General features: G+C 39.3%; 8 protein-coding genes across 9 annotated transcripts; 2 read left to right on the top strand and 6 right to left on the bottom strand.

Annotated features, from left to right (window-relative positions):
- Positions 1 to 16295: 16295 nt before the first annotated feature.
- On the top strand, positions 16296 to 18668 carry ctgf (connective tissue growth factor). The gene is made up of 5 exons (XM_005808326.3): positions 16296 to 16574; positions 16732 to 16948; positions 17032 to 17283; positions 17379 to 17590; positions 17693 to 18668. The coding sequence occupies exons 1-5, from the start codon at positions 16512 to 16514 to the stop codon at positions 17987 to 17989; spliced, it is 1041 nt and encodes a 346-aa protein (XP_005808383.2). The 5' UTR covers positions 16296 to 16511; the 3' UTR covers positions 17990 to 18668.
- A 2869-nt stretch (positions 18669 to 21537) lies between these two features.
- On the bottom strand, positions 21538 to 30190 carry chga (chromogranin A). The gene is made up of 8 exons (XM_005808327.2): positions 29892 to 30190; positions 29607 to 29656; positions 27978 to 28071; positions 25490 to 25558; positions 25285 to 25371; positions 23956 to 24174; positions 22872 to 23281; positions 21538 to 22248 (listed from the first exon to the last, which is right to left on the bottom strand). Exons 1-8 carry the CDS (start codon positions 29935 to 29937, stop codon positions 22165 to 22167), a joined length of 1059 nt encoding a protein of 352 aa, XP_005808384.1. The 5' UTR covers positions 29938 to 30190; the 3' UTR covers positions 21538 to 22164.
- Positions 30191 to 31338: 1148 nt separating this feature from the next.
- Positions 31339 to 38069, bottom strand: LOC111611425 (phospholipase B1, membrane-associated-like). Its single transcript, XM_023348203.1, has 15 exons — positions 38009 to 38069; positions 36926 to 37016; positions 36779 to 36837; positions 36559 to 36626; positions 36412 to 36455; positions 36204 to 36324; positions 36032 to 36083; positions 35867 to 35947; positions 35704 to 35769; positions 35513 to 35604; positions 34412 to 34493; positions 34000 to 34101; positions 33644 to 33739; positions 33179 to 33250; positions 31339 to 32759 (listed from the first exon to the last, which is right to left on the bottom strand). The coding sequence occupies exons 2-15, from the start codon at positions 36990 to 36992 to the stop codon at positions 32619 to 32621; spliced, it is 1143 nt and encodes a 380-aa protein (XP_023203971.1). The 5' UTR covers positions 36993 to 37016; positions 38009 to 38069; the 3' UTR covers positions 31339 to 32618.
- Positions 38070 to 39381: 1312 nt separating this feature from the next.
- Positions 39382 to 49240, bottom strand: sel1l (SEL1L ERAD E3 ligase adaptor subunit). The gene is made up of 21 exons (XM_023348131.1): positions 48703 to 49240; positions 48519 to 48556; positions 47462 to 47654; positions 46832 to 46999; positions 46344 to 46449; positions 44806 to 44968; positions 44648 to 44701; positions 44498 to 44557; positions 44325 to 44406; positions 44062 to 44216; positions 43426 to 43482; positions 43264 to 43332; positions 42958 to 43035; positions 42772 to 42834; positions 42544 to 42631; positions 42307 to 42455; positions 42018 to 42183; positions 41838 to 41912; positions 40912 to 41084; positions 40644 to 40772; positions 39382 to 40504 (listed from the first exon to the last, which is right to left on the bottom strand). Exons 1-21 carry the CDS (start codon positions 48788 to 48790, stop codon positions 40217 to 40219), a joined length of 2442 nt encoding a protein of 813 aa, XP_023203899.1. The 5' UTR covers positions 48791 to 49240; the 3' UTR covers positions 39382 to 40216.
- A 1087-nt stretch (positions 49241 to 50327) lies between these two features.
- arhgap18 (Rho GTPase activating protein 18) lies at positions 50328 to 70806 on the bottom strand. The gene is made up of 18 exons (XM_014472229.2): positions 70430 to 70806; positions 60107 to 60344; positions 58838 to 58970; positions 57997 to 58076; positions 57743 to 57895; positions 57193 to 57247; positions 56503 to 56621; positions 55946 to 56017; positions 55737 to 55830; positions 55225 to 55316; positions 54853 to 54930; positions 54595 to 54754; positions 54432 to 54514; positions 53726 to 53932; positions 53467 to 53601; positions 52517 to 52638; positions 52374 to 52429; positions 50328 to 52234 (listed from the first exon to the last, which is right to left on the bottom strand). Exons 1-18 carry the CDS (start codon positions 70564 to 70566, stop codon positions 52143 to 52145), a joined length of 2106 nt encoding a protein of 701 aa, XP_014327715.1. The 5' UTR covers positions 70567 to 70806; the 3' UTR covers positions 50328 to 52142.
- A 2963-nt stretch (positions 70807 to 73769) lies between these two features.
- fkbp6 (FK506 binding protein 6) lies at positions 73770 to 78016 on the bottom strand. 2 transcript variants are annotated; one of them, XM_005808328.2, is made up of 9 exons: positions 77820 to 78016; positions 76852 to 76969; positions 76663 to 76752; positions 76370 to 76572; positions 75395 to 75514; positions 75123 to 75320; positions 74813 to 74922; positions 74571 to 74654; positions 73770 to 73951 (listed from the first exon to the last, which is right to left on the bottom strand). In XM_005808328.2, the coding sequence occupies exons 1-8, from the start codon at positions 77874 to 77876 to the stop codon at positions 74576 to 74578; spliced, it is 975 nt and encodes a 324-aa protein (XP_005808385.1). In that variant the 5' UTR covers positions 77877 to 78016; the 3' UTR covers positions 73770 to 73951; positions 74571 to 74575. The 2 variants fall into 2 exon arrangements, with proteins under 2 accessions (XP_005808385.1, XP_014327714.1); XM_014472228.2 differs by lacking the exon at positions 74571 to 74654.
- Positions 78017 to 78903: 887 nt separating this feature from the next.
- On the bottom strand, positions 78904 to 84071 carry tmem244 (transmembrane protein 244). The gene is made up of 6 exons (XM_005808329.3): positions 83908 to 84071; positions 81410 to 81495; positions 81211 to 81287; positions 79998 to 80123; positions 79736 to 79780; positions 78904 to 79502 (listed from the first exon to the last, which is right to left on the bottom strand). Exons 1-6 carry the CDS (start codon positions 84037 to 84039, stop codon positions 79405 to 79407), a joined length of 564 nt encoding a protein of 187 aa, XP_005808386.2. The 5' UTR covers positions 84040 to 84071; the 3' UTR covers positions 78904 to 79404.
- A 3171-nt stretch (positions 84072 to 87242) lies between these two features.
- Positions 87243 to 110824, top strand: tmem200a (transmembrane protein 200A). Its single transcript, XM_023348319.1, has 5 exons — positions 87243 to 88229; positions 105787 to 105915; positions 106436 to 106653; positions 106746 to 106909; positions 108051 to 110824. The coding sequence occupies exons 2-5, from the start codon at positions 105794 to 105796 to the stop codon at positions 109161 to 109163; spliced, it is 1617 nt and encodes a 538-aa protein (XP_023204087.1). The 5' UTR covers positions 87243 to 88229; positions 105787 to 105793; the 3' UTR covers positions 109164 to 110824.
- The last annotated feature ends 11072 nt before the right edge of the window (positions 110825 to 121896 follow it).

The following is a 121896-nucleotide window of genomic DNA, read 5'->3' as shown; positions in this document are numbered from 1 at the left end:
GGCGTGTTGCTCTGGTCAGACCAGTCTGAACTGCCCCTCGCCAGCACACGGCCGCCTCGGCATCAAACGGTATTTTTAATGAAGTGGTCAAAAGCTATTGCACAAACATTCTAAAGTAGCTTAGGTCAACAGCGTCCCTGAGCCTGTTCTGTTAGCTGGAATGCTCCTGCGCGCCGCGAACAGGCCTCTCTTTGTTTTTCCGTCCAGCAGCCTCACGCCACACTGTACTGCACAGGAATCCTGTTTGTTTTCTTTCAGATTTCTCAACCTAGTTCGCTCTGATGTACAAGCATGTGTGTGTGCTTGCTGCGCCTTGAGGTGTGCCTTAGGTGTGCATCTGCGCTTGTATCAATACAGCAACAGTATGGCCCATTGACCGTGTGGTCATTATAAGACAGTGTCAAGGTTCACAAGCTTTAAACTGGAACACACTGTAAAATGCACTTATTGTAATTCCAGCCAACAACAGTTTGGGCCGTGCATAGATAGGATGGAAGAGTCCCAGATGGATGTCTGTTGGATAAAAACGGGTGTATGTGCTGTAAATGTTTCGCCACTCATTCATTCTAGCTAAGTCCACTAATTTGGTCAATAATCTGCAATTATCCAAAATACGGTTCTTTTTAATGCCCTTCATGCTGACTGGACAACCCCCTCACGCCTCCCGTCTGCCTCATTAAGTCTTCCTTTCCCCTCATTCTGATTTTTAACGTTGGCTGACCAGACCAGAGGAATTCATTATCCCGGAAATCTTTCGCAACAGTTTCAATCAAGCATTCAAGGCAGTTTCTGACAGTGAAACCGGAGACTCGTTAATTCTTCTTTCAGTGACCTTCACTGTCTGGAATATATGAGCTGTAACCCTGGAAATAAGGATAACAGTAACCAACTCCATATTAAAACTATAAGGTTTTCTGATTACCCTAATGTAGGAAAACTATTGGATAGATAGTCATAAAAAAATTAAGATATATTTTGTTATTTTACTGTAATTTTATTTGAATGCAATGCATTTTGTGTTTTATTATTAAGACCCCAAAGAAATCTTGGGTTTGACAACTTCTATTATTACCCACTTATAGTAGCAGCACCTGTTTAATAAGAAAAATGGTAAGCCAATGACTTACCATAAAAACATGGTGTTTAAGATTAAAATGTTACATCAGATCAATAAAAACATTTTTTAATAGAAATTTATGGGTTCTGTGAAAAGTAGTCTAAGCACCTGCTGGATTTTCGTCGCATTTAAAAGATATTTTTAATCTCATGAACAAGCTTCATCAGAATGCATATTATAATTTATTGAACATGATTGTAAGAATAGAATGGAATTAGATACATTCGGAGTTATTTCCTGACAGAAAGTGTAACTCTAGAATTGCCCTGCATCTAGCTTCTTGTTTCCCCAGCATGATCCTGCCACCATGTTTCATTCTGGGTATAGTGTGTTCATTTGTGTTGTGTTTAGTTTTTTCCTACATAAAGCATGGAGGCAAAAAATGTGCATTTGCATCTCCTCTGACCAGAGCACCTTCCTGCTCCTCCTCTTCATCAGACTTCTTCTGGCTCATGCTGTGTGGACTAAAGTGCAACATGAACTTCTTATGTCTTTCTCCTTGCCACTTATCCATAAAAATGTTGTTCAGTTAACAGACTTCCACCTGAGTGCTGGATCTCTGCTGCTCTGACCTTTTGACTGATTTTTTGAGTAACGCTCTCCTTGCTCTGGCTGACAGTTTAGGAGGACGGTCACGTTTTTCTGGTCTTACCCTTGAACAGTGGATTGTAAGATGTTTAAACCTTGGGATATTGTTTAATAATTTATCAATCTACTAAACATCACAGATTTTGTCTTGATCTATCTGCTGTGGGGATCTATCGGTGCTTTGTTTGCAAATATTCTTCATAATAAACTTTTGAAGCCTGCACAACACAGCCGGATGAAATGGGTCGGCATATTCAGAATCAAATTTATTTCTATTAACCCTCTATGGCATGACTTTTTATTTTTGTGGGGAAGAAATATTTTCCTGCATTCTTTGGGAGCTTGGTGGTCCCTAATTACATGTCAATCATAAAATCGGACTCTGACACCTCCTGGAACCAGATTTGGGTTTGTTGCCTCAGGGTAACATTGGTCTAGAACACCAAGATTGTCTACACTGATTATGAGAAATGAAATACAAATCAAACAAAAACTATATTCATAAAAAAACTTTTTTTTGGACAAAAATATGTCAAAAATCATGCCCCCCAAAAAATAAAATAAAGGAGCAATGTGAGGTACAGCTATGTGGTTTGTTGCCTGAGGGCAACGCCATGCCATAGAGGGTTAATACCACTACTATTTATAATAACTAATTACACACAGTATTTACTAATCATGAAGGAACTGGTCTGATCTTCTTAGGGGTGTCACTGTAATGATAGCACTGAATGCCAGACTTTAAAAATGTTTGTTGTAGAAAAAAGAAATTAAAGGTGAAGGCTACGTGTCCTGTTCTTTCCACATCACATTTATCCATTACTTTGTGCCACAACACAAAAACGTAAAATTACCATAAAATACATTCAAGGTTGCAGTTTTTATGTGACATGTGGAAAAGTTTGGGAAAGTATAATTATTCTTGCAAGGCAGTGGACATACCTGTTGGTTACCTCACAATGTTTGGTTAAACGTCTATCAATCTCTTGCTATTAAAACATTTCTTGCTTTCATGAGTCTCTCGCTGTCTGTCTGCTGTAACTGCTCAGTTTCCACCAAGCCGAGGAAATGCCTGTTCTGGGTTGTCCCACTAAATGCCACATATAGGCGGCACCTTCTAACGCTACGGGGTGAGCTGCTCCGAAAAGCACCTCCAAAACACTCAGCAGGGCGGTGTGCCGGGTAAATCCTGCACCTGCACAAACACTCCGAGCCAGGAGAGCGACCCACCGCCCTCCGAGGCACGCTAAACCACATGTCCGAGAAGCAGGAAAATAACATACCTGGGAACAGTTACCGTGAGAAGCAAAGGTAACAGGGAATACAGTTTCCCACAAACGGCAGCACTTAAACGACAGCCACAGCCTCGAGTCTGCACATACCTAATGAAAGTCAGTCGTGCAAGGTGCAGACAAGCCGTCCCTGAGAAGGAGCACCTCAGACATGTGACATAGAACAGAGATCTTAGTGAAAAAGAAACAAGATGAAGGGTGGGGTGGAGGAGACAGAGACAAATGGAAAATGTGGCAAGTAAAATCAGATCGGGTGATAACGACTTGGAAACTTTTAAGGGTATAATTGACTCAAAGGATACAAAGGAAAAATGTGTAATGACCATCCAGAGACGGGCTGAGGGCTGACCCACTCAGCAGAACACCTACCTGTCAGACATGGCCTGTAAAAGACTCTTCCCACCAGGACAAGGCCTCACATTCACACAGAATCACATGACACCACATAGTTACATAACCGACGCACCCTTCAATCATTGGGCGGTAAGAGAGACCCCTTAGGAGATCCTGGTCCTGCAAGCTTTTACAGCTTAATAACTTACTCTCTAGCCAATACACGCTTCATCTTCAGGCACTCTTTGTAAATATAAAGTCCTCCTCAGTGCTTTCCCCACTCAGCTCCTTCAGACTAGCGGCAGCAGTGATTAGTGGAACTGTTTGTATAGAAGCTACTTCTCAATCCAACAGCTCGCAAACTGCATAACGAGAAGCCAGTGACGTTGTGCTGAGTGTCAAAAAGAACAGGAGCTTCTTAAAGAGACAGAGACCAATTTCAATCCATCAAATTGCGAAGTTACATTTCTTTGTTTGATATGTTTGATATATGTATAACAACTGAAGGTAACAGTTACTTGATTGTGCAATAAAATGGCACTTTCTGTCTGGAAAATACACAAACATTTGAAGTTGGAGTATAACACAATGCAACATTGTTAGAAAAAGACTGCAATTTGTTCTTCACAACAGAATGCATTACATCAGGTTTTAAAAATCCCAGTTTGCTGCGACTGAGTTGACAGGTACCTAAGTGATGAGCTCTTCATGCGTCATCACCTCCTCCACCTCTGCTCTGACAGAGCTGCATCATACCGATGGATGGCGAAGTTCAGCTGGAGAAATAACAGTGAGCTGACAGCTGGTGATGCACAAATCACATTTGGTTGTTAGGCACACGGATAAAGATCCTGCTTTCAGGAGGGAAGAGGATTTATAAACATTACACATTGGGATGAGTCATAATCCTCTCACTATGATGTTACAAGGCTGCTATTTGGCTCCTGATTGAGGCAGCGGGATATGATCTGGTGGGGGAAGAGTCGTATCATTCAGACTGAAATCACACTTAACACATTTGCACCACAGTTTATTAAACAACTGACCACATGTAATTGTAAAATTCAAGGCCATTGGATTTTTGTGTTCTATTACTTTGTATTTTTGTGTTTTTATGATGTAAAGCACCTTGAACTACCTTGTTGCTTTAGTACAAATAAACTTGACTTGACTCTCAAGATTGTTTTCAGTTGACCCTCATAAACTTTAGCATATTGGCAGAAAAAAAACAAGCAGGTTTCCCAAAGTTCAAACACATTATTGCGCTTGGGTGTGAGTGTGTGTGCATTGTTATATGTCCTGTGTGTGTCCATGCTGCCCCGTGATGGACTGGCGACTTGTCTGTTCTTCCGAGTGTAAAAAAATCTTTTTGCGGCATTAAAAAAACTAAACTAAGTTAGAGATTTGCTAAAAAATGTGTTACCCTGAGTAGATGATTTATTGTTCAGCTAGAGCTAAGTTATGAAGTATTACATTAACTTTAGGTACTGATGCTGGCTTCAGAAAGGTAACTACTTCCTAAATACATTTTTATAAAGAAATCTCACGCTGTACAGAACAATGATATGAAGAAATACTGAAATAAATTTTTTAAAAATGGCTACATCAGTGAAATTTGGAAAATACAATTTATCAGAATCAATTTAACAAACTGTCAGTCTAGTTTAAAAAAAAAAAAAAGAAACATATTTTGTTGTTTTCTCCACACTTTTCAACATAACACCGATTCAGAGATTTTCCAATTCACTTGGATTATGTGTTTCTTGTCTGTGTGGACTTAGGTAGGAGAAACATGTGAAACTTTGTGTTGTCTGCTGCTGCTTCGCCGTGTAGGTGTGTGACGACCCCCTCCTCCTGCGTCATCACTTCCTCCTCACTTTATTGAGGAATTCACCTTTGACTCCTCTGGCTGTGGAATAATCCATGTTGTTGTTGAGAAGAAGAAGAGGATGATAGGAAGATAATATTTTCCACTGTCAGTTTCCAGGAGCGAAGGTATTGTGGGAAGGTAAAGCAGAATGAGATAACAGTGGTAAATAGTTTTCTGGGTGGACAGATTGTCCTCTGTGTGCTGGGTTTTGTGCGGCACTTCACGATTTGTAGAAGATCTCAAAAAGAGTGAGGTTGTCAACTTTTAGGAAAATCCGGACGCAACAACAGACACTCAGAGAAGATCTGATTGTGATCGGACTGGCAGAAACACGCCACATATATGTGGGGAAAAGGTGTAGACTTCAGTCTGACCTTGCAGCTCGTAGGCAGATGGCAAATGGCCCTTTGGTTCCAGAGGTGCAGACAGACAGGGAGGGGTCCTGTTAGCCACTGTTGCAGAAACTTCATATCTGGAAACAATTAGCTCAGATGAAAACCCAGACCAGACCATTTTTGTACAGAGTAGCACAATCCTCTAAAGAGCTTTTTGGGAACAATTTGATCTCCGGTGTTCACACCGGAGTGCCTTTCCCACCACAAGTGAGGGAAAGGCAACTTTCACTCTCATTGCTAGCGATGCCGCCTCATACTTTATTTTACTGACCACACCTCACGCGGATCTTAAAAAGTAACATTGTTACAGCTGCTTGTTGAATACGGGCAGTCCCAGAACTTATCTTTCACCTTTTGTCCACTCCATTAGTCATCTGAAAACAGTTTCCTTCTGCTGCGCTCAGTTGCAACAAACCCATCTAGTGTTGACTTTATCCAATGTTCCGTCTCTCGCAGGATCACACAGATGCTGGGATTTTATTTAATTTTTTTTTCCCCCAGTAATGCCAGAATGTCTGACCAGATTTCCCAGGCAAAGCCAAAAGCACAGCAGTTGGTGAGATGCCCTGATTGTACACTTCACCAGTAAGTGGCTTTGTGGCTTGAACATTGTGTTTTTGTTCTGGAGAGTTCTCCCTCTTTTTCTTTTTTTTTTTTGGCGTTTGTGGCAGAATAGGTCATTAAACATGTGAGCTGGTTCCATACCAAAGCGACACACACAAATATTATTATTAGTTATGCAGCTGTGCTAAAGCTGTTTCATTAGATTACATAACAGAAAAAAGCTTATGTAACAGAAGAAAACCTTGTAATTAGAGCAGAAAGCGAATCTGTTTGACCCTTAACAAAAAGTCATCTTTGCTAATTGTTTACATGAGGAAGAGATTCATTTAGACTCTGTCTGTATCTTTTCATCCTGTGTTTATTATGTCTTTTTCCAGCTCCAGGGAAGTTAGGCAGAGTCTCACAACTTTCACCCAATAATGATGCCAAGCTTGTCTCAGCTTCGGGTTTTATAACAGTAATGCTGCATTGCGAACTGAAGTTTCTGGTGTTGAACAGACATGGCTGCTGACCGAGCAGGGAGGGCCTAACAAAAATATATGAGCTGCATTAATGGGAATGTCCAATTCAGCATTTTTGAGGTTGACTCATAGATTTGAACTTGGCGTGGGCTCTATTTAAAAAAAAAATAATTAAAAATAAAATAAAAACTTATCTCATGATCCAAATTACTCCAAAGCTCTGGAACGGATTGTAAATCCCTCAAGAACCAGTTTTTTTTTTACATCGGTTCATTTAGTAGGTGTTGAGGAATTTGGGGTTACCCATGCCAATGTGCTCAATTATATTAAAATCCTCCCTAGGGAGTTCGTATTTCCTAACCATTCTTGCACAGGTTTTCTTTGCACAATCTGGTTTCCCTATCAGGATCCAAAAACATGCATGTGAGACCCTTAAGTGAAGTGTGTGCATGTCCAAGATTGTCTCCATGTTTTGTCTCTGTGATTAAATGGTGACCCTTCCCGGGGCGTAGCCCAGCTTGGGCCATCCAACTCCGAAAAGTATTTATTTAGTAGCAGACAATTATATAAATAAAACGCCTGTCAATTCTTCACCAAAAATGACAACAGCTTGCTTTGGCAATTGCATCATTGATAAGAGGAAAAGACTTAAGCTTTCCAAGTGTTTTATAGTCTTTGTGACAAAGAAGCAACAAGTTAATAAAGACCACCTTTGCCTCATGCAGCAATTAGAAAACACTGATTAATTAGCAGGTAATTGGCTTTTAATAGCTAATTACCTGTTTGTTGTTCATCCTCCTGCAATCTCAAATGAAAGCATTTAGATCTTATATCTCATCTATGGACTTGTAAACAGAAATCTCAGAGGGAACCTTTACTGTTTATTGAACAGCAATTCTGTTCAATAGACAAAATCTTGTGTTTTTAACAAGCATTTGTTAAGTCAGAAACTCATCAACAAGTCATAGTGCAGTTATGCTGTTTGCAGAGTGACAGCTAGCAAACTGCAACAGCTTGGAAAATACAGGGAGCTTTCATGAATCTGCATGAGACCACGGCCAACCGGTAAATAACCATCCGGTAAAACAGACAGTAAACACACGCTCTTAAAAACCAATTTGACACCTCAAATGCACCCAGAGTAAAAGAAAACAATCTCTTGAGTCAATTAAAAGGAAAAAACACTCTTTCTTTGAAGGAATGCTAAGGTAACATCTTGACCTGCACATCGCGGAAACACCTGTCTGAGAAGCAACAACTGGCTTTTTATTTTTTTAATTTATTTTTGTTTTTTTGGGGTGGGGGGGTTGGGGGGGGTGTCTGTGCTTGGAGTAACATTTTCTTTGGCAGTGAATGAGACGAAGCAGCAGCGTGTGATTAAAGCCGATGTTTTCATCCAACGCTTTTACAGGAAGCTAATTAGCCGAGGTATGCGGTCGTGTGCCAAGCTAATGTGGGGGAACTGACATTCCTGCAGAGAGGCGGTGGCCCCAAAAAGTCAGCTCAGTGTGTGTTGTTTAGATTAAAAGACTTGTCTTGGAAAGTCACACCACATTCATTGTCGACTGCATTGCCATTGGTAACAAATGAGAGAAGTGGAAGGAAAATAATACAAGGATTTTTTAAAAATTTGTTTTTCCTAGTTAAATATCAAAGTGCTCCCTGAATGTGAAGTCAGTTCCTTTGGGTCAATACTTAAAAAAAACTACTTCTGTTGCGATAACCAACTCTCCCAGCTTCGAAGATTTTATTAAACAGACTTTAAATTGCTTTTAGTAGTCTTTCTACTGTGGCTCTGTGTGTGGCCTGTCCCACGGTAGAATAAGGGGATATCATCTGTAAAGTACAGACCATTGTAAGGGTCACAAACACTTCATGGTCCCAAGCACAGTTTGGAGAAATGTCCTCATCACTGTTGACAGCTTTCACTACTTGTTGAGATTGTTGGTATGTTCAATGGGAGGCACAAAGAGGAAGCTCACGGAGTTAATGTGTACAGTACGTTTAAAATTAGAAACCCACCCTTTGACCTCCAGCTGAGAGGTCACAAAAACAGAGCCCAGGCAGTCGGGGACCCACATGTAGCCGTGTTTTGGTAAAGACCATCTGACTTCCGTGTCGCTGTGTGTGGCAGTGAATCTGCCGCCGAGACGAGTTCCTCTATGTTTGTTGAAAGAGCTACGGCCCCCAATTCTCATCAGTGTCTCTAGTCTAAACACGTTCCATGGCTGCTGTATAAATAGATAGTTTCCACTTTCTGTTTCTGTTTCTGAGATTTCAGCCACCCGTCGGCTCCGCTCGTTGTATCTGCGCAGATGTTTCCTGACTTTTGGTCCGCAGCAACTTTCCACCTGCGAATTTCTTTTTACAACCGGTCGAAAACGATTTGTCCAGAGGTAATGAAACTGATATCCCTCTTCACTTTGCCATAACAAAATGATTAAAAAGAAAATTTAACCGAAAACAGAAATCCACCTTCAAACAAAAATCCCGCTGACATCAAAAATACATCATATCTCAGCCCATTACCATAAGTAACATTAGACCCAGCCATTCTGTGCAGGCTATGTGCAAAAAAGATTAGGCCTGATGCGTGTTTCCAGGCTTGACGTTTTCCACCGCTCAGGGCTTTAAATAGGCACACTTTCCATCTTCACAGTTCATCTGCCCACCAACCCCATTGTTAAATCTCAATAGATCACCACAGGCTCCAAATCCATTATTAGTTTCCACTGCTTGTCTCTTCACGGATGAACCTCAGAAAGTTTCCATCGGCCTCCAACCCTTTCATCTGTCAAAGACTGGCGCATGCCTCCTTCATTGTTAAATGTCCACAGATCACCATCCAAAACATTTAAGACTTTTCCCCCCACAACTGTTTTTGCAGACCGGCTTCAAACTGTAAAAGAAAAGCAACAGCTCACTTTCCCAGACTTTCTGTTTTATTTTATTTTTTTTCACCCTGTTTTGCTTTGCTGATCAAACACAAATATTGCAAACGACACTGGAATGTTATAAACTAAATCTACTGCCTTGGCAGATCGAATTCTGCATTCCTTTTAGTTTATGATTTTACAAGTGGAATGCTTAAATCATAAAAAATATAAATAAATAAGTAGAAAAAAAAACACAAGAGAGTTCTCTGCTGTTTGCAGCCACGATGATTTCCAACCTAAAGAGTGGAAAAATAGTTCAAAGTGGGGAAAAATGCGCAGGCAGGAAAATCATTTTGAGCTTTGGGTCTCATGTTCAGTTTGCACAGTGGTATATAGATGGGGTGTTTGAAGTTAAAGCCATGGAACATTCTTCAAATAGATTGCCAGCAACCACTAATGGAATTCAGTTTAATTCAGCTGAATGTAGGCAACACAAGTGAAGTTTCAAATGTGGAGCCGCTTTGGGAAAAACCCACCAGCTTAGCATGTCTAAGGTATACCTCTGCATGCACAGAATGCACCTTCATGTAATGTAATGTATATTTAGAGCGTTAGCACGGCTGAATCAGCAGAAACAGATTATTCCTTTCATGAAGGCTTCGTTAGTCCGAATTACCGTGAACCAGATGGGCCTGATAAATTCGAAACTGGATTTAGATGTCATTAAATCTCTGAACCCTACCCTTGTTGCTCTAGTCTTGTCAAAAGGGAACGAGATGAAGATTAAACAAAAATGAGCAAACGTGAAGCACAAACGGAAAACAACATGTTTGCTTCGGTTTTTGTTTTCAGTCTCTTTTTCTTCCTGCGGATCTGTGAAATCACGGGAAGGTAAGAGTGTGCCTCCGCTGACTGCGGGCAGTGTTTGGGAATCATGGAAACAGTGATGGGATGGCCCACAAGAGGCACAGAGGCTCGCTCTGTAACGTCACCATCAGGCTTTGACATCACGATCCACGGAGAGCTGTGCAATTTCCACTTTCTGACCCCGAAGGTGAGACTAAATGAGGAAGGTGTTGTTGTGAGACACAAAGTCGGTCTTCTCCACAGAGCCTAAAGGTGGAAACCCCCCAGCTATTTTGCTTTAGCGGGCTTGTGATGTCACGGGGTAACTATGAATGAGCGTGAATATCACACCATGCTATAACTGGCGGGTAGTAGCTTGTGTAAATCTGGACTAGGACAGGAGACAGGCCTGGGCCTGTAAATACCATTTGAGTTGTGTGAGCTCAGATGTGATGGAAACTAGAGGGCTAATTTAGAAACTTAGTCAATTGTTTGTTTGATTTTCTCTGCAACTGTGCATTATTGAAGATTATTAGCAGATGATATAAAAAAAAAAAGAAAGCAAAAAAGTAGAATCCGTATGAAACTGATTCCAGTACGGACTGATCAATTGTTAAGAAAAATAGGAATTAACCCAATTACATGAAAGCAACTCGCCTCACTTGTGGTGAGGATAACTCGCTGAAATTCAAGCCAAGCATCAGAATAGGAAAGAGAAAAGATTTATTACTATTGTAGTCAGAGGTAATAGTTCGTACCAGTATGTTAGAAATTGCTGACCTTTTGGGATTTTCAACACAATCATCTCTCAGGTTTGAAAAGAGAAAGTACCTGTAAACAAATGTATTTTTGACAACAGAGGTTAGAAGAGAATGGACAGACTTGTTAGAGGTAACATTAATAACTTAAACAGTTTGGTTGCTGTTGCAATACTATGCCAGGTCTCAATCCTATCAGCAATCCACCCCACCCCCAAAAAACAAAAACAAACAAACAAAAAAAAAATAAAACTGAAAATTGAGGCTATAAATTACACAAGCTGACCACAATTGTATAATAAGAAATTAGAAAAATGTTGACTGGTCTGAAGGATCATAAATTCAGAGGGTAGGGCCAGAGTTTTCATTGACATGAAAGTATAACTCCATCCATATTTTACTGTGCTCAGGTACAGCTGAAATCAGAAGTTTACATACACCGAATAAATTGACACACTTTTATTTTCTCACTGTCTCAAGTTAAATCGGACCAGTCTTCTCTTGTCTTAGGTTAGTTAGATCCACCAGAGTTAATAAAGTTTTTTGTCAATGGATTTGAGTTTGTACAATTCGTATTATGTGCACCAGTCTACAGAGATATTCAAACCTAACAGCTACCAGATTCATGTGAGGTAAAATCACATTCACAGATAAATAACTGAAAATGAGACACACTAAGTAATAACTTCACATTCAGTTTCTATTGTGTTGAATCTGAACAAGACGAAAGATCAGACAGTTCACCTCCTTTAATAGAACCGATGCCAACAAGTACAAAGTTGAGCAGACTACCATTACAGCACCACCAGACATCCAGCTCTGATTTAAACCTGAAGCAACTCTCTTAGACAAATACATCCATCTATACTTAGCCTTGACATATCCGACTCTACCTCACACAGAGCTGTGTATTTCCTTTGGCCACCTCAACCATCCCATCCACATAATCAGATCTGGAAACTAGAGAGAATAAATACAGTCATTGGACTAATATCCACAGGAAACGTTAAGTCCTACAGACAAAGCTCAAACATTCAATGTGCAAAAAAAAAAAAAAAAAAAATCTAAATCATTCATGAAGCGTAACAAAAATTGAAGAATGTAGATGAAAAACAGTGGTAACTGGGTAATTTTAGTCCTTTTGAACCCTCATTTTTAAGCAAACAAGTTGGAGGATGTTCCAATCCAATAGACAGATTCATTGTTAATCACACATATTCCAGCTCAATCCCTGTCATAAAGCAACGCTCCAAGTATTTTTAGGAAATGTTTTCTGAATGATTCATCTAAATATTTCTCATTTATTGGTGGAAAAAGGAAGGAAGTAGTTTAGGGTGAAGTTTTAGGGACTGGGAAAGACAGACAACCAACTTCCTTGAAGTCGGTGGTAACTTTATGTGGTGATGAGACTCTAAAAAATCATCTACAAGCAGGAAATCAACTGGGGTTAAGTTGGAGTGATCCGTGGCAAAAACGGACTAAGCGGGTTTCAGAATTACTGGAAATGGAGCACAATAAAAACTGTATTTATAATTATCTATCTCCATAGATTATGAGACAAACTTCTACCATGCAATCTGAGATGGTTTGTAAAATGTTGGGTTTTGGTCTCCTTCGTATTAGTTGTTTATAGTATTTCTGTTTTACATATTGTTTTAATATAGAACTTTCTACTTGTGTGTCTAAATGTGTATTGTTCTTCTTCGTTTGTTTTTAACTTATTTAACTGTACAGCAATTTGGTCCTGTGTCATGACGACGCCGGAACTAAACAGAACAGAGAGCGCACAACGTTTTTTGCAAATTCGTCTTAACCCCTCTAACCACCGCCCAACCGCCTGTTGAGAATATGCAACAGGCAACAGCATTATGTCTGTTGAGGCATACTCTGTATACACCAGAGCTCCAATAGGAAGCACTTTGCTGCCATCTAATGGTCAGAGTTATATTCCATTTTTTGGTAATTTAGCAAATTTGCACAGTGCAGATCTAAATTTATGTCTTCTATATGTACTATAAATAGCATGAACTATGTATACCTTATTTAGAATCTGTTCGTCTACTACTAAACTAATAGTCATTTTTAAGTCATTGTAAATAAAATAAATCCACACTGTTAGGGGTTAAATTTAATCATACTCTTTCTTGTTTTTGTTTCAATTTTTTTTTCTGTTGCTTTCTCTTTTTCTGTCTGTTGCTTTGGCCAAAGATTGTATATTTATTTTTCTTGCGGCTTTTTTATCATTGTCATTGTTGTTTGGTTTAAGCTGTTTTTGGAGAACAGGCTCATGGTAGCACCCCCCCCCCCCACACACACACACACACACGCAAACAACAGAAAGCATGAAACAAAAACATTTCATTTTATCTTAAGAGGACAGTCATTAAAAAAGCTCGCGAAAATGTCCTGCAGTGGAAGATAAATAGACGGCCTGACGGCAACTACTGTAAATTACTCAACATGTTAGATAACAGCGGCTGCTGTGTCTGGGTGTTGTTTTGCAGTGTGATAGGAACACGTTCCTTCATCAAGCTGCTTCCGTTAGATATCAGTGCAGCTCCTGAAGCTGCGCTGACATACAACACACACATTTTCTCTTGTCAGCTTTAGAGACACGCAGGAATCCCTCACACACACGCCACACTTTCACCCACAGCCATGTTCAGGCAGTCAGGTAGAAGTTTCTACTGTACTGAGCCTGCACAGAAAGAGAACATATCCTTTTTAGGAAAAGCACAGGCCTCCTTATATGGGGATGCTTCCTGTCTAGTAACAACCCAGTCTGCTGGCTTGTTTCTTACATTCCTTTCCTTCAGCTCCTAGTTTCTCTGGGAGTTTTTCATTTCCGATTTGCTGGCTGGAGAAGGAGCAGAGCAGTGTTTCAGTCTAGCCTGGTGTGTGATCCCCTCTTTTTCTCTTAAAAAAAGAAAAGGTAAAGAAAATACACAAACCTCCGTCTAGCCTCTTTCCTGCAAACCTCTACTTTGGGTTTGATGTAGTAAAATAAGCCTGGCCCAACATGGGGCACACCTGGCCATTTCAAGTCCATCACAGACTAAACTTCATTAGGCAGGTGAGAACTCAAAGAGCATGTAGTCTTTGTTCCCGTCATATCTGGCGTGCATGCACTTTCGCTGGAGTCGACTCATGGTTTCTTAATACCTTTCAGCCTTACCCAGGAGTCAGACTCAAGATGTCCTGTTCAATGTGAGATCAAATCTCCAGCCACCAGTTCAAACAAAGTACCCTAGCAAAATATTCCCCAATCAAGAAGTGAGAAAAGCATCTGGATGTTTGAATGTATAAGCATTTCCTTTGGAAAAAACAGTTCAGACTGAAATTGTTAGTCTTTAGCATTTTACCTGGAAACAATAGGTTGAACGTTTTCTGAACACCAGCTCAGCTTACCGTGACTGCATTCTTTGTTCATTTTAAATGAAAACCAGGAAGCACGCCGCAATGATCCAATTTTGTGTTCAGAATCACAAACTGAGAACTCGAATCGGTAGTAGATGACATTTACTTTCAGAGTCTCCTTTGCATATGCTTTTCTGAAATTAAAGTTGTGTGCTTTAGAGTGGAAAAGCCAACAGTAAATCGAAGCAAATTCATTGGTTATAATGGGGCAGTCAAAACCCAGAATGAAATCCTCATGAGAGGGAAGCTTTGTCAAAACTTAAAAAAAATATATATTAAAAGATTCTCTTTGAGCAGGTGAACTGAAAATTAAGTTTCAGATAAAAAGTTGGTATACAAATCCCCTAAAATTCTTGTTGTAGCAAAAGGTGGTTCTTCAAAATATTGACTCAGGTATTATGTCTACATAATAAAAAAAAAACATTGCGTTGTAATTCATCATTTGAACTATGAATGTATTACATCAGGGTCCCACTTAAATATATTGAGGATTTTCTCCTAACCCTAATCATTAAATGTTGGAATGGTAGAAATGCAGTTTAAAGGCATGAAAAGTTACTCAGTGCCAGCAAGATGGTAATATGAAAGACAGGCATTTGAACAATATTAGATCAGCTACATTAATACATATTAACTTTTTAATGGGACAGAAATTACCTTGTAAATTAGTAATAACAGTGTTTTAATATTTGTCATATTAGAGGATTTCAACTGCAATGAATGTGTGTGCACTTGTCATGTGTTTGTACATTGATTTTGAGTCTCGGGTTGTATAAAAAGACAATATGTGAGATTTGTTGACACCTAGTGGCAAACTTGCAGAATGCAGCAAACTACATTTCACTTCGTCTTCCAGGTATGCTGGAAAAACTGAAATGGGGGCATACATCCAGAAGTGATTCTATCACAACTTTTTTGTAGATACCTGCTTTATGAACTGTATCAAAACTATTTTTGAGCTGGTCCCTGCTGGCCAAAAAAAAATCTAGGTCAATTACTTGTAGAAATAGCATAAGAATTATTGCTTAAAAACATGGTGAAGAGATCATAATGTGCAAATAATAACTTTAGAGCACAGAACTGTAGCATTTTCCCAGACGTGACAGCATGAGAGCAGAAGACTAAGTTTCAAAACACCATTTCATAGTTTCTTTACTGGAACAAGCACCTTGACAGATAACCAGCTCAATTTAATGGCTCAAATGATTTCCTTTGTGTAACCGCTTAATGTTCATTTAGCAAAGTACACGGTGTCTGTGCACCTTTGAAGTCAGGTTGGTGGAATGCTGTTGAGGCCTTAAAGTCTTAACCACCTGCTAAACATCAAGCCATTTAATTTATGATTTTATGCCTGCATTTTAATGAGATTCCACCTGTTGTTTTTGTTCACCGTTCCTCTTTCATGTAAACTTATCTGTGGCTTCACATTTGAACCCTGCCGTCTTTTCCTCTTTCTTCTTGTCTTTTTATAAAATGTATTATTTATAGGCGCTGGCAGCCTGTTTGTGAAGTCAGTCTTCAGGAATTCCCAGTGTGGGGTCCCAAGCCTCTAAACCAGACTTATCCTTCCATCCCAGATGAAAGCTTCTCGGAGAGAGATGGTGTTGTTTGGCCCAAGCAGCAGAGCCTTGCCTTCAGACAGCAGGAATGTGGGATGTCTGGAGTGGGGGTCAGGAAGCGAGGAAAGAATGCCAAGTATGTCCATGTTTGTCCAGGGCTGGCTCTCCATTCAGCCCCCAGTGACGTGCCGCGAGGGCCGGGGAGTATAAAGGGAGCCGGAGTGTGCAGTCAGAACTCAGATCAACTCCTCTACCGAAGCTGAACTCCAGCTTTCACCGAAAACAGAAACAAGGAAGAGTGTGACCGGAGCAGCGACTTGACAAGAGATTAACTTCATCGGAGGAGGTTCACAGGCTCAGGCTCTGAGACTAAAGGAAGACTTTGTCCACGAAGGCTTTGGAAGAATCTGAATTTATAACTGAGAACTAGAAACGATGTCTGCTGGAATGAAGAAAACGATCCTACTCCCTGTGCTGTGCATCATGTTCTCCTACATGGTAAGATCAAACAATTAACTGATGCTATTATAACTTTCTAAACATGAGTTTTAATCTCAAATATCACCATACATCATGAGTGTACTAGCTGCTTATCCCTGTCCAAGCGTAGCCATGTGCTCATGATGTTTACCTGTCCATGTGTCTTTGGTCCCAGGCTGCAGGTCAGGAGTGCAGTGGTCAGTGTTCCTGCCCCTCCACCCTGCCTCAGTGTCCCCCGGGAGTGAGTCTAGTGCTGGATGGCTGCAGCTGCTGCAGGGTGTGTGCCAAACAGATGGGCGAGCTCTGCACTGAGAAAGACGTCTGTGACCCCCACAAGGGTCTCTACTGTGACTTTGGAGCCCCCACCAACAGACGCATCGGAGTGTGCACAGGTGAGCCGATAGGTTGTTCTCAATTGTCTGTCACCTTAGGGGTCCTGAAAGCATGAATCTTAAACTGAGCTTTGTCTCCGCAGCTCGGGAGGGAGCGACCTGCGTGTTTGGTGGTATGGTGTACAAAAATGGAGAGTCATTCCAGAGCAGCTGCAAGTACCAGTGTACCTGTCTGGATGGAGCTGTGGGCTGTGTCCCGCTTTGCTCCATGGACATCCGTCTGCCCAGCCCAGACTGCCCCATGCCAAAACGTGTCAAGGTGCCCGGGAAGTGCTGCGAGGAGTGGATATGTGAATCTCCCCAAAAGAACTCCTTCGCAGGCACTGCTTTGGCCGGTGAGTCAAGAGAAATGTCCTTTCTCAGTCTTCCCATATCAATACGACATACTCAGAGCTCTTGTCTAATCCAGGGTCTTTTTATGTGTTTACAGCATACAGAGAAGAGGAGACTTATGGTCCAGATCCTAATATGATGAGGGAGAACTGCCTGGTTCAGACTACTGAATGGAGTGCCTGCTCCAAGACCTGTGGCCTTGGGATATCTACCAGGGTCACCAATGACAATCACGAGTGCAGGCTTGAAAAGCAAACCCGGCTGTGCATGGTGAGACCATGCGAGTCCCAGCTGGAGCAGAGCATCAGGGTGAGTTCTTCTTCAGATATGGCTCTTGAAGAACTTTTCCAAAACAATGTCACAATGTTTTCACCAAAGAGCATCAGCTAAACCTTCATTCTCCACTTGCAGAAAGGGAAAAAGTGCATCCGCACTCCCCGGGTCTCCAAGCCCATGAAGTTTGAGATCTCAGGCTGCACCACCACCAAGTCCTACAGGCCAAAGTTCTGCGGCGTCTGCCTGGACGGCCGCTGCTGCACCCCCCACAGGACCACCACCCTGCCCATGGAGTTCAAGTGCCCCGATGGGCAGGTGATGAAGAAGCACATGATGTTCATCAAGTCCTGCGCCTGCCACTACAACTGCCCCGGGGAGAACGACATCTTCGAGGCTATGTATTACAAGAAGATGATCGGCGACATGGCGTGAGCCACCGAGGCACAGTCCAAGCCCATGACTTGAAAAGAAACAGAACTCCATCTCAGTTTGCAGCTCAGTATATTTGCCTTTTGAACATGTCATTTTTCCCATTGTAAAAGTAGTCCAGAGACTCTGAATGGCTCAAGCATGTCAGCCAAATAGACTCAGACAGAGGGCTGTACAGCAGCTCTAAAAGATTTTATGCACTATAACTTTTTATTTTTTAAATGACAAACCTACTGTGTGGTTTCCGCCCATTCCACATTATTTTTCTTGTTACAAATCCATCCATTTTTCTTTATGCATATTTATAGCATATTTAAACGCTGACCTCCTCTCTAAATGAGGTGTCTAATTAACCCCCCGCCCCCTCCCTGAGTCCAAAGACCAGACCTGTAAACTCTCAGCAGCTGTAGAGGGAGCATGCCGACCACAGCGAGCCAGTGTCCAAACAGGTCTGAATGTGTCCTTGTGCGAGTGTATGTGAGTGCAGGACTGAATGTCGACCTTGTGTGTGTGGGCGTGTGTGTGTGTGTGTGTGTGTGCCCTTAGAGAGTGGAGGAAAGGTCAGAGCCTTGGTCCAACATGTGGATGAGAAACCAACTGAGAAACAGCTGAGTTTATGGTTAGATAAGGAACGCAGTTGCAATGGCACTGAGAAAAGAACAAACAAAAAAAAAAAACATGTTGACTGTAACTAATTCAGGTCTATTTTGTATAAAAAAAAGAAGTAGAAGAACAGACTGGAAGGATTGTATTTTCATTCCTTTTTTACATGTTCATATGTATTTTTTGTAAATATTTGTACAGTTTAATTTAATGTAAAGATCCCAATTTGTTCTGCGCTTCAAAAGTCTATCTATAGTATATGTTGATGTGGGGTTTTTTTGGTACTGTTTTTATTGAGAAGTGTGACAAAAAATGTTGCATGTTTCACTGTGTAGCAGAAAATAAAATCTTATATTTTTATAAAAACCAAACTCAGTTTTTCTGTCCTCACAACCACTGACTTAGTTCAACTCTAAATATGAACAAAAAGCTGTTGGATCCTTTTTATTTTTCCACTGATCAACAACCACTAACAAAAATTATACCATTATTTTCATTTTATGTCACATTAGACCAACAAACCTCAAGGTAGGTTTTTACAATCTAACGTGATTCACAAAAAAGTAGTTACAGATCAAAATAGTAATAATAGTGAAAGGAAGAAAAAAGATACAGTGTGTGCAGATTTGTTTTGGTGTATTTGTTTAGCAGCGTTGCACAGAGACTGAATATTTTGTTCATTCTTCTCTGCAAAACAACTCAAGCTCATACAGCTTGACAATTTTCAAGAATTGACTGACTGAACCATTATAATCCATGAGTATACTTCCACCTAAATCACTGTTGTAGCTCTGACTGCATGTTTAGTGTTGCTCTCCTGCTGGAAGCTGAACCTCTACTCTAGTGCCCAGGTTTTTGGCAACCTCTAACAGGTTTTAAACTTGGAGCGTACTGTTATTAGCTCCATCAATCTTTCCTTCAACAATTTCTCTTTCCCAGAAGCCCTACAGCTTGATGCTGCCACCAGCTCGCCACAGGTATGATGTAGTCATGGTGATCTACAGCGGTAGTTTTCTGCCAAAAAGGTACTTTCTGGTTTCACCTCACCAGATCACCTTGCATATTTGCTGATTTCCCTATGGCGTACTTTAAACAGGACTAACAAATCAGAGTTGTTGAGCTTCTTAAGAGTCAACATGAACTTTTCGACTCAGATTAAGCCGAAAAGCTCATTGCTCAGACTGTCAGTTTAGTTTGATCATCTTGACTAAAATAACAATTATTTTACTACAAACTCAGGAGTGTTATGCTGTGGGAAAACATTACTTTATAGAGTAGTGTGCGATGGCATGTTCTTGGGGAGGGGAGATGTAACACAATTCTGCAATTCAAAACAAAAATGCAAACAAAAAATTGCAACCTTGTGCATAAAAATTCACACAATCAGACACTATTTACCATCTACTATGAGCTGGAACATTGATTGGGCGCAAAAGCAAATATAGTCCCCTTTTAAACTGACTCCACTGTCAGCAATCACTTCCAATAAAAAGGGAGGTATGATGTCGCCATCTTGTGTCTAAAACATTTCCTGCACTGACTCATGTTCCACGTCAAGTTCCACAGAATAAACTGTTTTAGCTCTAGATTAGCTTCTCTGTCATGTAGAGACTGAAGGTTTCCCTTGAAAAAAATTCCCTGCAACGAAAGCTCAACAAACGCGAATGGAGTCCAGGGTTTGGCTCTGGTTTTGGGCAATGACCAGAGCCGCTCCAAGATCATCTAAGGCCTTAAGCAGAGACTGATTTGGGGGCCTGATTACAGATAGGCCCCCAAATCACAACGGCACCACTGACACTATTATGTGAAATGATGTGAAAGCTCTGGGAGGTGCCAGATTGTTTGGTTATTGCTCATTTACCGCAAATAGGTTTATTTCAATCAGTACATTGACTTTTGATTTCTTAAATTGGCTTGAGATAACATATCCTAAAAGGACAGAGCATCATGTTTTTCTGTTTTGCTGTTTGAGTTTGGCACTCGTCCCTCTGGGTGTGCAGCATTCCAACAAAGCAGATTCAGAAAGGAATTGATTTTTCTCACCAGTAAACAGAGTAAGTGGGTTGCGGTGTGTCTATAAAGATTTATGGAATTGTTAAGGCGTTCTGCACATTTTGTCTCAAGGTTTCAAGCAGACTAAACTCAGATTGAGTTTAACAAATCTTTCACAGGGTTGATGCACGGCAAACCTCAGATGGAGTCGTGAAGAGGATGCTGTAAACGGCAGCGTACGTCCAGCTTTAATTTTAAAATAACTGGTATAGAATAGGATTTAGTAATAATGAGAAAAATGCAATGCTGAGTTACTGTTTAGCAGAAAACCACCGCCACTTTCTCAGTTATTTGCTTGCAGTTTGAATCTTCCTGCCTGACCTGGCTTTTAATGACTCACTGTGTCCATATTTTCTGCTGCCTCGTGAAAGAAAGATACAAACTTCCTTTCTGAACCTGTTCTGAGCTGTGTCCACAGTTTCTATTTTGAGTCCCAAAAGGAGATAAACTTTTGCACTTCACTTTTTCTCCTGCCCACGTTGCAAAGTCTCATTCAAAAAAAAACAAAATGTCACTAGATGTTTTCCCATTAATCCTCGCGACAAATAAAGTGTGGATTTCGATGGCAAAGCTAATGGCTGAAATGTGTGTTGCGCCTGAATAGACTGTGTCCACAGCCAATGTGTCATCCTGATGAGTCATGCCGGCTCCAACGCCCACAAACAAACAAGTGCAAACTTTCAGCTACTCTCGAGAATGATGTGTTTTTGCAGCAAAATACTAGTTTCACTCCTGCTGTAGCAGATTCCTCCATGAGTAAATATTTGCTTTGAGACGAAAACCTGCAAAAGCGGCAACCTCCACAGTTTAAGATGCATTAATCTTCTTCACATTCAGCAGTATCCCCCGGTTATCACAGTAGGGTTGTTCATGCATATAGAAACTTTATCAAAAAAGAGGCTTCCAGAATCAGTTTGTTTATTTTCTTAGAGAAATTCAGTACAGTGTTAGAATAAAACACAATTATTTTCCTGCTAAAAATCTAAACTTATTGCCTTGGCTTGATTGGGGTTAGTTGTTTCTATCACATCAGGGAATAATTTCTATCCTTTTCTCTTTTTGTTTTCCTTTCAAAGCAAATTACCATCCCAGAGAGAGATTTATATCCTTACACAAGGCTATTGTGTACAATCTCAGCCTTATCCTACCCGGATTAGTCCCAACCTTTCGCATCAATCATTTGTAATCTGACAAGCAGACAAAATGCATGTGCAGAATGAGCAGATGACTGCCATAAAACATAAACATATCTCGAGGAATTTGTCTTTGCAATGTGGGAATGTGTTTCAATGCAAATCTAGCTCCAATCTACTGTGTGCTACTTTATGTGAGAGAAACCGTGTTAACAAAAAAACCCAAAAAACTCTAAAGAAGCAGAGCAGCATCTTGGAGGAAAAACAGGAGATTGATACTAAAACCTTGTCACACATTTGCACAATCTATCTATGGAAACCAGGCGTCTGGTGAAGCGCAGAAGGACGAGGAGGCAGACCGCGGTGTCGGATTTTGTGCCGCTCTCCCGTTCAGCCCCGCCGCAGCTCGTGGAGTTTCTGGGCCACGTTTTCGAGCTCCGACTCGATGGCTGCCAGACTCTCAATCTCAGGCTCCTGCGGGTATAATGAAGGAGGCAAGAAAACACACAAGGAAAGTGAGGTAACGCTTGTGCAACTGTGGCTAAAAGCACATGGCAGCTGTTTTTCTGAAGCCATCACGTAACAAGCAGATCCTTTTGCAACTCTCACAAGTCAAGTTACATAAAAAAAATCCTACATTTTGGCCTTGACTTTAAAACCATTCAGTGAGCAGGAGCCATTAAGTGACGCAACGGCTGAGCATCTAAAAATATGCTCTCAGCTTTTTATATAATTACACCATCGTGCTTAACAGAACACTTGCTTTGTTCAGTAAGATCCAAGATTCTTGAATCATGATTGGTTCTTTTTATGAATACACGAGTGGGTCGAAAAGCTGGCAGAGGAGCAGACTGCATGTTTTTGTGTTTTCTTTATTGGGTTGATCTATGGATAAATAAAGAGGGAATGTACTGAGATGGATCTGACTGAATCAGTTAGTGTGCAACTGGATTCAGATTGTAACTTTGCTGCAGAAACGATTTGAAATATAATGAACCAAGTTAAGTGATGGTCCAAAATAGTGATAGTATAGAAGAAAAGGGGGGATATGAAAATGTGTATTTAAGTTAAAACTTTTCGTAAAGGGTAAAGCCTACCTCTGACTTCCTGGTGCCACTCCCTTCTTCCTCCATCACCTTCCTCTCCTCCGGCGATCTTCGCGCTATCATCTGCAGCTCCCTCTCCTCTGGAGTTCTATCTGGATCTCTTTTCTTCTTCTGCTTCTCTTCCTCTGCTTCCTCCTTCGAATGGTGAGACACTTCCTGCTGGCTGCCCAACCGAGGCTCTTCCTCTCCTCCTGCTTTCTTCTTCTGCTGCCAGTTCCGGGCCCTCTGGGTTAAGTGATTTAGGCTTTCCCTGCTCCCTCTTTTTACTGCCGTCTGCTCCTCCGTTTCTTCCTTGCCATCGTGTTTTTGTGAGAAGACCGCGGACCTCTTGTCGCTTCTCTCCTCGGTTTCTGTCCCCGCCGTCTTTTGTTTTGGATCCTCTCTTTTATTAGACTGATCACCTGGAAATATGACACATCAAAATTAGGGGGCAGAAACGACGGGGCGGAGTCCACCCTGTCAGCAAGATTCCACTTTGTGTAATAAACTACCCCTTGCCAGCTGGCAGCACTGTCTCCAGAAGTGCAGTCTATGCTTTATGCGAATTAACAGTAAGTGAGCCAATACGATATCTTCGTGATGGATTATTTTCTGCAATGTATTTCATAATTCTGAGAATGGAAGCTCAATTTCTGACAATTATCATGATCTCTAAGATTGATTTCCAGCCAGAATTACGGGCACTGGCCTCATTTGAATTTTATCACATGAACAAACTTAATCAATTCTGTTTGTGAGCTGTCAGCTTTGGCAGCTATATTGGCTCCACTCCCTCTGCAGAAACAGTAAAATTCATCATGTACAGTATATGGTAGCACTTCCATCAATCCTCCAGCAGAGTGTGATGGCAGCTGCCGCCGTATGCGAGGCAGTTTATAACCTCCCTTTGCATACAAGATGGAGCTCTCCATCGTAAGTCATTGGTGTATTTTTTTTTATTTTGACAACATATCCTCAGTGAAAATAAATCTGACAACCTGAACTATCGAGCCCTGACAATGAGATTGCATCTCGTCTGGGATTTCTCTGTGAAGATCCATCAAAAAAATAATTAAAGACACAACAATCGGCTTGCCTCTCTCATCTTCCTCTTCTGAATTCTCCTCCGAGCTTATCTGGTCCTCATCGCGTTCAGCCTTGTCTTCGTCCCTCTTTACATCCTCTTCGGCTTCGTCGTCCTCCCGTGACTCTTCCTCGGTCCCATCCTTCTGCTCTCCGCCGTCTCCTGACCTCTTCTTCTGGGACAGGATGGATCGCTCGCCGGGTCCTCCCAGAGCTTCCAACATGGATCGATCTAACAACAGAGGCTTTAATTCACTGAAAGGGATTGATTCTCCTGTCATGTTAAAAGCTTCTCCCTCCACTTCATCGCAGCGATATTTCCGCATGGTATTTGTCAAGCTCATATGTTCTACTATCAGCACAATTTTTTTTTTTTTGTTCGCATTGCCTGTTTTCCTCTTTGTGGATAACAGGGAGTCTTGCGGTACCTGTAAAAAGCCAGGTGAAATTCAGTGTGGGAACACATTATGCATGCCCTCATTCTGTCCACAGAAAACATCAGCAGACTTTAAAATTCACCTCAGCACTTTTTCACTGTCTGACTGAATCAGTAAAGCAGTAAAGAATGAAACCAAAAGGGGAAAAAAACAAACATACAGTAACTCTGGATTTTTTTTTACATTTTCATTTTACTTTAGTATAAAAAATGTAAAAAAGTGTGGCTTGCATTTGTATTCAGGCCTTTTACTCGGGAGCCACTGAATAAAATTGTTTGCAGCCAAGTGGCTTCAGATGAAGCAAAACCTTTTTTTTTTTGTGGTGTTAAAATGGCCCAGTCAAAGTCCAGATTAACTGTAAATCAAGAGTTATAGGTTGATGTTCACAGATGCTCTCCATCCAATCTGATTGAATTTGACCTATTTTGCAAAGAGAAATCAGAAAAATACTCATTCTTTTGATGTGCAAAGCTGGTAAAGACTTGCAGTTGAAAGTGAAACTGAAAACTAATTCATTTCAATCCATTTCTAAATTAAAAATGTATATTTATCAAATAACATTGGAATCTTAAATGATGTGTTTCCATTACTTGTGAGCAAAAAATCATCTCAATGAACAGAAATAAAGGTTTGCAAACATTGTCTGTGTGTGTAAGAGAACTGATTAACTGAAATAAATTAATATTTCAAAAATATTCTAATTTCTTGAGTTAAATCTGCAAAGTACAAATTCTGCTAAATAATAAAATATTAACAAAAAAGTACAGATGTCTGTGGTTGTACGAAAGGTTCAAGGGATCTGAATACGTTTGAGACCTACAGCTGGTTTGACAGATGACATATTTAAAGATATTGATTCAATATTTGCTATTTGCACTTTCTCATGAGTCGCTGATCCGACTCACCTGCACCATCAGCTGTAGTTTGAGGGACTTGTGTGCCTGAAGTTGGCTTCTCCTTGTTTTTCAGCAGCTGACCTCTCTCATGATCACCTAAAACAGTCAATCAATAAACAAATATTGAATGACTGATTGAACGCTTTAGCCCTGGTTCTCCTTCTTCACCTGCATTCAGCACACAAACACTGACTGTGACTAATGAGTGACTCACCTTGAGCAGCGATCTCCTGCAGCTCCTTCAGAAAGTTATGGTGCCGGAGGATGGTGAGGAGCTTCTCGTCTGCACGGACATGCAAACGAGTTTTTAGAGTTAGGTGTTTCATTTAAAAAGAGAAAACATGAGACGTGAAAGCCGACGAAAAAGGCAGCAAAATCTGTTGGTTCTGTTTTGACTTCTTTTTCTGTAGAAGACTCAGCAATTCGCTTTGGGGATTTTTCATCCAAGTTAATGGCCAGTGAATTTACTGCTTTCAAAGCAGAAATGCAATGAATCACTTGGCTCATGGAGACTCCCTCTGTGAATTACAGCAGCAGCGAGAAGTGGACTTTCTGCTGACCCACAAACAGCACTGCACTCCGTAGGCAGCAGCCGCTCCTGCACCGTGCCGTGCACTCTCTTGTACGATTCTCAGATTTTTCTTTTCCTCCCTCCTCCTCCTCTCTTTTCTTTTCGTCCATCTGGTGGTGTGCTGTTTCCCTCGCTCTGAGCGCTCAGAGTGCCGATTGATTTTTTTCTTTTTTAAACAGCAAGGACAGCATGAAGGTAAAACAATGCCTATGTAACTGAATAGTCTTCAGCGAGTGGCCCTGATGTGTATACTGCTCTGCAGCGGGTCTTCATCCAGCCGTGACCGCATCAATCCATTAACCTTTCGGTGCGGCCGTTGCTCAGACTGATGCAACTGCAGGTTGTGAAGTCCGGCTTCTTTAGGAATGCTGTTAGTTCTGGTTTCTGTTTGAGCAGGACACCAAGCGGCGGCTCCCTGTTTTAGCCCCCACAAAATGTGCAACCAGAGAAAAATAAAGTCCAGATCTCACCACAAAGCAGATTTTGCTAACCCACGTTTGATAAGCTGTAGAAAACAAACTTGCGCATTTTGAAAAATAGAGGAAAAAGCTTTTGTAAGTCTCCCAGTAATTCAATGAAGATTCAGGTTAGGCCACTCTAGATGATTACAAAAAAATCATGTAGCAACTACATTGTCATTGGCCAGCCAAAAATGTACAGTCATGCTTTCTTACACTAATGCCTCCCCCTCACAGATGGTGCCCTAGGCGGTGAGCCATGTCCCTCATTTCAAACTCTGCCACTAATGACCACAACGATGACCACAAAATGATCAAATAATTCATTTAGGTCAGTTTAAACGGCAACTGCGTCACACAGACACTACAGCTACAAGACACTAGAATCTCATTAAAATTTAATGAAATGCTTTGGGCAAAGTTACACTAACCAGATGAATGTGGCGTCAGTGTTTTCTTTTATTTGCTGGAGTTACAGCAAATAAAAGCATTTCTTACGTTCTTAGATTTAATAAAAAAACAAAGTGTGTTTTAAAGAGCAAGAAAGCAAAAAGTGATTATTTTATTAAAGATGCAGGTCTTGGAGCAACGAGGCATTGCAATATTTTTAATATAGTCCTACTGAAGACTTACGACCTTCAAAAGAAGGCTGCGAGCAAAACTCACTGATTTATGGGCATAATCTCTCCAAAATAAGCTAATAATCATTTATTTAGATGTTCTCTTAACATTTATCTATAAAAATAAGAAATGATAACTTCACTGCAGGACATACATAGGTTACTATAAGACTAATTAGCAATAAAAAGTAGGATTATTATTGTTTTTTTTAATTGTCTGTGATAATTCAGGGTTTTCCAGTAATAATTTAGCATTTTGTCAATAAAATTCAGCTTTGATTAAAAAATAGTGATTACAACACAATCTGTTCCCAGGGAGATAGAAAAAAGTTAAAGATGCAATAACCTTGCAAACGTGTGCACATCCTTAAATTAGTACTTTTTTGAAGCATTTTACGATTCCTTTTAAGATTTTCCCAACTTTTCCTTGTTTCCATTCTTTAGCTTCAGGCATAGTTTGCAGAAATGCTACAAAGGATTAGAAGGACATTATTTTAAAGGTATGCAAATTGCATGTACGATTCCGCATCATTGTTCAGTTACTATGACTTAATACCAGCAAGCAATAGTTGGAGAAAATGTGGAACAGTGACATTAGAGAAATTCTCCCTCAGTATTGAAAATAGGCGACTGAATATGCTCAGGGGAGCAACCAGCTAAGCAACCAGGCTAAAAATATTAAATATAAAGGAATCTATAGTGATTAACTTATACATTTTGGATGAGAAGAAAGTCACAGACTTGGACTTGTCCAGTCAGACAAAAGATGTCCTCAGAGTCTGATGACTTAGAAAAAAAAGGTACAGTGAGCAAATATTGTCATGTGAAGATATGGGAGGTTGATTCTGGATCAAAATGTGCTGCAACAAGACAACATCAACAATATAGCAAACTCTAAGCTGTGAGGATTTGATAGATGTAATTTACTTTGGAAGCCAGTTGCATAGTCATGCAGACTTTGATAAATGCTTTAATCAAATGGTAGGAACTAATATTTATTTCCTTGCGCATCCCAGAAAATCTAACAGCAGTCTTGCTTCTCTATTGACTTACCGGTCTTCAGAGTGTTTAGACATTCCTGACTGACAGGAACTTGCTTCGGTCTTGACAGAACATCAGCCAGCGCCTCGACGATACATCTCATCACCTGCGCACAAGGAGAAACAAAGCCCAAAAAATTTGTCTTGCTTTTGGTTCAGATTTTTTATTCTGTGCAAAACTTTGCAGTCAGTATCTCACCTGGCTGCAGCAGACAACTTGGACTGCTGTGCCCCGAGTGGCGACTAAGTATATACTCAGCAGAGCGTTCACATTTAAAAAATGAAGCAGCAGCACAAACTGTACTTTTTGTATGCTGACAAATACTAGATGCCAACATAAATGCTGTTAGCTGCTCCACTGAAAAAAAATAACACCAAAAGTAAAATAATAAACTGAAACAAGATCTTGAATGTTTTTCTTGTTTAGGTAAAACGTATTACTTTAGCCAGAGCAAAATACTGTGACAAGACAACATTGCACTTCTGTCCAAACAAAGTCAAAAAATGGCTGAAATGTCAAAAGGGGAAAAGACTTCTACATAAAGACATCCACTGATGCCCAAATATGGCTGAACAGTATTTCAAGTTGACCAAATCTGAGCTTCAACATTTTCACTTGAATGACTTTGAGTTTGACATTTGGGGTAAAAAAATAAAAAAAATAATAAAAAAGCAAATTTTTAATCTAACTGAAAGCTAAATATCCATGTACACCACCCAGTTATGAGGGATGATGCTGTTAAATTTGAGATAAATATAGGCATACTAAGAATATTTAAACGTTTAATTATTTAGCTGATGTGGATACAGTTTATTGAATTTACTCAACAATTTGAAGGTCTATTTGGATTTTGTTTCATCAAGTTCCTTGATTCTAACACCAGAGAAAGTTATTAATATGTTTGTCTATATTTGTCAAAATGACTTTCTAAAGGCCTGGCCGATTCTGATTTGATAGCAACCGCCATGCAAAATATTGCATTTTGAAATGTTTGTTTTATTTTTATTTTATTTTTTTGCACCTATAGCAATCAGAATGCCTTTGATCCTTCTTATAGCCACTTTCTCTTTTCACATGGGAGCCTTTTATTCTTTTTTTAACTTATGCACATCCTGACGCATGACCTAGAGAGACCAGGATACCTAAATCATTCTGAGACCATATCAATAAAAGCTCTACATTCCTTGTACCAGAGCGTCTTCTCAAATATATTTTTTGCTGACCATGTAATTTTTCATTTAACATTGTTTTCCATATCTTTTCTTTCCATTCTTGGATCCCTATTTTACAAAAAAAAAAAAACAAAAAAAAAAAACATTTTGCCCTGGTAATTGGACTCCTGCCATCTTAAATCCTGGAGGTCAAGACTCTCTGCGGGTTTCCAATTAGTATGTATTGATTTCACAAACCTCCCCAAGCGGAGAAAGTGCTTTGAGTTCAATTGCAAGGACTGAGTATATTTAATCACTGCACAACTTCAGTGTAACACGCAGAAACATTGTGATTTTACATGGTCATTCAATTTAAAACAGTCAGCTGTTGGTTTTTTTTTTTTTTTTTTTTTTTTTAAAGGGTGATACAATAGAAGTTGGGCGTGTTATGTAAAGCCTTACTATCACAGGTACAATCAGAGCATCTCACCTCCACGTCCTCATTCTCCAGCTGACTTGAAGTCACTGGCAATGACAGAACTGCAAGAGAAGTAAGAACAGGCTTGTGTTTAAAACCCCTTTTGTCTCATTAAAAACAACGACAGTAACAGGGGCTAAATGTGCCAAAAAGGTGAATCGCTGGATGCACTTCGTCGCTGACTAGAGACGCGCCGCTTGTCGCTGTCCTTGGTGCTGAACCTCTGCAGCTACACGTCTTTTGGATTCATCGTCAGAACCGCTTCACTTTCCGCAAGGTTACTTATGCATTTCTTACCGCAGTTGGACAAAATAGTGAGAAGAAGCAGTCCGCTCCCGATCATGTTGGAAACGAGGTGAATTAAGCTCTCCAGGAATAAAGCAAAACAGCGAAGCTTTCTTCTTCTTATTCTTTTTTTTTTTTTTTTTTTTTAATCAAAAGCTCGGTGATAAAACGGCGAATTACAGACGCATTCTGAACAAACAAAAAAAAACTTAGTCGTCTTTCGGTATTTCTGGAGAGCTAATATATATTTTTTCTCTCCTCCAGCGACCTGGCAGCCTCCCGTCCTCCTCCGGTCTGTCTGCTGACACTTCCCCGCAACAGCAGCGCTCTTATACGGCGAGGTGGAGGGAGGAAATGACATCATCCTGGGACAAGAGGATAACATCGCTCCTCGTGAGCTTACCTCTGTAGGTTTCAGGGCGTGAACAGGTAAGGGTGAAATAACCGGCTGCCATTCAGCATTTTTGTTTGATTTTCCAAAGTTTTTTTTTTTTTTTTGTAAAAGGTCTGGAATGAGAAGGTGCATTAGGTTGAACAAATATTTGCAAACACATAAACAGTGGTAAATCATGACGAAAAGTAGAATAAGGCTTTTGAGTGACTTTGCTATTCATCTTCAAATTGCTTTTAATTCTATTTAGTTGTGGAGGTGATGCACAAATAAATAGCAAATAGCTCTCTAGTTAATAGCTTAATAGTTCTTTAGCTGTTCACTAAAGAGCAAAATAATTCATAGCCTTTGGACTTGTTTCATATCTTCTAATGATATAAACTTCAGGACAATTTATTAAGATTTTCTGTGACAAACACAAAACAGAACATAACTGTGAAAATTAAATTTTAAAAATGTTACAAAATCCGAAACCCGTGGCGTGTGTTCGTTTCAGTTCCACGCTTCTTTTTTTGTTCACTAAAGGTCACTGATATCTGTAACTGGTGCCGCTGGAGCTCAGTTTAATAGTTTAAACTGAATTTAATTTAGGGTTATTTGAGAAAAATGGCTAAAATTACTTCTTCACTTTAAGCTGTGTCTCCACGTTTAACGACACCATCTTTCATATAACCAGCAGTGGCTGGAGAAATTAGGAATGATCCCTTCTGCAGTCAAATCCTGTTGGCGATATTTGCACCGTGAAAGCTTTTTAAAATCGCATGTTGCCTTTTATTGTAATCATCTTTATCATTAGTTCAACTTCTTACATAATTTGAAAGGACATTGTGTGACAATGACAAGCGTCATTTTCAGAGAACCATCATTCAGAACCTATTCGGGTTGAGATATGTGCAAACAGAGCATAAGCACAATGTCTCGACCATTATCATGGTAATAATCTGCAGGCTGCCTCACAGTCTGCATTCTCATGTTTTACAGCCATTTGTAGAATGTCAATGTTATGAAATTTTCAGTTTGTATGAATAAACATAAACCGCGCACATAAAGTGCTTCTTAAAAATCTTTTCACATCTTGTGATGCTGCAGCTACAATTTTTTTTAAATGTATTTTTATTGTGATTTTATGTGAAAGGGAAACACAAAGCAGCGGTGAAGGGAACTGGTTTTCCAGCTGAATTATAACTAGCATCATTACATAAGTGCCCCTTGTGTTCCCAAGGAACAAACACATAAATCGTGGAAACTGCTTGCTTGTGAGCTATTGTTGTTTTTGGTCAGCGGGAGATTCATCAAAACTAAATGGCAAAGAGAGGCTTCCAGGAGTGGATATTCTCCCCGCAGCACCATCCACAGAGATCCCAAAGTTCCCATTGTGCCTGCAGAGCGGCAATAAAGACCCGCCTGCGTCAGAGATGGATCCATATTGTCCCGCATAAACCGGCGGTGGGCCTGTTCAAACATGAAGAGGCTTTTCTTTGAACGGCATCATTATAAAATCTGACAGCTAAGTGGTCTGATTGAAATTCATGCTGATGACCCTCCCAGAAGAAATGAAATGGAATTTGAGTGAACGTACATATTCCAGATACAGAACTGATTTATTTGATACAAAATAACCTCATAATTGTTTGGGTTTTTTTGTCCTTTGAAATAAAGGAAAAATAAACAAGAACGCATTAAAAGGCTGCATATCCACTCAGTCACAGTATAATGTGTCAGACTTGTGTACATTGCAGCAAGTTTCAATAAACCGTCATTATCTGCTATGCTATCCAGTTCATCCACTCTGTTGTGCATTTATTCATTCAAGAGGTAAATGTACTACTTCTGAGAATCCACAATAGCCTCCATCGTTGTTTGTGATCATAATAAATAAACTAATTCAATACATTCTGTTAATTTTCTGTCTAACCAGATGAAACCACAGTTTACAAATGACAACAACTTAAAAGGTTTCATCTTATTTTTGAGATTTGCATGCGTTTTACAGTGGCTTGCTTTGTGTTGCAGGAGTTCTCATTGCGCGGCAATTTCTGGAGAGAACAGAGAAAGTGGGCCAGTCACAGCCTGAAGATCCGAGGAGCAAACATGCAACTAAATCACATGCTGCTTGAAAAGACAAGAGTTGTCTGAAGAGATCTCTGGTGGATAAGAGAATGACAGCATTTCCATATTTAAATCGTTCTTGCTCAGATTACAGCTGTGCTTCTCTATGGAAGCTCAGGTCCGAGGTGGAATACAACGCCTTGCAAAAGTATTTACGTTTCAGTCGCTAGCTGACGCATCATTTACTGGGATTTTACTTGATTGATTGTAACTCATAAATAGCAGTGAAATGAGTACACTTATGAGTAACGAGAGATGTTTGTGAAGAAGAAGAAGAAAAAGAGGAGCAGGATGATGGCAGCTGGTGATGTGGACTTGGAGTGAAGAAGAGACGGACTCGACTTGGCTGCGACCGGGCGGATGAAGATGTACGGGTGTTCCTGCAGACACACAAATAATAAAAAGCACATATAATTAGGTATAATTACAATTAAACTAAAAAAATAAAGCACCGTTTTTCTTAACTTTGGCTGTTTTTACACGAATTTGCAAATAATTTCCTGATTCGGGTACCAGTAGCTGCTCAGAGAGACTGTTAAAAATATCCCACAATCATTTCTGTTTCCTGTGTGCCAAACAGAAAGTATTGCATCTCCTTTAAACCATAAATAAAATCAACACCATGGAGCCCGGCTCAGCAAACCAAAATTCAAACATGTATGAAAATAACATATTTGCATGCAAATTTATTATGTACAACTTTTTTATTTTTTATTACTCAGTGATCATGTGGTGAAACATTTACTGGTGCAGGGTTTCCTATTGAACTAGTCCAGTTCAGCGCCGCACTGGGACTCACCTCTGGTGGACAGATGAGCTTGAGGGGTTCAGAAAAACTGCTCACAATCATTTTCCCTCCCTCAGGCTGAAACTGTGTGCAGGATACAGAAATAACATGCTGCAGCTCGGTGTTTACTTTTCAATTAAAGAAAGATATTTTTATCAACTATGAACAGCAGTTTGGAGTTTGAAATAACATATCTCTGCAGGAGATGTGCAATTTTTTCCCAGAGGGCGTAGATGTTAAACATAGTGCAATATAAATAATCAAGAACGAGGCCTTAAATAATCAACATTTTAAAGCAACGGCCTAACGGCTACTCTTCTAACTTCCCGGAGTAGCTAGCTGTGCTTCAGTGCCAGTGGTAGAACAAATATTATTCTCCAAACATATCTGTTTCTATAGCATTTCTATCTGCTGAAGATGTATCTAAATGTTTGGTTCAAACAAACAAGCATTCAGTCGGGGTACGTATTAGTTCACCATGTTGTTCCACAGTCCTTTAGCCAGCTCCTCTTGTCCCTTTATGGTGACGTGGAAGCAGTCGTGAGTGAAGAAGGTCATATCAATCTTCCCGTTCTGCTCAGAGGGATAAAACATCTACTCTTTAGATTCAGTAACAAACTCTCTGACTAATCAGAATCACAAGCTTCAATTAGCAAAAGCTCCAGCTGTTTGAACAGGCATCCTGATGATTCAATCCCCTTGGTGCAAAGTTTTGTGTTAATTCACCTCCTGAAAGCAGATGCTCACATCACAACAATATGAATGTTTGTTTTTTTGTTTTTGTTTTTTGGTGCTGTCGTTCGTTTTCACTTTTGCTGTGTGAAGTAGATTACCGGGAGGCGTGGGGAGTCGGCGTGTTTGAGGAAGGGCTGCAGGACAACAGCGAAATCCTTCCTGAGGAAGCGATCGCTGTGCAGCAGCTTCTCGAGTCTCCTCTGCAAGAGAAAAACAAAACAGAATTTCAATCATTCAAAATGTAATTCTTCTGATTTCAAAAAGAAGCATCCACCCACGGTTCTAGGAAAGATCTGCGACTGCATAATCCTTTTTGTAAAAGCACAAAAGCACCCACTAGCTTTTACTTATAAAAGATGAATGCAGGACTCATGAATACTTACTCTATTTGTCATTTATTTCTAATGCTAATCTAAAATCTGTGTTTCTAATTCAGGTCTCATAAAATTGTAATAAATATCAATGCGAAACAAAAGTACTGTTTGGCACAGTGAGAGTAATAAATGGCACCTGAAACTCCAGATTGATCTCAATCACCTCCTCAAGTTCAGGAGAGTTGGACACTGGCTCGATCAGGCACGGGCAGAAGGACCTGAACCAGATAAAAACTGGACCAATAAATCGAAACAACACCATAAACATCTACTCAGTAAAAAAAAAAATGTGTAGGACACTTCAAAGCCTAAATCTTTAGATTTAATAGACACAAAAAGAGCAAGGCTTTGCATATCCTGTGTCCAAAGATCATTTAAAAAACTTGTGCATCAACTAAAACGCTCAACTCAACTCACTCCTGAAGACGACCTTCACATTCCAGCAGCTGGACCAGTTGCACCACTTTGTTGATGTCTAACAGACCCTCTCTGCTCTATTTCACCTTGTAATTAACTATGACGTGCATATAAAAAGGATACAAAATCTAAAGTAAAAATTTCCCCTTACATTTTATACGTAAACCCCGCGCTGCTGCGTCTGCTGCGTCGTTTGGCAAGTTGTAGAGGAACCGTGTAGTTTTTCAGTCACAATCCTGAATGAATTTTTCACCAGTCTTCATATCATAAGAGGTAAAGTTCATTTTAAAGTCGTTTGTTTGCTAACACAGGGCAAGATTTCAGGCTCAAATCGTACATTTTTAAAAGTTGAAGTCTAGACCATTCCAGAGGCTTAATGGAAGATAAATTTATCCATTCAAGCAACATTTTATATGTGTGTTTGGAGTCATTGTCCCATTATGTCACGAACTATGGCATTGCTTCAAGAATCGGACCAAAGCTCAGATCAATAACATTTGGTTAGGTTGTTTAAGAACAGCCCAGAAACCACTAAGACTCAAGTTCACCAGTCTCTCCAACATCACCGCCGTTAAATAAACGGCTGAAATGGGCGGCAACCTGCTTGCGGTTCAGATGAAGCAAAGACTGAGCTGTTTGGCCTCAGCAACATGATGAATGAATGGTAGGAGTCCAGCTGAGCCTTCCTAAACTAAGTGTTGCTTACAATCAAATCACTGGAGCTGCGTCACATATTATCAGCCCACCCTTGACAAAATGACGATTTAAATAAATCATAAAAAGCCCAGAATTGTTACTACGGGGATTATTGCAGGCTCACCGCTGTAGACGACACCCTGGGGTAGGCCTCTGTACCTCCCTCAGAAAATGCATTCGCAAAATCTGCACCACGTTGACGATCATACGGGGAACCTGAAACACATCATGGAGACACATCACTAGACCCTCACTCCGAAGAAATGGTCGGCAAATTCAAAATGCATCACGTCCCTCTTTTCGTTTTGGCTTCACCTCATTCATAAGCATTTCTAGAGAGAGGGTCATGTAGTGAATGAAGTTATCCACCGAATACAGAGCCTAGGGAGAAAAAGGAGAAACAATCCAGCAAAAATGCTTTTACTTTAAACTAAATTCAGCAAACAAACAAATAAAAAAATAAAAAAAAAACACTCACCTTATCTTTACAGTAATCACAAATGTCATTCATGCCTATGAGAATGGTCAGAAGCTTCCAGTCTCCGTCAAAGTTAAGACCCTAAAGTGGAGCAAAGCACGATCTAAAACATAGAAGGCCGTCCTAAAGCTTTCTCTCTTTTTTTGTTTCTTGTACCCACACTACCTCATGTCGTCTCAGAGTGTCAATTAATTCTCTTGTCTGATCTGGGAGGTTGCTAGGAAAAAAATAAATAAATCAGATTTCAATACAGTTACAGATCTCAGTTCTTTCAAATCACAGAAACTGATCCCTTCACTAGGGCAGATCAGCGTCTGTTAGAGTGACAAGGTCTTACAAGGTGTTATGTCCGGTCACGGCCAAATTAAAGCCGGTTTCACTAATATGAGCCCCCTTCCCATGGATAGTCTTTCCAGGAGAAGCGCCAAGCAGAGTGGGGTTGAATAATTTGATGATGTCTAAAATGCAAAGTTAGGAATAAGTTAAGAAAAGCCGTGGTATCAAACTGATCTGACAAGAGATAATGGTAAGAAACGGCATCTTACTCGCCAGAGTTATGACGTCTTGAAAAGTACCGTAGCCTCCAATACTTCAGAGGGTACATGTATATTATTAGTACAACAGAAATATAAGGAGTTGATATGCAGGACCACTAAAGCAAACATATTCTGATTGTAAGGGGTAAATCTCACCTCCACGACACATGGCGAAACTCTACTGGGATTTCCAGCACAGTGGTGGCATTGGCACCTACGGCTGTCTGAAAATCAAAATGGCAGTTTTTCCCAGTTACTTTTATGGATTAATTCATATCCTGATGTTTAGCAAGTGTTTCAGTGTTCATACAAAGCAGGTTTACTTTTTTCAGATTTTAGATATACGCTTGTTAGGCGTCAAAACAAAAGTACCTACAGTCACGGAGTCTCCCAAGGCGGCGATGACTTTTATATCCGCTGCCTTCACAAATTCAACTGCAGCGAATGTTAAAAGAGAGTCACAGAAAAAGGGTGTCAATTGAACTGAGGAGTGAAAGAGGGGTCACTTGGGAAGTGGACGTACCTGAAGAGGGGACAGTAGCAGACGGGGTCATGTCAGGACACTGGAACGGAGGATGTTTGAAGCGCATGGGTCGAGTTTTCTCTGGAAACGTCTGTAAAAGTTAAATAAAACGGAATGGCATACGTTCTCCACTCTTTTGAATAATAAGAGATCTTTTAGCTTTAAAAGCCAGTTTAACTACGTCATCATCATCATCAAAGCAGGAACTGGTTTAAACCTTCTTTGTTGTGCATTCGCCATATTTTATCAGAGCATACTTATTTGATGATCTCAGTAAATTAGATCATCAAAAAACACAAAACTCCCGTACACATAGACTCACCTACAGTGCGATATACTTGTTTATTTCTCAAGGTTAGAGCTAATGAAACCCTCTGATTCAATTTCATAAAAATTTAAATATTATCTGGGACTAATAAAAAACAGATTGTTATTACAAACATATCCATTTACTGAACAGTGTGTCAATGTTCTCAACTGTATATTTACTCATTCCCTGCCTGGAGAACATTTTACATTAATTACTGCATTGAAAGTGTCAATAAATGAAGTTGATCACCCTGAAGTACTGCTGAGGGGTTTTGATTTTGTCACCTTTAACACAGAAAATCACAATGTGCTTCAGAAAGCACAAGACATGTTAAAAATGATTGGTCTAGTGACTCATATTATGCTGGTCCAGGCCGGTTCCAATAAAGCACAGAAACACCATGGTGATAAACCCAGGGCTTCGGCCTTTGGCAGCGTGAGCAGGTGTCAAGTCCTGCTAGGAAGTCAAATCAGCTTCTCCAAAAAAGCTTTTCAGCAAAGGAAGCATGGAACGTTCTAAAATTTCCTGCTTGTGTTCTCACTAAAACCAGGAAAATACAGCATGTCACCCCAGTTTTCACCCCACAGCTCAGAGAACAGACTTTAAAATGCTGTTGGCTTATAAATCATTGGGGTGTTTTAAAACTACCTACCACCTGGAATGATTTATAGACAAAAACCAGGTGACAGAACCTTTGATTTCTAATCAGCAGTTATGTTTTTGTTCCCAACAGCCGTTTGTTGGCCGGTTTCAAAACAAGCGGCAAACAGTACCTTATTGAGGTCCTCGTCACTGTAGTGTCGTATCCCCTCCTGATACTCCCCCCACCAGTCGTCACCTTTGAAACAAATTTAAATCCTCTAAAATATGCACAATTTCTCTCAATACAGATTTAAAACATTTCTAAACATTCCCAAAGACATCAGTCATGAAATCCTTGGCCTGTTTCATACGTGCAACTCTTACGCTTCTTTCTTAAAGAAAAAAAAAACCCAAAATTATCTTAAAAAGTTTGCTACAATAACAAAAAATGATAACAAGCACAGCCCTGCTTGTTCTAGCACCTACCTTTGACAGAGCAGGACAGGAGCGCACATGCCACGGCGATCAAAAGCGCCTCCATAGCAGTGCATATGTACCAGACAATAGGTCACCCCTACACACAGCACAATGTGATGCTTCTGTTTTTACAGCACTGTCACTTTGTGTCAACGCCACCAATTCAAGCTGAGGGACCAATGAGAAAGTCTGGACCAGAATAATGTATTTATCGATGGTCTGTGGGGTTTTTTTTCTTATCGAGAGCGAAAGCTTTCAAATGGTGATGTAAACCAATCCAGGCTGAGATAGAGGCCTCAGAAGAGAATTATGAAAAATTCACATTCCAGTTGTGTCTCAACTGCTTCTAAAAACAACCAAAGAGCTTAAAAAAAAACCACCCAACTGTTTTTTGGCAATAAATCCATGCTTTTTTGGTATCTGGAAAAAGAGCCATTTCAAAAAGCACTCAGGCACAGTGCAGTTACATAGCAACTCACCTAGCATCCGTAACCATAGAGCTGTTCTAATCTGTTCAAAGAAGCATAATAGTTTACCTTTAAGAAGACTTTTCTCCCATTCTTATACGTTTAATGTTCATAGCCAATTCTTAACTTGTCCCTTTTCTAATTGCCTAGTAGAAATTTGAGATGAAAACCCGGCAGAGATTATGTCAATAACAAACCGTCAAATATCCATAATCATTTATTAATTTATTATGTCTAAGCCTGTTCTTGGAAAAAATAAATGTTTACCTCCCCAAACATGACTTGCCCTGCTGGTGAATTCTGTAAACCTCCCCGTCCTCAAACGTGTCATGGAGTCGCACAGCAGCTTTGTTTCTTAAGAGCATAACACGGGTACAGAGAGTAGGAGGAATATGTTAAACTCTTGTTTGAATGTATAATCTAATTTTTGGTTCATGCTTGACAGAGAGCTGATTTGAAGTGTGGGCTTAAAACACTTTTAAAGAAAAACAAAAATACAGGAAATGAAAAAAAAAGAATTAAACAATATAATTGATAGTTGCAGTTTTTCAATTATTACTGACTGAGTAGACATGCATGATATCAAAAAACCCACAATAAATAACAAAAAGACACTAAACTGTAGTTTGGCATGTTTTCGACTTGCCATTTAATATGAATTTAAAAACCTATTATTGCATCATTGTTTAAAGAACAAATATTCTCCCACAAAATGTTTCTAATAGGATCTTATTTTGGCGTAAGGTTGTTTTTTTGTTGTTGACCAAATTCAAATGCTCCTCATTGTTGAAAGCCAAACAGTCACTCCAGTAGTTCAGCTTTTTAAAGAAAATTGTCCAACATCCTTATTGTTTCTCTAAAAATAATAATAAAAAAAGCAGATGGATTTTGTATATTATAGTATAGAAATTAAAACTTTATGGATTCCGGCAAAAATACTGAAGGAAATTTAGCTAGAATTAACTTAAGACAGTTAAAAAAAATTGCCTCAACCAAAAAAAATGAAGCAGAATCCTGTCTTTAGCAACTAAAACATTAAATAAGCTTAATTCACATTCCCTTACCCTTTTAATTTTCTAGATCTGCTTTTATTTAGGACTGAAGCGGATCGACTCCTGGCGAAAAAACATTTGACAAAATAGGGACGTGTGAGAAGAAACTAAAGCAGAAATTAGAATCCTTCTAATCAGCTGACTTTAAAATGTTTTTAATCAGGAAACTGCAACATAGCTCCATGGTGAGGCCATGGTTGCCTCTGGCAGAATCCCGAGTCACAGGAAAAAAAACAAAACAAAAAACTCCTAGGTCCTGTGTTTGTTTCATCACTCCTCGAATGGAGAACTGAACAGTTTCAGCAGCCAATGAGAGTTTTCTAATAACGTGGAGGAGAGCAGTGGGAGACATGCTCAAAGCAGCAGGTTTTTAATCAGTTCTGCGTCTTTCCCTGGCCTCTCCTCACTGCTGCTGCTCCTCCTCCTCATGAGCCTCGCCTGGGGCGGGCGTCTCCTCCTGATCCTGAGGCTCTGCCTGAGCTTGCGGCTCCTCCTCCTCCTCGTCCTGAGCGGGTCTGGGAGGGGGCGCTGGAGTGGGAGCCGGGGGGCGGGGCGCCACGATGATTTGATGCTGCCGCTGTCTGTAGGCGATGACCGTGCCCAGCAGCAGGGCGATGACCGTCATGAGGTAGAGGTCCCACTCCGGCCCCAGAAGCTGGTCCAGGTCCACCTGAGCAATCAACTCCTTCAGCTTCCAGAGGTCAAGCCAAAACGGGAGCGGCGGGAGAGAGCGGGGCAGACATAAATAAAATCATTTATCTCACAGATAATATATAAAAAAAAAGGCTGAAGATTCAGTGGAGTTAATGTTTCAGGGCTGAAGCACTTACATTAAGGTCCTGCAGGTGCTGCAGAGTGTAAATCAGGCCCAGCTTGCACAGGGCCAGGAAAACTGGGACCTGGGCATCAGGACTGGCTTCTGCTGCCATGTCGTAGAAGCGCTTTGCTAAATGGATATCCTGCAGAAGAAAAAAAACAAACATTAAACTTCCAGATTTCTAGTTTAGAAATCATACATTTGGTACCATTGATTTATGAATCTGTAAATATGTACATACATAAGTTGTTATTAGAAGTTCATATGTAGCGCAGACTCACCTGTTTGATACCCAGACCTTTCTCATGCATGTAACCCAGGTTGAACATGGCCTGGGCGCCGTTTTGTTGCTCTGATGCGAGCCTGTAGTGAATGACCGCCGTCTCATAATCCACATCTGTTCCATACCCATAGAAGTGATAGTCGCCCAGTTTAATCCGAGCCACAGTGTAACCTTGAAAGGAAAAGTACATGAGATTTTTCTTTTTCCTAGAGTCGAGAGGAAAACTTCTCATAATGTCTGACATTCGTTCTGATTAACACACGACAGAAAATCTGAAAATGTAAAGCAGTGAAGAGTTGACACAGCCCGCACCTTAATCTAATCAATGAAATTAGAGTTTCACATAATAAATTATTATTTTTATCATTTAATTTTAGGTCACACTTCAAGACTATTAACACTTCAAGACAGCAGATTAAACTGTCATTGGAGAGTCCAATCTCCTTCTGAGCGTACAATTGTACCCAATCCATTTTATGATGTTTAACTACCCCTGATGTTTAGTGAACCAGTGTTTGCAGTTTCTTTTTTTGTTGTTGTTTATTGAATTTTTTATTTCGTTTCTCATTTCTATTTGGATTAATAAGGCCCCGACCTTATTTTAAAGTCGCTGCGACATAAAACAGCTACTGTTTTATGTCGCAGTCATGTAACAATTATAAAACGTTTGTTCAGACTGGTACATGATGGAATCTTCAAAGCGCAAAATCTAAATAAAAATATTTTTTATTGAGTATTTCATTTCTTAAAACATTGTGAATTCAATCAGATGTTTTAAAGATAGGAGATGATTAATTACTCTTAAACCTCAGCTTCTTCCAGCGTGTAATGCAGAATAGCTTGTCACAGCATGAGTTAAAAAAAGCAAAACAAAAAAAAAACTTAAATCATGAATTTATGATGCATGACTGAATAAGAGCCTACCTTGTGCAGCAGCTCTTGTCCAGTGGAGTAAAGCACGAGGATAGGTCTCATTGTCGCTAAAGATTTTTGCTCCTTCTGTTTGGTAAAAATCCACGGAGCAACAAAACGTCAACTTTGACTCACCATCATCAGTTCAAAGCAATAGTCAGGTTATACACAAATGCATCTTGGATTTCTTACTCTGGTCCAGAATGAAGGCTACATTGCTCTGAGCCACTTCATATCCCTGCTCTGCCAGCAGCAGATACTGGACCAGCGCGGCGTCCGTCTCTCCCTCTTTGAAGCTGCCGTAGGCCGTCATCAGACGCTCGGACCAGCGGCCGCGCTCACACACGTTCTTAAAAAGCTGACAGCAGGAAGCACACACACCACGTTACAATAGGAACATTTTCATTTCTGCATAAGCGTTTCAAATCCATCGGAAGACAATTGCATGTTTTAATACGTGTAGTTAAGACCAGCTGCTTACCTCCACTGCGGTGTGGCAGGAGCGCATCACGCCGGTACCGGTAGCGTGCATCTGGGCCAGGTTGTAGAAAGCCAGGATGTGGCCGGCCTGCGATGCCAGGTTGAAGAATTTCAGCGCTTGTTTGTAATCCCGCTTCACACCGATGCCATCTGCAAGAAAGACAGACAGACATATATTATTAAAAGAAGACTAAATAAATACAGAAAAACCAGTGAACTTAAATATTTTCCATCTTACTGTAATACATGGTTCCCAGCTGGAGTTGTCCGTCCACCCAACCCTGCTCTGCTGCCTTCTGGAAGTATTTTAGAGCCAACTCGTAGTTCTGAGGACAAAAAGAAAAAATAATTAAAGTAGCTGCTGAAAATGTTAGTTAGTTCTAAAAGCTTAATAAAAAAAATTAAAAAAACACATCAAAAGTCAAGAAGAAATAATTTTAGACATTTTGTAAAATGCGTCTCTTACCACAGGGACTCCCCTTCCATATAAATAAGCCATCCCCAGTCCGCTCTGGCCCACTGGATTACCCTGAACAATAACGATGTCGTCTCAGAACAAATATTCAGAACTCTGTCCCCATCAGATGTAGCCACTCAAAGCAAGTCAATTAAATATATATGCACTTAAAAATGTGAGGGGTTTTTACATTACCATATCAGAGGCCTTTTTGAAGTACTGCAGAGCTGTCTCATTGTCCTGAGGGAGAAACTCGCTGCCTTCTGAATACATCTGAGGGCGAAAGATTCAAACAAATAACATAATATAAAAAAAAAAAAACTGATTTCATGCATAAATGCCTGTGTCAAAACGGTGGTTCAAAACTACTGGCTAACACAGCTCTAGAGTTATTGTCAATCCGCACAACAATTTGAGAGTGTTCCAGACATTGAAATTAAAAACAGTAAAGATAGAGAGGAGATAAACCATCAGTAAGTAATTTGACAGAATCTTTCCAACCTTTCCAAGGAAAGCCATAGCATGTGTGTTCCCAGCATTCGCAGCCTGTGTGAAGTAGTCATACGCCCTCTGTTGGTGAGAACAGAGGGCAAAGACATGCTAAACAAGAGAAAAAACAGCTGCAGTACAGACTCATATGCGGTCCTGGTGGTTTAATGTTACCTGGTGATTCTGCTCCACTCCACGTCCACCATGTAGATGAAGCTGACCTAAACCAACCTGAAATGTAGATAAATTAATTGGATTTCAAATAACTAAGCACTAAAGTAACACTAAGATCAACATTCTGACCAATACCGACTCCATGTTGGATGCAGAGGTTTGGATATTAATTTGGCATTTGTTTTTTTCAATGCATTGCTAAAGTGTGCATACCCTCTGAATCTTTTCGCATATTTGCTCGTCAAAACCACAAACTTCAATACAATCCATGTGTTAAGCTTATACAAGGTAGCGGCTAACTATAAAGTGAAAGGAAAAGACAATATGGCTTTAATTTGTGCAAGTAAAAACTTTAACGAAAAAGCATAGCATACATTTGTGTAGGGAAACACAATGCACCTCATCTCACTTTTTGTGGATTTTATTGTGTATTTTTGAGCTTCTCCTAGTAACATTAACAGAGCCAGAGTATGCTCTACTTTCTGTTGATATATCACACAAAACCCCACTGACGTTTGCAGTTTTAACATGAAAAAAAACATTAAAAAGTTCAAGAGGTATGAAATGCCTTATTTGCTCCAACACTAATGCTAATGGTTGTGGCTGAAAAGAGCCTCAAACTAAAGCAAAACACACCTGAGCTTGAACGTCTCCTTTCTCTGCCAAAAACTGGTAATACTGGATGAGGTCTTCCTCCAGCATCCCACTGGTGGAGCCTGGGTTCTCCACCTCATCCAGCAGCCTGATCCTCTGCACTGCCGAGCCTCCCGTCAGCGACACGTCACTCGCCACTAGTGGAGCACAGGGACAGAATATGGACGAAGCAGATTTAAAAGACATTACCCTCAGAAGTGAAATAAAAGCGCAAAAAGATCAAATAAAAAAAAAAAAATGCTTACCGTGATTTGCCACCACTCTATAATGCGTTAACGCTGACTCACAGCTCTGGGAAACACCCACACCGGCCCAGTATCTGTAACCCTAATCACAATGTAGGAAGATATTTAATCTATTATGAATATGCAAATAACATGTCCGTTAGTGCAGCAATTGAATGAGCAAGTCAACTCACCATAATCATATGCGCTATTAGGTTTCCACCCAATGCACCAAAGGTGTAATAAACTAAAGCCTGAAAAACAAACCGTCAGCATGAAGCAATGTAATTAACATGCAATGGCCAGATTTACTGTAAGACAGAATTGCAGTGTAGAAAAGACACCTTGGCTTGACTTGAGTTAACTCCGAGTCCTGCTGCATACAGAAAGCCAAGAGCCTGAGGAGAAATGACAGAGAGATGGTTTACACAAATGCTTGAAGATGGCAGCTCAAAACGCCTCCAAACTTTAGGCGGTATTTAAACTTTGCTAGAGGTTTTACCATCTGAGCTTTAGGTGAGCCCTCCACAGCCAGCTTCTCAAACATCTGTCTGGCTTTGGTGATATTTTGGTTCATGTAGTCTCCAAACAGCATGGCGTATGCAACCTTCTCCGTGGCCTTCTGGTGGCCTTTCTCCGCTACTTTCAACAGCTTCTCGTACAACCTGAGAGATCAGAGAAGCAGAGGTGATGCAAGTGAAACGGAACAAAAACAGCTCATAAAATGTGCGTGACCAGCAGTGTTATGGCCTCCAAAGCAAATAAGGATGTGCAACGTCACATGATCAGTGCTTGGTAGTAAAAGAGAAACAGAAAAAGGCTTTCAAACCAAAACCAAGCTTTCAAATGACGACAGTCGAGAATATCCAAAAAATACAAGCAGTAGTTTCTACAAAGGCCACTACTAGATTCTAGACCAATTCTAGACCATTTGCAAAACATTAAAAATGTTTTGACCCATATAAAAAAAAAAAAAAGATGGAATTGAAATTGTTCTTTTTTTATTATGGAAAGATCATACATTTGAATCAGTTATTTATATATATATATATATAAATTGGGTTTTCTCATTTATTGGATCAAAATTAAAACATACCTTGTCAATAATATATTGGTCAAATGTCTCTTACTTTTACTACATGTTTGTTGTAGCAATCAACACTTGGTAAAGTTTATTTAAGAATCTGTTGGTTTCTTGACATGGAGCTGGTTTTTAATCATTCTTACTTACAGCAGGGTTTGGGTGAAGGTGATTCAAGAACCTCAATGTTAGCCAAAACATTTCTGATGTGTGTGTAGAACCAAACTAGGCCCCAGTTTGAACCGTCTCACTAAAAGCCCCACTCAGAAAAACAGTTTGAAAAACAACCCAAAAACCACCAAAGCTGAAAGTGATCTACTGGAAAATGCTAGAACATCACTGTCACCATCCACAATGAAGCAAAATAAGCATTTAGTGAAAGGGTGCCGACTGAGATGCTTCAAAAGAGACTCCTTCAAAATCAAATGGAAATTGCAGCTGCCCACAAAGACTAGTCAGATGACTTCTGAAGAAAAGTTTAATGATTGGGTCAAACAAACCCAATCAGGAAGCACATTTGGAAGAGCCAAAATGAGGCTTTAAATCATGAGAAGACTATACTGACAGTCAAGCGTGGCAGTGAGAGTATCACTCTGTGGAGCTGTTGAACCATCAGTGTTGTTGGGGCAATAATGTACCTTCAAATTATTCAGATTCAACTGATATAAACAGCCAAACACATGCCAGAATTAGTTATCAACGAATAAAAATGAAAATGCATGAACAAGGCTTAAAAGTCAAGTCTGTGGCAGAAAACTTGTTTGCAATACTTATATAATTGTATGATTAATACATGTGGTAAGAAAAAGGAGTTCAAATAAATTGCTAAGACAATATTACATAAATTAACACCTACAATCAAATCCAATCTAACCCAAACTGTAAGTTAATATTGAGCCTGGAGACCAAAAGGCAGCCTAAACAGAATAGAGGAGAAATACTGAAAGTAATAAACTCACTCTTTCTTCTGGGCCTTCCTGGTGGAACCATTAAGCAGCCGCAGGACTGTCTGATACTGCTCCTCCGCTTCTTCAGCCTGCAGTCTCTGCTCCGCCTGCTCCTCCGCTGAAGATAAAAAGAAGCAAAAAAGAAATGGGAAAAAAAATTAAATTCAGATTTCATAACACCCACTGACAGGAGAGGGGAGGGGCTGAAGTGATACTACAGTTTGTTCAATCTGATTTCCGTCATCCCTGACCAGGTTGTGAACTTGATGGCCTCTCCATTTTACAAACACAAAACGACTTTATTGTTCAAATGCAGTCCTTTTACATTTTGTGCCTCTTTTTCTATGTAATAATACGCTCACTTTTTAATCCAACAGTCTATATTTCTGTCAATAAAATGATACCTGAAAATGAATAAAAACAGCAAAATCCTGATTCCTACAACTTGAAACTGCAAATTCGGAGCCGGAGAGACGGTTCAACCACAGCTGAACACTTACTCTCGCAGAATCCCCATTTCTTGTCTTCGTCATAGTCATAGGTTGTGGCGCACCATAGCCGTCCATCCCCCCGCCCGTCAGTGGTGCAGTCAGAGTACTCCTTCCCGTGGAAGTAGAACGGGAAGATGCAGGGCTCGCCATGGGCTGTGCCCCCATTCACTACAGGAACTGAAATAACATAATAAAATGCTAAAAACCTAGTTCGAAATCACAGTGATAATTACAACTAAATCAGATAAATCCCTATTTGTTTTCTATTTACAATTAAAGAGCTGAGTATTTGTAGTATTAATTAATCTCTACCTATATATAAAACAACAACTGTAGAGGTGAAAGCAACCCCTGAGTGAAATGACGTAACAGACTGCAACAGAAGCCACAGGTGCAGGACGCTGTTAAACTCTCATGGGGTTAAACCGTTTACCCAAAGTGCTCCTGTCCTCAAACCACATGCTGCCTTTCTTAGCGTCGGCAACAGAGAAAGCAGGTTGACATGCAGAGACTTACACAAGCGAACAAAATAAAAAAAAAATTTACAAAAGGGGAAGTTATTTTAATAAGTATTATAGAAATATGCAATTCATTTTCTTCTTACTATATTTAAAAAAAATTGAAGTAAATGTGATTCACCCTCTTTAGGTTTCTCCTCAGGAGGAGGAGGCGGCGGCTGTTCAGGTAGTTCTTCCTTTTCCTCCGTCTCTCGAAGTGACCGTTTTTCCTCTTCTGTTTGGGAGCCGTCGACACGAGGCGTCGCCGCGGCGGCTGCCAGAATCCTTGATACAATATGGACGTCTTCCTCATCAGAGTCTGGATCGTGATACGACTGCACAAAACAAAATTAAAGTTGAACAGAGATCACCAAAACATCAAGAACGTCAGTGGCGCGTTCAGGAACTGTTCAGTACACTTCATAAAAAAAGAAAGAGGAACTTATCATTTCATATGTGTAATAACCTCAGCATCTACAGCACAAGGGTCCACCCAACTGACTAAATGTGTTCACACAACCAGACAGTAAATGCACGTTACTTGAAATACAATATCCTGCAAAAATATCATCACCAAGCATATTTTTTTACAGCTGAGATATTGAATCAATGACTACCATTCAATATATTGTGCAGCTCTAATTTTGATCTAAATGAAGAAATGCCTCTACTAATACATCAGAGTATATAATGTTGCTTGATGTGTTTATTTCCCCCAGTGCCATGAACTTGACTGTCAAAATCTGACCGAGTATGTGAGCTCAAATGCAAAAGCTGATTTTATTTGTTATTGCTTGATTGTAATGTCCAAACTATAGATAGAAATTTTCGCATGGGAATTCTATGAATAGCATTTATTGGACATTAAAAAAAATAATGGTGGGAGTTCTTAGAATTGATGCATTTAAGGGAAAAGGAAACTAACCAAACAGTTTGCTAATGTACATGAAGCTTCAACTCAACAGACTTCAATAGGCATTATTTACATTTTACAACTAGGTTTACGGGTTTTTTTAAGGCAACATTTCGGGTTTGTGCAGTTTTTTGTAACGTTACGATCACTTGAAGTGGAAGCAAAACAAACTAGGGTCGACATGGTTTGCACAGGTCACAAGATAAACAGTAAATAATCGTGTCTATCATTACGTATTCCTGCTCTGACATATCTTTCGATCAATATCCGATATCTCCTGACGCACCTTTAACTCAGATCCATCGTCTCTGTGTTGATCTTCATCTGAAACACATTAGTAGGGCAGTAGTAAAGACACAGGCTCTCCAAATTGACTGATCAACTTCCTAAACCAAGATAAAACAGCTGCTGTCAATGGTCCCGAAACGTGCTCTAAACGTCTGCATATCACAAACACAGTCATCTCTTACCTGCTGCCAGTCGATCAGCGAAGACGAGAAGGAGGATAGCCACAAAATAAAGCCTTTTAGCCGTCTTCAACCCTCCCTTATAACCCATTGTTGATGTAAACGGGCTAACCGTCTGCTAGCTGCAGCCGTTGCTGTTTCTGTTACCAAACATTCGGACACAGAGAAAACTAGCACAAAATAAACTTTCACACACAAACCTGGTCGAACGGAGGCCGGATCACTACATATAAACGTGGTTAATTTTAGCTTCCCCAACTGTCAAACAAGCTAAGAAATTCCAATGCAACAAAACTAGCGAGCTGAGGAGTTCCACTGAAACGACGCAGAGCTAACAGGCTAGTTCTACACAACCGCATAGACTAAAAAAATGGCCAAATATCAACCTATTACTAAGCTTCCTGATAAAATAGCAAGTCCATACGTAGATTTTATATCAATAGAGTGAAAGACATCGCTTTGAGGTCTGACATTTAGTTTTAAACCAGCACTACCTCACTTAGCTAACCATGTTAAGCTCTTACTATGGATCAACGTTTCCTACTCTGGAATTTTCCACCAATCAGAACCCGCTTCGAATGACAGAAGCCAATCAGAGATGGCCAGAAATGTCTCAGCGAATCAAGTGGATACACAATTATCTTTGCAGGTGACGGGCTGGTCCACGACACCAAAACATGAAAGAGAGACGACATGAATATGAAAGTTTGGGGAAGGTTATTTTGAGCCATGTTTCAGTTTCTTTAGCAAATCAACAACAGCAGTGCTGACATTTAAGCTTAAAATACTTTGTAAAATTAAGTAATTGAATATGAGATAGTTGTCCATACACTATTTTCATATTTAAGATAAAATACAAAGAAATCCAAATAAATAAGTTTTAGGAGAAAAACTTACTGTCCTCTTTAATAAAAGTATGTTTTTATATGGCATCTTGAGGTAACCAATGTTAGAAATGGTTTAACATTACAATGATAAAATACAATTATTTTTTTCCTCAATTTTCTGTCATTTCAATATTCTCATCATTCTCTGTGTGATTTAGCTTATGAGTAGAATATACACAGTATATCAGCTTTTGACATCAAGAGAGTATTTGTCCAAATGGCATACAGAACACGGCATTACAGCTAATTTCATTGAAAAAAGGAAACATCTTTAAACTGGTTCTTGCAAAGAACCAACATTAATTATATGCAAATATGTATGGATTTTAAGTTCAATTTATGCATTTCTGATTCTGTTGTGTTATTTTGTGTTTTTTATCCTTGTATTTATGTGATTTCTCATCAACCTGCCTGCCAATGGAACTAGAGATGGAAATTAGCCACCTGGCTATATTCTCACGTTTACAAGTCGTTGGTACCGTTGTACTATTTTTAAAAATATACTTGAATTTCCAGCTGCCATTGGGAGAGAATCCAATTTGTCATGTTTTATTTACCTGAAACGACCAAAATAGATTTTTTAAAATTTCCGAGCCAATTTTTAAATGAAATAAAACAAATTAATAAATAACCACTCGTTGAAGATCTGAAACAGAATTCCTAAAGTTGCATTGACCAGATCTTAATAGTTACTGAACTTTGAAAACGCGAGTGCAAATAAATAATCATGGCAGAAGTTGTGGTAATGAATTACTTCACGTTTATTTACAGGCAGTCATGGTGGTAAAAGGCAGCTAATACATTTTTAGAAAACAAATCACCAAATCATACATTACAGAAAGTGACAGTGTAAACGTTACAAACAAATCGAAAAAGTCCATCACATTTTTGTTAACTCTCCATGATTTTGTAGAAGTGAACCATTTGGGAAGTTAGACATAGCAATGCAGATATTATGTGACAATGTGAGAAACTATTAGATAAAGCTGCTACTAAAAGCACAATATGTGCAAAAAAAAAAAAAAGATAAACGGTACATTTTCTTTTCCCAAACAAAAAGGTTTGCAAGTACACAGAACCTGACATTAGTGGTAAGGCACAAAGGCTCAAAATTAATTATGTGCAAATGTATCACTGCATAAGCTCACTTAAAAAAAAGCTTTTTTCGTAATATCTGTGCAGTTTTGTTGATTGAATCATATTCACACGTTGAGACACTCACAGATTATAAAGGTTTCTTCGTACATAACTTTACTCATATGTCTTCACTGCATGCCTTTGAAAATCTAAGACATGATACGGAATCCTTTTGATCGTTTTAAGAATACCTAAAAGGAAAGAAAAACAACAAAAAAGTGGAGCTTTTTCACCTAAAATGCGTAATTCCTTTTAGAAACCTTCCTGGACAAATGGTCTCATACAAGATTCAATAAAGTGGTCATGAACTTTAACAAAATGGGTAAAGAAAAATAAGTACAAAATTCTCTATAACCATATGCTTAAAATAATTTATCTGACGGATGTGGAATCTACTAATGATCATATTATTGCACGGCACCATGTCTTACATCTAATTAAAGCACAAACGTTAAAGCCAACCAATAAATCACAGTATGAAAATAGGAAGAATTTCTCCACCAGTGGAAAAAGTCTTTCAAAAGTGGTTTCTGTTTAGTGCCCTTGCTAACGTATACACACCCCTTAAAGTTATTTATGCTTTAATAACATTACAACCACAAACCTGAATGTACTTTACAATAATCTCATGTGATAGACCAACACAAAGTGAAATGTAATTGTGAAGTGAAAGAAAGCAGATCCATGTTTTGCAAATGATAAAGTGCAGTTATATTTAGTTCCCTTTACTCTGATACCGTTAAATAAATCCAGAGTAACCATCTGTTCTGCGAAACCTTCAGAGGTTTGTCAGAAAACATTATGGAGCAAACAGCATTATGCAGACAAAGGGACACGACAGACAGGTCAGGTACAACGATGTGGGGAAGAACGGTTATAAAATATTATCCCCAATTTTCAACATTTCCCAATGGTTTCCAACTCCCTTCACGAAACAGAAAAAGTATGGCACGAGTGTAAACTGAAATAAATATAGCTGTACAATAGTTTTTTTTTTTTATGTTTTAGCTATTTTTAATCAAGATGACATTTTTGATTTTCTTTCTACTTCACAATCATGCACAACTTTTTGCTGGTTTATCACTTCAAGTTGCAGTAAAATACATTGTAGCTTTGGAAGGGCAGCTTCGGTAAAAATGTAGACGATTCTTTATAAAATCTCCCTGGGAATCATTACATTGCAAAGAACTATAAAAAAAAATGGTTTTTCTGTAATGTTTTTCCCCACACAATAAACTGCAACTGAACCGCCTGCGTTCTCTTATGGGTTCCAAAACCAAATAGCGCTTCGCTACAGATGAAGAATTCCCCCATTGCATCCGGATTCCCAAGAAACTCCAGAGAACCAGCCGCAGCTTTGTCTCAGCAGGAAATTTAAAGTAGGCCAGGACCCCGCAGGACGACATTGCAGGCCAGAATTCATCGCTGTACTTCTTTGATGACCCACTCTGCTGCAGGATTCAGCTGGGAAAGATCTTTCATGTATGTTTCTCCATCTAAGCATCTCTCCTCTTTAGAGAAGGGCAGACAGAGAGAAATAATTAACAGATGGATTATCAGGAGCTGCAGTCACTGTAACTTTCATGTATAAAAGATAAGTGAATGAAAATTTAAACAGCTCAGTTCTATAGTGCTGGGAGTTGAACTTACTGATGTTTCCACCGATCTCATAGAGACACAAATCTTCCTTTTTCACTGACACTGAGCTGGAAACAAAGGTGAAAACAGAGCTACCGGCCAGTAGTCTACATTTTACTGGAGCAAAGCGAATTGAGTATAGATGTAGACGTTACCTGTCTTGGCTTAGGAAGCGAGTTAGTACATCAGCAGCTTGCAAATCTTCTGTAAGCTGAATCGCCATGGATATTTTACTGAACTGTGGTGCTTGAACTCGAATAATTCCCTGAGTATTCTCCTGGTGAAAAAATACAGATGTGGAGAGTTAAGGGTCAAAACCATAAATTTGACTTCACACATAAATTCAAGGTTATAATCCAAAACATCCGTCTCCTAAAGGAGAATTTAGGAATAAATTACTTCTCTGTTTAATAAATTGTTACACTCTCCAAACAACTGTTACTGTTACAAATCTGTTTCAAGGACAGCCACTTCTCAGTATTGTACGAAAAGACGAAGTGTCAGCTGTGTAATTACTCTCTGCCAGTCAGATATCCTATCATATTGGAGATAAAATCAAGACTGCGAATAAGATGTGTTAACTGCTTGGCTGAAAAGGGCTGAGCAAAGGCTTGTAGTGCTCTGGAAATGATTGACAATTTGAAATTTTGCTTCAACGCTTCAGTAAAATTCTACAACATCACCACTAGATGTCACTGTTCCTCATTAGACTAAACATTGGACCTGTGGAAGGACCAGCAGGTATCAACTGTCGGGATTCTTATTTTGAACTTGGCTGTATTGTGTTTGAGCCCCATAAAACTTTTAATATTCCAGAATTATTAATTTACTATAATTTTTTATCTCACTTAATATAATGACCACCCAATTTTTTGTGTTTGTTGTCAGTATTATAACCCATTTTTAAAACTTAATCAAAATGTTCCACTTTCTGCTTTCAAAATGATAAATTTGTTCTGTTTCAACTTAGAAACAAGTTTCAAAAATGACAATTACACAAGGTGACCACTTTTATGAGTTAATTATTTGATAATTACTTAATAATTACTAGATATTGCTAAAAATAGATAACTAAAATCAGCTTATTCCAGAAATCCTCTCCTACCTCTGGGATAGCTTTATCAATTGGTCTGTCGGTGGTTATCTTCTTCAGCAGCTTCCGTACAGCTCTGTCCTTGTACAGTTTTCGCTGGTTTTCCATATTTTGTTGCCTGACCTGAGTCAAAATGAACTTTGGGATCTGAAGTAGATGGTAATAGAGAGATAAAACTGTCTTTTAGAAGATGCTGTTTTTAGGAGCAATCAGGACACATTAAAAAGCATCTCCATTGCTGATTACAGTCATGTTTAACATCTTCAGTTACCGTCCAAAGGAGATTTTGGTATCTTATGAGCAGTCGGACGATGTTGGCTGTGCTGGTTGCCATGGAGAACTCCTGCTGCTCCGTCACCTTGGATCGAAAGCCTTTGAACATGAAGATGTTGGGTGCCATGACAACAGAGACATTGTTTAGAGTCATCTTGTTTTTGACCTGATGATTGATGACACGCTGGAAAAATTCCACCAGTGCCTGCAAAAGGAAATTTACTTTAAAACAAATTCTTCTGTTGAAGAAAGACACATGTGCAATGTGAATTTAGAGTGTGCTACTAGCTTCAAAGACTAAGACATGGAGTACAAACCTTCACCTCTGATAGGTTGATCATGTCTCCTGTACCTCCAGAAGTATAGGTTTATCAAGATTAATTAGCTGAATGGCAATTGACATATTGTAAATTGCAAATACTTCAGAATGGGAATACCTTGTGTCATCTGGTAATTACATAACATTTTCAGAATAAAGAGTTGTTTTGTGTGTGCTAGAATTTCTGTTGAAGTTCTTTAATCATCCCTTAATTGTTTGTTTTAAACATGTTATTTTTTTTTTATTATTATAAATGGTGCTTGTACTGTTGCATAGTATTGCATACCATATTTCAGGTTTTCAATGCAATTCTCTTTATCTATTTTTTTCTGTACAGTGATTTGAGTTCCCTTGTGCATGTATAGTGCTATACAAATAAACCTACCTTCAAAGTATCCCGATTGGCCTCAGGCAACAAAAGCACCAGCAGGTTCAAAGCCTGAAGCTGTTGCTTCTTTGTGGGAAGCTCTTTCACAACACAAAGCACAACAGCACGGTCAGACCTCACACTATGTCACATAAATTGTGAAAACAGACCTGATACACACTGTTGACTGCAATAAAAGCATTGAGGTACTCCACAGTGAGCAGTGGATGGGGCAGCTCCCTGATGAACAGCTTCAACAGGCTCGCAGCATCGTGCTGCTTCACCTGCTTCCACTGAAACGTCCTGTCGTAGAAAGACGACTCGAGCTCCTGGCACAGTGACTGAATTTGGGTGAAGACATACCAGCAGGCGATGTGAATTAGGGTGAAATCTAGTGTAAAATAATCTAGAAATTTATAGTGTTCATGCAACAAAATACCTTGACTCTAGTGGCTGATCCAGGGATACGTAGCAAACCTTCAGTGTCTAATCCCTCCTCCTCTACATGACTGATGAGCTGAAAATAGACGAATGGCATTACAGAACATCCACAAGGGTAAAGAAGTAAAAAAAAAAGTTTTATATCAAACCGTGAAAGATATGAGAGCTACAATACACATTATAGTGCAATTGTATTGTGGTTTCAATTCAATTCAGTTCAAAAGTAACTTATTCATCCTAAAGAGAAATTAAAAAGATTTTAAACTTTAGATGAAAAATGAGTAATTAACATTGTCCTTCATTACTATTATAACCTTTGCATGGCTCTAAGTGAATGAATGAATGAATGAATGAATGATAGGATGCTCACCCTCTGCAGAATAAGTGGCACTTTGGTCCCAGGAACCCGTCGGTGGTCTTGATCCAAAAGAGTTATCAGAGGAACACCAAAAAGGCCACTTTCTGCACACACAAACACATACAGAGTGAACAAAATGTGTTTAAACACATTAGTACACGCTACAGGGCCTAGCAAAAGTATTCACAACCCTTGAAACACCATATTTTCTCATGTTAGAATTGCTAAAATCTATATACTTTAATGGGGTTTGAACTACCTATTTAGCACAGCAAGAATAGCAATAGTAAAAGTTCTACAAAGGATTGATCGATGCATTAGGTAAAATACAAACACTTTCCTTTTCTAAACTACGATGTGAACTGTTTTCTGTCCACTTTACAATTACATTATGTTGGTCTCACACATAAAATCCTAATGAAATATACAAAAGTGTGCTGTTGAGAAATGAGACATTTCCGGGAATATAAACAGCTTTGGAACACACTGGCGTTTTTTTTTTTTTGCTTCTTGGACAACAATACCTTTGCTTTTCACTCTGCCAGGTTTATTGGCCTTGACATCTATCCCAGCTGTGTCAAACAGAGCAGTCACCTCTACCAGAACAAGTCTGTGCACCTGAAAGATTGTGTTAAAAAAACAAATATACACACAAAACTATATCAGTCTGCCATCTAAAAAAACCTGATCTTTAACTGTGTGTCCATAGATCACCCTGTTACGGGGTTTTTACCTTTTTCATATCCAAAGGAGAAAGATCTCCCACTCTGGTCTGACCCGTTTTATCCCGAAGGAGCTTGAAGTTCTGAAGCAAAACAAAAGCAATAACATTAGGGCACAGAGTTTTCAGTAGCTGATAGAAAAATCTAAAAAAAAAAGAAGAAGAAAGAAAAAAATGCCTGCATTTAAACCAGGTACAAAGTCTCTACAACGTTGTCTTTATGAATGAGTTTAACTGCTATACAAACATCAACCACCAGATGTCACTACAGTCAGTGAGGACTCGGAATAACAGACAACCTTGCTCTCTGCTTGTAATCAACATGACGTAACAAAGCAGAGTAATGTTGCTATTTATTCTAACGTTATCTATGTAAAAAAAACAAAAAAAAACATAATTACTGTTAATGATTAACAACTATTGAATACAAAACATGATCAATTTACGTAGGCTCTTAATGTGGTATGTATATATTCAAAGTTCAAGCTTTCAAACAAACGCTGACGTGCTGAAAGCATAAGTATACATGTAGATATGCTACAGCCATTGTGTACAATTTTATGACTCACTGGAAGTTTGTCATCAGAGGAGTTAAGGCTGCTGTTGACCTTCAACCTCTGATTATTGTCCCGGTAAGAGAGCGCCTGCTCCGAAAACGCCACTTCTACATTCAGTTCCGTCTCCGTTTCTGCAGAGAAGTACGGAGAAATAAAATAATATGCCCAACAGGTGGCTCAATTTGAATGTTTTTGTGCTGATGATCTGAAACCACGAGGCAGGAAAAAAATGCTTAAGTGTCGTTTCATCTCCCTGCGTGTTAGTCATTGCCGACCACAAAAAGGAAGTAAGAGGGGTCTGTTGACTTTCAACTACCGTGATAGAAAATTAACCCGCATTTACAAGGAGTCGCATAACTTCCAACTATTTGCAGAAATACTACGCTCACCTGTATTCATGCCTTGTTTTTCAGACGTAAGTCAGTATTTTGATCTGAATCTAATCAGCTTCCCTAAACATTTCCTTTGATGCATCAGTCATTGAGATCACTTCCTCTAAAATGCAGCACAGACTTCTGCTTCTATCCTGACTCAATTCCTATTATAGATGACTATATTAAACAGAATCCTACGGATTTGGTTTCTTTCACGCTGAGATTAAATCTCAGTTCCAAGGCAGACATTTATTTGGGCCCGGTTTCATAAAATCCATACTGAAGAATCCAGAATGTGTTTTATTTTAAAGGAGTGAGCTGCTCATACCAACAGTAGTTGCATCTTTGTCACTTTCCTCTTTCAGTTTTGGAGGCTCTTCACTCTGTAACAAGCATAACAGTGAGACAGTGCAGCACAAGACGTTATAACACAGAGCAACACGCTACATATATATAATCAACTCAACCCAACTCAAAACTGCTATAGTGTATTTATTCTTAAAGGAAATTAAATGTTGAAACTCATAGCAGGACCTGTTGTTGGCAAGAACTGCTAATCCATCTCATTTGTTTTTGCCGCTCCTATCTTGCACCCGTTTTGCAAAATGTACGTGTCTATTTGAGCCAAATCCATATACTTTTTCTGTTTGAAAATCTTCAATGTAAACGAAATTACAAAACTAAGTCAAAAAAAAAAAAAAAAGTAAAATCTGAAAACTGTCTACAAAAAGAACAAACTGATATACTATATATATGTATAAATGCTCAAGATCAGAAACTACAATAGAGAGGCAGGGAAAAAATTGTGACTTTTTCAAAGTCTTTATTTTAAGGTTTCTAGCGTGTTTTTCATGCTGATGTGACGTTCATCTGATCACCTTTTCAGGAGGTCTGAATATATCCCGAACATCAGGGAAGTGTTGGCGGTTGCGTCGCCGGAGCAGTGTCTGCTGATAAGACGACACGCGAAGCTGCACAGCGGCGGCCTGCGTTCTGGTGAGGGTGGACAGGAACACGGCGCTGTCTTCTTCCTGTCAACCAATAGGAACCAAAAATAGAGGAAGATATTTGCTCGTGTATTGTCCCGATTCTCATTGATCTGTGAATGTGTACGGGTTGTTTATCTGCTCACATGATCCTCGGCTGCCAAGGAATCGTCAACCAGTCGTACTAGCCCCGCCTCTGTAAGCCACGCCTCCTCATGCTCTCCTTCTAAAGAAAGAGAAAAAGTCATTTTAAAATGGTTTCGGACATGAAGGACCAAAAGGACAAAGAAGGAAGGAAAGAAAACGGGAAATAGAGAAATAATATTCGATACTTAGTCTTCTTTTTCCAGCCTATAAAAATATGTTTTACATAAAAATTACTAAAATGGGCATAGTTTGTTCTTGTGGAAAACAGTTAATTATATTACATGGAAAAGATTAATAACAAAGATAAGTGAACAAAGAAATCATACAGGAAAAAGCCTCCTGAGAACAACAGACTAGTAGGCTAAATAGAACAGGAAAAAGACAGACAAATATTTAATTCCTAATGAGCAATGGCATGAAAACAGTCTGCATACGTCATAGCTGACTTTCACTTAGTCCTCAGCTTTAAAGCATGTTTCAGTAAATGTCTCCAATGAAACAAAATTATCCAATTCAAGGACAAAAATTGCAAAAACTAAAGAGCAACAGTCTTTTTGATGCATCACATGCACAGTTCAGACAGTAAGTTCTGATTCTGATTTAGCGAAACAAAGTTTCGCTAAAAGAAATACAAAATGTCAAACAAGCTTGCTGCCAGCATGTTTCCATAAGGCAGACAAAGGGCATTTTTCCAAGTTCATATCTAATATTCAGATCATGACAGAAACTGAACTACACACACATGCCCCAACTACCAGTAGAAAAATATCTGCATATTCTTGGACATGTAGGAAAATAAAGTTTTATTTACATCCCGTCAATAAAAATAGAATATCTCACCTTCAGGAGCTTTCTGCTGCTCCTCCTCTTGAGTTTCTCCTTCTCCTCCCCCCCTCCCATGTCCTTCCCCTGAACTCTTGATGTTCTCAATCTCCGTCCAGTAGTCGTCCATCTCCAGCTCATCCAGGGAGTCCTGTGGGAAGTGCAAACACTCAGGGACTGGGATGTGAACATTTACAGCTTCGAGACGTTGTTCTCGTTTCCGTCCTCAGCTGAGGTTGTCTTCCTTGATATTTTCACACACGAAAAACCCTTCAGGACCTGACGCAACAAGTTAACGGTAGAAAGGAAAAAAAAAAAAAAAAACAAGCACAGCCTGTCAGAACAAGCCTCAGGTAGTTTCCCCATCATCAGAGTTCCCATCATTAAAACAAAAATATATTTTTACGTAATCCCCCTAAATTTTATGACACTCATAATAACGCAAAGAATTAATTTTTAATAGAGCCATTCGTCGCTTAGGATAATTAAAAATGGCTGGCTAATGAGCTTCCCAAAATAAACTCCCATTCAAAAAGCTGCGCTGAGGAAACAAGAAACAAATAGCGGCTCAAGTTAAACTACAAGCAAGTATGGTTGTTTCTGGAAGACCCACTGAGAAAAATGCTGAAAAACATTTGCACAAGTGAGAACACAGACACAAATATGTCAAAGCATGAAGAGAAACCACTTTGTTGGTCACACAGTTAACAAAACAGCTCACAGTCGCCCCCTATTGAGCAGGAGTGTGAACCCCTGGCATAGCTAGCTCCAAAGTACATAGTTTAGGACTGTGAAACATTTAAATACAAAATGCATTAGAGATGTTGATGGTGATATGACTTGCGATAGATGAAATATTAGAGATACATCAATCCAATTAGTGATCTCCAGTTTTAAATATTTTAAACCTGCTTCAGGATATTGTGTTGACATTTAAAAATCTAGCCTAATCGAGAACAGACGCAGGTTGAGAGGTGAAACAGATAAAACATATGTAATATGTTCAGCCTTCCTGTTTTCTGTTCAAAGTCATTGCTCTCTCTTTCGTAGACTAAATTAGTCACAGATGTGCCTCAACATGCAGGTTAGATTTAAAAAGCATTATTCTTCTTCGTGCTCATCCTGACTTTTTTTTTTTTTTTAAACAACTGACCTAAAGATTTCTTCACTCAAGTATATCTACTTCACTGAAAATAGCTTTTTCTCTATATCATGCACTGGTTTGTAGACTACAAAAGTTTAAATGGTCAACAACAAGCCAACCCACTATATTCCTTCCCTTCTTACCTGAGAGAAGCTGCGCTGGCATGTGGGCTGTTTTCTGGGTTTGGAGTTGGGACTGTGCCTCGGACTGGAGCCCAGCTTAGGGCTGGAGGAAGGCTGGGACCCGGGATGAGCAGCAGAACTTGAACCTGATTCAGTGTTGCTCGCTCCTGTACCACTGGTGGCCAACGAAGGTCCATATTTATCTTCTTGTTGTTGTGTGCTTTGGTTATGTTCAAGACTGTAGTGGCCTGTTTTGCGACTGTTAATGACACACGAAAAGAGGAAAAAACTGATTAAGAAGAAGAAATATATAATATGTGTATATGTATAGCTAAACTCCTTGCAAACATTCCAGCTGGAAATGAATTTTTGTTTCACTTGTAGCTGTGTACTTTGCACCATGTTTATCAGACACGATAAAAGATACACACCGATCATAAAACTATTCCTTGGTTAGAAGTGTTGTGTTGTGTCAGAGCTGTTACATTCAGTCATGTCTTCTTGGACTTGCGGTAAATGTGTTCAACACAAATCTGTGAGTGTGTGTCAAACAGAGGAGGGTTTGCCAAAGGTTCAAAGCACAGAAAAACCAATAAACATGTTGAATTTTCAACCAGGCTGCTAATGATGGCAACATCTGCCGGGGAACAAAAATAGCACACCTTGTGCCCCTCAACCTTCGCTTCACTATAGACAAACACATAAATCTTAGTCGGTCCATTGCTGAGGAGTACATTAATGTTGCTTAGCACAGACAAGACAGAGTGGCCCTGCTAAGAATAACAGAGTGACATCCTTTAGCAAGTGAAACCACCCAAGCACAAACAACAACATTTAGCAGACAACTCAACGATGTTTGCACAGCTAAAAATAAAAGGAATGCAAATACAAGAGTAATGTTATACTTACATGTTTCAGATCAAACTAATTTTAATAAAAGTTACAAAATAATCCAGGTAAATCCAAATAGCCATCTTTAAATTATGATTTAGTTTTTTAGCAGCAAAAAAAAAAGCAGTCTGAATCAACCTGTTCTTTGTCGGGGGAAAAAATTGCCCTTTCCATAAATTATAAACGAGTTACCATCCTATGTTGAAAGTTGAGTTAAATTTCATGAGCTACACTCATATCTGAGTATTTCAATAAGAAATCAAGGAAAAGATCTCAAAAAGCAACACTTCCTGCACCATTTCAGAGAAATTCAAGAACAAGGCTACTGGCATCTGCAACGCGCTAGGAAAGATATTTCTGACACATTGGGACTAAGGCAAACCACAGTGAGAACCACTATCCTTAAACAGAGTCGTGAACCTTAACAGTGGAGTGGCTGGTCTACAAAAATGACTCTGAAAGTGCATCAAGGACTCAGGAGGTTAAAGATTCCCTAATGATAACTTTTGGTAAAATCCTCTATGGACTGACAAGACCAAAATGGACCACTTTTGAGGATTTTGTGCTCCATTACTTCTTTCACAATCCTAACTCAGCATTTGGTAAAAGGATCATACTGATAGTAAAACACAAAGGTAGCTGTGTGGTTGTCTACAAAGTGATTTGTTGGATCTGGACGACTTGTTGTAATTTATAGAACCATACTGTTTTGCATCTAGTATAAAAACAAATGGCCAGCCATTAGTTTGTGACCTTAAGCACAATCATTACAAGTTTGGAAAGGCCTTGTCAAAGTGTGAACTTAAATTTGATTACCTTAATCAGGCTGTTTGTGCTCAAAAATCGTCAAATGTGACTATATAAAAATAATTCTGCAAAGAGCATGGGGCAAAATTTCTCCACTGTGATGCGTCTCTGTCATTCATCCCAAATGCTTCATGTAATGACAGTTGTTGCTGCCAAGGGTAGAACAGCCTTGTTCATGCCCTGCAGTTGCAGCTGTTGCAGAGCAGTTAATGTAGCTTCCCACAGCTCTGCGTGGCCGCCGTCATATTTCCATCAACAGCTGCTGAACGTGGATTTTCACCTGTCGTGTCCATCTATTTGCATATGATCATCTAGTCAAACACACCATCACCAACAACCACACTCGTCAGCCTGGTTGTTAAAAAGAAAATCCTGGGACATGTAAACAACATAAACTGGATGAATCGGTGAGACTTGGGTTACTACAAGTTACAGGAAAAACACCGGCAAGTTTTTCACTTTAAAAAAAAAAAAATTTCAGACTGTAAGCTCTGGTGTTTGAAAATAGTCCATGCTGCACAGTGATCCACAAGAGGTTTTATGTAGGAAAGAAACATTTTGTTGGAGTTATAAAAGTTCATCAAGGTAATGCATGAGAAGGACAGCACTGTGACTTGATGTACTGTATTAATTAACTTGGAATTACCAGCAGAGAGCATTAATCTGAAAGTTCACAGAGTGAGGCCACATACCACAGCAGACCCTCCACCAAACTCTGTTTAACTTACAGCAAAACTCTGACAGACATCAGACTAAACCCCAGATCATTACCATTCCTTTTCGTTCACAGCTCCTTCATTTCAAATATTTCTCCTCCTCCTCTTCTTATCTCCATCCACCCGCTGAGATTTAGTTGAGTTTATGTGATCCGTGTCCTCCTCTGCGCTCCTAATTACATAAACTTGCTCTGATCTGTGTGGCTCCAGCTGAAGTGCTTTCACTTGAATGGAATTGCAAAAATGTTCATGTTTTGCTGGTTTACTGCAGAATATTTGGTTTAAATCTAATCAACACACGCCAGCTCACTCAAATGCGAGTTAATCGTTTACATTCACCAAGCTTTAAAGGTACTTTGTTTAAATTATAAATCAGGCTTGCAAATGGACACATCAAGCCGTGTTAGTTTCTCATTCATTAATTTGGCCATCACATGTGCATGCTTTAAAAAAAGAAGAACAAAATAACAGCTAACAGATCCTCAGCTGTTCACCTCAGAGTCTGCAGTTTGATTCCTACAACTTTTCTGTTGTTGACGAATCAGGAATAAAAACTCTTACTGGCAGAAATCTAGATGAGTCTCTTGGAAGTTACAACGTTTCATTGGATGGCATAAAAGGGCAGAATAAAGTCAGGAAATAATGAGCAAGAATGATTCACTAACTCTGCCTCTTCCCGGACTGCATAAAGCATGCATTTTATTGTCCAACAGATCTTAAAGTGTATCAACTGTACCTCGAGTGTGCATGTAATAAATAGAAATAATGTTCCAAAAATAAGGAACAATAGTGGGAAAAAGCTGTTAAGATAGAAAGAAGGTTTTTTTTGCTTCTTTTTTTTTACAAGCTGTAAAGACGGGAGTAGATTGTAAAAAGTCAAACCAAAAAAACTTGTAATTAAATAAAAAAACATTATTATGCCATGAATAGGCAGTTATTTCAATCCTATAGTTTGTCTTTATCTGAACTAAGTGACACTACTGCAAATCAAATGAGATGATTGTAGATTTCAGGGGAAACAGGATTAGGTCAAACATCATTTGCTTCATGGAAGAAGTGGAGGTGGTTGAGGAAAATTAATTCCTCAGTGTTCATCTGGATAATAGGCTGGACTAATGCTGTCTACAACAAGGGACAGAACATATATGTCTGCTATGGAGAATGCCATCTTTTCTGCTGTAATCTGTTGGGGCATAGCTGCATCAGAAACCAGGAATTTCAAAAAGCTCAACAACCTAATAAAGAAGTCTGGGGATTACTGTGGAAGAACAGGAAAAAATAGCTCTGAGTATCCTCTTCATCAGATTGTCAAACAACAAATTAGGACTGGAAAATAATTCAATAACAATATATATCCCATCATAAATTTATTCAACAAAGGTAGTATGATTGTTAAACACATTTCTGATATTTTGATATGCATTATAGTCTATGGTTACAACATTTTTCACAAGAGAAAAAGCCACACTACATTGGCTACGTGAGTCAGTTACACCACAACAAGGAGCCTGTGCCTAGCAGCACTAGGCTAAGCTAAGCTAAGCTCCAACGTAGTAAGTTTTAGCTACAAAATGTATTTCAGTCATGGACAAAACATCCATGACTGTAATACAAATGTGACTGAACAAGCTTCCACAAGCGAAGAGTCAGACGACGAAATAGTTGATAAGAGAAAAGAAGATTAATTTGATTGTATGGAAGTGGGCCGGCTATCTAAGATCTGATTAACATCAGGCTTCGGTGCGCTTCAAAATGTGCCGGAGAGTCGTGCCAACTAGAGGCGGGGACACACCAAATCTGTTCCACCATCTGAAGCATTTCCACTCAATAGAATATGCAGAGAGTCAGAAGATGAAGCACCATAAAAGTACAAACCATAAGGAAGTCATTTTATTTTAGCAGGAGAGGAAATGATCTTGCTCTTCAGTTTAAAATAAAAGACTATACATCATTTTAAATGTTTTTGTTAGCTTTTAGTGTAAAAGACTGCGACGATATGTTGAGGATAAGAGAATATCATACCATCCCTCGCCTAGTCACAAATTTCAAGAAATTTTGTCAGGGTTTTTGTGGTGTCTGAGCATACGCAACATGGAGACAGCATAATTAAAAGTTTGATATTTAACAATATATGTATTGATCTAATGAGAGAGATATTTTAAACTTTATTTTATATTAAAAATGATAGACATGGGGTGATAAGTATTTCCTAAATAAGAGAATAACAGAGATACGAGCATGGTTAGTCAAAAACAAACCCAAGGCTGACAAAAGAAACAAGCAAAATGTTCAATTCGATACAGATCATCCAAGCATTCTGATTGGACAAGACTTTCCTACCTTAATGACTGTTTAAGTTTCCCCCTGTTGTATAGAAAATATGAATTTAAACTCTGTTAAAACGAGAGTTTAACATGTTAACATATGAGAAAATGAAAGCCAGAGTGCATGCAAGTCTTCCTTTTAGAAATAAGGTTATCAATACACTGGGCACAATTTTTATAAGTTTAAAGGTTTATTGTGACAACAATATGTTTACAGTCCTAAACCTGACAGAGGTTATGCGTGCTGCTCTTGTGAATAAAGCCAACAGTTTCACACTTCCGAGTAGAGATGACCGAAAAAGGACAACGGAGATGCAGCTGGATGCGCAGTTGCTCTAAACTTTGTACCTTCTTCAACCACACACCTTTGATCAGCTAGATGGAGGGTGTAAGCAAGTCGGTGTGTCTGGGTGTGTGAGTGGGGGGAGCACGGAGGAAACCCTTTCATCTAGCAAACAATAATTTCAACACTGGTGACAGGAACATAAGATGGGAGCTGAGGAAACGCCTCGCCCAGACTGTTCAATGCCAATTATCAGTTTGTGTGACTTCTTGGGTGAAGGTGTTTCCACCTGGCTTTCCTGTTACTGATAACTATTTTCAGTTTTCTTTGAAGCTTAAGTCGACAATGTAGATTAAGTTTGTTACTTTGATTTTATCTCACTGTGAGAAAAACATTAAAAGTTTTGACTTGTTACTTGAGATGAATAAAGACTTTTGTCTGATGTTGCCATCACCTTAATCTTTAACTTCTTCCACAGACTTTCTTTCAGAATCAAGTCGAAACCTAAATCTGCAAGGGGTGTGAATAATATTGGGCTTAACCAAAGCGCTAACATTTAGCGATAAAAACACTCCTCACTGTGAAAGTTGTTACTGAGGAACGAAAACTCAAAAGTTTGCAGTTTTTTGTACTAGTGAGAAGCTTAAAAATTATGACAAAATGTACCATGTCTCCGAAAACCACTATAAGCAGTTTACAAGGTAACTGTAAACCTGCCAGGCTTGCCAATTGCTGCATGACTTCAGCTGTGACCATGTGATTTGATCAAATGTCACTAAGATTTAATTTTTGGAAGCAAAAATTATTAAGAAGATCTAGCATGTGAAGAGGCATATCGTGTCTACCGTTAGGTACAGTGGGCTATGAACCTCTACAAATGCCCTGAGAATTTACAGATATGTTCATTCAGGGTGCTACTTTTAAACAGTAGCTAACAGGAAGGTTGAACTTATTAAAGTTGATCTGTTTATGAACTTCCAATTTCTGTACAAGCTGAACCCTACCATAACCCTAAAATTTGGCCATCTATTTCAAATCTGAATTAAGGAAAGGGTCTGCATTCTCAAGGGAATTAAGTTATTAGTGCTAACTCTGCTAGCATAGAGTTTAAAATAACACGGTATTAACCAAAATTGTGAGAAATGACAAGAGACCTGCAATTTCCAGAACATCAAATCTAAGACTTTCCAGGATCACTATTATTCAAATAAGATCTACAAAAAACATAAACATAAAAAAATAATTCAAGTTTTTTTCTTAAGTTTAATCATTAACATACTTGGTAACTTGATAAAGTTAAAATATAACTTAGTTGAGAATTCAAATCTGTTTCCTTTCAAGCCAAAGTTCAATAAATAAAAAACACACACTATTCCAAACAGAGCAGAAAAAGTCAGTTTTGTTTTCATTTCCCTAAACAATCAACAATAAGTCAGTTTTACCTCAGAATATAATCAAACCCTGACTTCTTAACCAGAACCAGGACCTGGAATGAATTAATGCCAACCAGTGGAAAATCCAAATAAAAGATTGTTGATTGATAGCTTCTTGCCGTCACTGGTTTCAGAGTTATGTCTTGTTGGATGTGTTCTCCTACAAAGTTAAAATTATTCTTCATTGTCATTGGTTAATCAGCAAGCAATCAGTGTCAAGCATTATTTAAATGATAAAGTAATTTGCTCTTTTTGGTTTAGAAATATACTATGTCCATTTCAGTGGACACAGGGTCTAGGGCTTCTCAAATAGCCTTCATGAATAGCTATGTGATTGTACAGCTACAGTTTACTAGCAAAGAATGAGAGAGTGTAGGAAATTTATGAAGGGGATAAGTACTGCTTGTCCCCGTCCACAATGGCCTCAAAACTTAGCATGTGCATTTAGATCAACAGATGTCAGCTGGCGCATTTGAAGACAGAGCATGTCTCTGTCCATTCCCCACCCCCCACCGCCACAGCTACTAGCCTCAACGATGACCAAATGCTTCAGTATACAATCTGCCCTTCAGATCAGATGAATCTGTTACATACAATTCATCCTTGTGTGACGGAAAACTCCTAACATCCCAGACAGTTTACCATTCTTGATCATCTTGCTTGACTCTATTTTATGCGTCCGAATTAATACAAGTGATTGAGCTTAAGTTAGCCCTTTAAAGTCAGACAAATAGACTTTGGAAACTCTGGTCACTGCAGGGAACTGAAAAACAAACCCTCTCTGCCCAATTTCCACACTTCCTTCCATTTAAAGGACAAAGACACGGTGAGTGCAAGACTCCGAGCAGACACGCAACCCGAGGCTCCGTAGGTAGGATGTCTAGCTGGTGCGAGGCCAGAAGCTTACGGTCTGTTTGTTTTACGTTTCCTGACCTGAGGGGAACAATGGCCTCCAAACTTAGCCTCACACAGGTCAGCCTAGACGGGACTCACACACTCTGCTGACAGAGGTGAGACAAAGGAAGTCTGTAATGTGACGCTTTTCTTTTTAGCAAGGTAAGCAAGCCATCTGGAACACACGCATCTCCATTTTATCTACTGCACACTCACAGTGGTTGATGTACCAATATAAACCAAAAGGGTAGTTGTTTTCTAAACTTTACCACATCACAGATTGTTTTGCTGATGCGCCATCTTCACATCTTGCACGAGGATGAACAGATGAGGATATCGTATAAACGTAGGACTCAAATTGTATGCAACTATTTGAGCAACGTCCTAAAATTAAGGTCGTCGTTCAACGCAAGAATAATTGATTCACAATTTTGAATCAGAAAGTCTGTACTGAAAGTTTGTGATTTTTTTTTTTTAACCCTTCTCTTATGTTGCGGGTCAAATTGACCCGTTTTAAAGTTTACTCTTTTGTTTTTAAATACTTGGAAGTATATTTTTTGCATGAAACTTTTTCTTTTGTCTTAATTGGTACACTCCACATAATAATTGAAGATTTATTCATTTTACACATTTGCAATCAACCCTCCCTGCGTCTACTTTTTACATAGATAATGTTCGGGTCAATTTGACCCGGCAGTCAAGTTGAAGGGTAAAAAAGATTTTAAAAATGTCCAATTCTATGTTTCCTTGCAGCTATGAACCACATTTCACCACACACATACATGTGCACCCACACGAACCCACTTTCTCACTATTCTCTTTACTTCGCAAGGAAACTGCGAGAAAGCAGGTGTACATACACCTTTTGACAGGAACCTGTCCTGTTCCCGTGGGCAAACTCCACCCACACTGAGTGGACACTCAGCAGAAGTGGAGGACAATATAAAAACTCTCTGCATGACTCATTTGTCTTGATTTTAATCAGCGGGTCAATTTGACCCAGAACAGTATACGTGTCTCAAGTTCAATTATAAAGATCACCCATTGAAAAAAAAAAAATCAAAATGTAACATAAAAGTTTTTTCAAAAGATCAATTTCAAGGAAAATATTGCTTTTTGTGTGTCTAGGTTTTTTCTCAGTGGACATAAAAAATTTAAATTCCATTTTTTATGTCCAAATGAGCAGGTTGTCATCATTGGTCCTTAATTTCTGAGAAATAATGAAAAATCATTGCACAAATATTGATTGAAATGGTTAGTATTGGAGTTAATAAGCGGATACAAAAATGTTTTGGAGGATTTTCTTTGGTTTCTGACACTATTGCATGATTAAACACTCCCTGGGTCAAATTGACCCACAAACATTATTGCTGTACCTCAGAAACGAACATAACAGGAGGGTTAATAGAGGGCGAAGAGGAGTTTAAATATACGGACAACATTTTTATTTCAAAAGGATCACACTGAATTAGTAAAATTGACAGAAGGCCCACAGAATAAATAGGAAGAGAAATATTCCTGCCAGCTATGAAGGAAGACACTTCAGCGCTCTTTCCTTCCTTTTTGGGTGATGAAATGTTTAGTATAGTCAGTATGCTTAGTCATCTCTTTCCTTCAACAGTGCAATATTCTCACTATTTCAGGCATCCTGTTTTGGAGCGGTGGCAAAGTTTTTATCTCCCTTTAAACTCTTCACAAAAGCCTTGCCATGGATTTTCAATGGAATGAAGTGACAACTTTGACTGGGACGTTCTAACATAAATGCTTCAGTCTAACGAACGCCATTGTAGCTCTGGCTCTAGTAGGTTGTCCTCCAGGATTACCCCATATTTAGCTTCAGGCATCGTCTTCCTATCTAAGCTCTTCTGGTTCTTGTCTGTGCTGATGGAAAAACACTCCACAGCATGATGCTAACACCACTAGGTTTGATGTGGTCAAGATGATGTGTAGTTTTCAGCCACGTACATATAGGGTTTTGCTAGAAAGTTCAAAGTTTGTTTTATAACACGTCTTCCCCATTTATGCCTTTTTTTCTACAAGGCACCCAGTAAACTTAACATGGAACTTCTTGACACTTTCCCCACTCCATAAAAAGCAGTGACCAGGTTAGTGCCATACTTTGCTTTCATAGATGATCCATGAGGTCCTAACATAAATGCAATAATCAGTGTTTCACGATTATGCACTACTTTGTGTTGGCTTAATAAATAAAACATGGCTGTAGATGTGGAAATACACAAAATACATAGTTTTGTTCTGAAATAAGTCATGGCTAAAGCAAGTCCCACAGTTAGATAAATGACAAGGAATGTTTTTTGTTTAAATTATTTTCATTAAAAGTCTTAAAATTCCTAGTCACCATAGAAATGCTGGTGTACACCGTTTCCATTTAATATGAGCACCGACATTTCCTTCAGCCAATATTGGTTTTCATTTATTGTTTTTTTTTCACAGAGACAGAAATAAATGACCATACCGCTCAAATCATCCATACAGAATGAGTCTATAATTATGTCAAACTACACAAGAATTACACGACCTTGGACTTAAGGAACAATAAATCTAATTAACCTTAGACCTGCAGGTGTGTGTGGAAGCTTTAAATTAGCCACCTTTGTATAATCTAGCACAGTGTGACAAAGTCAAGGTGAACCTGCTGATTAGAAATGAGGTAAAGGAAAAACATAAACCCGAGCCCAAGGGTGGAGCTGCGTGATCCCAGGAGCTACAATAAAAAAAGTGCCTGCCTGTGGTGCAGCTTAGCGGGTTTACACACTGCTCTGACTGCTTTCTGCAGGATCCACTTCGCATGCCGAGAAGTATAACTTTCCTGCAATGTCAGCACATCCACGCCACTCAGGCTGCAAAATGAGAAAAAGTGCGCCATCACTCTGACCTTTGCCCACTTGCTCGTAAACACACAAGACACACGTAGCTCCGTTCGGCTCCCCCTGAAGAAATGAATTAAAGTGACAATACCAGGTCACATTTCCCACCTGAGCAAGTCGGGCTCCCGGTTCGGTACAGGCGGACAGCTGGAAGTGGAACCACCACATAGTTCCGTTTGCGGTAGCAGCTCGGCGTTGCTGTGGTAACCCGTTAAAACCACTCCCTGAGACTGGTGCCGACTCATGTTTCTCCCCTTTTTCTTCTTCCGTCTGTCTCGTACACGGCTGACATCCGAACTATAATCTATAGATGAGCTCCGCCTCCGCTTCTGAATGTGTTTAAGGTCCTATCTGCGGAGGCTTTCCATTGCTGGACTTCTCTGTTACCGACTCATGCGGACTCAAAACTCCTCTCCGTCCGGACCCCTTGTCTCGTTTCCTCTGGTGTGTCCTCTCCCGGAGCGGAGGAGCAGGACTGGGGCTGGATTACACGCTGACCGCAGATCAGGGATTGGCCGAATCAGCAGGTCAACTTTCCAGAGACAACACCGCCCCCTCCTGGTGGAAGAGAGTACTGACTATTTCCTGCTGGCAGAAGTCCGCATCCCAGAGGCATGTACTGTATGTATGTATGCAGTGAGAGAACCCCAAAATTATTCGTACCCCTGGCAGATTTAAGCTTCACTCAACCAATAAATTATGTTTCACTGGAAATTAAAAATATTGTAAATCTGCCAGGATTATGAGTATGCTTGGATTTAACTGTGCAATTTCTTTCACTCGCTGTACTGTCATAGTTTTAAATTGAAGAGAAAAAATGTAATGCATGCCATGAGCAAATTAAAACGATTAGACTTTTATTGGCATACCCAAGATATATTAGAATAATTCAATGACTAGCCCGCAAAAAAAACCTCAATGTGCCAAAGTGTTTTTGACCACATCACTGAACCTGCTGGGACCTTGATATGCTCATACAGAAAAACAAGAGAATACATAGTTCTCATAATCCATTGTTCATGCAAGGTCGTTGAGTGGCTTGTCTATATAGTCTGGTTTGGATCCTCGTCTCAATCTAAGATGAATCCAGTGTCAAGAAGACATTGAACAAGTTTTAAGTTTTTTGTTGAGTATTGAAAATCAGAACAATGTTCTAAACTGTTTTAAATATTTTCTCTTTAGTAAAGATCAGTCATGTGTCTTAGTCTTTCATATTTTAAATTACATATTATCAAATGTAGTCTGGATTTCTTTAAAAAAAAGGGGGTGAAATATCCCTTCACATTATCATACGATAAAAAGTTACAGCTTAGCTACAAACTTTAGCGTCATAGTCTCTGGTGGTTCATGGCCAGACTTTCTTAAACTGCTTATACTGTAACAACCAAAATGTGACTTATGATAAAGTTGGCCTGTTTGAATTGTCTGCTCCCCCCAAATGAAATGGCACCCTGGGCGGTGAGCCATATCACCCTAAACAAAACACTAGCCCTGTTGGCATCCCAACAGGATGAATACTTTGTATAAATTCATAAACTGAACATCTTCATCAAAAACTGTTTATTTTATTTATTAAGCAAAGACAGATTTTTATTTCTGCACAATTGTTAAATCAGTCTAGTTAAATGAAACCTCCGTTTATGAAGTCCAACCTCTATCTGCAACAACTAGAAACGTACTCGGTGGTGTGATACTGTACAACATGAGCACAGATGTGTGTTTAAAACTATTTTGCTGACCACTCTACCACCAACTACAACCAGAATCCTTCAATTTCTACAAAACAGGAAAAAAAACAAGATAGAGAGCAGCAAAAGCAAAAAGTGTACAGTAAAACTCAATTGGATATAATTATTTTTGTACGAAGAAACAAGATTTTGTGGATTAAGAATTAAATCATTTTAATCCTTGAGAACATTACTGACTACAAAAAAAAAAAAAGTCTGGGGAACAACACATGGGTCAGAGCCTTGGGACAGTGATGAAAGCCAGACTTGCATGTTCACACACTGGTTTGTACACAGAAGCCTTGAAACACAAACAAACAGCTTGGCTTAGACCTGCTTACCTAAAATGGAGGCACTCCGTGATCCTGGAGACCATTCTGTCCGTCTGTCTCGGAGTCCAATCGTCTGGGTTACAGGCCATGTTCTGGTAAATGGTGGTAAAACACTCACACAGAGACACTGTGGCAAGCGGATTAACCAGCAAGGTCAATCAGATTATTTTTTTTTCTGCTCCTCCCAGTCTCTGATCCTTTGTCACTCCAACTTCTTTGGTTCCAGTATTCCCAGTTGGCCCAGTAACTCCCATACCTTCTTAAAGATGTTATCAGCCTCGCTGAAAAGGTCACAATCATGCATTTGGTAAATAAGGAGGCATCAGGCTTACACTGTTTAAAAGATTGATGACTGCTGTCGAAATGAAATGATTCATCTTAATGAAATGTAAAATCAAAAGCAACAAAACTCCAGATCCCCTCTGTTGGCGTTTAAACTGAAGCAAAAATATTAGAGGTTTGCTGTGACTTGTGGCTCTGGTATACTCCTCAAATTTGTTGGTACGCAAAGAAACTTTGTGACAGTTTTAAACAAACTAAACAGCTCAAAGAGCTCCCCTTACTGACGATATGAGGACAATGAAAAGCCAAATGAAAAACTGAGGCTTCAGTTACATGTCTACAGCTACGTGGGACGACGGAGAATAGATGCAGACTGAGTCGGTCCAAACAAAGTCTCCCAGGTGTGTTTGCGACTCTTTTGAATAGGCTGCATTATTAAAGCAGGGTTTGTAAAATTCAACTCTCTTCCTTGTACTCAAGGTTTCCATTAATATTACATTTAAAAATGTCTGATTCTTCCAGATTTGGATAGACTTTTAGACTTTTCCAGGATTTTCATTTTCATACACCTGACATAAACACATTTAGGATTCATTACTTTCGAGTTCAAAACATTACGAAACATGAGATTTATCATTGTGAGGTATTTCACAGATTTTGGGGGGGGGGGCATCTGAACTAACTTTCAACACTTTTCAAAAAGTCTGTACAGGTTGAAAAATAATCTTACAATATATGTTATTCCAACCTTAGATCAGTCTGATTTCTTGTAGTGAAAAATCAAAAGTATTAATGCTTTGTATGGCACCCAGCCTGGACCCAGTTTCAGAACGGAAGGTAGTCAACTGTCTACATCCCCAAAAACAGCAACTCAAACACAGGAACAGTCCAGTTGAACATGACATTCTGATGCACCAAACTAAACATAAATAATCTGATATAAATATAATTCAGAATAAATATCCACCCCATCCCATAATTGTTTGGATTTTTTTTAATAACTCAAATTCCATACTTTACTCAGCATTTAAAGAACCGAAAAGAAAATCTGAGAAGTCAGGAAAAGTGCATTTTTTAAATTTTATTTAAATTAACCTCAGGAATGATTCAAGGTAATGCAAACGTCTGACTTTGGCAAGAAAGAAAACATGAGCATATATTACAAAGAACAGCAACCAAAAAGCAACAATCCTACTCATTAAGAAATGAATGAACAACGTGAGCAAAAACTACTTATACAGCTGGAAGAGGGGGACATGAACAACAAGCAAGCTGTTAAATCTTCACACCTGCAAAAGGGAATAAAAACATGATTTTAGTAAATTTCCTTAAAACACTCACAACACCTGTCATTTGTCAACAAGGGCTGGTTAATTTGTCCAAATTTTTTAGTCCAATGAGGTTTTGATACAGTGGAAACTGTGTGAGCTCCTTCTTCCCAAACTAAATTAGCAGGAAAAAACAAGAACCTTAGTAATTTCTCATAAAAGTTCATTTTTACACCTGAAATCATAATGTCAAGGCTTATGTTTCTCAGTTTCAAGATTTCTATAACTCGCCTCCAGTTTAATCAGTAAAATAAGACCCAAAAGCATACAACGTCTTCAATAACTTATTAAAAACAAAAGTGATGAAACTGAAACCAAGTTTTAAGAGTTCTCAGTATATATTACTGGAGCTCTCCAAGTCTTCTTTAGGCATATATTTACCTACAGCAAATGAAGTAGATCAGGTATTCAGTTACATTATTTGCAGTTTCAGTCGGTTAGAAAGACTTTTAACACAAAAACTAATCACAGTGAAGCCCTTCTTATGCAGTGTCTTGGAAAGGTATTCAAACCCAATCACGTTTTCCATATTTCTCATGATAAGTAGAAAGTCAAAAGGCTAATTACAGGGATTCCTCACCACAATCATTGCTCTGAGCTCCTCAGCTCCCTAAACATCTTGGAGTACATATCTTTTTCTTTATCCAAACCATCTTTATAAGCCCTAGGATGAAAACAAACAAACAAAAAGAAAAACTAAATACAGAAGCCCAATCAGAAATCAAAGATTTTAATTTCAAACCCAGCTTTCAGAGGTATATACGCTTACGACAAAAAAAAAAAAAAGTTCCTGAAAAACTCTAAGCAACAATATCGGCTTACAGTGCTACTTTCTTCAGGAGGTTGTTGATGTCACTGTCGAACGGCTTCTTCGACTGAGCTGCTATGAGGCAATCCTGAGCGCTCTCAAACTCCTGCAGCTCGTGGTAAGCCTGCGAGAAAAAATATAAACAAAATAACCAACGAATAAATCGCTGCACGCGCTGATCTGCTCTAAAGTTTACTCTTAACAGAAGCAACTGAGGAAGCAGATAAAAATCCAGGCTCTCTGCTTAACGGCAGATTTATCTCCCGCTTTCCAGACACTGCGAAGTTTTATCTCCAAGCTTCAAAAGCAAAGCTCCATCCTGACCTGTCCACAGCGGAACAGGGCCTTTGTGTTGGCTGAGTCGATCTCCAAGGCCTTTTTGCCATACTTTAGGGCTTTTTGGGGATTCTCCAGTCGGAGCTCGGCGAGCGAAAGGTTCATGTAGAGCGGAAGCAGAGCCACCTGGATCTTTTCCTTGTCCGGCTCATTTTGCGAGTCCCAATTTCTCAGGAGAATTATCGCCTGTTGGCAAACCAGAGCACATATGAACGAGGCACGGCTCTTCGCTATCAGACACCGACTGACTTTTACAGTACCTGTTTGTAGCGATCCTTGGCGTGGTCGTATCGGCTTTGATTGAAGAAGCGGTTGCCAAAGCTGCGAAGTGTGTTGATGACTTCAACAAGTGTGGATAGAGGAACGCTGCTCTGCTCCTCCTGGGGACAAAAGCAGGCAGATCCACGATTTGTTGTAAACTTGTTCTTGAAGTAACGGTCCTTGGATTTCTGTAACTCAACTAAAAATACTCTACAACGTTCCTGCAGCTCTTTAATGCCCCAAAATGCTATTCTTTTCTACATTTCCAAAGTTATCAGTTCTGATAACCCTTTCATGCATAGTGGTCACTACAGTGGACAGCTATCTAAAAGCCATTTTCTTGTGCTTCCTGTGGATTTTTATGTTATAAATGCACACAGACCACTGAAGTGGACACTAATGCATCATAAAATATACCATCAACTACTGGCCATCAGCTGCAAATGCAAGAAATTATTTTTGTTAAATACAATATGGCCGACAGACAAAAAAGCATGAGAACCGACCCGGTCCCTCCTTCTACTGTAGACGACTCTTGCAAGTAAAAAAAATATTGTGACATCAGATAACCCCTAAGGAACAATACTACTGATGTATTTTTCAAATAACAACTTTGTAATTGGACAAAAATATATAATTGATCACATAAAAATAAAAAATAAAATTATTTTTACAAAAAAAATTTCCTACCTTTTTTATGCCTTAAGAAAAAGATTTTAAAAAATGGAAAAAAAAATTCTGACACAAAGGATCATAATTCATGCATGAAAGGGATAAAATGGAGTGATAGACAACTATTGTGCAATAAGTTAGGGAATAAAGCCTGAAAACAGAATGCGTTGTTTTATTCCGTTTGCTTCCAAATCTCCCATGTTCATTAATCAAATTCCACACTTTTCCTGACTGTATGGAAGCCCCGCATTCAAGTGGGAAAACAAAGCCTTTATGCACAGAGTCCTTCAACGAAATCCCACCGAGCTCATTGCAATAAACTCATCCACTTGACCCGAGTCGAGGTAGTCCAGGACGTGAACCTCATACAGAATTGCAGCAGCAGCCGGGATGAAGGGCGGACAGCCCATTTCTCCGTACGCGTACTGCGGTTGGAGCAGGAACCGAGAGAACTCCCCTTTCTTCATGGTCAACAGCCCCAGCTCCAGTCCGGCTAGAGTCACATCTGCAAATTAGGATTTAGATAGAAAAAATTATCTTCTAATCAGACAAAGATGGAAAGTTACATTAAAAATAAAAAATAAATAAATCATACCCCTTCCCAGCTTCATCATTGGAGGGTACTGGAGGTGTGAGGTGCTTTCAAAAGGTTGATTAGAATACTCCAAGTAACCCGAGTAATACACTGGAAGAGGATACAACATGCTAAACACCAGCTGAGAAATAGAGCATGAATCCCATGTAAAGGTTTTAGATTGGTTTTTTTTTTTTGCATTGTAGCTACTTATTACTGAGGCGTTTTGAGGCACAGGTGGGCCCTCTCCAGGCTGGACCACCTCCTTCAGGATTCCTCCATCGCCCAAGATGTCATACATCCGCCGACTGAGCTGCTCGAAAGGACTCTATAAAATAGAGATAGATAGCTAGGACTATCAAAATAAAATTAACAAGTGTAAATGTTGGATTATTAAAAGGTTAGGGTAGAAATTCCTTCTGGTCCAGTACAAGCACCAGTATTTCAAAAGTAGCTTCCACATTACTATTAATTAAAAAAAAAGAAGAAAGTTTTACAAAATGTTTTGTTTTTTCAAAAACCTGTTTTGTGCCGTTTTATAGGTCCTGGATTCCTATTCGGTTCTAAATCCAAAAGTTGACGCTTACTGGGCCTGACTCAAAGCAATAAAACCTTTATTGAGACACGCCATGCATCAAGCGGTAGGCGCCATCAAAATTTATTCAGTAATTGTTCTGACTTTTATGATAAACTCAATCTATTATCAGCAAATTCCTTTAATGATTCCAATAAACACATATAAACATGAGGTCTCTGAGCTCTATTGGTTCAATTAGGGTCATATTTAATAAGAGTCAGCTGTTCCAAAACGAGAACCAAAATAAATGGGAATTAAAAATATATAATTGATATTATTTGAAGTGGTCCATATGCGAGACTCCAATTTATTGTAATGCTTAAATACAAAGGTTTCCACAATAATAAACAAGTTCGAAGTTGTTATGGGAACCGATTTAGTCTCCTCATGTAAAGAGGTTACAGATTAGCATCAAAGTTAAGTTTAGCAATCATCCGCTATATTTGCAGTGACGTATCAAGTCACTGCATACATTGAAATGTATCTACAACCACGTAGCTTAACGTAGTAATGTTAACACAAGGGGATATAAGTTAATTTTAATGTATTGGTTTATATGTGAGCTTTTAGAAATGCTAATTAGCCCAACATGTTGACTTACCAGCGTGCTCATCGTTAGCCGCCTCCCGATGCTCGGTACTAACCCGTTTCCTGACATTTAGCGTCTGATAATTAAAAAAAATTCCTACAACCGTCTTCAGAGTTGTCCAGACAGTATAAAAAATATTACTCGAGATGTAAAGAGGAGTAATATGTTTTCTTCTGTTTTTTTTCTGGCGTAAGCTAATTGGTTCAGCTGACTCCTTGCACGAGTAGGGCTGGTAAAACAACTTCCTGCTCAGTTTACTGACTAATCTTCTTAATGATTCAGGGTTTATGGAAATATTTTATATCAAGTTGTCACTTTGCACTCTGCGTCTCAAGTTAACAGCATACTCAAAATACTATTTTAACAAATTGAGATTAAATTACCATTTTTTTTCCCCAAATTATGTTTCCTTAACCTGTTGAAAAGTTCACAACATATCATGATGACCCAAAATGGTCATGCAATAAATACAGAAACTGCGGGGAACCAAGGCTGGACAGAAGGAACGAAGCAAAATGGACCCATAGATGGAGAAACAATTGGTTGGACCTTATGTGGATGATGAATTTCTAATGATTGGTAAACTTACATCTGTCTAATTCTTCAGTTTTATCGCCAATTTTATAACTATTTGTTCTTCCTTAGTGTAGTCATTTTAATGTGTGTGTCTCTTATGGTTTTATGCCTGTAAAGTATTTTTGTTTTACACTTGGCTGTAAGAAAGACGCAGTAGAAGTACTTTGAATTCAACGACTAATTCCAGCTTAATGATTTGAGCTATGTTAATTATCATTGTAAAGCACTAAGCTAAAAGGTTAGAATTTGGACATACATTTATTTTTGTCTGTCTGCATCAGTTTATTAGAATTAAATTGTGCATACAGCACCTCTGGTGCTCATACCACTCGTGGTAATCCTAAAACAAGTTCTATAACGTATGCAGCCATTGAATCATTGTATGAATCATTTCTCTTGCCCACTTTTCAAAATGAGAAAGACAAGAGAACACACTACTAGAACATGATAAACTTTTCATAATGCTGCTGAACGCAGTCATTTTTAAACACAAAGAAATTGAACTATAAAACATTCTGACTCATTGCCACATAACAGATTTTATTGCCCACGTCTTTCTTTATGTACACCTGATATTTTATTACAAAATGTAAGTCTGCTATGAGTTATATTCCTAAGTACAATGATGTCAGAAATATACATTAGCAAATAATTGTCAATAGATTTATATAACCGTACAAATGTTTCAGCTATAAAATATTACCTGGTTTTGTCAAAGTTGGCTTATTGAAAGATGTTTGAAAATAAACAATACAAAATAATACCTTTAATGAGTAAAAAAGTGGCGTTCAATAGGCAAAGTGAAGCCATTTTAACAGTTCGGAGCAGCCTACTGCCTAATCCATGTTATGAAGTACAAACAATATACATGTACGTTTTCTTTTATGTTCTTATCCGAAAGGCTTTACTTTGCTACACCATTATAAACATGGATTAAACAGTGAAACAGAAAGAGAACTGACTGGCACACTTCTGACCTGGGATTACCCATTAAGCCAGTTAAAAGCTTTCCTTGTTTTTATTAGAAGTTCTGCAGTTCAGCAGGATAGACAAAGTTGTTCCTGAAGAGTTTGTAGGCCAGGAGCTGCCCTCCGAATATCATCATGACCAGGCCAGAACCTGCAGAGAGATGGAAGGAGATAAATGGCAGAAGGCGACCAATAAAGAGGGAGCTAGAAAGGTCAGCAGCAGATGAATTTGGAGGTGTGTTGGATGAGTCAGGGGAAAATGTCATATCTTCCTCAGACAGAGAGACAGCGATAGAGAGATTTTTTTGTGTGTGCTGTCCAAAGTGGATCGAGAAACTGATAAGAAGGCAGAAGCTGACATGAATAGGAAAATAAAGTCCTTACCCAGAGCGATCCACCAATGCTCGGCAGAAGGGAAATCTGACATCACTGCAAAAACGCATCAAGATAATGGGTTTGAAAATGACAAACAAATATCAAAACTATTACATTATAACTGTCGTATCCTAGTGCAATTTCTTAATTATTTTTTTTAACTCTTTGTGTGTGTATCTCTGCTAATGACAGCTGCTTATATAATCAGGTCTGCAATCCTATCAGTTGTCCTGGCCTACTCATCCACTTGTGTGCGCACGTGTGTGTTTACCTGCTACAGTCATCCCAACGTGCAGCAGCGTGACAGTTATTGCATAATCCCAGACCCACTCCTCCACAATCCACGCGAACACCAGCCCTCCTAAAACATAAGTCACTTCTGTGGAAATGACCCCAACTGGAAGGAAGAAATATTTTACTTAATTACACAAAAATTTCGTTCGACATTTTCTTGTCATGCCATTACAGAATGGAAACGGATCTCTGTGTCTTTAACTGACCCTAAAAGGTCTTCAATGTATTGTTTTTTAATTCAATGTCTGCCAAATATGCAAATGTTTTCTACTTCTTGGACTGTTGAAGTGTGTGGATGTATTTTAGCAGCAATTATAGAAACTGCTCTTGCTGGCTATCCATGCAAAATATAGCATCAATCTTTAGCAACCTCAACACTGGAAGGGACTTATCATTAATTTTTCATATCAAATATGAGTGGTGCTTTCTTTGATGATCTGCACTTAAAACTATTTCTGTTTAAATGGTTCTTAGTTAAAGACATACACTTACCAGAGCGCTATTAGCCTTTAAAACTGCTCTAATGTTTGGTAGCATTGATGTAGCAAATTGTCGGAAACATCTGAGAATTTGAAATAAAAACATCACACAATATACTGAAATAAAAACATCACACAATTCCTGCAGATTTGTTGGCTGTACATCTATCTAAGTTGCCATTCCCATTCGACCTCATCCCAAACAAGGACTGGATGAAGAAAACCCATTGACATGCTCTAAAACCAAGATGGAGACGATTTGCGGCGCGTTGCGTTACGTTTTCGGAAGCAGCCATTAGAACATTGCCGTTCTCCTCTGACCTATGACATCAATAAGACATTTTTATCCACACAACAGCCTGCTGTCTGGATTTTCTTTCTTTTTCATACCATTTTTTAAAAACCTAGCAGCTGGTTATGCTTAAAATCCCAGTTGATCAACAATGTCTGGCATAATTAGCCATGCTACATTGAAATTTACTTAAACCTCCTTTCTTTTCCATTACTTCAGCCTGTCGTCTTTATGACATCAAAAAGCACTGAGTTGCTGCCAAGTGATTGACAGTGTTGCTATTTGTGTTCTAACAGCTGTTTCTAATAAATTTGCGGCTATGATATTTTGTCAAGCATGAGTGGTAGGAGAATTGGAAGTAACACACTTCTCTAAATACTCATGTGTTATCTATTGTTGAATCCACAACTGCAACTCACCCAAGTATTTGGGGTTCTGCCATGATGGTTGTGTCGTGTAGTCAAATGGCGTTAACAAGCTGTTGATCTCGTGAACCCTAAAGAAATGACAAGAGAACATCGTAAAGCGTGTCCAGTTTGTTTAGAAGAACTTTGTCTGTTCCTTTTCAACCTGGCCTTTTTTCCATTGGCATCACCATTTGTATGTGAGTGTGTGTACCTGAAGAGTCCAATGCAAAGACTGACCACAATGTAGTAGAGAGAGTAGAAGCACACCATGCACATTAGCAGATTCTGCAGAACAACCTGCGAAGAGAGAAGGCAGTGAGAGCGATGGTGACCTATCTGGTAGTGTCATATTGAGTAAAAATGTAATAAATACAAGGTTTCCCCCAGAAATCTTGCTAAGCCCAGTGGTTGGGTGCTAGGGCAGTCGTTCTTCCAGCGCCCCGTCGTATTTTTTTAGTTAAAAAATGTTTAAAGTTGACAGGAAATATGAAAATGTCACTTGATAATTATGTGTTATTGAAAGATTGGAAGATTAATACCTGAACACAAACAATAAAGTCTTAAAACATGCAAACATTTTAAAAATTCTTAAGTAAATAAGCAAAGCTTAGCCTGGTGGGGGCACAAGTAAAGCCTGATGGCCCGCCAGGCTTATAAAACACTGGGGGAAACCCTGGAAATGTCTTCCTGAAAAACTATTTATTGGGTTTAGAGGTACAATAAAGCTGAATTTAACTCTATATACCATTGTCTTCTGTACTAAGCGTAACTAACAAGCAAATAAAAGAAGCCAAACATCAAATCTGCCTTATATAAACAATGATTTGACATATTTAATACTTAATCCATATACACCCAATGTCTTATGTATGCCCCAAGCTGACAGAAAATGTATGCACCTCCTTTTCCCCTATCCTAAGTGACCTAGAAAACATACACTCCTGACAGGAGACAGTCAATGTCCAGCTAAATCCTGCTTTCATAGATGGCTGCCTTCAGCCCTAACAGGAAATGAGCTACATGACTCCCCGGGAGCAGAGATAAAAGCCCTTTTCTCATGGCTGACATTTCAGGTGGCTAAACACAGGTGTAACTAATTATTTTATTAATGAGCTCCATTCCACTCGGGTGGTTCGGTGCCAGGCCTCTCTGGCTTATCGGCGCACCTTGATGGAATGGGGGTCACCGGTAATCTTATTAGTTACACTTGTGATTTCCTGCTGGGACAAGTCAAATGTCTACTGTGATGCAGGGTGAACAGAGTAGACCTTACAGTTTTCTAGGTCAAATATAGCCATCTATCACTTATTAATTGTATTGTAGGGTCTGATATTTTTACTTTTACATTTAAAGCCTTGTATTATATTTATTTTATTAAGAATAACATTTGTATGAAAACATAAAACCATGTACAGATTAAGACAATTAAATATAAACAAAGAAACTGCACAAGATAATTGTTGTGTTTATCGCTAATTGGTGACAATTAGCATGTTTAAGTTAATAGAAATTGAGCACCTTGGATTAAAATAAATTGTGTTTAGAGGATTATAGGGGAATGTGTAAGACACCTACAGCAGGTAAATAAAAATGTCACTATATAACCTGCTTAAAACATGCATTTTTCAAAGCACGAACACAACTCGCCAAACTCTGGAGCTGTGTTTGTCAAGCTGGCTGGTCAAATTTAGACGTCAAAATTAAATGCAAGCTTTTTCTGCTCCCATTCTGAAAAATGGGAGCTGAACTTGTTCAGGCCCAGTTTTAGCCAAAACAAACACACTCAAAGTTAGTTTGCCTCGCTTAGTCTGTCATTTTTCACTGTTCATTCACATTTAGTTGTAGCTTAGACAGAAGATAATGCAAAATGGTCAACTGGTGTAGGTGCCAACAGGTAGCTGAAAGCAGGCAGCATTTCCAGAAAAATCTCACCTAACCTAAAAATAAGTTTACATTTGCAGTACTAATTATTTGTTTAATTCCTCTGCATGATGCTAGTATAGCAGACTGACGATTTCAGTTTGAACATCTTTGCTGTTATTTCATTTTTTAGACTATAGTAAGCACACCACTGTTCAAAGGTTTAAGAGTTGAAAGAAATAAACTGCATAAGGCAAAAGTGAATGCTGTCCCAAATTGACTCTGGTTTTAACAGCTACAAATGTGTGGGTGTTTGTAAAACCACGAAATGCTAATGCCTTCAGACAGCTAAACACCTTTGGCTAACTCTTTGTTTTGTTTGTCTGCCATCTCAATAATAGACTTTGCAGCTTTTCTTTAAAAAAAAAAACTGACCTAGGAACAAAATTTTCAGATAAAATTCTAACGTTCTTCCAAGTTATATCGACAGAATCCTTCATAAAACCTATCCATTATTGGATGTTTGAAAAACATTGCATCATACACTCTTTTGCTGTTTGCTACAGTCTACAAGTATAATGAGGATTAACTTCTGCAATTAAAGTTAACAAAATGGAATTACCTAATACATGCAAGGGTAATATGCATTAAAAGTTAATTTAAACACAACTAAAACAATAATCGTTGGCTAAAACCAATGTTTACCATCAATAGTATCGATACAAATGTCCACAGAGTCCTCTCAAACCAACATTGAAACTATGATAACATTTTATTTGTGAATAAGTAACTTTTTCTTCAATCCTCCATTTTTATATAGCTCTCTGTTATATGGTTTTCTATCCTTACCCAGGTGTCGCTGGGTGTAGTCTTGAGGAAGAAGGGCCCATGGCGTTTTATGAGTGTGACTCCACAGCAACGACAGCAGTAGTCCAACAACATGAATGTTTGCCGGTCTAAATGAGTAAAAGTAGCCTTCATGTGTGTTTATGAGTCCCTGAGAGCATCTTGTAGGGAAGCAAGGAAGGCGGGATTGGATGAAATGAGATTACTGCTAAGAAGTTGGAGTAAATCCCACATGGGATAAGACACACAATGCTTGTGTGGACAAATACTCATAACCCACAATTAGGTAGTTGGCTTCAATGCTTTGTTTCACATGTGCAATGGCACACAAACTTCAGTTTGATCCTCAACAGGAGTCAGACATTTAAATAATTTAAAGAGAATAAAATAAGACAACTTATGCCATGCATGACAGTCAAACATTTGCCTTAAATATAATTTACAAGTGGAATTTGGTACAATTTGGCTTTATTTTGATGTCTGATAATGTCTGCAAGCTTGAAAGCTCCTGATCTGAACATTAAATCAACGATAAGCAACATGAACACTAGATGGCAGGATAGCCTGCGAACCTTTAGAAAACTCCATCCAGTGGAATAAACACAAGAACAATTCATTTCAAGACTCACATATGCACAGTTTTGACGACTATAGATGGAATTTGGATCATAAAGAAAGCTACGTAGATTTTATTACCATTATTTGTCCAGATTAAAGCTGAAAAGTGTGAAGCGACGAAAAGTGATTTCTCAACACAGAAACCATAGTGACCAATATAAATATGAACACTGCCGTTTTCTTTTGCCCCCCGTCCCCTCCGGAAATAGCCAAAAGAAACTTAACCGTTTGACGTCATAACATGCGTACGTAAAGCAAATGCACGTGCTCCTTTGTGTGGGTTTGGGGTTCACTCGGCTGCCACGGTAACCTGCATCATTGTATCCATGGTGACGGCAGAGCAGAGGAAAAGGAAGAGGGGGTTCCATGAGGAGTAAGGTAGGCGTCATAGTCGAGCATCCCTCTGTGTGTACACACTGTGTGAACCGTGCCATATTTTATTGCTCTGCGGCTGACGAGGAGCGACTCATGCTAATCTTTATCTTATTCCTCTGCATCATTCTGGATATTGTCAAAATGCCAGACGGCATTGATGTGGTTTTATCCTGAGAGGCATGTGTTTTAGGTATTTTCTGTAATAGCAATAAAAAAAATAAAAAAAACAAGCAGTGAAAAAGCAGCAGCTACAATAGCAGACTGATAATTACATACCTGGATCAAGATTTAAAAAAACAATACTCTGGATTTGTTGGACAAAATAAAAAACAATCACTTAGAAATTTTGCTGTTCCCCACCTTTCATGCAAATTTATGCCAGCAAATCCACTAACGGAATAATTAGACTGCACATATGTGGTGCCATAAAGTTTACCAGATTTTTTTCTTTGCAGGAAAAAAAAAGATATCTCTGGACTTCTTAACACTATCAGACTAGTTTTTAAGAGAGACAGACTCAAAAAGAGCTAGTAGAGCGCTCTAAAGATGAAATAAAAAAAAACATAAAACCACTAAAGCTTAGTAATTAACACATTCTTTTATAGTCACCAATCAGCTGCAACATTGAAAGCTACAACAGGTAAAGTGGATGTGAGGCAGCTGGAAGTAAATAAGCTGAAAAAGATAACCTTGAAGTTTCGGAAGCAAGAAAATTGTAAAAGTGTGATCTCTGTTTAGATCTTTTCCAAGCTGTAAAAATTTGAGGAGGTATTTGCCTGATTCATCACTTAAAAATCCGAAAAATAAATCACACAGTAAATCTGGAGGCCTGCAGTTTAAAAAAGGGGACTGATAGAGACAGGTAAACGGGAGTCTCTATTTACAGAAGAAGGGAGTTTAAGCAATAAGTTTTCCATCTGCAGAGACAGGGACGTCTTTCTCCCAGATTGGATTTATTTTAAGGTTTGTAAAAAGTAAAGCATCAGGAGAGGAAGAGATACTCTGGGGAACATTAAGGCTCATTGACCCACTGTAAATGTCAATGAGGGGCGTCTAAGGGGTAGAGGTGCTTTAATTAAACTACTGGGTGCACACTAACAGAGAGAAATGCATTAGTCAATATGACCCTTGTGCATCTCTCTTCGGTTTCCCATGTTCTCATTTCAATATTCTAAAATCCAAAAACGACCATTCAGAACAACACTTTGTTCAAATTATTTCCCCCTGTGTTTCTCTGGTGTCTTTTCTTCACTTATCACTCCTCGATTAAGTAACACTTTTTCCTTTTAATTGTTCCACTGAACACTCCCATCCACAGCTGCACACAATAAGTGCAACAGCATTTTTTTTGCAATTCTCACGACTCTGTGCAGGCTTGTAAACAACAAATATAACAGCTAACAATGCAACGCTTTGTTTCTCTCCCCCCCTCCCCCCTCCCCACTTTGCCTTTTTCCCACACTCCGTCTATATCTTCCTCGTGTTCTGCTCCTTTCTGTCGCCTCTGTATGTTTTCATTTTCTTTCCTGCATGGAATGTAAATACATAAGCCGTGAACTGACCAGAGGCTTCAGCAGGGATCTCAGCTTTCTGCTGATCCTGTCTATTTTGTTTTGTTTTTTAGCATTTCACAGAATGCCAATGTGTGAGATGGGAGACGTTTTAGTAAGTGTTAAGGTGTGAATGTCACTGTCACATTTAAGGTCAAGGAAAACATTTTACAGACCAACTGAAACGCCTCAGTCGTGTCCAAGCCTAACCTCTCTGTTTGTCCATGTGCGTGCTCAGCTGCCTTTGAGGTCTTTCTTTCTTTCTCTCTTTTTTTCTCATGAATCGAATCCAAGCCACTTAAAATAAATGATAGGGAGTTTCTGGCTCTCTCTTTAACGCACAGCTTGTTGTTGAAATAATGCATCTTTGCTAACATTCCCTCGCCTCATCTACAAGCTGCTGTGTTTTCACTGAATCACTTCCTGCATGTAAACACAGGAAATGACACGAATGCCAACATCTGCACCGCTTTTTTGCTGTTGCCCTGATGTGTATGTGTGTGTGTGCGTGCGTGTGTGTGTGTGTGCGTGTGCGTGTGTGCGCGCGCGCGCGCGCGTGTGTGTGTGTGTGGGTGTGTGTGTGTGTGTGTGTGTGTGTGTGTGTGTGCGTGTGTGTGTGTGCGTGTGTGTGTGTGTGTGAGTGAGTTCATGAGTTTGTGAGGAGGAGAAAGGAGGGAGGAAAGTTGAACAAAGCAGTGCTGGAAATAACGGATAGATAAGACACAGACTGTGCGTTGCAGCCAAGTAGGCAAATTACTTGTACAGTCATACACAATTTTAGCTTCACAATGACTTTTTTGTATTTTATATGTTTTGTGTTTGCTGCATTTAGTTCTCTCCAAGGATATGGATATTAACAAAGACGTCACAAAGCGTTCTCTCTTTGGTGTTATCTGCTCCCTGCAAGGATTTGCTCCCTGACTTGTTATTCCTCTTAAATATAAATGAAACACGCATGCATGCTCTTCCTCCTGGGCGTACATGCAGATAATACATCCCCCTCTACATCTCTCTCTGTCTCTCTGCTCCTTCCTCTCTCGCGCATTCCCACGAGTGTAAACGCTTTCAGAAGACCTGGATGGAGCTGCTGCTCGATTCTAATCATTGGATTATAAAAACAAAACAAACCATTATCTCGCTTGAACCTGGACTTCTTAAAACGGAAATTCTCCATCTGACCTTTTTATAGTACTTTGTTTTTTGTTTGGACGCGCAATCAAGTTTTGGACCCGAACGCTCCACAAAACGACTTTTACGCATCAGGCAAACACAGAGGGCGTCACATTGACCGCTTTTCTTTAGCTTCTTCATCGTCGTCTTCTTCTTTTTTTGCATTGTAATCTATTTATTACAATGCAAGCTTTTACTCATCGAAATAATCCGAACGAGGAGGAGGAAAATGATTTCCTTTAATTAGCGTGTTTCTCCGCCCTCATCATCCTCTGAGCGCGTACTGTGCTCTCCACCAGGCGTAAAAAAAAGTGTTCCGCGCACAAATCGACGCTTCCTGTCGCTCAAGTCCTAATTTAAGGCAAGGAAACTGTCGAAATGACGCGTCTTGGTCTGCCTTGAAGGAGCTGGGATGCGGGTGAGGGCTGCTGCTGTTTCCAAAAGGCTGCATGGGAGCGAGCTGTCATCTTAGTTCTCCACGGCGTGGCATCATCTCGCTGGAAGTAGCAGGCTTCAGTGTGGAAGATGGCTTTTGACTTTCCCCCAGGATACAAAGCGTAATCCCTCTGCATGCCTGATTACACAGACAGTGGAAACTCGTCTTTCAGTAAGGTAGGAACCGACCGGGCTTCTGATCCAACTTCTGATCCAACAATTAAAGCTGACTGCCCTGCATGCTTTTTATGATATATATATATATATATATATATATATATATATATATATATATATATATATATATATATATATATATATATATATATATATATATATATATATATATATATATATATATATGCAACATACAACACATATATATATATAAACTTAGGATTTCTTCTATATTTTAACGATTCTTAATGAGAAACGTGACCCTTGAAGTTTTATTTTTTTCCACATTTTGTCGTATTAACTCCACAAACTTTATTCAAATGTTATATGATGATCAACTCAAGTAGTGTATAATTGTGAGGTGGAAAGCAAAACTAAAAATATAAAACACTCTACAGATATGTGTTCAGTCCCCCTTTACTCTGGTACTCATAAATAAAATCCAGCCCAACCAAATGAGTTAACAAAAGTAATTCAATCCCATTAATTCATCTTTTCTGTGAATGCCTCAAAGGTTTATTTGAGAACAAAGTGGCTTTCTGAAGAAAAACAAAAAAACCCCACCAGAATTCACAATTTACAAATCTGACCCTCCTGGAAGAGTATCAAGAAGAAAAAAAAGAGAGAAAGAATGCCATAAAAAGTCCCCTTTTGGATGTGCTACAAGCCACAGAGGGCAAAGCAAACACACTGAAGGAGGTGCTCTGGCCACATGAGACCAAAATGAAATCTTTGGTCTACATACAAACATTCAGACATCCTTTGATCTAAACCGTTCCATTGTAGCTCTGAATTTAGTTCAGCTTTATGTGTGTGCAACATACAGCACAGTCAGACATTCACAGATAACAATGTGTTCGAAATTGCAGTAGATAAAAGTACCTTTCATTGCAGTTGCATATTAAAGTTCAATTAAAGTTCTAGAAAATCTAACCTTTAATCGTGAGATTGTAATTATTCAGTGGGGAAGGAAATCATCTGTGAAGGCAAAATTGCTTTAGATGTGATCACAATTTTTGGTGCCCCTCTTGTGTATCCCCCTTTTTCAAGTGAGCCATCATTGATTCTTCTGCTTTAACACTTTCTAAATTTGGTGCAGAAAGCATTTTTTAAATTTAAAATTCTGTAACATTTTAAAGAGCTCATGGTGTCATACACTGTACATCTATTGCCTTTGTAAAGCAAACAAACCCAGAGCATCACAATCCTCCAAACCGACCTGGACTGTTTGCCTCTCAAAAGATCAATCTTAGTCTCATCTGACAAAGGCAAACAGTTCCAGTCTAAATCCCAGCAGAGTTGAGCAAACTCCAAATGTGTATGTTTATACAGAAAATGCTTATTTTGTTTCTGGCATGCAGCTGAAAACAGCTGGTTGGCATGTAGATGGTTGCTATGGTGGCTTTGTGACCCCGAGATGTTACTCTTTTCCGCAGCTCTCAAGCGAGTTAGCGTTGGAGATTTTTCGCCTATCTTTTGTTCCCAGTGTGCTGTTAAAAGATAAACATTCATCCTCTTCTTCTCTCCTCATATATGTGGCCAGCACTCTAACTCCACTTTAAAATAAAAAAAAATGTGTTTGTCTTTGTGTGAAATTATCTTTTTTTTTTTTCTTTTTCCATTTAAGGTTGTTTGTTTTGTTACCACTTGTTAAGAGAGTGTCAGCGCTGACCTTTGCCTGACATAAACCACCAGGACATTTCCCTTTTGGACTGACTCATAAGTTTAGACATGCAATGTTTTCACAGCCAGTTCCCAATATTCAGCCAGTTTTTAGCAATTGTAAACACATGTAATTTAAGAAAACCTGTTCCAGACTAGCAGGCTGTTTTGTTGGTCCCAGGGAATCAGCTACAACAGTGTTTGGGCATGGGATTTAACATCCTACAAGTAAAAATATTAAAACCGCCATGTGTAGCAACAGAAATTCGCTCATTAATATTTTAGGTGAGCTTTAAATATGTGATGTGTGGCAAGATTCTGATTTTTTTTTTCTTTTTCTTTTGGAATAAGTAAGTTTTTAGGTGGGACTATTTAAAGTTGGGCAATCTTGCAAAGTTAGATCAAGAGGGATTAGAAGTGGCTGCTGATATGCCAATGCAAAGATCTTATCATCGCTAGGGTACATTCTGCTCATTACTGCTCTATGATGGTGCACAGATTCATCAGTTCCCTATTTCTAATTTTATTTTTGGCTCCACAGGCTAACATTTAATCAGCCAGAGTGGATTTTTATTGAATGCTGTTCATGTTTTCTATCTATTAATTCAACATGTAGTTTTGGAGTCTGGATAAACAGTTGAAACACTTCAGTACTCCTCAGGTCTAAAGTATTAAATATTGGTTGTACTTGATCAAATCAAGTGTTTTTTGGCCTAAATGTACATTTTTTCCAAGCTTATCTATTTTCAGTGAGAAGTTGTGATATCCTGATGCAGATTTTTTTGTTTTCTTTTCTTTTTCTACCAAGAGACTAATGTACTGTGCCAACTTTTATGAGTTTGGCCAAATCTTAAGAGGGGCAGAGCACATAAAATTGCAAATAAAATTGCACCAAACTTTGTTGGTTAGTGTTAGGAAAATTATCCTCCTGTTCATTTACTCATGAGTTTATTTTACAAGTTATGTTTTCATATTATTCTTTCATATTATTCTTTTCATATTATTACTCTATTATTCTTCTTTTTATATTTACTTAACTTCTCTTTCTTTTGTAGTATAGTATATCATTAACTTTGTTTAGGATGTTTGCTTGGAAGCTAAAAACGTTAAACATTCATGTGTTATTAGTTCCATATGTAACTGATTAGTTGTGGTCAGTCACATGCCCTTGTAAGGGCATGTCCATAGGAGGCTCCAGAATGTAAAGACGGTTGGTCAATTCTCTGTGTGACTGTGTGAAGAAGCCCAACCTCCTTTTTCTATACAATAAAGAGAAATGCAAAGAAAGAACTGGCAGAATTGAGTCCAGACAGTGTTTGACAGCGATTCGTCGCGTCTGTTCTCAATTCTCCTATTCTGCAGAAAAGAAATCAAAAGAAACCTAATCTCTGTCTCTGGCTGATTCTTTGCAGGTTATGACAAAATAAACCTATCAGTTAGTTGTTAAAATTCATTTCAGGTATAAGAAGACAGTAATGGATATTAATTGGATGTTCTTAATGTTCTTAAATAATGATGAATAAGCCTGTACAGACGTTCAGTGCAGGTTCTCTGAATAATCTGGAAAGTTTCAAGGTTGATTTTACTTAAAGTGAACTGAATGCTGGAACAGAGGTGCACACTGATTTGATGCTATGCCTCTGTGATTGCTCTCTGGACTGAATAGCCGTTCAGCTGTCTAAAGATTGAACTGAGATCTGGCAACTAAACTAGTCCAGAAACACAACCAGGCTCAACCAGGTCAAAATGTGTTAGCAGTGGCTTAAAAACATTTTTGGATTACTTCATTGTCTTAACGAGCAAATGAGGTCATTACCTTTCTCAAGTTGCTGTTTTGAATATATTTATAACAAAGTTATAGTATACGACCATAAAAATCCATTCATCCATCCATTTTCTGTTCCCATCTCCAGCGAACATTTCAGCGGGGTTCACCCTGGACAGGTTGCCAGTTTGTCGCAGGGCAACACAAAGACAGACAGGACAAACAACCATGCACACACACACACACCTTGGGAGAATTTAGAGAGACCAATTCACCAATAATTTGCATGCACAGGGAGAACGTGCAAAGACCCCGGGCCGGGAATCGAACCCAGGACCATCTTGCTGCAAGGCCACAGTGCTACCAACTGCGCCGCTGTGCAGCCGAACCACAAAATCACATTTAGCATTTGAGCGTTGGACAAACAAGGCAGTGTGTTCAGTACATGCTATTCCCAGGTCTGACCAGTAGGTGTTCTTCCTTGCTGAACGCTGACGGCTTTCAGCCTTCAGCTGGGTAAGATCAGGCAGCCTTATCTTGTTATTTCTGAACATGTTAGCAAGTTCAGTGGTGCATTTTACTTTGAACCAGTTTGTCGTTGACATAACTGTTCCTCCCTGCCTCAATAGAAAGAGTTTATATATCTTGGATGTCTGTTGTGGTGAAAAAAGGAGCTCAGCTAAAAAGCAAAGCTGTTGATTTACTGGTTCATCTGTGTTCCTGCCCTCACCTAGCGTAATGGCATATGAATCATGACAGAGAATAATATCCTGGAGCTGAAATGGCCTTCAGTCACACAGACAGGGAGAAAACCTCTGAGTTGAACCTCAGCTCCTCCATGTCGTAAGCAGATGTTTTTGGTGGGTCCAACATTCCTGACCAAAAGACTGAAATAAAAAAAGTTGAAATGAGTTTCCTCGCCTATAAAGTAAAGAATTTGTTTTGTAAAAGATGCTGTTTTGTGTCTTGAATCAGATCGATGTGGTTTTATGTTGAAATAATTTGGAACAACTAAACCATCTGTTGCTTTTTCATTACACTGACATGGTCAAATTAATGGAAAACATTGTAGTGCATGTCTCTTTATAGACAGCAAAAATAGCTTCATTGTTTTTATAAATTGTCAAATTTCCGTTTGCAATTTTGGAATACTGAATTTAAATCTCCCTTTTAGTACGTAATCAATGTCTTGCCTTAGTTTGCTTTTCATTCATGCCAGTAGTGCAGTTTTAAATGTTAAGAGACACTCTTTAAGCTATACTGATGTATTTGACAATCAATCTACTACTTTTCACACTGCGTGTGGTTGAATATAGTCGCAAGCACTCTCTATCAAAGGTGCTATTAACAGTTTGAATGAGAAAGGCACTCTACATTAGGGAAAGAAGAAAAATAGGGCATCTTCTCATCCAATTAATGAACAGTTAAGACAAAACAAAAAATAATCAGGATATTTCCTTCAGATAAAATTTGTGGGAGGCAACAAAAATAAATCTTTTTGTTGCCTCCAAAAAGATTTATTGGAAGGAAATAAATCAATGAAGGAAAGGGGTCCATGTAAGCCAGATTTCGGCAGTCTCGCCTGATTCTGATTCTGGCAGAATCAGAATCAACATCTGATTCTGTCCATATGTTGGACAGAACAGATTGTTCCAAAAACACAACTTTGTAAAACTGAATCAAATGTCAATTTGGTGTCATTATAAAAACAAATGCATCTTTTCTAATATTTACAACACTCAATAATTAGATAATCTATCATTAATAAGCTCTACCATCCATCCTTTTAAAGAGCAAAAATCTTCACCATCCATCTGACTTTGTCCTGCAAACAAGACAAGGATTAAAGCTTCATTAAAAGTGAAATGACTCAACATGACTGGGATAGTTTAAGTGCATGCTACCATGCTTAAGACATCAATTATTAACTCAGGCTGCATGGATTTCTAATGATGAATAAAGATTTGTGACAAGGTAATGCACTAAAGTGGCAATGCATCACCAGCCCCTGGCACAAAGCTATCCCCATACTGGAGGGACGTGTCATTATACAAAATATTCAGTTTTACACTAACAGAGCAGCACAGAGTCTAATTTAATCGGAATAACCTTCTTCGTTTTGGACCCAGCACAGCATCCAGGAAATATGATGGGTAACCACAGGAATACTAACTGTAAAGCGTCACCAACTTTGAATACATTTTAACTTTTGTGCAAAATATGCCTGATTTAAATTTACTGTAGTCTCTGCAAGGTTCAAAGCGTGAAGATCAAGATGTGTAAGACACACCTGGAACAAGTCTCTGCGCAGGAATTCACCAACACCCAATCAAATGGCTGTAGGAGGAGCTGCAACAGCCCCGGATTGGACACTGCTTTGACATGTTGTGAAAAAGTCAGGAGAACCTACAACAGCCTGAATTTGGACAATTGCAAGTTTAAGTTTCTTCTGTATAATGTAACACATTTATTCCCCCTTCAAATGGCTCAATTCGCACACACATGTAAACACATACACACAATGGCAACACTGGTCCAGATCGTACCCTACTCTTCATCCACCGACCCTGCAAGGATTATGTCAGTTTTGAAAATTACATAATGAATAAAAAATTTGCAGTGTCTAAAATAACTAAAAATTGACAAGTGAACTAGAGCTGTACTACAAAGTTTAACAAATTTCCTTTACCGCTGGAACATCATTGGTTTAGATTTGGGTTGGTAAGGTAAGGTAATTTTATTTATATAGTACATTTCAGCAACAAGGCAATTCAAAGTGCTTTTCATGAATTAGAAGGAAATAGGACAAAACAACAAACCAAAGGAGAGAGCAAAAGAAGAAAAAAGAAAATAAAAAAGTATAAATCCATGTTTAAGAATAAGTAGTCCATAATTTATGAAATAGTACGGGTTGATACCAGTCTGTGTTAAGTTATCATATTTTGTTGGGTATTTGTTGGGCACTCTGAATCCACTTGTTTGTATTTTTCACAGTTTTTGAAAATTCTTTCCAAATGTAATTTAAAATTAGCCACTAATTTGAGGAGTACAATTTGAAGACAAAATATATCATAATTGTAATAACAATGGACTTTTAAATGGATTTTCCCTGGATGAATCTTTCTGATTAAAAATTGAGACAAAAAACACTAATGAACAAAAAAATGAAGCTGTACAACCAGCAGATTCCTTTTTTTGTGGAGAAAGTCAAACAATAAAAGAAGAACCAATAAGCCAGCACCTCTAAACGGAGAGGCGCTTTGTAACGACAGATGCTCAGTTGTTGGTTTATTTTTTTCAGAAATAGCTGAATTATGTTAAATCAAGAGTCACTGCAACCTTGGGACCTGTTTACAGAAAAACAGAGTTACTCATTGAGCCAAATGAATCATAATAAGACATCCTCAGAGAGCTTGGATTTAAGAATCATTAGAAAGTCAAGTGACTTGCTTGCTAATCCTCCTTCGGTGATATCAAGCAGTCTGGATAATCCTGTTGAAGAGCCTCTGTCACAATAGGTCAGCAGTTTCTTCACTGTCACTCTTAAGACCCCAAAAAGATGACAAGTGTGTGAATTTTTCAAAGAAACACTGATGAGATTTGCAATTTTTCAACAACAAAAAGAGAGCGCATATGGATATCAAAACCTTAGATGTTCGTTACTGCTTCAGTTCAGATGGGGCTTATTGGTTCCTGGTTAAATGCCTGGAGTAGTTTGGACAAACGTGTGGCTGGCTGGCAGTCAGGATTACTGGGATGACAAAAACAATTTGTCATTTTACTGGAATCAACAGGGGGCTTCTCAATCCGAAGGGTAATTTAGTAGCATGGAGCTCCATTCCTCATATGAGGTTGTATTTCTTATTAAGTGTGATCAATACGAGTCGTTTAAGAAAAAACTGCTTGTTTCATCAATCTAATTAAGGTTAAAAAAAATAGAATGATATTGAAGGGAGTGCCGGATTTGACACTTAGGTGGTTACGTCAGAAAATATGCTTCCAAAAGGTCAGTGTGAAAACACGTAGTGACATATCCTCCAGACAGATGACTCACCCGTGACCGCCAGCCCGTACGAGAACAGCACGAGCGCTCGCTCATTATCTGCTTTTGCCTTGGCTTGCTTTTTTTTTTTTTTGTCCCTGACACTCGTTCTGACGAGAATTGCCAGTCGTCTAAGCTTAAATGGCAACGCAGCGGCTACATAATTACCAAGATCAGTTTTAAAATGAAACAACACTGACAAACATAAAGAACGACAGAGTTGGAAGAGCTAATGGGAAATTGTTCTACCCTTGCCAGACAGTCGTCCCCCCCCCCCCGCCCCCCCATATGCGCTTCACGTTTTGCCCTCTCTGGGCAGAGGGCAGATCATGTCCTTTCACCTTGCCACCATTAAAGTTACAGATTACTGACCTTGCAACTACATTTGAGTTGTAATTGTCCAGAAAAAAGAAATCTGAGATCTGTAATCTCTCAATCTGGAAATATTTTTTTAAAAATTGAATAAAGAAATATCTTGTCAGACAAATGCTGTGCATCCAGTGCTAGTTATATCTTTTTTAAATTTCAAACTTAGTGTTGGATCAGTGAGAAATCTCTGTGGGAATTGTGGATGCCTCTAAATGTAGGTGACTTGGACTTTTTTTAAATTATAAAGACTGGATGGCCCTTAGAGGATTTGGGATACCTCATGTTCTCTTGCAGGCTAAATAAAGCAAAGTACATACAGCAGTATTAAGTAAAAAGCATGACTGAAGCCTCATTTGGGCAACATCTGTGCAGCTAGACTTCACCTTTGACCTTCTTACTGTAGTTAAAGTGAATCAGGAACAAAACATCTGACTACCGGGGTAGAGATTTTCTGCTTCTGCGTGGCACAATATTTCCCTGACTGATGATACTCACTGAGAGAACAGGAAAGTCAGCTTTGACAAACCCCCTAATAATGGTGCACAAATTTCTCTGCAAATATTTACAATTTTAAACTGAAAATACAGAAAATGTAGATTTTTTTTGTTTTTGGTGTTTGTGGCTTAATCAGTTCTCCGCGTTCGATTCATTCTTTAGAACTTATGTTGTGTTTTGGGGTTATTTACTTCCCAGTGATTCATCTGTTCAGCCATTTTCCTGTTTCCAACTGTAACAAATTCTTGCTATTTTCATCTTAGTTCATTTCCAAACTCAGTTTCATCGCATTCAGTTTTCAGTGCAAATACTTCATTCAGATCCAGCTGTTGCTCCACATGTTTACTTGCTGGTGTTTCCTTTGTGCTCCCGTAATGGAAACTTAACTTTTTCGTTAAACACTTTCAAACATGATTCTGTCTTCTTCTTCCTTATGTTTGGATACCACAAAACATCAGCAACATCTGAAATGTTATGGCTGATTTCCAAGCTCTAGGTTTTACACATCTTTTACCTGCTGATAACCTTTTGCCCATTTTGGGGTTTTTTCCCCTTAAAACACTTAGGTAATAGCTTTCGACACATTTTTTTCTAATCATACTCCTGTGAGCACACAGTCATAAATTATTTATATTTAAAGCCTGGGTAGTTTCACACCGCGTGTAAGAGACAGATCTCCATCACACAGGTTGTAGAACAAATTCAAACCAACACAACATGATGTGGAGTTGATGTTTTCTGTGAGACATCCGCTTCTTTGGCGTTATGAACACAACTGAGAAGAAGTGTTTGATTTTTTTGTGGAAGGAGAAACTCTGCGATGCTGAAGGAAAATATTACAGCAAGAAGGTTGTAGAGTTGAATCTTCCTTTCTACGTAGAGTTTTCACGTTTCTGTTGCTGGGTGAGCACGAGTTCTCGTGAATGGAAAAGTGTCAGAGTGTGTATTGTGTACTAGGCCCAGACCCAAGCAGAATGGCCACTAATTTGGGCAACACTGATGCCCCATGCATCTCTAAGGACTGTCAGCACTCACTTCGTTTCTTCCTGTATCTGGAGGAAAATTTAAGAGTTTCCTGTGCTGTGTATATTCAGAAATATTTGCAGTCATGTTGATAGACTTCTCTGTTGTTGTTTTTTTAAGTAAACAAGACTATTGCTCTTGAATGGGTATTGCAAGAAGTCAAACAAGCTGATGTTAGCTGGTTCCTTTAGTTGAGCTATCTGCTTTGACTACCAGCCTGGAATCCACCGCTTTACAAGCGTGCCCCTCACAGCCAAGTCTTTCTGAAAAATATATATATATTTGCCTTCCTTTAGTTTCCCACCATAAACTCCAAACCAGCAGGCTTTAGGTTTTGTTTTTTTAAAGCAAGATAAGAGGTGGGAGGCCATAACAATAGGTGGTAAAGGGAGGAGAGTTGTGTTACTGTTTGCTTCATTCAGCTAGAGAAGATCTGAGCCATTCTGGCACTAACTCATCTAATTAAACACATTTAAACCTAATAATGACAATTAAGTGGCAGAACCTTTTATTTGTTTCCCAGCTAACTTTTCAAAATCCTGATACGCGATACATGGCTAGAAGCAAAATCAAACATACGATGAGCCTGGCAAAGAATGAAAACACAAGAACTTCATGTGCTCAAATCTATTGGAACCTCGCTGAACACACCCGCACCGGTGGTTGGTTGGTAGTATAAATTAATAGAGGGGTAGAACTCTTACACAGCTTGTGGTGTTTATGTGTTCTGCCCTTAAGAGTTAAGGTGGGTGTGTGTGTTTCATGCTGGCATACAATGGCTGCCCAATGAAAGCTGGGACAGGTTCTAATGATTCCCATGGTCTAAAAGGAATCTGCGCTTAGACTTCCTTTGTTCTGTGCAAATGAATTTAGTCATTTTATTCTGCTGTAATACTGCAGCAATAATGCAAATGTATGTCGGTGCAGTATGTCTTCCATCCATCCATCCATTTTCTGTTCACCTTTTATCCCTAATGGGGTCGGGAGGGTTGCCGGTGCCTATCTCCAGCCACGTTCCAGGCGAGAGGCGGGGTTCACCCTGGACAGGTCGCCAGTCTGTCGCAGGGTTATGTCTTTGTAATTAAAATACATTAATTCTCTAGCAATAAAAATATATCCAACTAGTGAAAGGGGAAAGTCTGGACTTGTATTCTACTGACTATTGTGAGGGAGGGTAATAGAATTTTTCATCAAGTAAAGACGACGCGTTACTAATTCAAAATTCTGAGTTCGAACCCAGGTTCTGAGTTTTTTTTTTTTTTCGTATTATCTTGTCAAACTCAGATCTATATTTGGACTTCTAATAGGTAACCCAAAACATGTTGAAAAAGGACAATATTTGATGTCAATCTGTGATTTTTTTAGCCATATTTTCAACATAAACCACTCCCTGGGTGTTTATTCTTTGTCAGATTCTGATGTTATTCTTGCTTTGTGTGTTCCCTCCTGTCAGATCTAGTTGTTATTGTTCTGGCACAAAAGGTCTCCTTCCAGCTATCTCAGTGTCCCTCTCAATATCTGCCTCTGAAAACTAAACCTTACTTGGGTTCTCCGACGCACATGTTAAACATAAAGCATAACCGATTCCTCTCATTCTAAGTGAATTAAAACACTGGTTTTTAACATCGTGAGTTGCTTGATGTGTAACCTGAAGTGCTTATTCGGACAGATTCCCAGGCAGTTAAACTTAAAGGTATAAGATTTGCTTGGGATGTTTTGTGAAGCACGTCTTTCAGTGGAGAGCTTCTGTTTTGCCAGGCTTTTGTCAGACCTTCTGTGTCTTTCTCTTTCTTTTAAATCTCAGTTCGCCTTACTCTATGACATCTGTGCATGCAGTTTATTGAAGTAAATAACAAAGTCTGTGTACAGAGAATGAAAAGTCTGTCAGTGTGTTTTATAAAATCACATGCAGAATAGCCGTTTCTGTCTTTATCCTCATGCTGCCTCCGTCTGGTTTCAACCTCTCCAACCCCCCCATTTCCTTTTTTGAGTACTATCCCAACTGTTGTCCTCACTTCCCTTTCCACTTTTCTTCCTAAAGCAAGGAGCTGGAGACTGCGTAAATCTAGAGCTCTGGCGCAAATCCAAAAGCGATGCAATTAACAACCTGAATCTAGGTCTCTCTTTCACCATCACCTCTATTCACGTCGCATCCGTTGCCAGATCCGTGCGCCTCTGTACACCCACCCCCTTGTTCCTTGCCAGTTTCCTTTGGCGTCACCTCCTTTTCTCCTCCTTCTCCTCTCAGCCGTACCCGTTTCCAACTGATAAGAGGACGGCAACCGTTTCATTCCAAATTTTTACTTTACACCATAAAAGTTACAGAACGGGACTCATATTTAAAAGGATTTATTCATGATCCACATTCCTCGTGTCTTGCAGCAGCCAGCTGTGCTGCGAGGCTAACTGCAGTTGTGTCACACTTTTTCCTTTCTTTTTTTTTAAGAATGCTGCTGAAATGTGACTTCTGCGAGTTTTCAAGAAAGTGTTTGAACATCTTTTGGAGTGTGGAAAAGTAGGAAACATTGTCCAGGATGTATAAAAATAAGTATACAAGAATGTCAATTTTATGATTCCATCCATCCATCCATCCAGAAATATGTGGTATACCTTTAAACATCCAATGTCACATAGACTTTTTGCAAAGTCGTCTGTTATGTCATGCTGCCCATTGTTTAAGCTGTTTCATGTTTTCTTGGTGACAAAGGTTAAGCACCTTAATAAAGTTAAGCAGGCAGTAAGCAGCTGGTAAGAGCCGTCGTAAAGTTCAGACAGGCCCACTTTGAATTGTAACTGAAACAGAGGGACATCTCTTCACTGCAAAACAAAGATGAAGAGGAGAGATGGCTCACTTTTACTCCGTGTCTGTAGTTGTGATTCCTGTGCACACAGCTGGTTCGTTGCTATAGAAACATGTCACCTAGCAGCAGATGTAGTTGCTATAGGGACAATAATCTCGTGCGATGTGTCATATGGAACTGGGAATTTGTGGTAATCCTTAAAAACACCTGTCATTGCTCAAAGACATAATAAGAGCAGGGTAAACATAGACGTGTTGAAATGCAGCGGGTGACTGCGCTGTGAGGAAAAGATACAACACAGGGTGGGAAACATTTCTCAAGATGTTTGAGTGAGTTGTGTAAAAGAAAATGTTTGAGGATGTCGAATGGCTTTAATATCATCCCTGCCTGGCTGCGAGTGTGCGCAGATTAACAACGAGAGCAATTTATTCATTACTGAGGTGATCGCACGGCTAATTCATTATTCACCAAATGGAGATTTCACATTTTTATTAGCTAAGGGGGAGAAAAGGGTCGTGAATTCAAACACGAAGCATAATGTAATCGCAGAACTGATGGGATGTGGTTATTTTTAAACAACTAAATCCTGTGCCTTCGGAGAACGTTTAATATGCATGATGGGCTCAGATGAACTGACTGTCTGTTAGCCGTCGAGCTCGCTCTCTGAATATTGGCTCTTCACTTGATTTAAGCTCTCGGCTCATTGTGTCAGAGCCAGAGTGGTTTCTCGTTAGGCTTCTGGCGTGTCTGTTACAGCAACAGTTCTTCCTCTCCGCTCTGCGTGTTTCTCACTCCAGACTCGTTAAGACCACAGTACAAAACGCACCAGGCTTGATTCCCCTCATTTTCCGAAAAAAAAGGCATTTCTCTCTCTCTCTCTTATCTTGTTGATCGCCAGATCTCGCTTCCCTTGCTTGCCGCCACTTTGTCTCGGAGGAGCTTTTTTTCCGGCGAGGTTTAGGTCATGACTCATTGTTGCACCTTGGCAGGTGCAAGGATGAAAGCACTTCCTTGTTCCCTCTCTGTTCCCCCTTCCTTTCCTCACTCAGTCAATTTTCTCTCCATAATCCCCATTTCTTGTTCTCTATTGTCAGCCGTTAGCCTCTTATTCCTGGAACAAGTGAACGAAAGAAATCTCTCCTGTTGCTGAAAAACGCTGTGTGGGTTCATGTTTGACGCACATCGAGGAGCAAAAAGGAGAGAGCTGAACCAGATCAATCCCGAGAAAAGTGGCTGCTTGTGTTTATCCTTGTGTGTGATTCACCATCTGTGATAAAGCCCTCTTTGGTAACTGAAAGGATGATTGACAAGATAAATATACATATATATATATATATATATATATATATATATATATATATATATATATATATATATATATATATATATATATATATATATATATATATATATATATATATATGGCTGAAGGAGAAAAGATGGGTAGGAGGAGGAGAGACCCTCCGGTGCTAGGCAATTTTGGGCTTCCTTAGATTTGTTAGCGCTTTGATTATTCCTTTAGGGTAGAGGAGAAAGGGAAAGAAAGAAGAAAAACAAGAAGTGACCAAATTAGACTGATTTAAAATTAGAGAGAGGATAAAAATAGAATGAGAAGACAACATGAGATGGGAGGGGGAGCGAGATAAACAACGTGAAACTAGATCTGGGATGGAAATGTTCAGACCTTTAAGCTTATTTTAATATCAGACAAGGATAATTAATCCGAGTCCACGCAAAAAGTTTTCAAATGACCATTTGAAAACTAGGATCAGTCTAACCAACTGGGTAGCTGTGCTGAGACTTTGATGAGAGGGTTCGAGGGAAAAATAACTGCATGTGCTTCTTGGGTAAAAATCAAAATTCATTTCAGTCAGGTTTTATTTAAAATGTTGTTTCTGTACTGTTGTGCCAATGAAACAACTTATTAGCAACAACAAATGTTACCTCATGCACACCTGACTACATAGTGATTAAGTAATTAGACATTTATTGCTGACCGAACAGTTCTTTGTAATATTTCTGATTACAGTGAAGATGAAATAACAATAAATTTGAGATTAATTGTGCAGATTTCCACATGGGGGGATGCTGGTTTCCCTCAGGAAATTCAGTTACCATTTAATTTAATATTGGACACAATATTGTGTCCAATATTGAAAAATTTTAGTTTGGTTTTTGGAGCCTTTAGCGATCAGAATAGTAAAATACCTTTAGAATGAGGTTAATGTAACTAAGCAACAACTGCCCTGGTTGTTCTACTTTCCTTTCCTTGTAATATTCATTAAAGTGTAACAGGATTATGAAAGTCTAACCTGCTTAAAATGTATAAGAGAGAGCACTGCTTCTTCTTCTTCTTCTTTTTCTCCTCATGTTCGCCTAATGACAGACCGACAGCTTGAGTGTCTCGCTCTCCGCTTATGACACAGACTGCTTTCACAAGATGAAGTCGTGCTTTCTGGTCCACAGTTCAATTTAGGACTAAAGATTGCATTAAAAAATTGTTCATTGTGAGTTTTTTTGGAGGGTTCTGTTGATGAAATACCTGGACTCACACATATTGATGAATGGACTAGACACCAATATATGCATGAGGTCAAGCCCCCTGCCAAAGGACACAACAACACATAACACAACTTTGCAATGCATAAACTCTAAGCACTGAGCCAAATGTTCGCACAAGGAAACTGAGTGATCACGACCTCTGATAATTCCCTAATGGCGAACAGCTCCTGTTATCGTGCCGTTAGCTGTTTGGGATTGTTGAGGGATGACACTTTTGTGAAACAGGGTTTGCTATTATGTATTTAAATGTAGATTCCCGGCCTTACGACAATGTCATGAACAACGCAGCAACTGCAAATGTACAAATAAGTTTAGACATTCAAGATAAATATTTAGCATTTCTGGTGGAATGCAACACTCAAGTTACTCAGAATTAAAAACAGTCAATTTAATCCTCCACGAGGGCAAAGATAATGTTCATCTGAAACCAGATTATAGAACATTTGAACCCAAATGAAGGTTCTTAAACATAATCTAGTGTTTCTTTCAAGCTCTCTTCTTTTAATAGCTATTAATAGACATCAGAGCTGGTGGAGAGCAGCGCTGAGGGTTCATTTAAATGCTGTTACATTTGCATAACTTAATGATACATAAGGAGAGCAACAAAAACTGAAATGTAACAAAAACAAGGTTTGACTGGGACTTAGGAGCTGATCTGGTTTTGGTGACTATTTGTACTTTTCTATCTTTAAAACCCCCCTTGCAGGAGAACTCTAATTACATTTACACAGCTTCTGCAAAGTCATGTTGTCCTGAGGCTGGCTACCTAAAACATGACATTGCTTGTAATAAGCGCAAATTGTTGTGCTCGCTGTGCAAATCTGTGCATCATGTACGTTTCATTTGCACTGGCTGAACCACACAGACAAATGCAGTTATGATCCCTTACAATAAAGTTCGGCAGCGTTGTGAGAAATGCTATACTCTGATTATTAAGTGTCTTTGTGTCTGTAGAGCATTCTGAACACTGCAGATGCACATCCACGGATATCTGCTCATCAAAGTAGCTGGTAGTCTGTTTTCTCTTTGCTAATATGTGTACCTGTTTTAATTTTTTGTAATTCTTGTCTGTCTGCAACAGCCAGACTCCAGTTTTTTTTTAGTTTTCTTGACGTCTGCCCCTCAGGATGCCAAATGAAATGTCCTTGTGCTTCAGTGTCCTCCCTGGCTCTCAATTCGAAGTTTGCAGGTACAATGAAGTTATTCAGATCAGTGCCGCTCCATTTAGTGGGAGGGATGCTGTGCCGGGTAGAAGAGTCCCTCTGCACAGCCAGCTGACGTTTGTTAGATGCGTAACGCGCCGGGAGCCCCTTTTCATCTACTGTATTGCTAATATTCTTCGCATTACTATAAAGAATGATGCAAATGTGTCATATCTAACATCCCCCTTTCTTCTCTGCTTTATGTTACCTGGTTTAAGAGATTCATGCCTGCAAAACATGTTGCGCCTTTTGGATATAAAAAAGGTGGGAGTCAGTTTGGGGTGCAACGATGCTACAGTATCTCGCACAAGTATATACATCCATTAAATTTCTTCTTTTTTTTTTTTTCTACATTTATATATATCCAGGAAGTCCCATTGAGATTAGAAATTTATTTCACATGGGAGACTTGGCCCAGATCACAACCACACAAATCAGAAGTAAATGAAATAAATATGCAATAAACAAAATTGAACGACAAACACATTTACATAATACTCCCCCTTTAAAGTTTGTCTTATGAAACACATGAAATGTTCGCGGATGTGAATGTGGCATGGTGCGGCGAAATAAAAGCTCAAATTTCTGAAAACCCTAGAAACATTCAGAAACAACTGATGAGAGCCTACTCAAGCCGACAGAGTAGGTTACTGGGGTAAAGTGGGAGTTCACTTGGTTGATCCTGATAAATAAAAACATGCCAATGCCGTCGTCTGCTGCTGGTTAAACCGACCACGTCACAGATCATGCAGTGATGAGTCAGATTCTACACTTGAACTGAAATGTGAAGAAGTCTGTTGCACCGAATCAAGGCTCCTTAAAGTGGATACATGAATACATGAACACTATATCACCACAATCAATAATACACAGAAAGGTGGTTTCAACCAGTATTTTTTTTCTAAAGGAATTTGACTCATTTATTTATGCTTAGAGGATATATCATAGAATGGAGAAATGTGTAGTAGATGGGAGCAGGTGAGCATCTTTTAGTGTAGTTTGGATAAAGAGAAAATAGACTGGACAGCTTCAAAGAAAATATAAATAATGGATAAAACGTTCCAGGCTGGTCATCCATTGTATGAATTCAACCATTATCAATGGAATGATGTACTTTTATCACTATTCTGCAGAAATTTCTCTCTCCTCTTATCAGCTTCCGTCTTCTGTGTACTGGTTATCCTGACGTTGGCTGATTCATGGCTTTTGATTAAGCAGAAAGGTGGAAAAAAATGGTCTTTTTCTGCTGATAGCTGGGCACAGACTTCAGGAGCATGACTCAACCAGGTTCATGTTTGCTGAGTGAACGCGTTTGAAGATGTTGCAAATATCTGTTTGCCCTGCTGTAGACTGTAAAAGAAAAATGCCTAGATCTACTCTAACCATAAAAAAACTGCATTTTCATTTCAAATGAATGTATTCATTTGTTTCCATGCATTCCTGGTGCGTTGTAGTTTTAGCAATGACATTTTCAAGTATTGGGATGGCATGATTTTGCAGCATTAAACTGAATAGAAAAAGGCTTTTCCAGTGAATTTATCATCTGTGATGTTGAATGATTAGAATATATACATATATATTTTTTTAAATTAAGCACCACTAATTAACTCAACGACCTCTTGATGTGTGTCTGCAGGTAAAGGATGACTGCAGCAGCAGGTGTACTGACAGGCTTGGCCAAGCTCAAGCGCCAGGACTCGGCCCGCTCTCAGCATCGGCCCATACCACCCGCATCACAAGGCTTGGCTAATGAGGGCGCGCCCAGGTGATGTTTCCTTGGGAATTTCAAACACAAATTTTCTTTCAGCTGTGCAACTTTTTCTGTTACATTAAATAAATCAACAGATTTTTTTTTACAAAAAAAAATCTGTTGAAAAGCTTTCTTTTCAGTAAATTTCAAGTTTGAAACCTTATAAAACTTTCTCAATTACTCAAATGTTCCTTCAAAGAATACACTTTGAAGTGGTCTTGATGAATATTTCATCAGGATTTTTGCCTTTTTAACTTTTTACCTCATTCTTACTCGCACCTGACATTATGTTCTGCAGTGTGTGATTAAAAATTTACCTGGAAAGTAAGAAACAAATGAAAAAGCCTCATATCCAACTCTCTCAAACACAAAAGCTGCTTTAGATTTCTGATTGAAAAAGCCATCGAACTCTAAGCAAAATCTTATAAATATGTTCCAGGAATGTTGTCCAAGACCAATAAAAGAGTAGAAGGTAGTATGGTTGCTTTGAACCAATATATAAATCAATATTTTATGCCTCTAATGTTTCTCTTAGAAAGCGGAAGCGACGCACAGACGTCGTGGTGGTCCGAGGAAGGCTTCGACTCTACTCAGCTTCTGGCTTTTTTCTCTTCCTGGGACTCATCATCTTGGCAGTAGGGATCGGTATGGCGACCCTAGGTTACTGGCCGCACAATAAAGCCGTATCGACAGGAGGAGGAAACGAAGTCAAGGTGGGGAAGGGTGTGACCAACGCAAGCCATGATGTTCAAGGTAACATTAGCTCTGGGTGAGTTCACAAAGCTGCTCCAAGCCCGATTCCTTTAAACTCTTTTTACTCGTTTTTCTCTGTGCTCTGATTTTAGACTCGCCTTCAAAGCAGACGGGCGGCGCTCTGATGCGGTTTCTGGAACAACATCTTCACTCTGAGAGGATGAAGATGCTCGGGCCTTTCACCATGGGCATAGGGATTTTTATCTTCATCTGCGCTAATGCAATACTTCATGAAAACAGAGACAGGGAGACTAAGGTGGGGGTGAAATTTTCTCAGATCATCCATCAATTTTCCATTTGCATCAGATAAGTTAAATAACGCTTGCAAGCCGATTTTACTTTGTGGATAAGTAATGATTTAAATTATTCCTTGCCAGTCCCATATTCACATTTCTCTTATTTCTGTCTCTTTATAAAGTGAAAAGCATGTACTCTGCTCTCAGCATGTACCGCAACCCCACTAACACCCAGATTTGATTTCTTGGGACCTACTTTCACTTTTATGTCTGCAATTTGCTTTTGATGACATTTTCTCGTCTCATCTGGTCTTTTCTTCTCCTCCTTGATTTGATCAAACCCCTCCTCTCAGCATCTCCCTGTCCTAGTTATCCAAATGTGCTGAGTAATCTATTGCAATTGAGGCCTCGTACACATGTAGCCGAGTCTTTAAATAAACGAGTATCTGTCTCCTGATCATTTGAATAAATAATATCGTACACACGGGATTGGATTACGAAAAGTGTTCATCCACGCAAACCTGCTGAATTACGCCACTGAGCGTTGTTTTAAACATGTCAAACCCATAGGGGGCAGTGTAGCGTAAAGCTACAATGTATGTCAACCAATCACAATCCTTCAAAAACAACCACGACTTCCTGTTAGGACCGAAATATGGCGCCAGGAAGTTCATTTGCGTGGACAGGCAGAGAAGTTGAACTACTTTTAAATACCGTGTTAGAATATAAAGTTAATAAAACACAAGATAATGTTAATTGGGAATCATGTCAAAGCAAGTTTTCTGTGTCTGTTGGGAGACACTGGGAGGGACATCTGCTGGAAAAGAGGAGGCCTCTAAGTGGTCTTCCTCCTCTGCAGCTCAACATTTTGGTGCAGCTGGGATTGTGCAAACGAACAAGCAAAAAGGGCTTGAAATGCGTCGACCTCTAAGTCTCCGATTTCCATTGCACACACCCAAATGCGAATAAGGAGAATTCTCAAATCTCCACGTTGGTCAGAGTTTTTAATAAGCGTTTGAAGTCATGTTAAATAGAGTTCACGTGCCAAATCACGTAAAAAAATCTTCGGTTTCTCAGAGATCCAGCTATTATGTGGACGAGGCCTAAATGTGGCAAACGACCGCAGGTGATTCCAGCTAACCAAGCTGTCCTCTGCATTAGATAATCCACATGAGGGACATGTACTCCACGGTCATCGACATCCATCGCCTCCGGCAGAGGGAGTACCATCACCGCAGCAGCGTGTGTGCGCGGGACGTGGGCGATCGTCGAGGTTTTGGGGCTGACACAGCAGCGCGCCTGGCCAGCAACTCCCTCCTGGGCTTCTCCTCTCGTTCTGGAAGCAGAGTTGGGTCCACGGAGGAGGAGGAGGTGCTGCTTGGGGATGAAGAGTTGCACAGACACAGAGAGCAGGCCAGGTTGGATTGCAGCTTTGCGGGACTGCTGGCGCCCTTGTACAAAGATGGGCCCTTTTACGGCGCCGGGCTTGGGTTGTCGCAGTCCGACTCAGTGCGACACCAGTGGTCAGTGGACGGAGACGGGGAGAAGGGAGGACACCATGCGGGGTCTATTGTCTCCTCCTCCATCTCTGCCTTTACTCTCCCCGTTATTAAGCTAAACAACTGCGTAATTGACGAACCAGAAATGGAGGCAATTACCGAAGAGGACAGAGGAGGCGAGAGGAGGGAGGGAGAGAGACCAGCGCCTCTGTGCTCCATGGAGTCTCTGGTGGTGCCAGTAGCATCTGTCGCCAAGGCCTCCAAGCCACCGGGCTTGCAACGCAGCCACTCGGCGTCCTCTTCCTCCCGCTGCTCCTCCTTCTCCTCGTGCAGCCTCTCCCCGGCTCCCTCCTCTACCTCAGGCTGCTGGCTCTCGCCGGGAGCGGCGAGGAGCGACTTTGGCTCCAACTCCTCCCTGCACATGCTGAACAGCCACAGCCACTCCAAATCCCTGGACCTGGAGCGTGGGCCCAGCGTGCTGAGCGTGCGCTCGGAACAGCGGAAGCACCCCAGCTGGCCGCGGCTCGACCGCAGCAACAGCAGCCGCAGTCACAGCGGGAACAGAGGCAGCAGCAAGGGATACACGCGCCTGGAGGACCGGGAAGAGCAGGCGGAGCGGCTCTCGGACGCGTCGGCGTCCCCGACAGACAGACGCGACTACAGCAAGCGAGAGAAGCTGCTCATGATATCCAGGTCGCATAATAATCTGAGCTTCGAGCAGGAGGAGTTTAATAGCAGCACGCTGAAGAGAGGAAGCTCGGAAACTCGATTCTGAAGGAAGAGGCAACACCAACTCTCACCTGGTCTGTAAAATTGTTCTTCACGCTGTCTTAGTTGATGACTATGAGACTAAGTTGTGCTTTTAAGACAAGGTTTTTGGAACAAGGAGCAATAGCACCAGTAAGTAACATTAGAACCTGCACAGCAAGAAGGTTTGCACTTAAATGGCTGTCTGACCCCACAGGCCTACTTTACGGCAGTAGAGGTGCTGTTGAAGGAGAAGCTCCCTGTGGGGATCAATGCAACGACTTCAAATTACACGAATATGCTGTGTGTGTTTAACAATCTGGACCAGGCTTCAGACAGCGATGTTAAATGAAGACGGTGTGCCTGCTAATAAATACAACAAAGAGGCCCTCATTGCCCTGTGGCCATGTAATATTGACCTTTCCCAGGAACTTCAGTACAAAGATGGCTGCAAATACCAACAGTTTGGTATCTGTGGCAGCGGCTCTGCTAGGGGCATTTTCAACTAACTGCTAGGTTAGATTTTACTCAGGATTAGTCATCTCTACATATGGCCACAAACCCACTTGGAGTGCAGAAAATCTCTTGTTTTATTAGTAATGATTGTGTCATTGATTGAGGAATATTTTCAGAAACATTTTTGCAATAACTCCTGAAAGAAATGAACATCTCTGAAACAAGATATTTTCCTGCCTTACTGTTTAATTCATAAAACCAAATGCACACATTTGTGAAATCATTTGGCTATAACCATATCTGAACCCAATCTCATCAACAAAGAGAATAAATAAAAAAGATTTAAGGGAATATTTTTCTTTAACTGTACTTCCAGCTGTATCTGGAATGGAAATGTCAGTCAGGACTAAAAAGAAATGATGTAAGACTGAAGACTCCTCAGTGTTTCTGGTCGTGTTTTCATAAATCACCATTTGAAGCATTTTTTTCACACATTAGTTTCCAAAGATTGGCACATGTAAATATTTTTGTCCCATCACAAGTTGTCATCGTGCATTTTCTTCCATTAAACTGAAAGCAAATGGAACATAAGAATTCATGAAGCAGCTGAAACTGTCCTTGAAAACAAAGTAGAGCAATGCAGCTACTTCTTCTGTTAACGTTTTTATTTATTTCACCTTTACTTATTTAATTCTTGTCAATTATAAAGCAAAATTATGTTTATTGGAAAACTAGAATATGAATATCCAAACATTGCGACAAATAAACATCAACAACAGACACAGAAAAAAGCCACACAAACATGACGTTGACTGATGCTTATCCAGCCAACATTCTCCAAAAAGTCACAAACAAATCACTGCCAGGTGAGCTGTATCCAATTCGGTAGATGGAAAGTTGAGTGGAAGGAAAAAGGGTGATAAAAAAGAGGATTCATATGATAAGAGGAGTTTCACTTTTTTTGACTGAATTACTGAAATAAAATCAATTCTTGATGATGTTACTTATCTTTTTTAAACTTGGTTTGGGCTGCTAGATAAAAGCCACGAGACACGTTATGGCGGCCATCTTTGTTGACACCTCTGTAAACGTCTTTTATTGTAGCATTTTCCGCTACATTTGAACCACCAAGGTCGAATAGTAAAATTGTTTTACAGTCTGATGTGTGTTGAGAATCTTTTTCAGATGAACTAGTTCCTAGTGGTCTGTGAGTCACTGTTCAATTTTGTTTTGTTTTTTTTCTCAGAATAAAATTTATTTTCTCTGAAAAGCGTTGTTCTTATTACTTAAAATAACAACATCTGTTTCTGCAGGGACATAGAAATGGATGCTTTTTAGCAGCTGTGGGCTGCAGATGACAGTGAAAGATTGATTTTGCTGCGACGTCAGAAAATTCAAACCACAGGAAGTGAATTTTAAGTCAGCAGCTGGCATGTCTGGTTTTACAGCGGCACCATATGTGGTGGGAGAGCATCCTTGTTAACTTTTAATAAAAAATAAAAAAAATTGAAGAAAATTAAAACATAAGTATCTCCATCCATCCAGCTTTTTACTTAAAGCCTTATAATAATTTTGGAAATTATTGTACCTGTACTAAAAATGAAACCATATCTTTGTAGATTTATATATTTTTTGGTTTTATTAAAGAGTTTGGTGAAACTTTTTTTATATTGGGCCATGCTTCTGTTCTCATTGTTAAGCCACAGCAGCAGAAGGATACAAATATTTGCTGTACTCTGCTGCTAAGTATGTTTGTGATAAGCCTTGCATACAGTCTGTATCATAAGATAGAAATTACTGGAAATATGTCATTGTCACCATTAAACACACTAGGTATGTAGCTGTCACATTGAGTCGTGTTTAATAAATTAGAATATGCATTCTGATTAGGTTTCTCAAATTACAAAATTTTTTTTTTTTTTTTTTAAGTCACAAGTATGAAACCTAGTCCATGTTTCTGTTTTAAAAGCGTGATTTCTTTTTGCTCTGGTGTAATATTCTAATCTTAAATCTTTGTGTTTTCATAAGCTTTAAGTAGAAAATAATCATAAGTAGCAAAAATACATGCTTAAAAAAGCAGTTTGTTACTGAAATAAGTACACTTTTTCAATAATCCTCTATTGAATATGATTGTATATTGAAACTTCCCAGATTCCGTCTCTGTTCTTGATGACGAATGGCTTGACATTTTGAAATGTTACAGGTTATGAACTAACTATGCAATTGCCTGTTACTCTGTCAGTGTCATAGAGAAGATCTGACTGTAAAAATCTCAAGTCGTACGCGTTCTTAGATAAATAGAATTGTGTTTCCTGTTAAAATGGATAACCTTTTAATATTACTCGCATGTCTGCATATTTTGAGGCATGAACTGGGAACTTGCAGAAACGTAGCTGCCTTTGGGATTTACTGGACCCCAGTCTGCCTTTTTATTGGCCTCGACTCGCAATAGTTTTCTGTTTTTGGCACAGAGGCATTGATCCCCAGGGGATGCTAGGCTGTTTTCCTATTTCTGTATCAGACAATGGTACAATTAACTTTCTGGCCATCTCTGGGATCTTGGCTCTGCCTCCTGGTAACACATACAGTATTTGGTATTACATTTCACAGAAATCCATCTTCCTTTCTCTTTGTGTGCAATTGTATTGCATGTAATCCATGTTCTTCAAATTAGTTGGACATCATTACTTTGCAAACATGCATTAGCCTAGTAACTCAACACATCTAGCACAAGAACTTGCTGAAATCAGCTACAAAGACAAACCAGAAAAACATTGTGATATTGCATTCCTGTTGCATTTTTACCACGGCATGTCACAGGAATTTGAATAAACTTAAAAAAAAAAAAGAGTAGATTTTTCTTTCAAGAAAAACAAGATGAAGAAAAAAAACACCCACACACCGAGTCCAAAAACAGACGACTACCAAGAAAACAGAAAACACCCTGGAGGGGGAAAAAGAAAGGGAACAAATAAACAATGAGAAACAATTATCTGGGAAAGTACAAAGAATTACCTGATGTGTGGGAGTGGATGACAAAAGACCAACGGACAGAAATTAGGTAAAAAATGAAAAAAAGGTTAGAACAGCATCAGCTGAAAGTCGTTTATGCTGTCTATACCTGCTAATCGATGCAGGGCTGAGGGACTCAACAGGTCGCAAGTCCCTCACATGGATACAGAGACACACAGGACAACACCATCGCTCCTAACTGGAGTTTAGAAAAACTATTTAACCTAACATGCATGTTTTTCTACTGTGGGAGGAGGCCAGAGAAATCTGAACTCGTATGGTCAGACTCTAAAAGTTTGTTCTGGTTCGTTATCTCACAAACAATAATAATAATAATAATGACCACACAGATGTAGACATTTCAATGAACAACTTGTTCTCTCTGTATCCTCCATGCACTACCCTCAGGCTTCTACAGCTGGCAGGGAAAACGGGAACCAACCTCTTCCATTGAAAGTTTAGTTGCGAATGACATCACTTAAGTTTGTCCCGAAAGAACAGATGGCTAAATGATGCGCACGCATCTGAATAAAGTGCTTCAAAATGATTCACTCTAGCCACTGAAATTAATCCAGAAAAGTGCCTTTCCATGGTTAATCCTCAATCTTCCGACAGGGGGGGAGCAGACCAATCTCAACTCCCTCTCTGTCTGTCTCTCTTTCTCTGTGCTTTAGCACCACTTGCATTCATTTTATCACTCTCCATCATCTGAGTATCCCACAGGCAGACCTTTCCCATCTCCCAGGCCTTCTCGCACACTTTGAAGAGCTGTTGACATTTAAGTAATTTCTAGTCAGCCCAATGTTTAATTTTTCAAAAGTGCATTTACACGAGACGTCCCCTGCATTTAAACAGTGGGTAAAATATGCGTCGGACACATTGATATGTTTTCTCGGTCTCTAGCGTTCTGATGGGGCCACTGACATACAATTAACATCGTTTTTTTTGGCAACAACCCAAGTAATCTGCACACGTGAAAATGAATAAGTGGTGAGAGGAATCAAATTATATTAACGGTAATGTTTTCTTTTGCATTTCTAAACTTCTGTAGTGAGCTCTGTTGGAGCTGTAGTCATAAAGCAGCCACCGCCAGGTGCACCTCATGAGATTTTTCACACAGGAGTCAAAGGAATAATCAGAAGAACTGTTTGATTAGACACTCGAGGGGGCTTCAAAAAGACCTGGAAATAGCAGATTTTCACCAAAAACTAGATAAGGAATAAACCTCGGTGCACACTCATGCTGTAATTCTCCACTGCAGAAGAAAACCTTGAGCTTGAGTAAAGATTTGGACAACCGTGTTAATACTTATTGTCTGTGCCAATCTGATTTTGTAAATTTGCTTTGGTTCCTTTGTTTGTGTTGATCCACTGGATGTTGTCTACTTCTAGTGTAAGCTTTAAATTAGAATTATTTAAACAAAGAAAATATTGAAATGTTCAATATTTACTTTGTCTGTTGTATTAGATGATGACTGCCCCATACGTTTACCTTTAGGCTTTAGGCCAAGCCTGGTGATAGTAAAAGATGCGTATACATGAATTAAAAAAAAACAAATCAACAAAGTGCAGCAGTGTTGGATATCGTAATCTAACTGAGAACTTTACAAGAGATAAAAAAAAAAAAAGATTTACTGACTTTGCTTGCTCCTTCTTTAGAAAATAAAACAAACTGACACAAAATTCACCTTGTGGTTAAGTCATCAAAACTATGTGTGTGTGTACATACAGTTTTTACTAAACTACAACAAAGTTTTGTTTTTCTGTATAGACATGCACAAAGAAATGTGCACTTTATGTGAAATAAAATTTATAAAGTTCATTTCAGGTTCGCTAGACAAGCCTGTCAGTTCTGACCTTTTCTAATGATTTGCATTCAGTTGGTGACAGCCAAATAAAGTCTTAAAAGGCTTTTTAAAAAGTCACAAAGAAAAGAAATCATAGTCGCAGAAAAAGATGATGTAAACACATCAGCCACAAAACCAACATTAAATTAAGTTTCACGTCATGAGCTTTTATTTGCTTGTTTGAAACCTTTTGTGTTTTTTCTCTAATTGGCTGGAGAGGGTGGGGTGGGAGAAGTAGGTGTTTTGTGTATTAGGCTCCTGTTGATTTTGCCTCCCCTTTCCCCCCTAAAAAAAACTAAACAGTAGCAATGTGGGCACTTCACTCACATCCTCAGCCATTAAACAGACTAATTACTACGACACATCTGGAGGCCAAATGAAATGGTGTGCAGAGTGGAGGCTGGCTGGCAGCAGGGGTGTACTGCGTCAGCAGAACTGTCACAGATAAAAGCAGAGCGTTGTGGTTTGGATGAGCAACGCTGAATTAGTAATGGAAGTGAGTCATCCGCTCAGAAACATATTGGCGTCCAGAGCAAGTGAACGCTCAAGTCTTTTTTTTTCCTTTTTTTTTAATCAAGTGGAAAAACTAGTGAACGTTTTCGGAATGTGTTGTGTTTGTAGATGTTCAGATACAGTTACAGATTAACATCACAAGCGCTTCAGTGGCTCTGCCACCGTTTGTCCTATTAACCTCTCTCGTGTCACTTCCTGTCCCAGTGTAGCAAATCCTCTGTAATCAAGTTGAAAACTGAGTGCATCACCGAGAAGAGCCTTATGGCGCTTGTCTTAGCGTGTGCTCATTTGTCTGTGGGTTAGCGCACTTGCCACGAAGGAGAGATGGGGGGTGCCGGCCCAGTTGCCATAGCAGCGTGAAATGTGCTCTGGACCCCTGCCTGAGGAGTAAACACACACGAGCACAAATCGAGCTTTTAAAAGAAACGCTCACCCCTCCACCCCCCCCACACCCTCCAGGAAAAAGCTAAACCGAGCAGTAATTTGGTGGGGTTCAACCAATTGACTCTGTGACTGCCACAGAGATAACAGAAATACCGACTGAGGTCAGCAGAGTTTATGTGATGCATTGACCTCGATGTGCTGATGGGAGGAAAAGCTATGAGCTGATTATACAAACATAGTTGCAAACATTGGTCGAAAATCCATCCTGTCCTCATGTCCTTGTAACTAAGCTGACATGTGAGCATTTTCACTGGCAGCAAGAATGAAATACAAGCTGATGTAATAATCCAACACCTGAAATAGGCTTTAAAAGTTTCCATAATGTATTTCAGGAACAACTAATTTCTAATTTCCAGCAGACATCAGCATGTAATCAGGGATCCCAGGGAAATGCCAGTAATTGATCTAAAACATCCAAACCTGCCACCAACGCTGAGGTTTCTCAACCTGAAGAGAGATCATTATCCTTCTTTGTTTTATGTTTGCTTCTCAGACTATGGATTACTTCTCTGCTTTCAACGTCACTTTGAAGTGGAAGATGCACAAATCAAGCTTGAACAGAACTGAGGTTGATTAACATAAACACATGAAAACTGGTGTCTAAGTAAGTTTCAACTCGGTGCTACATCTTCGGCACTGTCGCGAATCTTCTTCTGCCCTTCAGTCTAAGTAATTAAAGGTGGTATGAAATTGCAAATTCAAGAATTTCAAGACGGCAGAAGCCATCTTGAAATAGCAAATAAAATACAAAGTTTTTGTGCACACAACTGTGATGTGCGAGATTTTTCTGATTCATACCAAGCCCAATTCCTCCTCAGTAAAGCTGATTAAACCAAACACATCCAGCGTCAGCGCCAGGTGAGTCACCGGCGAGCTTTGCATCTGCTTTATATTGAAATTTGGTTTCTGTCTTTCTCTTCCCTCACCCATCTGCCTCCTTCATCTTTCATTGTTCCCCCATCTTCACTTCTACCTAGTTTGCGCTCTGCCTTCATCATCCCCTCATCCGTTTCTTGAGCTTTTCAATTATTTTCTCCCCTCACACTGCACCCTGTTTACGTATTCCCTCGTATTTTTTATATTTTCTGGCTCTGTCTCTCTGATCCCCTCATTCTCTCCCAGCCCTGTATCTGCCTGGGCTCAGCTTACATTAAATAACATGGAGTTAAATACAAAGGCACACAATAATTTCTCATTTTAATTTGCAAAGAATTTTGAAAACCGCTTACCTATCACTGGAAAGAGTCTGCAAACTATTGGTGGTTTTATCCAAAGGCAAATTTCCACTATGAAAGTTTATTAATCAAATGTTTATGCAGTCTCTCTATTTTCTGGCTTTGGTTTTAATCAAGAACACATGTGCAGCGCAACGGAAATGAACAGCAATGCATTCACTTGAACCGTCTTTCGATAGGGACTGAAGGAACAAAGACAGAGAGCGGAAGAGACTTGTGGGAAATTAAAATGTTGCAGGGAGTTTGTGGACAAAGCTGTCCGTGGGTACGCAGGGAGGGAGCGTAGGTGGAGTGACAGAGAGGTCACACAGCTGTCTGCGTGTGTGTGTGTGTGTGTGAGGGCATGCATTTGTTTCTAATACCTTGTGGGAACCATTTTCCTGACATATACTAATTTGTGAGGACACACTGCTCCTTGTGGGGACCGAAGCCTGGTCCCCACAAGGGGAAACGCTGTTTTTAGGTCAGGGGTCAGATTTAGAACTAAGGTGTGAATTGAATTTTGGTTAGGGTTAGGTATGTAATGGGTAGGGTTAGGGTAAGGGTAAGCATAAGGTTTAGGATGTAGAAATGAATGGAAGTCAATGGAAAGTCCTCGCAAAGATAGCTGTGAAAACATGTGGTGTGTGTGCATGTGTGTGTGTGTGCGTGTGTGAGTTTGTGTAATCTTCAAGTTGGGTTCCCCTCAAGACTCCTGAAACTAAAAGCTTTTTCACTAAACACAGATCACTGTCTGTATCTGAAACACACTGCACACTACACACACAGACACACACACACTGACAGCTGTTTGGTCTCAGTTCTCATTTATAAACTGCAGTGAATGCATGACGTCCAGAATTATAGTGTTTGTGTGTAAATGAAGGAGAGCATTAATATAAAGCTGGCAAACGTCTGTCTGACAAATTTTGTGTGTTTGTCCACATTTATGTCTCCCCTTCCATATATGGAAATTTATGACCTAAACACATATGCACATTCACATGTTCCTTCGTATGTAAAGCAATCTGTGCCAGTCTGTGTGGCCGCTGTGTGTTTTTCAAATGTTTTAAGTTCAAATGGACCCTGTATTTCTTGCTTTAGCAGGACTTGTCTGTTTAGCCAACCAATCAAGAGGAAAGAACCCAGATCTCTCTTAACGAGGCAATTAAATTAGTTTTACTGAAAGGAACGACCTCGGGGCACCAACACCCCCTGTCCTTCCTCTAACAGGCTATTCTGTATGTTATTCCTGCTCTCATCTTCACAAATGCGATACCTAAGGTGCATTGCTCCTTCTCTATTTCTCTTTAGCTGTCCTTTTAGTTCCCGTTCCTCGTTTTCTCACAATTTATGTCTCTCCTTTCCATCCTTTGTAAGTGCGCCTGAGCTTCCCTTTGCTCTTTGGGGTGCTTAATTGTGCTCCTCAGTCAAGTATCTTGTTGCGACGATGTAAAAGAATGTAATAGCCCATAATAGTCATCACAGGATGCCATGTGGGAAGGTCTGTTGTGAGCTCAAAATTTGAAAAATGAACTGATTACTCTAAATCTCATTTAAAGCATGATATTTTAACAGCTGTAAAAAATAATTAGGGTAAGAGATTTATTTCCAACACTTTACAATTTTACACTCATTTTACAATCATTATTCATTTTCAAAGAATAATGATTACACTGAAACACTGAGTTCCTAAAAACCTTGCTTTAAAGGAACTCAGAGATGCTTTTGAACCGTAATAAATGGAACATTGAACAATATATTCAACATGCAGCTGATGATTTTGATGATGGCACTCGTTAAAATGTAATGTCTCTGGTTTTCACAATTGTTGACTGTATGTTGTGTTTATGCCTTTTTATATTTGTCTTTTTTTTTAATAATGTAAAGCACTTTAACTGCCTTGTTGCTGAAATGTGCTATACAAATAGACTCGATTGATGGATACACAAGGTACACCTACAAATAATTTTTAAAAAGTACTTGAGTTTGAACTCATGATGCATCTTCCCCAAACATGTTTCATGGTACGTGCAACTTAAACAACATGCATTCAAGTGAAGCTCGTAATAGTTGGTGCTGAAAGTTCTTGAAAGTCTTAATTTGATCGGACCAACACCTGCATGTGATTATGATAGATTGCAGCAAGGGTAAAGTGTCTTTGCAGAAACCATAAACTATGAGAAAAATCCTGCGTAATATAACAATATCGTCCTTCAACATACCACCCTAGCAGGGTTCACTGATCTCACTACCATCTTTTTTACAAACCATATTAGAGACATGTCACGTGGACTACCATCAGGAGAACAATCCATGTCTAAGATCCGCAGGGATCAGATGAAGGCGACGCACATTCTTCCACATGACAGGTGGCTGATTACGCCTGTAAATACCATCCCAGCAGAATCACGAAAGTGGAACACATCATCTCCAAACAAACAGCTCTTCTCGTCATGCTCAGGCAGATGGACAGCAATAGAAGACCAAGCTAAGAATAAAATGCAAAAACAAGCAAATGACTGGAGGTCCAAATGGACCAATGAATCCCAAATTCTGTCCAAACATGTTGAAGGTGGGTTGAAAAAATGGGCTTTTGCAGCTTCAGTTTATGACACCAACATGACTTGCGTTCACTGTGCAAACTGTTGCAGAGACATGTTGAGGTTTTCTTACTTCAACTAACATGTGAAAGCAAGCCTCGGTGCAGAGCACCATCTTTTGTGGATTATAGGGACGATGAGTACTGATGTGGCCACCAAAGAACCCAACGTATGAGCAAGAGACAAGCTAGTGCTAACTTCTTCATTGCATCAAAACTAGGATCCAGTTGAAGTGTATTTAAAATGTCAACATGATTGGATTAAATACATCTGTACATTTGTAAATAGGGTGTTTATCTTGCAAATAACCATAAAAAGGCATTTGCTGTGAATCAATGCTCTACAAAAAACTGAATTCAATAGAAATGAAGGAAGATTTGTTGTGTTTAATGGAATTAGGTAATCTAATGCTGTATTAAAGTGCAATAATTTAGAAACATCAAAGATATCCTGAAGCTTTTAAGGCCACCAAGATCAATTTCTCACATCTCCATCAGAGTGTGACCGTAATGATGTCTCTATTTAAAATATTTTGCACGGCTTTTGAGTCAAAGATTAGTGTGTGGAGGATATAAAGGGTTTGAATTTCTTTTGATTATCTTAACAATGAACCATATCGGCAAGTTTCCCAGCTGCCTGCAGTAATTACCTCACAATGGGATACTATCTGTTCGCTAAACGCAGTCTAATCTGCATGCAACGTCGCATTTATCGAGTGTAACAACCACATCTGTTTAAACTTGCCAGGCTTTGTGAGATATGTCTCATCTAAATACTTAAAGCACTGAGAATAAAGAATTGTTAACATCAAAGTCGTTGACACGAGTTAAGGAGTCGACGTATAATCAAACTCTTTATAAAGTACACTATCCTCTTGTGACATAACAAGAAAGAGATCAATTAATAAAAGCTTTTCGACTGCATCCTTTTAGGTCTTTCTCTTTCTCCTTTAGCAGTGTTTACCTGTTTTCTCCACTGCTGCACCAAAATGTTCAGAAACACGAAATAGATTTTTATCAGGCACTTAGCATGACTGGGAAGCAGACCATGGATGAATAGTAACCCTGGTAACACTGATTAGAAAGTTTAAACAGAAGACTTTTTATGAACTCTTACAAAATATCCATACAGCCAATGCAAAGAAAAAACATGAACCGATATATTTATATTTTTGAAGTGCAGCTCTTGTACTTTTGATTATAGAGTGCAAATTTTCACCTAGAAAACCCCAAAACAAAACAAAAAGAAACAAACACTGATGAGAAAATTGTGTCAATTTTTGTACTTTTGCCCAGACACAACTTGTGCTCATGTTAGCACAAAGCAAAGCCATTTGGTTTTGCTCTGTTTTCAGAATTTGTTGGAAGAAAAACCTCAGAGCTTTAACCTTCACTTTAGCTTCTAATTTTCTTTTTTGATCTGTGAAACGTTGGGTAGGAAATGGCTCCATAACTGAACTATTTATCTGTTAAATGATCTCAGATTAAATTTTCCACTGCCTAACTCCCCAGCTCTTTACAAAGGTTAGAAAACGTTTTGTCTTTTATATGTTTGGATATAACTTTAATGTTATTATTGAACTACACATACCCCACAGTTAAACTACCTTGTGCTCACAGCTTGTGTTTGTAGTGTTTTCTGTGATTTAATGATTATTCTGTAGGCAAACGTGTTCACACACTGCACATGTACAGTTCCTTCGTGCTCAGTTGTTGGGAACGGCTCATCTCTGAGTCACAGCTTTGGAGCATCTGCTTTGAATCAAACGGCTAATCAAGTCTTTTTCACAACTGGAGGCTATGTTGTTTTTGACATAACAAAATCACACAGGAAAGAAAAATAAAAAGCACAGAAGTATGACATCTGAATTTACATTTCAAGCCATTTTGAAGCGATATTAGCTTTTTTAGCACAAAGACGAGCCCCTGAAAGCTTTCCCTGTTTCCCTTCCTTTGCTGTATTTTCTACATCCCCTCTCTCAAATGCACACACACACATGACTCCATTTACAGTTATAAATTATCCACAGAGCAGCCTACACAGAGCTTAAAAGCCCCTCTGTGTGTATGTGTGAGAACTGCATGTGTGTGTGTTACAGGAAGAGGACCAAAGAGAGCATCTGACACCCAGCACACAGAAGGCTTTGATTCTTACAGCAGAAGGACAATGGCGTGTAATTGTCCCGTTGGTGCAACCATCCTAGGTCAGACAGATTCATGTTAGCACAAATTTTATGTCCAGACCCCATCAGACAGTGTCATTCTTGCATCTGCTGCTTGGTAAATCTAAATATTTTTATCTGGGCACCACAAAGCTAACTTTTTTTTTCAGAAAATTTCAGATTATAAACCACCAGAACCAAACGTCACAAGCTTAAGCAAAAGACTGAAGGAAAGCATATTGCACACTGCTTCCTATAACGGAAACACAGCATTTACAGGATTTCGTTAGGACTTGCAGTCAACAATAAAAATAACCGATGACATTTTTATTCCTCAAGAGTGCTTGAAGAGTCTTGTGTTCTTTTTCGCTGCCAATGCCAGAGCATTTGGCACGTTTGCTAAAAGCTGAGACATTTCAGAGTCAACAGAAGGGGCTCTTGAGGCGCCATACCAATCCGATGTCAGACTGGGAGCAGTCAGCTCTTCGGTTATTTGATATGGTGCCTAGATA

Source organism: Xiphophorus maculatus, chromosome 15 (genome assembly GCF_002775205.1).
Source record: "Xiphophorus maculatus strain JP 163 A chromosome 15, X_maculatus-5.0-male, whole genome shotgun sequence".
Classification (NCBI taxonomy): Eukaryota; Metazoa; Chordata; class Actinopteri; order Cyprinodontiformes; family Poeciliidae; genus Xiphophorus; species Xiphophorus maculatus.
Note: the sequence above shows the minus strand (reverse complement) of the source record. Positions and strands in the feature narration are given on the sequence as shown.

What these genes read in the sequence shown, in the direction of transcription:
- ctgf (XM_005808326.3), top strand. Translation starts at nt 16,512, where the DNA reads ATGTCTGCTGGAATGAAGAAAACGATCCTACTCCCTGTGCTGTGCATC. An exon ending in GCATCATGTTCTCCTACATG is followed by an intron (nt 16,575 to 16,731) that starts GTAAGATCAAAC and finishes CTTTGGTCCCAG; the next exon opens with GCTGCAGGTCAGGAGTGCAG. An exon ending in CGCAGGCACTGCTTTGGCCG is followed by an intron (nt 17,284 to 17,378) that starts GTGAGTCAAGAG and finishes ATGTGTTTACAG; the next exon opens with CATACAGAGAAGAGGAGACT.
- chga (XM_005808327.2), bottom strand. Translation starts at nt 29,937, where the DNA reads ATGATCGGGAGCGGACTGCTTCTTCTCACTATTTTGTCCAACTGCG. An exon ending in TGGAGAATGAGGACGTGGAG is followed by an intron (nt 28,072 to 29,606) that starts GTGAGATGCTCT and finishes CCTTGTGCGCAG; the next exon opens with GTGATGAGATGTATCGTCGA. An exon ending in TCTAAACACTCTGAAGACCG is followed by an intron (nt 25,559 to 27,977) that starts GTAAGTCAATAG and finishes ATGTCCGTGCAG; the next exon opens with ACGAGAAGCTCCTCACCATC.
- LOC111611425 (XM_023348203.1), bottom strand. Translation starts at nt 36,992, where the DNA reads ATGCGCTTCAAACATCCTCCGTTCCAGTGTCCTGACATGACCCCGTCT. An exon ending in CCGACTCCCCACGCCTCCCG is followed by an intron (nt 33,740 to 33,999) that starts GTAATCTACTTC and finishes CCCTCTGAGCAG; the next exon opens with AACGGGAAGATTGATATGAC. An exon ending in AAGGACTGTGGAACAACATG is followed by an intron (nt 33,251 to 33,643) that starts GTGAACTAATAC and finishes TCCTGCACACAG; the next exon opens with TTTCAGCCTGAGGGAGGGAA.
- sel1l (XM_023348131.1), bottom strand. Translation starts at nt 48,790, where the DNA reads ATGGGTTATAAGGGAGGGTTGAAGACGGCTAAAAGGCTTTATTTTGTG. An exon ending in AGGAAGGCCCAGAAGAAAGA is followed by an intron (nt 44,969 to 46,343) that starts GTGAGTTTATTA and finishes CTGATCTCTCAG; the next exon opens with GTTGTACGAGAAGCTGTTGA. An exon ending in TCAAAAAGGCCTCTGATATG is followed by an intron (nt 42,835 to 42,957) that starts GTAATGTAAAAA and finishes GTTATTGTTCAG; the next exon opens with GGTAATCCAGTGGGCCAGAG.
- arhgap18 (XM_014472229.2), bottom strand. Translation starts at nt 70,566, where the DNA reads ATGAGTCGGCACCAGTCTCAGGGAGTGGTTTTAACGGGTTACCACAGC. An exon ending in GCCAGCGCAGCTTCTCTCAG is followed by an intron (nt 58,971 to 60,106) that starts GTAAGAAGGGAA and finishes CACTTCCCACAG; the next exon opens with GACTCCCTGGATGAGCTGGA. An exon ending in TGAGATCGGTGGAAACATCA is followed by an intron (nt 52,235 to 52,373) that starts GTAAGTTCAACT and finishes CCTTCTCTAAAG; the next exon opens with AGGAGAGATGCTTAGATGGA.
- fkbp6 (XM_014472228.2), bottom strand. Translation starts at nt 77,876, where the DNA reads ATGTCAGGAAACGGGTTAGTACCGAGCATCGGGAGGCGGCTAACGATG. An exon ending in CCAAGGATCGCTACAAACAG is followed by an intron (nt 75,321 to 75,394) that starts GTACTGTAAAAG and finishes GTTTGCCAACAG; the next exon opens with GCGATAATTCTCCTGAGAAA. An exon ending in CCCTGTTCCGCTGTGGACAG is followed by an intron (nt 74,923 to 75,122) that starts GTCAGGATGGAG and finishes TTTTTCTCGCAG; the next exon opens with GCTTACCACGAGCTGCAGGA.
- tmem244 (XM_005808329.3), bottom strand. Translation starts at nt 84,039, where the DNA reads ATGAAGGCTACTTTTACTCATTTAGACCGGCAAACATTCATGTTGTTG. An exon ending in CTACACCCAGCGACACCTGG is followed by an intron (nt 81,496 to 83,907) that starts GTAAGGATAGAA and finishes CTCTCTTCGCAG; the next exon opens with GTTGTTCTGCAGAATCTGCT. An exon ending in CTTTGCATTGGACTCTTCAG is followed by an intron (nt 81,288 to 81,409) that starts GTACACACACTC and finishes TCATTTCTTTAG; the next exon opens with GGTTCACGAGATCAACAGCT.
- tmem200a (XM_023348319.1), top strand. Translation starts at nt 105,794, where the DNA reads ATGACTGCAGCAGCAGGTGTACTGACAGGCTTGGCCAAGCTCAAGCGC. An exon ending in GCTAATGAGGGCGCGCCCAG is followed by an intron (nt 105,916 to 106,435) that starts GTGATGTTTCCT and finishes TGTTTCTCTTAG; the next exon opens with AAAGCGGAAGCGACGCACAG. An exon ending in CGCAAGCCATGATGTTCAAG is followed by an intron (nt 106,654 to 106,745) that starts GTAACATTAGCT and finishes CTCTGATTTTAG; the next exon opens with ACTCGCCTTCAAAGCAGACG.